This window comes from Archocentrus centrarchus, chromosome 9, assembly GCF_007364275.1.
Source record: "Archocentrus centrarchus isolate MPI-CPG fArcCen1 chromosome 9, fArcCen1, whole genome shotgun sequence".
In the NCBI taxonomy this organism is placed as follows: domain Eukaryota; kingdom Metazoa; phylum Chordata; class Actinopteri; order Cichliformes; family Cichlidae; genus Archocentrus; species Archocentrus centrarchus.
The window spans coordinates 15,697,599-15,840,294 of NC_044354.1; the positions used below are offsets into that span (position 1 = coordinate 15,697,599).

Genomic DNA, 142,696 nt, shown 5'->3' on the forward strand with positions numbered 1-142,696 from the left:
CATAAGTCTTGTAGACCCTGTTTCCAGTGGGTGCACTGACCTGCACACTGAAGGGAGTTTGATTAGACCCTGAAATCATAAATGAGGTTGAGGTTAATATACATAAGCTGAGGAGCAGAAAAACAACAAAGGCAACTAGTTAGGCCTATGTGACTATTTAAGGAAATTATTGCATCTCCTTTTGGTTTTATTTTGTTTTTGTAATTCAGTAACAATGAAAGAAAAATGATGAAGCTTACTCGCAGCTGACATCCAAAAAACCCCCAGCAGCAGCAGGGTTGCAGAAAGGAGAGCAGATGTCTTCATTTTGACTGCTGGGCACCAGAATTCACACCTGATAAGTTAGTAATGCAAACATGAATACAAATACACATCAGGAATCCATCATTCAATTCTGGAAAGGGGGCTCAGGAACACTGAGGATCACATTCCACAAAGGAACTATTTATATTGGAAGAAAAAAATCATTAAAAAAAAAATAGAACAAGAGTCTGATTAATCAGTGTTAACTAGATAATCTGTATTGTTAGAATAGTTGTTCTCACAACCAATGCAGTCAGTGTTTCAGATAATGGCATAGCTATGATTGTCTGTATCTCCTCTATCTCTCCTAAATGTGAAGGGTACACTACAAAGAAAGTTCAGCACAGCCAGGCTTTTTCTTGCATTAGCTGGCTTGACAAAACATGAGTGCAAGTCATCTGTTGCTTTGAGCTTTTTTTCTTTTAGGATCACATACAGCTTAAAGCATTACTTTACACTATCTTTACCTAACAACATTTTGTCCATCACTTTCAGTCAACTATTTTCTATTCAGCAGACCCCTGTAGTTTTAGCTTTCTTTGTCAACCATTTATCCATTTCTTATCACTACATGTTTAAACTAGCTTTCATAGGCTCTCAACCATTAATGTGACTTGTAGATTGTTTTTATCTTTTAGGGATTTCTTTTTTCATTAAAGTAAACATTCGTTGTGATTTACTAGAAGACGCTTAAAGCTCTTAAAGAAAAGCTCCAACTAGATTAATTTAAAATAGCAAAGAACAAAACATTTCTTACCGCCTTCAGCAATGTAGTCCTTCCAACAGATGTGTAAGAATGCAGCAGTTGAGGTTGGCAGGTTTAGAGTTGAGTAGGTCCTGTTCCTGAAACTCAAAGAAGCATATTTTATACAGTACCTCTGTGCCCCACATAGCATCATTGAGAAACAACCAGTGGTAATACAGAAAGATAACCAAGCCCAGTACTTGGTTATCATTAGCCCAAAGACACAGCTGACCAAGCAAAAAATGCCTAAATCAGTGTTGACTCAGCAGTGATGGTATTGAATGAGAAAGGGTGAGTCAGTCCCGTTACCAGTCCCCCAAAGAGGCTCCCTTTAACAGCAGCATAAGTCTTGTAGACCCTACTTTCTGTGGGTGCGCTCACGGTGAAAAAGAGATGGGGAAGAGCATTTGATTAGACCCTGAAATAATAAATGAGGTTGAGGTTAAAATACATAAGCTGAGTAGCAGAAAAACAACAAAGGTGACTAGCTAGGCCTATGTGTCTATTTAAGGAAATTATTGCATCTCCTTTTGGTTTGGGTTTATTTTTGTAATTCAGCAACAATGAAAGAAAAATGTTGAAGCTTACTCACAGCTGATATCCAAAAAAAAAAACAAAAAAAAACCAGCAGCAGCAGGGTTGCAGAAAGGAGAGCAGATGTCTTCATTTTTAATGCTTGGCACCAGAATTCACACCTGATAAGTGTGGTGTCTGAGATAATCTGTGCTCAGGCATTTGATACACACAGTCCAACCTGTCTTATTATATTATCTGAGTTCTTGTTTTGTTTGTTTTTGCAGGTATGGGATGTTACTTTCCAAAGGCAAATGAGGTCATCTCCCTGAAATACACCAAAATCTAAGATTAGATAAAGTCTCCTTGTGACTTATAGCCAACCAATATGCACTGGTTGTTGGCAGGTTGAGGTGAATGCTTGGCTTTTTGTGTATTTTTTTTTTAACCAGGGTCCTACTCATGGCAAAATACACTGAAAATGTTCCAATCATAAATCAGTAGCCCATCACTAGCTTTGATTCTTTGACAGGGTTTTTGTCAGAATTAAAGTATTAAGGTGATAGCTTTAAAGTTCACTCCTACCACAGTGTAGTAGTCTGAAGTAACTGAAAACTTCATTAGTTACAAGAGCAATCAAAAAAAAACACTAAAGTTTCAAGACATGAACACCTGCAAATTAATCAGCTGAATTTCTTAAAAAGGTCTTTGATTTATTGCTTTCATGGCAACTTTATATGTGTTTGGGACCAATTAGTGGATCCCTGATTTGCCCCGTGCACCATCATTTAAATTTAAAATCCTTTATTTGATGATTTGAGCAGGAAAAAAAAATTATCCTTTGGTTTTATGCTAAACTCTTGGAAAATGAAGTAATGATATGAAAAAGGTGCCAAACTCAGTACAGGTTTATCCATGTATTTACTTTTTTTAAGAATAGTTCATTCAAATCCTTAAAGTTGACAGGAAACTTAGAGGATTTGTTTTTTTCACGTCATCAGAAGCATAATAATCTTGAACTTGCATTTTCTGACATTCACATGATCAGCTGCAAAAGCTAAAGAGAACTCTTTTTGACATTTTTCTGGCTAATTTTTCAATCAACCATCCTTCAGCAGAAAATGATGAAACTAATTGCTGATTCGTTTTTATATCAGCACATTTATTAAGCTGTTTTGTCTAAAGTTTTGTCCTCAAGACCAGAGAGGGGTCTTGAGGACAAAACTTTGCTCTGAAGAATAACTGGAACTGACAGGATGTAGTGCTGTGTGGTGCTGAAGTCTCTGATCTGTGGCAGTGTAAATAACCTGGGGTTGTTACAGTTTGTGCTGATCTTCATAGTGATGGAGGAGGTGAAGCTTGAAGATACCTGGAAAAACATTTTCTTCTGTGAGTGAGGAAGAAGAGAGAATTGGGTTGTGTCAGGAAGGGCAGTGTAAAGATCTTCCAGCTTTGAAGAGTGTGTGTGTGTGTGTGTGTGTGTGTGTGCGCGCGCGCGCGTGTGTGTGTGTGTGTGTGTGTGTGTGTGTGCTCCATCATCATCATCATCATCATCATACAGGAGGGTCATAATTGTGACTGTTTAAATCAGATCTTAATGTAAATGTGCATTTACAGAGACACTTGTTCATCTCATCTCCTCAGCTTTTCAGATTTATTATTGTGAACCTGAGAGACCTCTTGTGGACACTTTGGAGAACTGCTTATAACACTGTGAAGCCCACTGTTCCAGCAGAAGGTGTTATTCTTGTCGTTATTTCCTTGGTTTACGGGACACTCTGTAGTAAATATTTTATATTGCTTATGTTACTCAATAAATTCTCAGATACTGAAAAGTAAATAGAACCTTTTAAAATGGCCAACATTTTCATATGCCCAAATTATGTTCTCTATTGTCTATCATTCCATCTTCCTCCCAAATTAAATAGGGTCTAGTTTTGCTAAAAAAAAAAAAAAATGTATTCTTCAGCACTGCACAGAGGAGTGAGAAGTTAAAACAACATCATTTTAACACCTCCAGGCTGTATAATATAGGACTCACCGCAGACTGGACACCACATCAACTTGCTACTCCATCTTGTGGTCCAAATTCATATTACACTAAAGTCTGCTCCATGCAAAATACACAGATTCAGTGCAATAAAAAAAAAAACAAAAAAAACAAAAACAACACAATAGTTTTGTACATGTGTAACTTTACAGAAGTTGGGTTTTTTTTGCGATCTCTTGTCAACAAAAGTTAATTTAAGAAAGCAATTACAGCTACAGTTAGTGCCTTTAATTCACTTTTTCTCTCAATTTGAACTGTGTGAAGTCAAAGGGATTTACGCTGGGTATACACCTGCAACAGTCTGTCACAGGAGAAACATACAAATAATTGTTCTTACTCACCTTTAACCGACACAAAGCCTCCAGATTGTCTGGGCTTATCTGCAACGACTGACCTAAAGAACACCAAAACTCACACGGATATTCTGAAAATGTGGGATTTACAGCAGGACTGATGTGGATTATCACCACTATTTTGTACACAAATTATAATCTTTACTGTTTAACGAGGTGATTAATTAAGTTAAACATCTTGGATTTACTCAAGTTTTGATTTCAGGCAATTTCCTGAAATATATAATTCAAATAAATAAATGTCAAAAATATAGAGATGGAGGAGGATAAAGGATGTGGAAGTAGGGCCAGGATATACACTATATTGCCAAAAGTATTTGCTCGTCTGCCTTCACACACATATGAATTCTACTGCATCCCATTGTTAATCCATAGGGTTTAATACTGTTTTACTCTTGATGTAAAACAGACGTGAAAAGGTCTGGTGAGGCTGTGGAGAACATTGTGCTTCCTGTAACATTGGAACCACTGGTTTGGTGGTGGGTCAGTGATGGACTGGGGAGGCATATCCATGTAGGGACACACAGACCTCCACACTCTAGGCAATGGCCTAACTGCCATTAGGTATTGGGAAGAAATCCTCAGACCCATTGTCAGGGCCTACACTGGTGCAGTGGCTCCTGGGTTCTTCCTGGTACACAACATTGTCTGGCCTCATGTGGTAAGAGTAAGTAGGCAGTGCCTGGAGGATGAAGGAATTGATACCACTGACTGTCCTTCATGCTCCCCTGACCTAAATCCAATAGAAAACCTCTGGGACACCATGTTTCAGTCCATCCAATGCTGCCAGGTTGCACCTCAGCCTGTCCAGGAGTTCGGTGATGGTCCAGATCTGAGAGGAGATCCACGGGGACACCATCTGTCGTTTTATTAGCAGCATGCTCCGACGTTGCCATGCACGCATACAAGCACGTGGGTACCACACAATCTGTTTTAAGATGTTGCAAGGAAATTTTTGGAAAAATGGACTAGCCTGTCACGTCATATTTTTTTGTGTTTCTTTGAATTCAGCCCTCTGTAAGCTGATAATTTTCATTTCCATCAAACGATGTGACATCATTTTATTCACAACACATTACCCAGTCCATGTCAGTATAAATATCCAGCATGATTTTTTTTCCCCATTGAGAACTGATGTGCTTTCAAAGTGTTTCTTTCCTTTTTTTGAGCATACGTATTTTTGTAAACGGAGACAAAACAGCACTGAATCAGCAAGGTGGTAAATCTGTAATGTGTAAATACACTTAATGAAATGATTAATAAGCCACCCTCACTGTTCTTGTATTCATTGCTGTTCTTGAATCCACAGGTTCACTACTACTAATACTGCTACTATGACTATTAGGGGTACTGAGATTACCTTTTGTAAAGAGAAGAGGAGAGAGGAGAGAGCCAAATCAGCAACAAGCAAGGTTACCAAAGTATAGAACTATACTTTTGTATTGTTGTGGATCGCGTTGAGGAGAAAGGCACACTGTGAGGACTGCAGCGGCCGCTCAGAGGGGAATATTCCTACAAGACTCCGCAGATGAAGAAGACGATTACTGTGAGTTTGATACGTCACACCAAAGATTTGTAGAGTCGAAAAAAATGACTACAGCAACCGACACAGATGTTCACCTAACATCTGTGTCGGTTGCTGTAGTCGACACAGATGTTCACCTAACATGCCCTATAGCTTTATGTACACAACTTCTCACATCAGTTCTCAGGTGTCGCGACAGGTGACAAACTGCAGGTGTGCGCTTGTAATGAATCAAGTCAGCCAGCTGCTCAGTAACTCGTCTAATAAAGAGGTGATCTTTTCTGTGACAAACTCCGAGTCACTGAGGCTTTTTTAAAATCAAAAATACAAGGTCTGATTAAAGCGTCATGATTTTAGATCCTCTCAACATATTCATGTTAAATTCAGGTGTGATGTTGGAGACTTGAACTTTAAATGTTATTCTTGCTGATTTTATTCAGATGAGGGCTGCTCCACAGTCAGATTTTCCTTTTGTTTACTGTGTCAACACTTTATGCATATTTTATAGCCATTTTCTGTTAAATGAAGTGTTTTCGTGATGTGTCCACAACCCTGGCCTTGCACATTCAGAGGGAAACGGGCAGTTTGACGGGAAATGAGACAAGCATGATTGGAAATTGTGTAACTGGGCATGGAGGAAGAAAGTTTGGTTCAAAACATGATGGCAGTAATGGGAAAAGTGACCTTTTTAACTTCCTGTGGGTGTTTGAGTGCGCATGTCTTGTCAACACCTCGATACTCTTCTCAGAAACTTTGCTGCATGTGTGATGCAAAACACTCCAGAAGATTATCTGTTTCTCCAAATTTCTGTCTGTGCCTCAGCATCTGTCACATTATCACTGCTCTTTACAGCAAGGTGCTACATTTCTCTGCTGGTATTTGTTAGCCAGGCTTCTCACAGACAGCCCCGTTCACCCTGATGCATCCCCACACCAGAGTCACTGAGCTGTGAATACTGTGAAACAGTTTTAGGAGTCCAAACAAGAGGAGAGACAACCTGGAGGCTGCTCAGTGTGCAGTGAAGCCTTTAAAGCAAGCAACCAGCAACCGTGTCTAAAGAATGATCTGGGTGTACTCAGCTACAGTTCAACAAATGAGCTGCTTTTTATATGATGAACTGAGTTCAGTGAGATTTATTTTCTTTCAATGAATCATCAAACAGGAATCATTATGATGTAGTTTTTGCTCTGCTATGAGAAGCAGTTGCATTAATATTTTTTAATTTGATGATAAATCCTTTTTGGAAATGCTTCAGGTGTTTTTGAATGCACATAACAGAGCGTTGAGGTTTGTTGTCATTGACTTGTCTGATAAATTGCAGACATCAGATGCTAACTTGTATTATCATTGAAATCCAGAGGTGGGAAGTAACGAAGTACAAATACTTCGTTACTGTACTTAAGTAGATTTTTCAGGTATCTGTACTTTACTTAAGTATTTATTTTTCTGACTACTTTTTACTTTTACTCCCTACATTTTTACACAAGTATCTGTACTTTCTACTTCTTACATTTTCAAACAGACTCGTTACTTTTTAACACGTCAGAGAGAAGTTTGCATTTCCGGTCAGTGCGCCGTCAAACATCAAACGATCTGAGCCTAAACGGAGGAATAACAACACATAAGAGACAATCGTACTGGTGTATCCTCCATCATCGGGGCTTATCTCGTACAAAGGGATTAAATACGCAAACCCATATAATTAATGTCTCATTTATAGCGCTATAATCGGGCCGGACCGAGTCTGTAAGTTGCGCTGCGGCACATAAACAGCTTAGCTAGCGCTACTGAAGAGGAGCGAGCATGAAGGGAGTAACGTGTGGCAGGTAAATGCAACGTTAATAAATGCTCAAGAAATATCAGCAAACACACAAAGTGTGTGCAGTTTGTTACACAGCTAGCTAAAAGAAGAGCTGCTGTATTTCAGGGAGAGCAAAGAGAGAGAAGTTCACTCAGAGATGGAGAAAGAGGACAGAAGAGGAAGAAGAGAGGTTAGAATTAAAGGTAAGGACTGGAAAATAAACTGATGTATGCTGACGTTGTGTAATTCAAAGATTCTATGAAAATACTGCAGTTTAGGTTAGCTTGTTGTACTGTATTTACAGTAAAGCTCTGTGTTGGACTGGAGCACAGTGTTTGTGTTCATGGTCAGAGTTACAGGTTACATCAGTGCAGCAGAGATGAGTTTGAATCAAAGCTGCTGATGCTGAGATTCATTCACTGAGTCCAACATTTCTACAGCCTGTATGCTGTCAGTGTAGGGGATGGAGATCAGCTCAGAGAGCTGTGAAATACTGGGTTACATCTTTGTGAGTTCACTTCATCCACACAGAGCAGTAAACCTCAGAGCAGCAGCAGCAGGTCAGCTGATCACAGCCTGCACACCAACATCATTTACTGCAGCTCACAATAGAAAGTTGTGATTCCTCTCCCCATGCAGAGCCACTACAGCTGATCTTAGGGTTCCTCCACCTTCTGAATCCCACTGTAACCCCTGAGTATCCTCATGTTTGTGTTCAGGTGGAGGCACAGTCACCCTCTACTATGGAGGACACAGAGAATAGAGCTGTGCTTAAATTCCCTTTCGCAGTTTGTGTCCTACATAACAGATTCAAGCTGAGTGCATTCATTAGAATTAAAATTTAGATTGGAATAATGTTTCTATTCTCATGTAATATTATTTTATATTATTACAATAATATATAATGAGGTTCGGTTAGTTTTACACAAAAATAGCAGGTAGAAACATCCTCCAAAGAACTACTTTTACTTTCTTACTTTGAGTACATTTCAGAGCCTGTATTTTTTTACTTTTACTTAAGTAGAGAGGTTGAACCAGTACTTCGACTTTTACTAAAGTATTTTTTAACATAATTACTTGTACTTCTACTTAAGTACAGAATGTCAGTACTTTTGCCACCTCTGTTGAAATCTGACTAGGTTCAAGCCAGGCTACAATACAAAGTCCCTCCGTTTCCATCCCATTCTCTATCCACAGGGTTTAATATGTCGGCCCACCCTTTACACCTATAACAGCTTCAACTCTTCTGGGAAGGCTTTCCGCAAGTTTTAGGAGTGTGTTTATGGGAATTTTTGGCCATTCTTCCAGAATTGCATTTGTGAGGATGAGAAGGCCTGTCTTGCAGTCTCCGTTCTAAATCATCCCAAAGGTGTTCTGTCAGGTTGAGGTCAGGACAGAGAACACGTCTCCACTGCTCTAGAGTCCAGTGGCAGCATGCTTTACACCACTGCATCCGATGCTTTGCATTGCGTTTGGTGTCGCAATGCTTGGATGCAGATGCTCAGCCATGGAAACCCATTTCATGAAGCTCTCTGTGCACTGTTCTAGAGCTAATCTGAAGGCCATGTGAAGTTTGGAGGTCTGTAGCGATTGAATCAGCAGAAAGTTGGTGACCTCTGTGCACTATGCACCTCAGCATCCACTGACCCTGCTCTGTGATTTTATGTGGCCACTTTGTGGCTGAGTTGCTGTTGTTCCCATTTGCTTCCACTTTGTTAAAATACCACTAACAGTTGACTGTGCAATATTTAGTGAGGAAATTTCACAACTGGACTTGTTGCACAGGTAGCATGTGTGTTCCTGTGTGTTCTAGCACATTCCTGCCAAAGAAAGGACCTTGAAACTTATCTGAGCTTTCTCTCATCTTCATCGAGTCAGCACTTCCCCATTAAGGATTTCTTCAAGGAGACTTATCTTCTCACCTCATCTGCCTGCCCACCCTCCTATGACCATATGACCCTTCCAGGAGGGAAAAAAGCGGTGCCCCTCCCTCCAAGCTCATCTTCTCCTGCTTCTCTGAGATTGTCCTGGAAACTTGCTCATAATTCCTCTTTTTCATTGTCCATTAAATTATCAAATTATGAATGACTTTATTTTACTTATTCAGACATTAATAAACAAAAAAGTAATTTGTAAATGAATTGACTAATGCATAATTTATTGCACAGTTCATTATTAAATCATGAAATGCTTTATTTCATTATGCATGGTCCCCCACAGATTATCCCCTATATAGTCATTTGGATTGGTGGTTGCTCTCCGATGTGTTCACTGGAATGTGAATGCCAGATGGAAAACACTTGGGAATAGAAAAAAGTGCTTGTGTGAACGAGGCATGTTAAAGTGCTATAAAGCGCTTTGATTGCTCGAGTAGAAAACCACTATATAAGACCCAGTCCATTTGACCAGTTCTTTCTATTGTTATGCAAAGCCAACTGAACTTTGTGCTATATTAATATAATAAAATATTATTACATGAGAATACAAATATTATTCCAATCTAAATTCTAATTCTAATGAATGTATTCAGCTTGAATCTGTTTTGTAGGACACAAACAGTGAAAGAGAATGCTGCTTCGCGCCAGTCCAACACAGAGCTTTACTGCAAATTCACCACGGTACAACAAACTAACCTATTTATCCTGCAGTGAACTGCAGTATTTTTATATATCCTTTGAATAACACAAAGTTAGTATACCTCTGTTTGTGTTGTAGGAGATTAAATGAGGACATTACATGTAAGCTTTAAATTTCCAGTTCATCAGATGTCACTGAGCAGCCCTTGCCTTTAAATCTAACCTCTCTTCTTCCTCTTTCTTACATCATCCTCCACCTCTGAGTGAACTTCTCTCTCATTCTCAGAAATACAGCAGCTGAGCCTTTAGGTAGCAGACACACTGTGTGACAGAATGCACACAAACAGTTTGTCGGTTTACTCATATTTGTTGAACTGACAGAAACGTTGCATTTGAAATGACCTGACACTTAAAAACATTATTCCATTTATGCTCCTCTCCAGTAATGCCAGCTAGACTCTGAAGTACCACGAACACAACTTACAGACATCAGCACTCAGTCGGGCCCAATTTAAACCCTGAGGACAGTAAATGATCCATACATTATAGGGTTTTGCCTCTTTTATCTCTGTGTATGCAGTAAGCCCCGGGGATGGAGGCTACACCAATAAAACTGGGTTTTGTGTGATCTTGTTCTTCCATTTAGCCTCAGATTGGTTTGATGTTTGAAGGCGCAGTGATGGGAAATAAAAACTTCCTTCTTAAAAGTAAAAAGTAAATACTCAAGTACAGATACCTGAAAATTCTACTTAAGTACAGTAAGTACTTGCCGCCTCTGGCAATGTGTAATTATAAAATAATACCTTTTCAATTTGATGGTTGTAGTCCTATGCTATTGACAAGTCAACAACGCCAATTCTAATCAATTTATAAACCTGAGGTGAAAGAGATTCTGGGTGCTAATGATCCCCTTCCCAAAGCCTCCACTGCTACCTTTTCATAGGCACACCATTGACAACACTTTGTGCGCTGACAGTTCCCTCCTAAGTGTAAGGTGTGAGTATACTTTTACTGTTAACTAAATGTTCATTTTAGAGTCTAGACCTACCTTTCTCTGAGGACCTGGCTTAGTCACATGTAAACTCTGATACAGCTTTGAGGACAGGCTAATAACACTTTAAATAAACCTTGGATTCAAACACAATGAGGCTAGAAAAGTAGCACTTTAACTACAAGTTATATGCTTTATTCAATGCTTGCAGAAGCTGACACCAATAATCAGTCAAATTTCAAATATAGTAATAAATGTTCAAATATAAAAATGAATCAACAATTAATTTGATCTTTATCTGTTGAAGGATGGTTGATTGAAAAATTAGCCCAAAAAAAATCTCAAAAAAAAGTTGTCGTTAGGTTTTGCAACTGATTGCAGACAGTGAATGTCAGAAAATGCAAGTTCAAGGATATTATGCTCCTGACGACTTGAAAAAACCAAATCCTCTAAATGTCCAGCCAATTTTAAGGATTTGAATGAACCATTTTAAAAATAAAATGCATGGGTAAACCTGTACTGAGTTTGGCACATTTTTCATGCCATTACTTCCAAGAGTTTAACATAAAACCAAGTGATAGGCTACTGATTTATGATTGGAACATTTTCAATGTATTTTGTCATGAATAGGATCCCAGAGAAAAAAAATTACCCAAAAAGCCAAGCATTCACCTCAACCTGCCAACGGCCAGTGCATATTGGTTGTCTATAAGTCAGAAGGAGACTTTATCAAATCTTAAAATTTGGTGTATTTCAGGGTGATGACCTCATTTGCATTCGGAAGGTAACATCCCATACCTGCAAAAACAGAGGTTCAGAGAGTATTATAATAGGACAAGTTGGACTGTGTGTATCAAACAGAGATGATCTCAGACACCATGAGCTTGGTTGACTCACCAACATTAAGCGGGGTGTCGCCACTCAGCAGTTGCCAGTAGTGTGATGAATCTCCTGCCAAACCATTCACATTCTGGAGGAATGGTCCATAGTCGTCATTGGGTGTGTAGGTAAAGCTGTAAACACAGGGCATGACTTTTTGAAGGACAAAATTATGGGCAATTATTAATATAACTGAAGCTCTTGTAGAAGGTCCTTTCATGTGATTGCAAAAGTATGAGAGCATCATGATGCTCTTATTGAGACAATAATGAAAGGACGTCATTTTGTTGAAGCTAAAAGTATGAAGTGTTTTTTGACTGACTTTGTGTAGTTTACTGTGATCAGATGAAAGTGTGAAGATTTGTTTTTGTTGTTTTGTTTTTTGGCCATAGCAGCTTTTTGTTGACAGTGTAGAGAGACGGGAAGGCGGGAGGAGAGATGGGGGAAGACACGCAGCAAAGAGCGACAGGTCGGGACACAAAACTGTGCTGCCTGCTTTTCGCCTTGTGGCGTATATGGTCGCCTGCTCTTCTACTGAGCCACCCCGGCGCCCGAAGATTTGTTTTTAAAGGTCAGCAAAGCTGTTTCATTTTGACTCCAAATGAGAGAAAACATTACTGTGCACCATTAGCCATCTGGCAATCAAAGATTCACACCTGGAAACTCAGGATCTCAATTTCCATTACACATTGAGAGAACAAGAGAAAATATCTAGTTTCTACTTGAAAAGAAACAGCTGATATGATGGTCTTACTTGAAGTTTGGGTTTGCTTGTTGCAGTCTCACCAGTCCCCCAAAGAGGCTCCCATTAACAGCAGCATAAGTCTTGTAGGACTTATTTTCAGTGGGTGTTCTCACCTGCACACTGAAGGGAGTTTGATTAGAACCTGAAATAATAAAGGAGGTTGAGGTTAGTATACAGAAGATGAGGAGCAGAAAAACAACAAGTGCAACTAGTCAGGTCTATGTGACTATTCAAGGAAATTATTGCATCTCATTTTGGGTTTTTTTTGTTTGTTTGTTTATTTTGTTTTTGTAATTCATCAACAATGGAAAAAAATTGCTGAAGCTTACTCGCAGCGGACATCCAAAAAATCCCCAGCAGCAGCAGCAGAGCTGCAGGGAGAAGAGCAGGTTTCTTCATTTTGACTGCTGGGCACCAGAATACACAAAGTTAGATATGCAAATATGAATACAAATATACATCAGGAATCCATAAATGTAACATATATAAATATAACAACATTTTATCCATTACTTTCAGTTAGGTATTTTCCTTTAACCTGATCCATGACTTTCAGCAGACCATACAGTTTTATCTTTTTATATCATATATCCATTTCTTATCACTACATGTTTCAATGATTTTTAATGATTTCTTTTTTCATTAAAGTGAACAGTGATTGATTGCAAGACACTTAAATCTCTTAAATAAAAGCTCCAGCTAGACTAATTAAAATAGCAAAGAATAAAATATTTCTTACCTCCTTCAGCGATGTACTCCTTCCAACAGATGTGTAAGAATGCAGAAGTTGAGGCTGGTAAGTTTTGGGTTGAGTAGTTCCTGCTCCTGAAGCTCAGATTTGCACATTTTATACCTTTACACCACACATTTCATCATACAGAAAACAACCACTGGTGATACAGAAGAATAACCAAGCCCAGATTTCTGGGGAAAAAAAAAAAAAAAAGATATACCTGACCTGCCAACTGGTTGCATTATGACAAATGATGACAAAACAAAAGAGGCCTGAATCTGTGTTGACTCAGCAGGGAGGATATTCAGTGGGTAAAGGTGAAAATAATCATTAAGAGGAATGTAGCAGTTACCAATCATTTTTAAATTAGAGACTTCCTGGACAAGTTTGAAGTACAGTTTCAAAACCTGTTGACATACAGCAATGTGTGAATTATGTGGAGGTGCTTGCCTGTATCTTTCTCTTGTGTAAACTGTGTACATTATTTAATGGGAGCACAAACTTTTTCACTTCCACCTCCTGGCCTCACTGTTAGCATGTCAGGAAGGTCCCAAAGAAAGTAAATGTAAATGGACTCATTCTTATATAGCACTTTTCTACTCTACTTGAGCATTCAAAGCTCTTTATGCAACACATCTTCATTCCCCCATTCACACACACATTCATTCTACATTAAGTGCTTTCTATCTAACATTCACACACATTCACAACAATTTGGGGTTCAGTATCTTGCCCAAGCAGTGACGTGCGGTGAGGGTCGTGACTGGTGAGGCACTGACGTCATCACATCAGATTTACAAACATATAGCTTATTCACCATTTGATTGGCAACAGTTGTTTTGTTTAACATTAACATAGTCTGAAGCAAACCTTTTAGCTCCGGTGTTGGTCTTCCTTTAATTATTATCTTCTGCTTCGATTGAAAGTCCAGTTTAGAAAATTCTTTCAGTTGAGTTATGTAATCTTCCATGTTGAACATAAGGCCAAGCAACAGGAAAAACTAACTGGCCTTGCTAACTGTTTATGGTAGCTTGCCGCCGAGGAGTCGTAGAGTCCCTGGGATCACCAGCGCCCCCTACCATGAGGCACGAGAACTGCGTGCCTCACCTAGTGTCTCTTCGCAGCAGTTTCATGATCGCTCAACACAAGAATGCATTACACACATACAGTTGTTAATGAAAAAAACAAAAAAAAAACTGTGCATTATATACACCAGCTAAAATATGGAAATTTAGTTCATATAGTAAAAGTGTTAGAACATTTTAATAGCCACATGCAAAGGGAAAGTAATCCGGTCTCACTGCATAGCATGCCAGCACAGTTAGTAGTCATTGGCAATGACTATACTGAGCCGCACCACGGATTGCGCAATCCGTGGTGCGGCTCGCCGGGCTGGTGCCTCACCGTTCGTCTCTTAGTATTTGACCGGCAAATGCGAAAATTCAGCGATTTTGAAAAAACTAATCTAAAAATGGTGTAGTTAAATGGAAAAGAACTTTAAAATACAAATCACTGAATGAATATAACCATTTAATTTATTTTTTAATTTTATATTTCCACGATGACAGGTGAGGCCGTGCCTCACCTGCCTCCCCTGACTGCACGTCACTGTGCCCAAGGATGCTTTGGCAGGCAGAGTGGAGCTGCTGGCTGTCTGCTCTGTCTCGCCACTGCTGCTAGGGGGTCCCACACCACTGTTTTCACTGTTTTTGTGCTTTAAAAAACACAGCAGAAAGCTTCACTGCATTATGTTCCAGTACACTTTTCATTGTTACCCAATGCCTGATTTTTCTGTTTCCTTTTAAATGCATAAAGACATTTGTATCATTTACTGGCACAAAAAACAAAACAAACAAACAACAAAACAAAAAAGATCACTGAACAAACTGCTCTCCATCATGGACAACCAATCTCACCCACTCCACTCCACACTGCTGAGGCAGAAGAGCTCCTTCTCCCTGAGACTGATTCAACCCTGCTGTCAAAAAAGAACACTTCGGGAAATCATTCCTACCATCCTCTATAAAACTATATGGTAATAACTCTTCTCTATGTGACAGGTGAACATATTTGTGTATTATCTTCTTGCGATGGTATTTCAAATCTTTAGTATACATATTTATTAATGGAATTTGCACTACTCACTTGGACAATGTCAGTCTTACTATTACTCTTCTTTACCTACATGTTCATATTTCATTTGTTTCATTTTGTATCACTGTTGTATATGTATAGTTTTGCACTCTGTGCCTGTGGCATTTCTACTCTCACTTTCACTTTGTTGTTTGATTGTCCTATTTTTCTATCTATGGTTCATGACCTCTTACAGAAGAGCGAGTGTAGACACAGGAAACCACACACAGGCACAGTTTCGCCACTTTTGCTGCAAGGAGGCAGCCAGTCTTTGCATCTTTCTAGAAAACAAGTCATAACCCTTTCAGTGTCACAGTTAGGCTATGTGGCAGGACCCAAATGCAGGATGTGCTACAACAGAGCGAAACTCAAACAGTATGTATTTACTGGAGGGCTCACAAACCACAAAACAAATAACAAAATCTCAACCAGGGCAAGAACAAAAACACAAGGAAGCCTGGGAGAAACTAAGGGGGACAAAACACTAAACAGGGAACACACAACTAGGGGGAACACACAGATGACACCACAACTAAGAACAGAGAAAACCTGAGGATTTAAATACACACACAAGGAAATCAGGGAGAGTGGAAACAACAGGGAACAACAGGTGAAACAAATGAAACTAATAACAGAGGAAGCAAAACTAAACACAAAGCACAGGGAACATGAGACTGTCAAAATAGAACAGGAAGTGACCGACCATGATGCACACGCAGACTTAACAGAACACGAGGACTAGGATATACAGAGGGACATGAGGAAACCACCCGATGCGAGACTAAACATGAAAAGGGGTCAAGACACAGGGAAGACAAGATCACAAGGAGAAACAAACACAGGAACACAGAGACACAGGAAGACAAGGACCAAGGAAAACAGAATGCAAAGCAATAACCCAAACCCAAAAACTGAATACAAAACAATAACCAACAGAGAACCTAATCAGTGAGAAACACAAGCCAAAAAAATACAACAAAACAGAACTACACAAAACACTGGGCAACCAGCCCAGGACCATGACATTCAGTTGCTAAATAAGGACACAAAGAAGCTTACCTTTGTGTAACCTTTCATAAACTGACAGTCTAGCCTTTATTCAAATGGGCCACGACTGAAACTCGCCAGTTTGTGAAACAAGGCCCTCAAATGGGGGGGCTCAAATAAGGTCAGGGGGTGACACAAACAACTATAATCAGTTACTGTCATCCATCTGCTGATCAGTAGTGGACAGGAAAGTTCACCTTGTTCAAAATAACTTCTGAGAGGTCACACAAAGCTCTACTCTCATGTAGTCATATAAGACACTTCTCTCTTCATGTAACAGTGTTTGCAGATACTTATATAAGCATGATTATTATGACTAGCACAGCAACTATTTTTCTAACAGTCACATAAGATCAAACTTTCATAAAATCTCTTAAAATTTTACTGCCTTTGTTTGTATTGTTAACATTTAGAATATGATATTAGTATTTGGGGATTCTAAATATGCCACTGCACCAGTGTGGGTTCTGCCAGTGGGTCCAAGGATTTCATGCTGAAACCTAATGACAGTCAGTGTGCAAGTCTGTTTCTGATTGATGATGTTTTATATCTTTAAATGCACTCGAGCTGACCCTGGATTGGAGAATGGAAGCTCTGCATTCCAGGCTGACCACGGAGGTTATTATTCATTTTTGTGCGGTTGCCCCCCACTGCTTCAGACAATTACTGTATATTATTGTGCCCCTATGACAGAACATAATCATGTAACAACGAACTAAGATGAAGATTTGAAGGTCTGATTGTAAGTAGAGAGAGAGAACTTCATATTAATGTCACCTCCATCCTTTTCTTTCTCTAGCAGTTGGGCTGGTGTCTATCCCAGCAGTCATGGGGCAAGGGGAGGGGTACACTATGGACAGGCAGCCAATCTGTTGCTGGGGTAACCCAGGGAGCCGCGTACCTGTCGGCTAACACAGAGACAAACAATCATTCACACTCAGTTTAGAATAACTAATTAACCCAATATCCGCGGTTTTTGGATTGTGGGAGGAGAAACATGTAAACTCCACACAGAAAGGCTCCAGACTGGATGCAAACTCAGGACCTTCTTGCTGTGAGGAGACAGTAACACCACGTCACTCCATACCACGTGCTGCCCCTGTTATGAACTTCACAGAATCAAGTTGAAGCTTTATTGATGCTGAACAAACCTGTGATATTTGTTGCGGCCAGCAGAGGGCCTGTTCGTGCCACTTTTCGTGCTTTCTTGAATCCAGTGGCGCACTGAATGCCACGGTTGTAAAGAGGCAGGGCAGAGAGAGACAGAGACGCACGACACAGGGCTGCTCGGCAGAGGAGGACTCAGTTCACAGTCAGCCTGCGGTCTAAATAAGCGCTGCGTGTCCTCCTCTAAACCGCAGTTTTGTGTCGGTTGTGGATCGCGTTGAGGAGAAAGGCGCACTGTGAGGACTGCAGCGGCCACTCAGAGGGGAATATTGCTACAAGACTCCGCAGAAGAAGAAGACGATTACTGTGAGTTTGATGCGTCACACCAAAGATTTGTAGAGACGAAAAAAATGACTACAGCAACCGACACAGATGTACACCTAACATGCCCTATAGCTTTATGTACACACCGTCTCACATCGACAGTTCTCAGGTGTCGCGACAGGTGACAAACTGCAGGTGTGCGCTTGTAACGAATCAAGTCAGCCAGCTGCTCAATAACTCGTCTAATAAAGAGGTGATCTTTTCTGTGACAAACTCCGAGTCACTGAGGCTTTTTAAAATCAAAAATACAAGGTCTGATTAAAGCGTCATGATTTTAGATCCTCTCAACATATTCATGTTAAATTCAGGTGTGATGTTGGAGATTTGATTTTTGAATGTTAATCTTGCTGATTTTATTCAGATGAGGGCTGCTCCACAGTCAGATTTTCCTTTTGTTTACTGTGTCAACACTTTATGCATATTTTATAGCCATTTTCTGTTAAATGAAGTGTTTTTCGTGAGGTGTCCACAACCCTGGCCTTGCACATTCAGAGGGAAACGGGCAGTTTGACGGGAAATGAGACAAGCATGATTGGAAATTGTGTAACTGGGCATGGAGGAAGAAAGTTTGGTTCAAAACATGATGGCAGTAATGGGAAAAGTGACCTTGTTAACTTCCTGTGGGTGTTTGAGTGCGCATGTCTTGTCAACACCGCGATACTCTTCTCAGAAACTTTGCTGCATGTGTGATGCAAAACACTCCAGAAGATTATCTGTTTCTCCAAATTTCTGTCTGTGCCTCAGCATCTGTCACATTATCACTGCTCTTTACAGCAAGGTGCTACATTTCTCTGCTGGTATTTGTTAGCCAGGCTTCTCGCAGACAGCCCCGTTCACCCTGATGCATCCCCACACCAGAGTCACTGAGCTGTGAATACTGTGAAACAGTTTTAGGAGTCCAAACAAGAGGAGAGACAACCTGGAGGCTTCTCAGTGTGCAGTGAAGCCTTTAAAGCAAGCAACCAGCAACAGTGTCAAATGATCTGGATTTACTCAGTTGCAGTTCAGCTAATGAGCTGCTTTTTATATGATGAGCTGAGTTCAGTGAGATTTACTTTGTTTCAGTGAATAAGTGTGTGGAATCATTATGATGTGGTTTTCGCTCTGCTGTGAGAAGCAGTTGCATTTATATTTTGTGATGTGATGATAAATCCTTTTTGGAAATGCTTCAGGTGATTTTTGAATGTATGCATTGTTGTTGGTTTGTCTGATATATTGCAGACATCAGACACTAATTTGAATAATCATTCAAATTTGATTAGTTTCAAGCCAGGCTACAATACAAAGACAAAGTGTCTCTATATAAATGTGTAATCTCTTTATTAACCTCGTGTTCCTCCTTCATTTGACTCGAAGGAAGTGTGGGCTGGTCCAGGCTGACCACTTTGCCACAGGATTTTTTTTGAAAGGAAAATGGCCCATGCAAATCCCTTTTGGGAGTAACACCTGTGCTCCTATCCTGTGCTGCCTGCTGCCTTTGCACTGATAAGAGTGAGAAGCATTCGTGCATTATGTAATATTTTCCATCTGAGTGGCAGCAGAAGTGCCTCAGCACCGTGGAGCCAAAGCTGTCAACACAAATCATATTTGATGATTCTGTGACTTTCTGCAGCTTTCTCTGCTTGGATTTTCACCGCGGTGCACTGGATCCTCACAGCAGTAATTAAACAGTGACACTACAGTGCACACACTAATTCAAAGCAGAGGGCAGTCTCACAGGGCACTCATACAGCTGGAAAAAAAAAAAAAAAAAAAGCTGTATGAGCGCCCTGTGAAAAGGTAGCACAATTAGCAGCTGTAGGGTTTTTGTTTTTTTTAGTGCAGTCTTGTGATTTTTGGGCCAAAGAGCACTCTGTGTAATGTGCTTGTACTGTACCATGGGATTCAAGTAGTGATAGGACTAAAATAACAGGCATATGAGACTTATTAAGACAGTTACGTAAGTCAGTACCCTGAACATTAGCTCGCAGCTCTGTCATTCCTGATAATGGTTTGAGTGACCAGTGTGCCACGCAGGGGTGGGGCTCTGGTAACATTCAAGATGTTCAGATCACAGAAAAAAAAAAATGGCTTGCTGTGTTGTGAAAATTAAATCTGGCACCTGGGATTGTTTGTGTGCGTTCAGTGCGACCTCTCCTCCCACTACAGCCATTCTAGTTCTTCTCTCAGAGGATCCTCCCTCACTATTGTCCACAGCCTGTATTGAAACTGCCTAACATGCTGTGTTCCAGTCGCAACGAGCTGAAGCCATAACAGGAGTGTTTGTTTTCTTTCTGGAGTTCGTCATCTTGGGTTGTCCGACACCATGTCAGCCTTTTCTTGCTTCTGTGTAATGCTCAGCTGTAGCAGAACTTAAGTTAATGGCTGTGTTTCTGCTTCACTGCTTGTAGTGAAGAGGGTTATCCTGCCCTTCAGCTCCTGATTGTGTTAATACTGCTTACAGGGTTTTTTTTTCCAGTGGGTCAGTGGCATTTGTGCATGGAAACTAATGATTACTTTTTTATTGGTTAATCTTGTTGGTTAATCAGTTACTAAATTACCAGTTTATCACACAGTGTCAAAGCAGCAACCAACTAGCAGAGCTGAAGAAGGTGACGCTTTAGTCTAGCTGTACGTTTTTGAAGCAGAAACTGAGAATCTAAATATCTGACATGCATTAAGTGAGGCCTTTTTCTAGGCTTAATACTAATGGAGACACAGGAAATGACCTCAACTGTATCCATCTGGAACACAGTTGACTATAAATAAAATAATGTAAATCATCTTGACAAGCCAGTCAGACGAGTCATATTTGGAGATTTAGGCACATGATATTGGTCCAACATGACCTCCTCCTGAGCAGAGTATGGGCTTGCTCTGTCTTTCTGTTCTGTTTTATTGTCCTCATTCACTGGCCAGGCTCCACTCATGTCAGCACATACCACATAGGCCTACTACTGACTGCCACCAGCTCGAGTGAGAACATTAGAGAGAGATGGCTAAAATTTTATTTGAGAATTAAATCTAGTCTTTTAATTTCTTTCCTTTTTTTTTTTTTTGCCACGCCACATATACTGTATGTGAGTTATAAGCAAAGAAGAAATCATCTGCTTAAATCACTATTATGTTAAGTACAAAATATTGCCAAAATTGTCATTTGTTTATATGAAGACATGAATAAAAACATAAATTACATGTTCGCAAATAGTTTAAATTCATTAAATATGTTGAGGTTTTACTGCCAGACCACAGCATCGACAGTCTGTGTAAATGTGTTTTGAGGGCAATGATTCTTCAGCGTTTTGGTTTTTTCCTCATATAAAGTGAAATATGTGAAATGGATAATTAAAGGGGCACTCCACCAATTTTACACATCGGCTCACTGAGTGCTAAAAGTTGTGGTTCAAGTGGTTCTTGAGGTACTTTTATGTCAGTTCAGCTGCATTCACACAGTGTTGGCAGAATGGGAAGAAGAAAACCTCACATTATTCAAAGCTTTAATACTTTATCTCCAGTTAGTCACCCACTTTCTTATTGGCCTTTTAGTTAAACCATTTAAATAGCCTAAATTAGCTTCTTTTGTGCAAACTTCCTTTTGAAGAATGATGAAAAGATACAACTGAGTGGGACCCGTTCTAAGGATGAAAATCCAAAATACCTCAGCCTCTGCGAGAGACTTTGATTGCCCCTTTAAGACTGAAGACTCCATGTTCAGATGACCTTATGCAGTCTTAAATACATGACTTTACAAACATTCTTCAGTAAGAGTTGTTTTCTGCTACATATAACGTTATGTTTATACAGAGAGAGACATGTTACTCTTTGAAGGATCATCAGCAAACACCACTGTGATGGTCTCTTCATGTACTTTGCAGAATGGGAACAAGGATGCAGAACTTCCTGGTATTATCATTTTTATCTTAATGACCTCCAAATGGGAATTCCCGTATCTGACATCAGCACCAGCTTTTGAAAGTGTTAAAAAGAGAAAAATCCCAAAGGAGATGATTGGCCCATAGTTCTTCTACTCCGCATGACGATTGGTTGTTCGGCTGGTTGGTTGGAGGCTGTTGGCAGAGCAATATGTTGGCAGGATCGCAGGAATTCCGATTATTTGGAGGTTGTGATGTTTGCTATTTATGTTGTTGTTTTGGTCCTGCCAAGTTCCCCTGTGCCCCCCCACTCTCGTGCCCTGATAATGACCAGGTTTGCAGAGGCCCACTTGGGGGACCCTAGAGTGCTAGAGTGAGATAGTGGGAAGTAGAAGTGAATTGAGAGAATGGAGATAGTTGACAAAATGAAATTCCTCCGGTTTATTTTTTCTGTGGCGTCAGATCAATAAAGGCCTGGCAACAGGCTCCTCTTTTAATGATGTGATGGCGTACTTCTGAGAAGTAGGCTGTCTTAATGACATCCAAACTTATAAGAAGATGACCATTTATTTTCACAGTGATATGTGTAGGTAATAAAACTGGCTGTCTTGTGGCTTAGAGGAAAACAAGAGGACCTTTGGACTACAGCTCAGTAAAACTGAGATGGGCAAGTCTGTCTCCCATTGTCTCTGTTCCATATGATAGTGTTATCCATGGGCCTTGACATTAGGAGCTGAGGCCTGCTGTGCGTAGATATCACTTATAGTTAAACATAATAAGCCTGCTGTAATACATTGTGGTCTCTGAGAGTGCCGTGCTGTACTGTACCGTCCCATCGGAGCAGTGTCTCTCTGCTTGTGTGTCTTTAAAGAACATTGTTTCTGTTTTCTGTCCATTAACTCATCTCTATGCCCCCCCCATTCCCTAAGCTGAATCAACACTGGACACAGAGGGTGACCTCCTCCTCACAGCTTCTCATGCAGAGTGGAGCTAGAGTGAGACGCTCTCTGAATCACAAATAGACAGAGTGAATCTTCTCCCTGGGGTTCTCTCGCTCAACTTATCTTAACATAATGAAATGCAGCCATTTTTTTTGTCATTACATACTGATGTTATTACCACAGGCTTTACATAGAATAAAACTTTTTTTTTTTTTTTAAGATAGTTTTCTGGCCTTTTTCTGGCTTTATTAGACAGTTCTTTGCAGTGGAGAGAGACAGGAAAGCGGAAGGAGAAACGGGGAAGACGCGGTAAAGGGCGACAGGCCGGGACTCGAGCCTGTGCCGACCGCACTGCCATGCGGTATACATGGTCGCCTGCTCACGCCCTGAGCCACCCTGGCACCCTACATAGAATAAAAGTTGATTTGTGGTCCACTTGTACTTTGACTGCAGAAATCAGGAAAATAATTGCCAACTATACATTTAAAGCACAGCTTTCCAAAATCTCTGTATCTCATTGTCCTCCATCTTTTTAATTCTCTCACCCTGTGTAGCGTGTTTCTTCTGTTTATGTTGCATTTGAAAGGTCAGGCCACTCTGTAGGTGTAATCCCACCCGCCTTTTGTTCCATTTTATTTGATGTCATCAAAAGGCCAAACACCATGCTAATATATAATACACAATAAAATGTAGAGATGGATGCATGGTCAGTGGAACATCTCACATACTGCCGAGCTCACTGGTTGCTAAAGTGGTCTGAACACTTGCTAAAGTGGTCACAAAATTAGCTATAGAGACCACAACTGCATTTTTTTTTTTTTTTTTTTGTACAAGGCTGTAAACATACTTATTTCTCCTATAAAGTTGCTTATTTTAAAATTGGGGTTTATTTTGGATTGACTTGTTTTTGGAGATGGCCTCAAGCAGCCGTTTTCAGCCCTGGAGGTTGCCCCTTCATGTTAACATACATGCTACATACCAGCAATAACATGTTTAAGCACTGAGACTAAACCATTTTGATTGAGCTAGAACTTTCTTTTAATTTAGCCACACTTTTTAGCCACATTTACATTTTGCCACAAATACCGTTACCATTTAAAATTTTCATAGGCTACCTGTTTCTTAATCCAGCCAGTCAGCCATTCTTGCGCGCTGCCGTTTTAGTCTCATTTCACCATTTCGCCTCCCATCTAAACACATACACAAACACTTGGAAAGCGCTGCGGGCTGCATAGTGCCTGGTGTTCAGGGACTAACACAACTCTGAAGCTGCATCACAGCTTTTCCATCTGAGCAAAGATGAAAAGAAAAATACCTCCAGAGTATGTAGTAAAATATGGAACACATCATACCAAAAACAGGTCAAAATGATACCTGCCTTCTACTAACAGCTTCTTCTGATGTATGTGAGAGTGTGTGGCTGTGGACCAGAAAACCTATATGTATCTACTAAAGCTGTCTCCTCCTTTACCTCCCTTACTATATAAATGTAGGGGACACAACAAAGGAGCATTTATTCAAGGTATCAGGATGTTAATGACCACTGCCCAACATAACGCATACATACAGCCTTGGAAATATACTGACCTCATTATAGTGAGCTTTATCTCTGTGTATTTATTGGGAATATTGAGTATTTTTTTAGTGTCCTGTCTCCTGAGTTTCTATGATCCAGTCAAGGATGAGAGCGGTTAAGTTGATGAAGCTGATCCCCTTCAGGCTGAGCTAAGTTTACTCCCCATGCATCTTCTTGATTGTATCCACTTAAATCCAGATCTCCGTGCTTATCTAACATCTCAGCTGTGGGAGTGCGGGGGTCATGAAAGCCCAGCCTCCCAGTCTTTGGAGCTCTGCATTGCTGCTCTGCTATTGATTTTCCATTATTTCTCCAGTCTGCAGCAGTAATCCAATAGTATCTGGTGACTGAAGCAGAGCAGAGCAAAAGGAACCTGTATGTGATTTCTCTGGAGACGGAGACTCTGGGAGCCTTGCTGACTGAATACCTCACAGCCTTTATGTCATGGTCAGATTGTTTGAAAAAAATTGTGATCCAGATTGTCCCAGGTTTAGCCCAGCTATTCTAATGTAGTGTACTGGTAGATGTAAATCATTTTTAAGCGTATAATTTCTGTAGCATGGTTGATGATATGTTGATTGATCTGCCTGACCACTGCCTTTTATTATTACTACTAGTTTGCCCACTGGGCTCATTGAGGGAATATTACCGCAGCTACTTTGAGTTTTTGACAGCTCAGATTTATTCAATCTGCATAATCATCATACCAGAAAGCCCACGTCTGCGCTCAGCAACATATTTTCCTTTCAAGGACTGCTTGGCTGCGGAGCGGCTATTTGACTTCCACAGGGGCAGAATGGCAGCCTTGGCAATAACCCTGAAGTCATGTAGGAGATACGGCATGAGAGCCAGTGTTTGATCTGTACTCAAGTGTGTTTGTTTGAAGGGTGGTAGAGTTTCTGACAAGGGCATACGGACAAGTGGGAATAGAGTTGTTTCCGAACAGTGAGGCTTAGGGAGAGATGAGGGGTAAATGCAAAGTTTGGCAACTTTTAGAAAGAAAATCAGAAAATGCTTTACACGTAGGAAAGATAAAGTGCTTAAAGAGTAAAGTTTCTTTAAAAAGTTGGGGTTTTGATAGAACACGTCTGTTAATGTCTTACTTGATAGTTTCATTGTCTGTGTGTAGTTCATCTGGGTGTTTAAAGCTGGACCTGAAATGTCATTTCCTGCATTTCTTTGACATTTCCTTCAGGTCGTCACTGTGCAGGCAAGGTGTTACAAAGCCTTATCGTAACGTTTACCATCTTTGACCTTGCTTGATGTTTCACAAAGGCATAGAAATAACAACTCACTCCCATGCACAAGACTGTGTGAGTGAGTGTTTTCCATTCAGATCCAGGCTTTCAAGTACTGAGTTTCCTTTTTATTGATTCGTTGGATCATTTTCCCCATTTGGTTCACACCCAGACCACAAATATTCACGTCCACTGTCTACCAGAGGTATTGATTTAACAAAGCTGCATTTTTGTATTTGTGAGGCGACTTTTAATGTAATTCTGAAATATGAGGCATTGTGTTACACGTGTCACAGTGTACTAGTATCCTCTTGTTTTCCTTGTTACAGTCCTATGTGAGTGGTTTTTACCATGGGGTGAGAATGTTTGACAGTGGTGAGACACCCCTGATTAGGATCGTCCATCCATCCATCCATCCATCCATCCATCCATCCATCCATCCATCCATCCATCCATCCATCCATTTTATCAACTAGCTGTCTGTCTCTCTTTTGTTGAGAGGTGAACAACAGACCTGCTGTTGTTCACTGCAGCTGCAGGCCTCTCGTGGATTGTTCTCGAAGCAGTCTGTTAGAGTACCAGCTGGGTTGTGGGGTCAGGTGAGAGAGAGGTAGATAAAGAGCCAGACAGCGAAAAAGAGAGGTCCACACAATTCATTTTGACACCGACTCTCAGGCTAGTGTTGAGCTGAGAGCCAGACAGGCCTGCATACTAGGCTTATTAACATTCCTCAGGTTCAGAGCACATACAGTAGCTGTTCAGTGTAAAGGCTCAGGTGGATCAACACCTCATTACGCTGACCGACACGGCTCACGATCGATAACTGGATTTTATGATGTCCCCTCAGTTTTGTTTAAAGTCTTGCGACAGATGTGACCTTTGCATTTGTGATGAGTTATTGAGTTTTGTGTGAGCATATGTGCTCGTATGCCTTCATAAGGCAAGCAGGATATTATTTTAAAGGTGATAGAAAAGATATGAATGAGTCATAGAGACAGATGAAGGCAAATAGTGGCAGCTGGGAGGTGCACCTCCAGCCAAGATAGTCTCTATGGTCTCTGCTATTGTCTCCTCTGTGTTTATAGCAACAGAGAAGCTGGTGCACCAATTAAGAGCCAGTCTGGAGATAAGAGTTGAGTGTCTGTTGCGTTCTTTTAATATCTGAATCACTGCGTGTGAACATATTTTCATCCAAGAGCACCTTTCTCCATTTGGAGACTATTTCCAACAAAGCTGCAACATATTGGAGGGTGGGGTGTGTAGGGGATGTGTGGGGAGGGGGGGATTTACAAGAAACACACACAAACAGCACAGTTTAATTGTGATGTGATGGGGATGTGACAGCTGGTCACAGAACAGGTGACTGGAGGGCATGATGGCAGAAAGACACTGTGCAACACTTAAGGCTTCAGTAACAGCAGAGGCATTTGTATGCAGCTGATGTGGTGACTGCAGGCTTGCAAGAGCTTGTCAAAGTCCAACTTTTGTCAGTGCTCGTACTCCTCGCTTCTCCTCAGTCTGACCTGTTTTTTTCCAGTTCATTCAGGAGAGATACACTGAGGCAAAATTTACTCAACTGGGGAGTAAGCGAAGCAAAACAGGCAAATTTAGAGGAGGGAGAGACAGGGAGTGGCACAGGAAAATTCACGTGGCGCATATGTAGAAACAAGACAGACTGGTGCTTTGTGGCTCAGGAAGGAGTTGGTTGAGCTATAAGCTGGGCAGTGACAGCATATCACTTTCAGCCCCAGGCCTACACCTCATTTACGCACACACTGCAGCTCCACCCCTTTATGAGGTGTTGTTCTGCACATATAAAGTCTTGAATATGGAAGTAAAATGAAAACAGGGAAGTTGGAGATTAGATTAAAGTATAAGAACATTTCTGTATCTGCACACTCTGACTTGTGACTGTTGAAGTCACAGGAAAGTACTATTTCTCCAGAAAACTCCTCAAGAAGAACTTGGATGTTTATTACAAACACAGATTATATCTCATGAGTCAGGAGTTACTATTATAAGTAAAGGGCCTCTTCTATCAGGTGGAGATTAGCAGGGGAGTGATGGCATTAAAAAGAGAACAAGTGTATCTCACATGTGAAATGATCTTTGCTGGCGGAAACGTTCCCTTTTCACTCATCTTGTTTTATCTTATCTCTGGAGCAGATTCACTTACATTAAATGCAGTGTCAGTGCCTTTAAAAAAAAAAAAGTTTTATACTAACTCTTTGTGCACCCGTTCTCTTACAGAGGGTCCTGTGACAACTCCTAATGATTGCTCAATCTGACAATCAAGAGCTGTTGCCCTGATTGCTGCTTGTTAGGCACAGCTTTTCATTAAGCAAAGGTATGCTCTTGACTACTTAGTAAATTTTCAAGTGATAAAACAAGTAACAATAATTACTATGTTATAGTTTTATTCTTTTTTTCCTTCGATTGCTTTGTGTCCCTTTCAGATGTCAACTGCGACTGAAAATGGGATTGGAGGGCCTCGGAGCACAGAGAAAACCTACAAGAAGGTAAAGAAGACTATTCATGCCTGGGTTTTTGCTCTATTTGGTAACATTTTCCTGTTATGATGAGTATAAACACAATCCGTTAACATTTACTTGGAAATGCTGCTCAAGTCCCTAAAATGTCCTTTTGCAGCACATTATGTCGCGACCCTTCCAGGGCCAGCTGCCAGCAATCAGTCAAGTGCTGGGTACATTTGTTTTCTTTCTTGTACTGTAGACGTCACTCCTTATGTCAGCATTTTTTTTTTAGATTTAACCATAATAAATCTCTTTATGGTAGCTACTTCTGTTCAGGTTAGGGGCAATTTGTTTTTTGTTTTTTTTTTTTAGAGGTGGCATGCAATCAAAACACAAACTGGGTTTGTGTCCAAGCCTGGAAGAGCTGTTGGATGCATTTGTGTGGAAATTCTCATATTTCAAATCAAATCAAAGGGTAAGCAAGGGAGCAAGTGTGCTACAGCCAGGCTAATGTGATGTTTTCTCTTCACTTTTCCTGTCAAGACCACATCATCAGCACTGAAGGGAGCCATTCAGCTCGGTATTGGCTATACAGTGGGAAACCTCACCTCCAAGCCCGACAGAGATGTTCTTATGCAAGACTTCTATGTGGTGGAGAGCGTCTTTCTGCCCAGGTCAATGGCCACACACACATACCTACAATAGTGACTTTACAGAAGCACTCTATCAGCATATATATGTTATTTGTGTCGTGAAGGTTTGTGCATTGTCATCAGATTGCGTCCTTTTCGTATAAGCTCAAGGTTGTTTACCTGCAGGACTTAGTGAATTGGAGAGCTGCTTCGTAAAAGCAGACTGTGTGTAGGTTGGCTGTGAAAGTTTCCTGCAAAGTGGATGAATGGAAAGCAACTGAAAACCACACTTTGCCTGGCTGCCTGTGCAAATATTATATGTCTGGGTCTTAAATTAAAAACATTGAGAGGTATTATTAATCATGCTCAGTGGAAACTACAGGCGCTGGATATCCACTCCGAAGAAAATGTGCTACTACTTCAAACCACCAGCGTCCTCATTTATCAGTAGTTTTGCTGGTCTAAGTCATGATGCAGGGATAAAACTATTCTAGTGGATTATCCTGCGGAACTGTGAAATCAGCTTACTGCGTGCTTCTTGCTGCCACAGAGCAGAACATATGCCGTTGTGCCGTCGAGCTGTCATCGCAGGCCGTCTTCAAAATTACATCATCAGCTTAAAGAAATGCTTTATATAATCTAAAGCAGGCCAAGGAATTCTTTGAAAGTGTGACCCATATATCCACACATATAGTATAATAACACACAGTTCCAACACCAACACATACTTGATCTGTTTATTTGTTGTTGTTGTTTTATTTTAGAGGACCTCATCATTTGGGTTTGTTAGAAAAATAAATAAATAAAATAAAATCAGGAGCAATCGAGCAACAGGTGTCTATTACTTGTTGTTTTTTCACCTCAGTTAATATGTCCAAAGTCATCCAGCCCTGTATTTAACCCCTGGGATTCAGGAAGAGCATTATAGTCCTATCAGGATATACTTTGTGGTTTACCTTTGAGATGCTGGACCAGGATATGCAAACTGGGCATGGTTTATGCAAACCTCTTCCTGGCACGCACAACTGGTCCTGCTCCTCAGCAACAGCCAAACACAACTCTTCTTGTTGTATTTGGCTGATAACAGCCCTGATGACTTTCAAGACTTTGAGAGCTGTGTTGTAGCTCGTCGAGACACTGAAGTACAAAATGATGAATGACAGCTGGTTTAAAATGAAGTTTGTTTCATCCAGCATAATGTTGAATTGCAATGAAAGTGGTGGCTGGCTCCAGGGCCACCTTTTCACTGGGAAAAAAAAAAAAATCTAGGCCATGTTGTTAGGAAGAACAGAAAATTGCACAAGACAGAACAAACAAAGGAGAAAATGGATGTCTTACATCTTGAATCTGACATAACCATTTCCCTTTTTATTCTTTTCTGCTTTCTCTCTGCATTCATCTTCTGCTCTGTAATAACACACAAACCCTTCTCTTTCCTTCCACTGAAGGTCTATCCTGAGCGAGCAACTAAATGATGGAGATGGTTCTCAGATGCTTTTATTACTTCCCTCTTCTTCCTCTCTGTCTAGTTGTTGTTATTCTCTCTTTTTCTTTTGAGTTTTTTTTTTTTCACTGCTGTCTGTCCAGTCACTTCAATGTTCAATGGGCAGATTGGATGTCACTTTGACCTCATTTTTAGTTTCTCAGTGTTTACCGTATATATCTGACAATCAGCACACACCTTTCCACAGACACACACACACGTACACGTAGAGATGAATTCCTGATTAGAGTGAAGCATTTCCAGCTGCTTGTGTTGTTTAATGTTTTTTATGCAAAGTCACCATTGCAAACTTGGTCATCAGTGACAAAGTATTCTTGTTTCCCTCACACACTAAACAAAGTATTCAAATGCCATTGTGGTGTGATCACAGATATAGTGTTGCACCTGTGTGCCATTGAATATTGCACGCACAGGGAACAACAAAAGAGCCTTTTTTCCCAAAGCAGTTTCCAAGTAACCAGATTTAGAATTGACCTGGAAAACAAAACCTTTATTAACCTATTTCTGCATTCAGGGTCAACAAAACTGATTCCAGAGAGAATTTTGTTCAAAGGAAGTAAATAAATAAAAGACTTGACGGCTGACTCGCTCTAGTCTTATCCGATGTTATGAGTTTACCCTGGAATAGAGGTTAGGTTAGTTACAAGCAGGTTCAGCCTTTGTCAAAGCCTGTCTGGAACAGTCTCGCAATCCACGCCTGGCAAAAAAATGCAGGTTATTGTGTTTACTTTTATCAAGATATTTTCTCCCCCTCTGAGCTGAGTTGTTTCTTTTTTTTTTTTTTTTTTTTGGGGGGGGGGGGGGGGGGTAATTGTTTAGATCCAGTAATTAGAGCCATCTTCAGTCTCCAGGCAAAGAACTCTATACAGACAGGTCTCTGTCAGCACAATGCTTGTGAATCTGGGTTCCCATAGAGAACTTACTCTGTTGAAGCCTTTTCAAGCAGGAATGGAACAAATTACAAGGGCCCACTGATAAAATTACCAGGAGTCAATAGCGTAGATGCCCAGGCACAAAGATTAGGTGCAGCGGTAGTGCTAGTTTTCCTGCAGAGATAGTGTGCATCTGAGTTACTGGCACTAATAGGTTTCCTAACCGTAATGTTAAAGTTGTTTGTTTTGCTTTTTTTTTAACGTTCATGTCAGTTAGTGTTGAAAAATGTATCTAATGTACGATTGTGTGGTTTTGTTTCCTCTTGGCTTGGTTATATATCCCAGTGAGGGAAGCAACTTGACTCCAGCACATCGCTATCCTGACTTCCGCTTCAAGACATACGCCCCGCTGGCCTTCCGCTACTTCAGAGATCTGTTCGGCATCAAACCAGATGACTACCTGGTAAGATTAAAACCTGGCAGAGACCAGGCAGGTCATCATTTTTGTTCATGCTTTGTTTAAAATCCACATCCTGAAGCTCAGTCTGGATCACCACCTAATTTCCATGAATCCCACATTGCTCTTAGTGCAGATTAAACAAAGGCATAACTTATTCATTAGTGAGATTCAGGAAATTGGACTTTTTTTCTTTTCTTTTTTTTTGCCTTTTTGTCTTTTTGGCAACACGATGACACTATAATATTTGATATCGCTAAGAATCTTCAGGGACCTAAGATGGATCTGTGTGTCAAGTTTGATTGTTCGTCTCCTGATTGTGGAGGAGGAGCTGGCAGCCAAATAAGATTTCCATTAGTCTCAAAAATAAGAGACAATTCCCCATTAATTGTGTCTGTCTTGAATTTCTTTCCACTTACTAAATGCTGACTAACTAATGTAGAAGCCAGAGTAATACTGCACTCCCTAGCAGAATGAAGTCAAGGCAGAACACTGGGTCTGTGGAAATACTGGAGTTAATAATGACAGAGCATGCCCTCGTTACCACGGCTATAATCTTCACACAGTGCTGAATAAAATCAGTGATTCTGAGAATTTCCCAGCAGACGTTTTGTGTGTTTAAAGGCGTTCTGCCTTTTGAACAGAAGAATTTTGGATGATTCACGTTTGTTTTTGTTTGCTCGTTTGCACATGTCTGTAAAAATATTTCCACACTTGGATTTTCACATTTACTCTCAAGGTAATATGCACTGTCAAAGCCTTTGACAGCAGCATTTTTGATGCAAATTTAAAGCTCTACCTTATTATATTCATCAGCATATGTACATAAATAAAATTAGATTTTGTGTGATTTCCTTTGACCTTTTATCTTGTTATGACGGCATCTTCCTACGTCTTGGCTAAGCCCAACAGGCTGCATTCTTCCTTTTGATAGCCACATTCTTTTCTGCATAATTGAAAGACAAAAAGCTCCAGAAAAGAGCTGGAGATTTAAAAAAAAAAAAAAAAAAAAGTTATTTCAAGGCAGAAGAGAGAGAGGATTGTGTAAGGCACAGCAGCGTCAGAGTAGTGCTAATGATCGATGTCCTTGAGGTGATGATGAATTCATTTAGGCAGAGGCCACACTGTGGAGTCTAATTCAAAGAGAGAATGCACACACACACACACACACACACACACACACACACACACACACACACACACACACACACACACACAGACACACACACAGCAGCCTCAATACAAATGCAATCAACTGCCGATGTGTTTGAGCTGGTAACTCAACAAGACTGCGGATGGTCATCAGTGGAAGAGTCCTCAGAGAGGGAGAGTGGACGCCTCCAGTCTTTCTCTCCTTTGAACATGTGGCTTTCATAATGCACTTATTAATATCTAACAGTCTGCTGCTCTTACAGGCTCTCCCTCGTGTGCAGATAGCCACTGTGCGATGAAGGCTTTTGTTTCTTAGCAGGAAGATTCATGCGTCCATGGGTGCCTATAAAGTTTGGCGAACAGATAAACACCGGAGTGATGTGAAGCAGAGCTGCATTAATGTAACAATAAAACAAATGCAGACATAGGCCTGCTGTCTCTGATAAGCACGTGACAACTTTAGACTTTTGGTCTGATTTTTCTTTGCACAAGTAGCCCCCCAATTTTGTGGCACCACACAAAGGCCCTTTATCTATATCCTGTTCCGCTGCGTGCAAAGCTAGGACCATAAAGAGTTGATTATGTATTAGATATGAAATGTTTATGGTTTTCTTCCTCAGTACTCCCTGGTAAATGAGCCTCTCATTGAGCTGACCAACCCAGGGGCCAGTGGCTCTCTCTTCTACTTGACCAGTGACGATGAGTTCATCATTAAAACCGTTCAGCACAAGGAGGCCAAGTTTCTCCAGAGACTGCTACCCGGATACTATATGGTGAGAAATTTATTGTCACTTCAGGACAGTTTACTCCAGCACCCGGTAAGGTGTCAAAATTCCACTTCTGAATCTGCTGATTGGGTGTTTAAAACCCACGTAAATGATTTATCACTCATCAGATACATTTGATCAGTTTGCTTTGTTATTCATACTCTCATTTATTGCATTCAGATTTAGCTTGACTTTACAAGTCTCTCCTTCAAGGTAATCTTCCTACGCAGCGATGCACCTCTTCTGTTCACGTCTTGCTATTTTTAGATAGATCCTTCCATGGAAATTCTGTTCTGACCACTTAAATGTGCCTCAGCAGTATGTTTTGGATCTCATCCAGTGTGCCAAAATGCCAGCCCTTCCCTGGAAGTTTTCTTTTTGGGGAAGAGGATAAAGTTGGAGGGAAACACATCTGCAAGCAAAATAGGTGTTGAGTGACGACTGTGTTAATGTGGACAAAAAACAAACAAAAAATGCACTCACCAAAGTTTGAGCTGTTTCTCCTCAATGTTCTCCCTCGACAGACTAACACTGGAAGACACTTTTATATTGGACAACTCCTTGAATGTTAAAGCAAAATACATTTTTTTATGGGTGGAGTTGCTGAATTTATTTTTTTGATTGCATCTTATAATAGAAATACAAAACACATCATCCACAATTTATAGCTCTCTCTGCAAACAGTAACAAAGTGGGGTAGGTACATTACAGTTATCTGCAGCATAATTCTGACCATCCACAAATTAGGTACCAAACTATTTCCTTTTATCTCACCCATTAATGTATAAAAAAAAATGCAATCTGCGTGTAAAACTGTATATTGAATCTGTTCACTTTATTGTGGGTCTGTGCTTTCTCAAAATTCACAGAACTTGAACCAGAATCCACGCACACTGCTTCCCAAGTTTTACGGCCTGTATTGCATCCAGTCTGGAGGCATCAACATCCGACTGGTGGTGATGAACAATGTGTTGCCTCGCTCTGTCAAAATGCACTACAAATACGACTTGAAGGGATCCACTTATAAGAGACGAGCGTCCAGGAAAGAGAAAGAGAAGGCCTGTCCAACCTACAAAGACCTGGACTTTCAAGACATGCACGAGGACGGGCTTTACTTTGACGCAGAGACATACAACAATCTTATGAAGACACTGCAGAGAGACTGTCGGGTAGGTAGTCTTATGCTCGTTCTCACAGTGGACTGGCTTTGAAATAGCAGTCATGCCATGACAGGAAGTTCTTTATTATTCCCTTCAAACAAATAAGGAAGTCTAGGATCAGATCGTTTGGGTTTCATAGCAAAGAGCTTTCCTGTTAAAATCCTTTCAACCTGGGAATCCACTCGAGTGAGGAGACATGGCTTTTAAAGGGTTGCTGTGGACTTCACTAACACTAGCAACATGCATTCCTGTAACTTAATCACATTATGTATTAGTTCAGAATCGTGTGTGTGCATCCTAGACAGTACAAAATGTCTTGAAAAGAGAATTTTACATGTTTTTGCCTAAGGGGAGAAAGACAATGTGTTCAGCTAAACTTTCTTTGCCTCGGGTCTCTGTTCTTGTTTCCCTGCACGGCTATGTTTCACTACATGACAGCTCTCCAAACACTGAATGTGATTAAGGCATGATCCTGGTAGCGTGAGACTCAGAGCTCTGTCCAAAGATAGTCTTCCAATCTAAAGGCTCACATTCTTCTCTGTATTAAAGCAGACACCGTGAAATTGTCAGCTGAAGGAGGACAGTGTGCGTAAATAAGAGACATGAGCTGTGCTCTGGTGATCCAGCAGGATTTTCTGATTTTAGAAGCTTAAAAAAATAAAAAACAAACATGAAACAGCAAACATATTTCATAATTTCATATCCTTTTGTTTGTCTGTTATATTTGTATGGAAGAATTACTTGTGGAAACTGTGTTGTAGTCTGTATAAAGTATTGTGTAAATTTTCAGATTTTTGTGCCACAGTTGTGATTAAATAACAAGCCTGTTGGCTTTAAAAAACAAAAGACACAGAACACAAGTGGAACTGATGTCTGCACCCTCTGTGCTCTGCAAAAGGCACCAATTCAGAAGCTGTGGACCATAAACTCATAAAATAAATGGTTGTATGTTAAGCTGAAAGGCTGAATGAAGACCCATCATAAATTACTGAGCGTAGACAACCTTTGGCTCACTGTAGCTTACAACAGATGTTTCCATTTATAAATATGTTTTCTAAACACAGAGAGATGGCATATTTGTGAAGCTATTTTTACCTCATGATCAAATGCTAGATAATCAACAGACCTGGGCATTGTACGGCCCACGGGCCACATCCGGCCCTTTACTTGTCCCTGATTTGCCCATGTAAGGTCAATGGGAAATAAGGATTCAAGCATAAATGAGTATAGATCATCCAGTTTGTCCCATTTCACCCATCAAACACTCTTTGATAAACTTCCTACCACAGAACGGATTACAGTTTCTTTTTGTTTTTTGTTTTTACAGTTTTGTAGGAAATCACAATACAACTTTAGTGGTTTTATTTTGAAGGTGACTCCTATTTTTTTTTTTTTTTTAATTTATGTACGTATATATATATATGCAAGCGAATGCAGCTTCACAGTAAATGCATTGGAGCAGACTTTGAGAGATGAGTTTGCTAGCCCCAAATAATGTCAGCCCACATAAAAAAAACACACTTTTTAACAGACTTCTAAGTATTTATTTACTGAAGTCAGAGGTAAAGCCGTGGGCTTAGTTTGTGGAGAGCAAATTGCTGTGCTTAAGGATTACAGTTTGAATTGCCATTACGAGACTAAACAAGCAGAGGAGGACAAGAAGGTGACTGATGTAGAGCGGGAATAGACATCTGAACCTTTGCTAACAAAGCTTTACACGGTCAAGTCCAGTGACCAGTTAATGCCCTTGTTTAAGCCCAAAACAGACTAGCTTTCTCCCACTCAACAAGAAAAAAGAAAAAAAACAAAACAAAAAACTACAGATGAAGTCATTAATCTGTGACAATAGGACTAGATTATAGTTTTATGCTCAAAACAACAACAACAAGTTAACAGACTGCTGTATTTGACCCGGAAATCAGCCTGGTTGTTACTGTAAGTGTCAATGTGTACATCAGATGAGGCCAGGCACCAGCAAAAGAGCGACTTCCTGGCATAGTTCCTGCTGAGCCGGGCCAACCTGCCAGACCTCGCAACTCCACAATAGACCATACAGCCAACAACTTAATGACTTTTATAGAAAGAATCAAAGCTAATGAACAGTGGGATGCTGTGTGTTTAGTTCAGCCTGTTATGTGAGAGAGTTTGTGTCTTCTCCTTTTTGTGTTCTCAGAAAACAACTAATGACATGGACGGTTTTGTTTTACAGCAAATTCTTTGCTCCGTTAGTCTGAAGTTTTGTTTTGGGAAACTGATTGCTCTCACAGGATAGGTGCATAAACAGCTGTGATCACCTCTTGCTTTCCCACCTGTTAAGTCAAGCATTATCTTGAGGTTTGCGGTAAATCTGGATCTTGTGATGTTGACTTAGTCTGACAACCATAAACTCAGAGGACCCTTATGTAATCACCTGAGGTTAGAGCATTTCTCCTTATCATTAACCAGTGTGTGGACTTTCTCAAAGTCCTGTTTTCCTCTTGCTAAGTGAGTGCTTTCTTAATGTTTAACCTGGCAGCACACATAATCAATTTAAACCCGAAAAATCATAAATTTTGTAATACTTGAAAGTTATACAAAACAAACAAAAAACTCTGTGTGTGTGTGTGTGTGTGTGTGTGTGTGTGTGTGTGTGTAAGTGTGTATATATATATATATATATATATATATATATATATATATATATATATATATATATATATATATATATATATATATATATATATATATATATATAAATAAATTATATAAAATGTGGTGTATGTGTTTTGCAGCAGCTGTTGGAGAGACTGTATAGTTTATTGTCATGGCTTCCTGCATTTGCCTCCTAAGCGGGAAGCAAAGTGCCCTCTAAGCAGAATCTCTGTCCATTTCCATGAGTAAGCAGCTAACCCCATCAACCCAGGAGAGGCCGCAAACCAAAAGCCAGATGAAGGGTCGGCAGAAGCTTAGCAGCAAGGGGTGTGGTGGGCTTTGGAGGGAATGAGGAAGTGGAAGGGATAGTTTTCCTTTAATAGTTGTGATTTAAAAAAAAAAAAAAAAAAGTTACGTTAAACTGTTTTTCCAGAGCCTGGAGGGAATGTGGGAAGTCAGATTTGAGTTGAAAGAAGAAAAGGTATTTGAGCTATGCTTGTGACATATCAGAAATAACAGATATTTCTGTTACACGGGACACTTCTGTGGAAATGCAGGCTGTGCTCTCCTCTAAAGTCTCTTCTCTCCATTACTCTGCCGCTCCCCTGATACTCCCCCAAATGCCAAAACAACACGAGGCATAAATAATTCATGCTGAACTCTACTCTACAGAGTGAGTGAGACAGAGAGCGTTTATTGTAGAGTGTGTATATGTGTACCAGTCTGATACTGGCTGTGTGTGTGTGTGAGGTTTGTAACAGTGGAGAGCGTCCCTGTCACGTTACAGTGACTGTGCAGTGAGGCAAACATCATAATGACTGTGATGCTGAAGATGAAATCAAGCTGTTAGGAGACTTTTCTTCTCAACAGGTATTTTGCAGTCAACACTTTTTCATCTTGTGGGCAACTCAGGCCAAAAAAAGCATAAAGAAATATACACATGTGGCCACTTTATTAGGTATACCTTTTTAGTACCAGTTTGAACCCCATTTTTGCCTTTTGAACTGCCTTAATCCCTCGTGGCATAGATTCAACAAGGTGCTCCATATTGATGTGATAGTATCGCACAGTTGCTGTAGATTTGTTGCCAGCACATCCATTTTTGCCAAGAGAACTGCCACTTGCTGTACCCTAGGGATGGTTGTGCGGGGAAACCCCAGTAGATCAGCAGTTTCTAAAATACTCATACCAGCCTCTCTGGCACTCGCAGCCGTGTCAAGTTCAAAGTCAATTAAATCACCTTTCTTCCCCATTCTGATGCTCGGTTTGAGCTTCAGTAGGTCACCGCGACCATCTGTACATGCACTGAGTTGCAGCCATGTGATTGATTAGAGTCCATTTTTAAAATGAGAGTTCTTGAATTCCAGGCACAAATAAGGACAGAAATGGAAAGATTTAGTGCAATGTGGGCATGAACATGTAGTAGATGGACAATAATGGGTGTAATTTTGCTGAATTATAATGAAAAATATAATGAAATACGGGGTAAGAAATAGATGTTTTATTTTCTGTTTCTGATGAGTAAATTTGATTGGCTGTAATTTCTGTGGTTAGAAACAGAATCTCTTATGACTGTCAGCTGATTGATTAATTATATCAGGTGGTATTTAGGAAGTGTGCATTTTTTGGAAGGCAACAAATTTCATATTTTCTCTTCATTTTTAACCATTAAATTAATCGTTATATGGAAAATGATTTTGTTTGTGGAATTAATGAGTCAATGGAAAAACATGAAAAGTACAGTTTGGTATGTGAATGAGAAATGAAAACAAATATTACAAAGATGGAAGGAGAGGATTAGATCACTCGGGTGAACTTAAAAACAAGAAATGAGGAAATGTGTTGTTTGAAAGTTGCTCTTACAACAGTTTTGTCTGCAGTCAGTGGAAGCGGTCGTTGCATGACCTAGTGATGTCACAGAGAGCAGTATGAATATGAAAACATTCAGCCCTGCTTTGCACCCAGTTTTTTTTTTTTTAAAGTTAAGAATATTTAAATTAGCTTTTTTTCTGTAAAAAAAAAAAAAAACCTCAGTGTGATACATGTTAATGTTTTCTTTTTTTGCCAAACTTTGAGAGAGAACGGCTGATGCATCAGTAATAAACATGAGACAATACTTTCTAATCAAGGCCACTTTGTGAATCCCCCCCCCCCCCCCCTTTTTTTAAGCTTTTATTGTGTCATTTCACACTGTTTTTGCCCCCATTGTGAAGAAAAGATCTTAAATTACCAACACTGGCAAAGCAGTATCTGGCTGGCTACAGCTTGACCCTTAATTGCAGGGTTTGAGTTGTGGCTCTTGTGGCCTCTTCAGATGGCTTCTGTTACAAACCAGGCGTACTTGAACTCTACTCATAGTCAGTGTATGCCTGGAGTCGATGATTCAGCTTGATCACAAAGGAAAGCATAAGCAGATTCCCAGTAAAGAACACATGTATTTGTGCATTATTGGTGTATTAGTGTTGCTGCAAAGGCAGGCAGCTCTCTGTGCAGCCTTCCTGGCACAGAGCTGAATGGGTGGAGGAGTGTTTTAGGGTAGAACATGATGAGAATCAACAGAAATTTGTTGAGGATTAAGCAATGCTGTGACAAAGCTCGCTTCTCACAGCGTTAGCCTTTCTCTTTCACTATGAGACAAGAGGGCCGTGTTTGAGAGCAGAAACTAAACTCTGCACTGGTATGCCTCTCAAGATCAGTAATATTACAAAATCCAAGGAAAACTTTTGCACAAATAACAGAGACGTGGATGTCCTCTTTCTGCTGTGATGCTTCGATTGTCTGCCAGGGAAAGCTGGGGCCCGCACACTCGGTCTTGGCTTTCTGTAGGCAGCGTGGTGTGTATGGCTCTATTCAAAATGGTTACTGTTTGAATAGGCTGGGGGAGTTTGAGCGAGGGGATGCAAATTGTTGATATGGAAAAGGGGAAAAAAAAAAAAAAAATCAGTGAAAAGGCCCAGTGTTTGTTTTGATTCACTTGTTAAGTCTATTGGTAGTTGGGTGTATGAATGTGTGCTCCTATGACTTTAAATATCAGCATTTGTTATGCAGATGCAAACTGGATTCACAATGAACACTAATATCATCTCTGACTGTGCTTTAAGCATAGCTTACCTACAGATAACTTTATTTTCCTCTGGATTTTGGGTCATGTCAGTTTTTTCTATAAAGTCTAGGAATTTAAGTTTGAATGTGTAATGATAAAGCTTTCATCTGTTTTATTCACTCTTCATTAGACAGGCTGTTTCCTCCTCCTTCCTGTGATTTTTTTTTTTTGTTGTTTTTTTTTCCCCATCAGCTACACACACATAAACACATTAAAGCTGTGGTGTTATGACAGAGCTGCGAGAACCTTTTACAAGCCTCGAAAGCACGACTGGTATTGTTTTCACCTTAAATGTAGGCAGAGTTCAAAGATGGGTGTGGCGTAGCTGCTGACGCAATCCCATCGGAAGACGACTCTGTTCCTAAGAGCAAATGGCTTCAAGCTAAGAATTATAAACCATTACCATAGCTTGTTTTTTGTTTTTTGTTTTTTCCCAGTCTAGGTCATAAAATAAGCTTGGTTACATGGCAGTGACCCCAATCCCATTCCCAGAATAGGCTCCCATCTCACTATTTACCCTTTTCTAACCATAGAGCGGCTTTTCTTGAGAACTGGTAGACATGAAGTCAGAGGGTCTGTGGGAAACTTGGTAAAAGGCTCCTCAGATGGGTCGGTGTGTAACGCTTGGCTCACTGTAGCGAAACACCTTGTTTATTTAACTCAGAACAGGTTTCAGCAGAGATTTCCTGTTGCTAGCTTTCTGGCTTTTGGGTGGGTGATGAAAGGAAAAAAACTCCCTCATCGTGAGAGTCTAGTAGAAAAACTTTTAGTGTTTCAAGAAGCAGGAGATTAAATGACACAATCATATTCAGATTGTGATATTAATTATCAATGGACTCTCTATTGTGACTTGCAACAGGTGCTGGAGAGTTTTAAGATCATGGACTACAGTCTTTTGCTGGGTGTACACGTCCTGGACCACAGAGAGGGGGGTGAGCAGGGCCAGGCCGGGTGTGACGGGAGGAGACCCGTGGCTCAGAGGGTGCTCTACTCCACTGCCATGGAGTCCATCCAAGGAGACGGCAAGGCTGCTGAAGCCCTCACCACTGATGACACGTGAGTTTGCTTAGCTTTGGGCAGGACACACACACACACACATTATGCACACGCACACCTCCTCTGTTTGTCTCTTGATCTCCACTTTTTCTCTCGCAGACAGTTATACAACTCAAACCTTACATGGAACGCTCACACACACACACAGTCGAGCTCTCACATAACCATAGCTACAAAAATACAAACACAGCCACTGTTCTGCATATTTACAGCAACACACACACACATGAATGTAAATACTGCAAGAGCCTCTTTTACAAACACTCGTAAAAGTGCAGAGGCACATTGAGTTTATTTGAGCAGCAGCTGTTTTCTAAATTCTGATGTGTTTTTGCTCCATTTTAGGATGGGCGGCATCCCTGCCAGGACACACAAAGATGAAAAGCTGCTCATCTACCTGGGTATCATAGATATTCTACAGTCATACAGGTACTGATGCCTATGAAGCTGAAATAAACACCAGCTCTACTGCATTTTCTAATTATTTCTAGAAATAAAGAGATTTATCTGTTATCTTCTTGTGCAATAAAATCTTTTGAGATCCGACTGTTCGATCTGCAGAACTGGAGGGCATGTCTGTAGGAATGCCTTCATTTTGGATCAGTTACCAATGAAATGCATAATAATCTTAGAGCAGCTGCTTTAATTGCTGCTATACCTGCAGCGTTATGTTGAATTATCCAACCGTTGCCAATGGAAAGAGCTACACTTTACCACATTTAAGGCTTTTTCTCTGCCCAGCATGCTTTAAGTGGACATGGTGGTTTGTTAGTCTTCTTTATCCACACATTGATTTTTGTGTGTGTATGTAGTAACAGAGAGGGAAGCCTTTTTGGTTCATAGGCTTTTAAAACTTGTGGTGATTTAAAAGCATCACATAAATCTTTGTCAACCTAGTTGGCATCAGACGCTCAGTGTCAGTGAGGTCATGAATGATGAAAAGGTTGTGTACCTCCTCTTTCTTAAAGGCTAATTGTTGCTTAACCTATGGGCAAAACTTTAGGTTAAGCAACAATTTGTGCTACACCCAGAAGGAAAAGGGGAAGGTTTGATCCAGCATAAAGGGGAAGTTGTTATATAAGCAGACACGTTTGTGACAAGGCCTCTTTTTGTTGTGTTTCTTTCCAGGTTCATTAAAAAGTTGGAGCACTCGTGGAAAGCCCTGGTGTACGATGGTGTAAGTTAATAGCCTGCTCAAATCTGACGGAGCAGCTTTTATGAATGAGCCTTTTATTTCATTACATCCTCTTCAAGTCTAACAGTGGCTCTCCAATAAAAGCCTGACTTCTTTTTTTTCCACCCTTTCTCATTTGTTCTCAGGACTCTGTCTCGGTCCACCGACCCGGGTTTTATGCAAGCCGCTTCCTGAAATTCATGAGCACACGGGTCTTCAGGAAGACTCAGCGTAAGTCTGCTGACTGATTGCAGTCATATGTGTGAAGGTACAGAAGGAAATGTAATGTGGAAAGCTGGAACGCTGATAAGGAGAATGAAACTGTAGGCAGGGCTTTTTCTTATGAATTACTGGGCATTTGGGTGTCTCCTAAATGTCTTCGCCTTGTATTTTCTCCCCCTCTCTTTCCTTTTATTGTCCTCTAGATTCGGCTGTTGGATAAATCTTTGAAGCACATGATCTATAAAGTCCTTAGATATATATAAAACTGTAATTGCTTTATCATAAGCATCTGTTCTCAGTGTCCTGGGTGTGGCTGTAGGTGAAACCAGAAAGCGGTTTTGGAACAGCAAATATAGTAACAAATGTTATGTAACTATGCAGGACCCCCTGTGGAAATAAATATGGCTGAGACACTGATTTGCGGATTTAGCCATACTGTTAACCATTGCCAAGTCCTGACAGAGGGAGATGACAGGAAAGGACTTTATTTCGCACCCATCTCGGGAGGCGGAATAAGGGTGGCTTAGGGGGCATTTGTGTCAACGTCATTGTGCATTATAACAGTTTAATAACTGCTAATTTTGGAAGCAGAGCATTGAAGTTTCCATGTGTGAACATTGCTTCAGTCAGGATAACCGTCTCTTTGATTTATCTCCTCCCAATTATTGCAGTTATTGTCTCCCTTGCCTCTATGTCCCTGAATGTCTGATTGCGGTCCTTTCCCTGATTCATGTGCTCTTTCTTTCTTTCTTTTTTTTTTTTTTGGCTCCGCAGCAATTCGATTCTCCCCTTCAAAGAGGACCCGCTCTTCCATCCCTGCTCTGAAGTCGTCCTCACAGGAGATCCTTTCATCGCAGGCGGATGAGAGGAACGAGGACAGGAGGGACCGACTGGTAGGAGCACGCAGCCTCGCCAGCCTAGATGGACAAGGTACACAAAACGAAAGGTTTTCACCAAAATTTCACTCTGACAGTGACAACAGTTTACAGGTCGCTGCGACTCACTTCCATATATTTTGACAGATTAGCTTATGTGCCATGTTTGAAAGCATTCTGTCCGGACTATAAATGAGGTTGTTTTGAAACTGAAAACCAGAATGATTGATGCCATCATAAAACATTTGACATTTTACTTTAATCCCAGCCACGTCTGCCTACTAATCCGCCATGTCAAGCTTTGGTTGTTTTCTAGTCTTTTTGTGGCTTATTAAAGCTTTTTAGAAACACTTGAGGCCCATAAAGAGCCACTTCCACTCAGCCATAAAAATGTTGTCCTCTCAGCACTTCCCAAGATGAGGAAGTGGTTGATGTATTGTTTGGCTTTGATGGAAATAAACAGAGGCTACCTTCCTATTAGCAATACACCAGTTACAGTATTTGTGTACAAAGTGTGTATAAAACATGTTTAGCGTGAGTGTCCCCCTTCCTTTTTAATCCACACGTGATGATCTTTTGTGTTTGATAAGACGAGTTATTAGCCAATGACACACCAGAAGAAATCTGGGTGTGGAGTAGAAAGATAAGTCATGGGGTCATTTGTCCTCTTTTTTTTAATTGAGTCACGCCTCAGCTGTATCTCCAGTTATGGTGCAACAAACTATAAATCAGTCTGGATTGTTAAACTTCCTGACTCGCTCTTGTGGTTACTGAATCGGTCTCAAGGAGGGTAGGAAATCAGTTTTGCTGTAACGTGAGTGGCTAATATGGAGAAATAGTCAGTTTTATTGGAACCATCTAATCAATTGAGTTAAGCTGTGATTCCCTGCCTTGTGTCGGTCATTAGGTTATGATGTCCGCAAAGAAAAACACGGCAGAATTACAGGAAAAAAAATAACTCGCTTTGCTTTTCTCAAATCAATCATGCAGTATCAGATTTAGATTTTATTCAATGCAGCTTCCAGAAAATCCCTCCTTTTAAGTACACAGTTTAGTGTCCTTATCAAGATGCTATGGGAAAAGTCGTAAAATGTGTGGGATCACTCGTCAGTAGAGGTCAAAGTGCCCTACCTGGGTTATGGAGTCTGAATGCAAGAGTTTTTATTGTTATGTTGTTTTATGGTTTGCTCTCTCTCTGTGCTCTTCTTTGGCCTTAACATCAACCTGTCGTGGCAGGTGGCAGCCCCATCCTGAGCTCTTCCTGTCACGTGACAAGTGTTTACTTCATAGGTGATCGCTGAATCGCTAGGCTTTTCTCTGTGTAGGGTCTTTCCCATCAATATAAAGCACCTCGAGATGACAGTTTGTGTTCATTGGCACCATATGAGTAAAACTGAACTGAGTTGAATGCAGGGCATGGAGCAACTTGTGTTTGTAATTATTTGTTTTTTTTTTCTGTCCAGCTGTGTTCGGGTCATATCTGCGTCCTGATATTGTCCCAGCCAACCCATCCTTCTACGAGGGCTCCTCCATGGGAACCATCTCCTCCTCCTCCATCTTTGTAAACGTGGAAAGCCAAACAGAAGACAGGTACAGTGTCTTTGTTTTCCTTTTCTTTTCTTTTTTTCTTTTGGAGTCGATCAGTCGATCATTGATGTCATTACAAAACACCATGAGGAAGAGAAGGAAGTCACGCCCTAAGTCACGTGTGCGCACACATGCATTATTGTTACCTGTGCAGTAATGTCACATGGTGACGTGCATCATGGAGCAAGTGACCCTGCTGGTTTTTCTAAATGCATTCAGCACACGTGCACACTTCCTATAAAACATATGGGCCAGGATGTGTGATGTGATAGCGGTCGCCGACCCAGGATAGATAAAAATGCTCCACAAGGACTGCACAAGTCTTCCTAGGAAAAGATTTATTTGACTGAACTCTTGGCAGGAAAAGCTTTGGATGGCTTGACCAGCAGCACTTAAAGTGCCACTTTATTGAATGATTTTAATAGCACAGTGTTGACTAATCATTGAAGCCCTAATTTATAATATAATCAAAGTGTTACATTAACAGGTTACATTATGTCTTTAACACGCTTTCTTTTTCCACACTACGACTGAGGAAAGCTTTATTTCCATCCTGCTAGAAGCCTCTAAGCACCTCATCCTCTGCCCTTTGTGCTTTTTTTTTTTCTTCCACCTTTCAATACTCCTCCTGTCCAACAGTGTCGAGTTCAGCTTGCTTTCTGAGGCTGCTTTGTGTGACTTGCCTGGTCTTGTCCCTTCATCAGTCACCTGCTGCTGCCCTGACATTGTTCTGTCAACTGTTTTCATAAATATTTAAACAGCAGCTTTGACACACTCTTACTCTGTGCCATTACGCTGCACAAATATGGTGACAAAAGAGGACAAACGGCACTGTGGAGACTGTATATCATCCAACAATAATCCCTGTCTGACAGCCGGTCTGCCTTTTATTACAGTAACACACTTTTGATATGTCAGGTTATATTTTTTTAATAAAGCAGTAGCTCATCTGTATGTCTCTATATCATCGATCATCTTTGCAACTACAGCACTATGCTGCTCTCTCTCTCTCTAGTCAGATTTCTCAGAGCTCCTAGCATAGTGTGTGATATGTTAGAAAAGAGTAAACACACGTTGCTGATTTTATGGGGGGAGTTGCCTGATGGAGGAGAAAACGTTCTCCTGTTGCCCCCTAGTGGTTAAAAAACGGCTGCAAACAAAAGTGGGATAAACTTTTTACTCCTGATAGTCCAGCTACATTCAGATCCATGTCTGATTCATACATGGATTCAGCCTCATAGCACTCATCATTAGAGTACATTTATACACTTCTAGATTTATGCTTTTGGATCTATTTTTAATACTTTTTTTTTGTCCCCATTTTCCCCTTGCCCAGTTCAATTACTAGAAGTTACTGTCAATTTGTATTGGCTGCACTGCTGCATTGTAGTTGGACCTCATTCATCTCGAGATTTTAATAACCTCCAACATGAGTCTGTACTTCCCAACACCAGACAGGTTTCACTGTCCTTTTTACGTCAGAGTCTGCAATAAGTCTCTGGTTTGTTTCTTGAAAATATGTTTTTCAGTCAGTTTTCCAGCACTGTTTACACAGCTGCTCTACTGTAACTGGCTTTGACGCAGACATAAAGCCCTCAGGCCCGTCTACAAGTTAACGTGCAACCGTGTCTTTCAGAGATGACGTTGCATCCAGCTCCACGTTCACCCTGGAGGACAGTGCCATCTGCCTTACTTCAGAGCAGAGCACCATGGATGTGGACATAGATCGTGATGATGGATCCGTTCTTGACGTCTACCTGGTGAGTTCATTTTATTTCAGGTCATTCTTGTTTAAATATTTGCTATCAGTGATTCATAAAGCAGGCCTTAGCGGGATATACTGACTTATTCTCTTTGTTTTACAGTGAAAGGAGCAGCTTTACAAACATTCATTTCCTTCTGCCAAGCATAAGACAATCGCCACACCCCATTGGACAGGCCAGGCTGGCGTATGAGTCCACTTTCAGTGCTGCTAGATCCATGTTGCCACTTGTGTTTGCCAACACATTAAAAAGAAACACTGAGATTCCCCCTGGTTGTTGGACTAAAAGATGCAGCGATGGACATGTGCAAGGAACCATATGACATACTGTGTAACGTGCTGAACATTAGACTGAGCTTTCAGAGCATGCATCAATGCAGCACCATTAGGTTTTATATGTGTACTGTTTTCAAGGCCTACCAAACAACTGCTATATATTTGAGGAGAAGGTAGATACACACCACACATGTGTTTTAGATGTTCTTTTTTTCCTGCTGTTCAGAAAGACCTGAAGGACACTTTAATGATTTGCGACTGCCTTAGTTGCTGATAAAATGAGAAATGTTTACACTGAATTTATGATGGCATCTTTGTCCCTGATGAAGAGGGACCCGACAGTGTCGTACGAAGGATACGAGTCGGTTTGTGGCCACATTCAACCCGTATAAGGAAGGACTCCTATGACTCGATAATGAAGCTACCGAGGCCAAACACAGGCTGTGATCGAGTTAAAGTGCCCAGCTCTTCCTAACTCTGCTGCCCTGAGAGAAGCGTGACGCTCCAGCAGAGAGCAAGCCGTAAGTGAGGTGAGCAAAGACAGTACGTGAACCTCGGATGAAGTACGGGGCAGGAGGACAAGACAGTTTTGACATGTTATGATTTCTCTGAGGACACTGCTTTGGGCAGGTGGACTACCTGACATAAGCACAGACGTGTGAACATGCACTTTTTTTTTAATAATTCGAATGCACACTTGTTTGTCATTGACACTACATGTACAAAGACAATGAACGAACACTGTAGTTTTTTTTTTTTTTTTTTTTTTTTTTGACGTGGAACTAGTTTTGTGAGGTTTGCGTCATGACTGAAGACTTTTACTCAGGATATCCTTTGATAATAAGTATGTCCTCTTTAAGTTCAAGTTCTGAGACATGCATTCTGCATTTGGAGGCAGTCTGATATCTCTCCATCAAAATCATATCCAGCTATAAATGTTTGAACTTCACGATCACGTCAGTTGAGACCATAATTTATTATGTAAATCCCAATATTTTACCATTTGCTGAAAATATACTTTCATCGCTGAATGTATAGACAATGCATATTTATATAAAGAAGAGACTCCTATAAATAAACCTTTAAAATTCAGTGTCTGCCTTTTGAATGTTCCAAGCATTTAATGTAATAATCTTGCATATCATAGCTGTGGATGTTTAGATTAATTGTTACTATTGTGAACTTTTATTTATTGAGAGCATATTAGACCCAGAAAGGCAGCATTAGCCTGCATGTTTTTCCAGGGAGTCTTGATCTGCCCCTCATTTTTTGATATTTTGCTTCCAAGGAGCCAGACTTTCTTGTAATTTTTAAAGTGGTCTTTACATTTTTCTTTGGACATAGGCTGCTTTTTCACTCATTTTCATTCCAGTCATTGTACCTGACCATTTTCAAGGGATTCTCTTTTTTTTAAACACTTACCTATAAATCATCAATCATAAAAAAAAAAGCACCTAAGGAATAAAGCAGTGTTGTGTCCATATATTACACATAAAAACACATTTTTTTTTCCCATTTCTACTGCATTTACACCCCTGGGTGCATTTCAGCCAGGAGCCTTGGGGATCTTGTCAGAACTGATGGAATTATAGGACAGAACAGTGACATCAGATATTGATCCAGCATGCAATCCCATCTGACCTGACTGGCATCACATGCTATCAATCATGGATTGGCCTTGTTTTTGGTAATTTTATTTTTTTCCATCCATGCAGATCTACTGATTACAAAACTCTCAATTTTGAATGGTTTTAAACACACAGTCTAAATGAAATGCTCCTCATCAGTCACGACATATTTCCTCTGTCCATCTCTGTCATCCAATCAACTCACATTTCTCACAATTGATAATTTATTGATCATTGGAAATCTTACTGTTTTCTCTGTACAATACATTGTGTCCACGGGACAGGAGCAGGCAAGAAAGAGGAGAGTATACCACACTTCATCAGTGTTTTTGCTGTAAATATTTGTTTTCCTTCCTCTTTCATGATAGTTATTTTAGCAGCAGCAAAACAATTAGCTATAATACTAGTGATTAGCGCAAACCCCAAAAAGTTATGAAATGTGTAATCATAAGAAATGTACAAAACAATTTACAAAATAAAAAGCAAATTAGCAGTAATAGTTTGTAAACTGCTTAGGAAACTTTTGAGTTTACATACAAAATGAACCCATGACCAACAAAATGGTGACAAGCCATTATAATAGAGCTATAATAGAGATAACCGCTTATGTGTTAAATAATTACAGATTCTGTAGATGTTATGACTTTTCATGATTCTCATTCACTGTAATAAAATCAATTTAAACTCGAAAAAAAAAACCTATTATATATATATATATATATATATATATATATATATATATATATATATATATATATGACACACACACACACACACACACACACACACACACACACACACACACACACACACAATTAATTATACAAGATGTAGCTGCCAGTCAACTTGTCTTTGGGGTCCTGGTTCCCTGTTTGAATTTAGAAAAGGATGGGCTTCCCAGCAGTTTTCTCCTGGACGTAGGAGGTGAAGCGTTTGAGGAATTTGGGATATTCTCTCTTGGCCACAGGTCTGAGGATTGATGCTGGAAACCAGCCTCCTGGGTTTACTGCAGCCACACAGAGAAAAATGATCAGGAAACAGTGTGCTCTGGCTGACTTATGATAAAGCTAGTAATAATAAACCCAGAGTGATTCAATGCACAGACAGCAGCATGAGGTGCCCTCTGGCGGGATGTGGGGATTTAATATTTATGTTTTCAAATGAACTCCCTCGACCTTCCCCGCATCTTTGAGAGTAAACTCTCTCAAGATTTGTCCTGCAGCGCTGCTTAATGTAATAATCTCTTATTAGAAGCTGCCATCTGGACTGTGTCATCCTTGTGTCAGAACAGCTCTACAAATTCTGCTTAATTTAAAAAAAAAAAAAAAACTTAAAAAATTCAATTAAGTAATTCAAACTAAAGATGACATGCCAGCTACGAACAATCTTTATTTGTCACTAACTGAAGATTGTCACATTGGATCCAAATATACTGGAACTACTTGATACATAAATTCTCTTTTAGGCCCTTTTGTGACCTCCAGCTAATTCAACTATAATTTCTTTGATGGTTGGAACAACCACTTACTTTTAAACTGAATAACCTAACCATCCACCTTGCCAAGATATGCCAGCTGAAACAAACATTCAATATGTGCTTTTCTCATCTTAAGACTAGAAAATGGGCTGCTAGACTGGACAGAGGCTTTGTTTTGCTGGCTGCTGAGATCAAAACCAGATGATCTTGAGAGGTACTTACCATTGGCAACATAACTGACCCTACATAGGATGTTGTCTCTGCTGATCTCTTTATCACCCTCTGGTGGGCTGACCAGTGTTTGGCAAATCATGGCAACGTTGATTTTGGCACGAACACACTGGTTTGTGGGCTGAAAGTTTAAAGAATTAATAAAATAAATAGGCAAAAAAAGGAAGCATATCCCCCCAAATTGACACAAAACTCACTGTAGCTGAACTTACAGACTGATTGGGGTTAATATTACTCCGTTTACCCAGCAAAGCCTTGTTTAACAAGAGCATGCTTGGAAAAACATATTGAATAAACTAAATGCATACTCTGAAGTACTTGAGCTAAAGGCAACTGGACTTGTTTTTAGGTTCATGAAAACATTTCAGGTGTTATCCGAGAGGGTTCATAAGTCCTAAAGGTCCACATATTTAACCCTTGATGGGCTTGTCACATTAGGAGTGGTCCTGAGAGTTGTTGACCTACCCTGTCATCGTATGAGTCATTAATTGTCAAATGAGCCAAGCCTCTCAAAAGAGGTGAAACATCTTCACGGACCTAAAAAAGAAGTTCAGCTGCCTTTAACCCAAGTGTTTAAAACTAGGATTCAGCAATAATTTGAAGCAATCATCTTCTGAATGACTTTCTCATTCTCTGACATCATTGTGGAGGAATTTTGGCTCCTTTTTTTTTTTTTTACAACACTCTAGCTCCTTGAGGTTTGCGGGCATTTGCTTCTACACAGCTCTCTGAAGGTCCCGCCACATCAGGTTGAGGTCTGGACTTTGACTGTCACTGCAGCACCTTGATTTTTGTTTTCTTTTTGAGCCATTGTAGATTTGCTGCTGTGCTTGGGATCATTGTCCTGTTGCATGACACAGTTTCAGCCAAGCTTTCGCTGTCAGACAGATGACCTCACATTTCACTCTAGAATACTTTGGTATACAGATGAGTCGAGTCAATGACTGTTGGGTGCTCAGGTCCTGTGGCTGCAGAACAAGCCTAAATCATCACCTCTCCACCACCGTGCTGGACAGCTGGTTTGCCGTGTCCATGCTGATATGCTGTGTTTGGTTTTTTGCCAAACAGCATATCAGCAAAATAAGTACAACAAAGTTCTTGGGTATTAAAGAGGACATATCATGCTTTTAAATCCTTCCCTTTCATATGTAAATCATTGACTTGTGGTCTATATAAAGTAGAACTGCAATGCTTTGGTCTGAATTCCTCGGTATTGTGGCTCCACAGACCCCTCGTTTACACCTGTTCTTAGGTGTGCCTTAGAGCAGCTCATTTTGGGGCGGTCTCTTTAAATGTGAATGAGACATTTCACACCCCGCCCCCCTCCAGGTCGCAGAGCGTTCTTGGACTTGGACTACAAAATCGCTGCGAGAAAAAATGGCGGATTCACAAAATTGGTTAGCTGGAAGGCCATGACCTTGTTTAGCAGTTCCACAGCAAATACTGTGACGTAATAGACAAGCAAAAAGGATATAAAGATATCTACACAGCACCGGGAGAGAATAAATTTAAATTTTCTGCACTTCTAGACACTCAAAAGTACACAAAAATGTATTTAAGGGCTAAAAAGTGGATTTTTTTTATGATATGTCCCCTTTAAATGAACAATGTTTATCTTTGACCCCACTCTATTACTGATTAATAGCATCTATCTGGGTGACCTAAAAAATTAAATGAATACACAAACAGTCTGGTGCTGCCAACAACACAAAGTAAGCCTCTGAGGGTTAATCTTACAGGGGCATCGTCGTGGTCCACAGAGAAGTTGCAGACCAGCCATGTGTCTGGGTCATTTTCATTTCTTGGTGGAATCATCCTGATGGCTGACAGAAAGAGTACATCTCTCTGAGTGACGGGCCACACTGTCTAAAACACAGAAGACACATTCAGCAGGCATTCAATCAAAAACAGGCTGTGTAATCTAACTGGACTCAGTGGACTCAGCATACCTTGTGAGCCTGGTAAACAATGATGGCATTATCAGAGAGCTTTTCCACAACATGGAAATTTTCAACAGTGGCTGTGGGAGGAAGAGTTCATTGTTTTCATTATGGCATTACATAAACACACAAAGTCAAATACTTAAAATGTGATGAGACAAAATGCTGATCTTACTCTCCCAGTCCAATCGGACTGCAGTGTCCCAGAAGTAGTGGCAGACCTCATGTCCAGTTACCCCCTTGACAGCATGTGTAGCTTTAAGGGGATCCAGGATGATGCCGTTCTCCTCCACTTCTCTCCTGTATACCTGTTACAAAAAGCCGGAGATTGAATACTGTAACCGTACTTACATTTTTAATTATTCACAGCAAAGAAGAGAAATGATTGGTAAGAGTTTCTATTATCCGTATTCACCTTCATCGCCCCTTCCTCTGCTACCAGTTGCCAATTGGCATCTCCACCCTCCTCCTGGATAGAGTAAGCCATGTGATTCTGCAGAAGTTCATCCACCTAATAGTCAGATATTAATTAATTCACATGTTAGATAGTCTTTGGTGGCTTGCTTTAGTTTTTTTTCTTGCCGTTTATGAACTAAATTCAAGAAAAGGGTTTAGGATTTTATTTGTTTGTTTATTTGGTTTTAGTATCCCATCTGTTTTTGAGTCTTGTGTTTGGGTCCAATTTCTGCATAAATTACCACAGTGTGTTATAAATACAGTGTGTAGTCTGGATTCATGCCTGCCCATGCTGCAGAAGAAGAAGAGTGCTGTGAGCAAAGGAGGTGGAATGAACTAAATTCCAGTCATGCACTGATAGACCAAATTTTTGGTCTATCAGTGCAAAAAGAAGAACAATGGCTACAGGGCTGTACAGCAGAGAGAGAGAGAGAACAAAAACTGAAAGCAAAGCACAGGATAAGATCACAACCTGATAAAATAGCATTTCATATGATGATGTTGTGTAAGTTCTTAAAAATATTGTAGCAAGCAAATAATTATTTTCCGAGTGAACAGATTAAGGTCAGGCATGGCCATGTCTTCAGCACCAGGAAGAAGACCACACTGGCTCTGAGCTGACTTGTGCTGATTTGTAAAGAAATGATAAGGCAAAGAAAAGAGTAGCAATTTGTGGCCTCAAATTAAAATCAAGTAGGATGGGAATAAGGTGAAAGGCATGGTGAAAATAAAAATATGCTACACACCGTGTTGGCAAATCTGTGTGTCCCAGAACTGGAGTATTTATCACAAGAGGAAGCCAGAGGTAGTTGAATTTTCCAGGCCTTCTCTGACTGGCACTGAGGGAAACAATGGAAGAGATAAGGTGAGAAGATCAAGGAAATAGATGTAGGTTTATGCTGGACTTGTATGATGGCAGCAAGAGGTGTGACGGATGGGTTCAAGCTGGGGGTGGGATTACATGAGGAATCGGCTCTGAGACCCTTCTTGTTTCTAGTGGTGATGGATGGGCTGACAGTTGAGGTCACCTCTCCAGAGAGCCTGGAGAGGTGGAGGTATGCACTGGAGAAAAGAGGAATAAAAATCAGTAGACACAAAACAGAGCATGGATGTGAATGATAGGGAAGCAAGCGTAACAGTGAAGGGAAATCACCCCGGACGCTTGTCTCTACCCACTCCACTCTGCCCACACTCTTTTTTTCACCTCTCTTCTTCACTGTCTGCTGCTTTGGATGCTTGACCCCAGGTATTCACACTCCATACTGAATCAAGGGGTGCACTCATTGTTTTTCTCAGGACCGCACAGAATCCTGAGAATACTTTTTTCACTTGAAAATGAGTTTCACTTACGTCTATTTTTTATTATTTTCTTCCTGTGTCTACAGTACATTGTTAGGGGCCGGTGCTGTGATTTCAGACATACTATAAACAATTGATAGCTATACAATGAAGAACCACTGAAGAAGTAGTTGGATTAAATTCCATATTATATCCCAGTCCAGTGGTTATACAATCTTTTGCTTAGAAGAATTACAGCAAACTAGCTAATGTATTTGGACTGCGAAAGAAAATTAGACATTTTGTTATTGCTGTGTGGATAAACTAACAAATTGAATCAATAGTTACAGGTAAACTGTAATACAAAACATCAGAGAAATACTATGAAATGAAGAGAAACCAGACAGAAAGAAAATGAAATGAAACAAAGTGTAAAGGGAGGTACAGATAGATATTCCAGACAACACTGCCCACAAAATAAACAGGATGTGTTGTACAACCAGGACACATATGAAGAGAGACCTACTGTAACAGAATGACTGCAGGTCTGCAGAGGTATCCATCTTTGTGCCTGGTGTTTGAGCAGCTCCGTCTTCTTACTTTTTCGCGAACGCTTTGGTGAACTGTGCAATGAAGTCCGAGTACTCATTTTCTAACTTGCTCTGTGTACAAGTCTGAGTAGGTGTGTACTGCTCCTCTGAGTGTTTGCTTTGTAACCCTTTCTGTTTGTCTACTCCACATCCACAGCTAGACTTCACATACATAACCAAACACTGAAAAGTTTGAGGTAGTTTCACTCAGGTAGGCCGGAAACTCTGCCGGCTTTTTTATGTTTAAGGGGTGGAACAGAAAATACCTTCACACACACACACACAGAGAGAGAGAGAGAGAGAGGAGAGAGAGAGAGAGAGAGAGAGAGAGAGAGAGAGAGAGAGGAGAGAGAGAGAGAGAGAGAGAGAGAGAGAGAGAGAACTGGTCTGACAAGATCAGTGGATCAGGACACACACAAGGAGCTCTTAAGAGCATTCTTTTAAAGGCACAGGCCCTTCACTGATCACTAATGAACAGATTGTTTCAAGAACTCAAAATGTCTACTTGTGCATTTGCTTATTGAGCTATAGTTGTGAATGTCATATTTGACAGCAGTTTAACATTAACCAGTTTTATCTTTATGGCGGGCTCGTGGAGAGGACTGGTGAAGTCATTTTTCCTGTTTTTCTTGCTCCAGTCTCTTTTTTTTCCATTGGATCAGATATGATTTGCATTTTCAGCAGGTGTTCCTCTAAAGAGCTAAAATGTAAAATATCTTGCCAGAGGAAACTTCCATTAAGAGACCTTAACTTTTCCTCACAGAAAATACACTTTAAGAGCAGAATCACAGGAGAGCTTGATAAGATTCAGACTCAGATATTCAGAAAATAGACTTAAACAAATACCCATAAAAAAAAAAACTTCAGTAACCCAGAGAGGATCAAGAAAAAAATAAAAATGCATTTAAACCACATCCAAAGGAATAAGTACAGTAGCTGTATGTATAATATGGTACACCTACACTACAGTACTGCACAAGTCATGTCATGTGACTCATTAGTGTTACTAGGTCTCAGATGTGCATAGGGAGCAGGTGTGTTCAGTTTTGTAGTACAGCTCTCACACTCTCATACTGGTCACTGAAAGTTCCAACATGGCACCTCATGGCAAAGAACTCTCTGAGGATCTTAAAAGACGAATTGTTGCTCTACATGAAGACTGTTATATAAGCTGCACACAGACTACTTTTCATTGTGTCAAAGTGTCATTTTGTCAGTGTTGTCCCATGAAAAGATATACTTAAATATCTGCAGATATGTGAAGGGTGTACTCACTTTTGTGATACACTGTACATCTGGACCTTCAGCTGATCCATGAACTTTTCACTGTAGCCTGATTAGAAATGGTCTCAGTGGAAGGCTGGCTGTCAAGAAGCCAATCTTAAGGAAGGAAAATGGGGAGAAAAGGCTGAGGCATGCTATATTACAGAAAAACTGTACTGAAAATCAGTGATGTTGTGATGATCCTTGTCAGTATGTACAGCAGAGGTCAGGAGAGAGAACAGAAATAAAAGAGAACACAGTTGAAACCTATAACACTGAGTAGGCCTTTCTCTCCTTTTACACAGTTCTGTACAGGTAAAGTACATCTGTTCTGAAGTACAATGTACATACAGCACTTTAAACAATTTATTACCTGTCATAAAAACAAAACAAATATTTTCAAAATCTGTCAAAAACTTGCTTTGAAATAAAAAGAACTAAATGCACTGAATTTATGCTTTTTTGAGTTTCAAAGATCTGAAATTTATTGAGCAATGAAAATTTTTTTCTGTTCAGGAATGCAAGCAAATATTTGACATTTTAATTAAATAACACACTTTACTTTTTTTTATATTTTAGCATTAAAATTTTCAATTCAATTAAATTGCTTGCATACACTGGTGAATTATACATTACAGAAATATTAAAAAATTATTTTGGTAATAGTTACAGGGCAGCTGTGGTATAGACCTTATATTGGGTGGTGGTCTAATAAATTTAAGTACTGTATATAAGACAATATAGTTGACAGTAAACAAAAATATATTAAACACAGTAAATAAAATAGGTCCAATAATGGACCCCTGTGGAACACCTACTGTAAATTGATGGCAAAAGGACTTGACCTTATGCAAGCAGAGCTATTGAATTAAATGCACACACAAAAACACATTCAGTTTTTCCATGACCCACAACCAGTTTCACGCAGGCTTTTTTTTGTATATTAATTTTAATTTACAGAACATTGTCAAATTGCAATACATTTAGTGCAAATAACACTTCTGATGTACAACTTAGAAATATACAAAGTGTGTAGATTACTGGCAAAATATCAAAATTAAAAACACTAAATGCATTCTTCAGCTGACACGCTGCTCATAGATCTAGCAAAAACGATTATCTAGAGCTCTCCTAACCTCAAAACCCTTTTCTTCTAACCATGCAGATCTACAGATTGCAAAACTCCCAACTATTGATGGCATTGAACACAGTCTAAATTGAAATCTTGAGGTAAAATGATGTGAAATGCTGACTCTCCCTCCCACCCCACCCAGTATGATTTCAGGGTTGATAAATGCACATCTGGTGTCTGTACAGCAGAGAAAGCCAGAAATCCTGGTGTCTAAGGCATACTGGGGGTAGTTTATCAAAGTGCAGGAAAATGCTGCACTGTAGTGTGGCATGTGAAACGTAAAGCATCTGACTGATAACAAAGGGTGCATGTTATGAAATGATTATCCTACTCAACATTGTACAACAATCCTGCTTAAAAGCAGCAGGAGTAATTCATAAATCTGACACTCATAGGTCTGAAAATAGAGGGAAAAAAAGTATAGGGGGTACAAAATGGTTCCACTCATCTCTCAAGTTAAGAGAGGAATCTTCATATCAGACACTAGATCAGGCCAGTCCTTTGCAAATATCTGTCAGGAACAGTGACAGACACATGAAGACAACAGACCACAACTTAGCATCTATCTAACTACATCATCTGGATAGTTGAAAATATTGTCCAACACAAGTCAATCAGACTTAGTAAATGCTCCTCATCACCCATGTTATATATGTGTCCATTTCTGTCATCAAATTCAAGCATTTAAGAGTCAATTCACATTTCTCACAATTGATAATTATTTGAAATTTACTGTTTTCTCTGTACAATACATTGTGTCCACGGTGCTCTCTGAAAGCTACTTTATAACAATCTAGAAATATAAAGATTTCAAAGCTTTAGGCTCTGCCCCCCCATCAAACTGCAAAGAGTCATCACAAGAGGGACAGGAGAAGGCAAGAAAGAGGAGTGTACCACACTTCATCAGTGCTTTTGCTGTAAACAGCTGTTTTCTTTCCTCTTTCATGGTAGTTACTTCAGCAGCAGCAAAACAAGTAGCTGTAATACTAGTGATTAGAGCAAACCCCAAAAAAGTCACAAAATGTGTAATCATAAGAAATGTACAAAACAATTTACAAAACAAAGCAAATTAGCGGTAACAATTTGTAAACTGCTTAGGAAACTTTTGAGATTACAAACAATGGTGACAACCCATTATAAGATGATAACTGCTGATCCATTAGAGGCAAAAGCAGTTTCATCTTCAAGCAGCACGTCCTGATGGTGCGGTGACGGGTGAATGGGTCATATGAGCTTCAAGAGTCACTTCAACGTTGTGGTCTCACCAGCAGGCAACCTTGGCACCTCTGAAAGCCTGACACGAGGAGGATTTTAAATAAAAGCAAGAGAAAAAACAAAACAAAAAACATCTGAATTGAAATAATTACAGATTCTGTAGATCTACTGATTTGAAGTAATGGTGTAATAAATTTAATTTGAGTCAATGCTAGCCCTGATTTACAATGATGATGCAACACTTCAAAAAGATGCAAAAAACAAAAGTGGGAAAGGGACCCAATAAAACAAAAGATCCAGCAGCTACTCAGTGTGTTCTGGGTCCTGGTTACCTGTCTGAATTTAGAAAAGGATTGTCTTCCCAGCAGTTTTCTCCTGGACGTAGGAAGTGAAACGTTTGAGGAACTTGGGGTATTCTCTCTTGGCCACAGCTCTGAGTACTGATGCTGGAGCCCAGCCTCCTGGGTTTACTGCAGCCACACAGACAGAAAAATAAAGATATTTTAAAAAAAAGATAAAAATGTGAAAAACAGCATGTTCATGCCGACTTATGATGACAGCCAGTTAGTTCACACAGGTGTGGGGTGCCCTCTAGTGGAAGAAGGGGATTTAATAGTTATTAAATGAACTCTCTCCAACTGTCCAGCATCTTTGACAATAAACTGGCTCAAGATTTGTCCTGCAGCGCTGCTTTATGTAATAACCTCTTTGTCTGCAGGGGGAGAAGCTGCAGTCTGGACTGAAATCTCAAAGAAACAAACCTAGACCGTGTCATCTTTCTGTCAGACGTCAAAAAAAAAAAAGCTTCTGTTCTCAATGAGGAAAAACGTGCACCTTCATTTTTCACTTATTAACTGAAGATTATCACACAAGTTGTGTTGGCACATATATGTGCCAGTTCAAACAAATATTCAAGTCGTGTTTTTCTCTTCTGTCATCTAGAATATATAGTGTTGGGTTTTTTTTCATATACAGTGGGGGAAATAAGTATTTGATCCTTTGCCAAATTTGTGAGTTTGTTCACAAAGAAATGAACAGTCTCTAATTTTTAATGATAATTTCATTTTATTGGAGAGAGACAGAACATCAACCAAAAGTCCAGGAAAAACAAACAAAAAAAACCCCACATCACATACATGTTAAAAATTGATTTGAATATCATTGAACGGTATAAATCCCTACAAGGTTCTCCTGCTCCAGACATCCAGTGGCACAAAAAGGGGGTATGCATGGGGCGCCTGGGTGGCTTAGTGGTGAAGCCAGTGACCACATACACATGCCGCATTGCGGTGCGGGCGGTGCGGGTTCGCATCCCGTGCATATGCACTATATGCAATGCATAGGGGCGCCGCACAAGAGGGGGGCGCCAAAACGATGTGGAGAAAATATTTCTCTAGTTGCATTTTCTGTATTTAACAGCTGTGCATATGACATGATCAATAACAGAGGCGCGGCGCTGATTGGGCGCCCCTGTGCTCCTTCACCTCCCCTCCTCCTGTCCCCGTTTAAAGACAGTCGGTAAGTTATGTCATATAAGTCTTGTATTTTATAAGTCCATGAATAAGTGATCTGCACACATGAACACAGAAAATGTTGAGAGGATCCGGATGGTGCGTTGTGTGTGTGTGTGTGTGTACTGTTCTAGCTAGCGGTTGACTGCAAGGCTGAGGATTTCACCGCTTCACTTTGGGAGCTCTGCTGTCACTGCATTTAGCAGACAGGAGCCCGCCCCACGGACTCCGCACCGGCTAGATCGCTACTTTTATCGCTACTTGCGCCTGTATTATTTCACTGCAATTTACAATCTACCACAGCACAGGGAAAGTTCACAATGTGCACGTTTGATGTCCCTAAGGTCATGCGTGCACTTGATTTTGCGGCTACAGAAATCAAAATGACAATCAGCATGAATGAGGAGAAGTAAGAAGAAAAAAGAAGATCAAATGAAAATTTCAGGCATGATTTAACACGAGTGGATCATCGCTGACAAGTTTTTTTCCACGCCTCCACTGTCTGTGTGGTTTTACTCGCTGTGCAGAGAATGTCAGCTGTTATTTTTTCCTTACATCAGCTGTCGCCAACAGAACGATCACTATAACCACAATCTGGTGGCTTTTCTGCTAAGGGTACAGGATGATTTCAGCACACTGAGGCGCCAACGGACGAGGTCATGTACCATAAAATCTTGGACGAAAACCTTCTTCCCACAGCAAGAACACTGAAGATGGGCCATGAATGGGTCTGTCAGCATGACAATAACCAAAAACATACAACCAAGGCAACAAAATAGTGGCTAAAGAAGAAGTGCATTAAGGTCATGGACTGGTCTAGCCAGTCTTCAGACCTCAGACCTATAGAAAATCTATGGAGGGAGCTGAAGCTTTGAGCTGCCAAGTGGCAGCAAGGAACCTAAAGGATTTAGAGAGTTTCTGTGAAGGGCAGTGGGTCAAACCCCCCCTGATATGTGTGCAAACCTGTTGACCAACTACAAGAGATGTCTTGCTGCTGTGCTTGTAGGGTTTCTCCACCAAGTACTAAGTCATGTTTTGCTTGGGGATCAAATGCTTATTTCACTTTATGACATGCAAATCAATATATAATTTTTATGTAATGTGGTTTTTTTCTGGATTTTTGGTTGACATTCTGTCACTCTCCATTAAAATTAAACTACCATAAAATTAGAGACTGTTTATTTCTTTGTAAGTGAACAAACTTACAAATTCAGCCGGAAATCAAAAAAATTATTTCCCCTACAGTACACGTATGGACAGTCTGCATATTGTTAGTTTTACTCAAACTGATTAAAGGTTAGGGCTCAACCTCTGGCATTTATAGTAGGCTGGATTATAGTAGGATTGCTGTTGCTACACAGGCTTTGTTTTGCTGGCTGCTGGTCTTGCTTCAGGCACATATGCTAAGATCAAAACCAGATGGCCTCAAGAGGTACTTACCATTGGCAACATAGTTGATCTTACACATGATGTTGTCTCTGCTTATTTCTTTATCACCCTCTGGTGGGCTGACCAGCGTTTGGCAGATCATGGCAACATTGATTTTGGCACGAACACACCGGTTTGTGGGCTGAAAGTTAAAATAAACAAATGAATAAATAGTTTTTTCAAAAGTGCACGCAAACAACCCCCAAGCTAACACAAATCTTATTGTAGCTGAACTGACAGAGTAAGCTTAATACTGTTCTTCCATTTGCTCAAAAAAAAAGCCTTATTTTTTATTTTTTTAAAGGATCTTTGGAAACACAGAGGTTAATGACCTGAATGCATTACTACAGTACTTTTATGTAAATAAATATAAATACGCTTAAAAACAGTTTCTGTCTGACCAGAGCAGACTTAATGCTTAAAACCTCAAATCTAAGAGTGGACCTCATAATTCTCTGCCAACCATGACACAATAGCATAATTCATGCTGCGAAGACAGGTGGACACCAAGTGTTGAATTCTATATCCAACAATGCAAACACATTGTCATAATCTGCTTTTCTGTTGGATGTATATACACAAAAACCTTTGACCCCAAAGTTTTATTCAACTCAAACTTTGGTCTAGGTGGAAGTTCCTTATATTAAAAAAATTAACATAGTATAATGCTGGAGATACTGTAACTAGTCGGCTGTTTTGCAGGCAGGCGCAGACAGATGGAGCATTTCAACACTTGCCAGGAAAGTGCATGTTTGTGACACCAAACGGCTCCCTGAGTTGGAAATTTCGCCTGGAAAATTACTTGTGCGTTTATGGCAGCAGAATCGAGGCAGTAACTGTGAGACTGTCTCACCAGTCCTCCCTACTCTTGGCACTGCTGACTGACTGTTATATTTGGACTGTTCTACCATTCAGAGGCATACCAATATTTCAATACATCTGATATGTTCCTGTGACATTACCCTAAATGGACACATCTCTTCATCACTGAGTTTAGGCACAACAACATTTTTGACCCTACTCTATTGTTGAATGACATCAGCAAATTTGGTGATTAAATGAACACACGGTGGAAAACAGTTTGGTGCTGATAACAACACAAAGTAAGCCTCTGAGGGTTAATCTTACAGGGGCATCGTTGTGGTCCACAGAGAAGTTGCAGACCAGCCATGTGTCTGGGTCATTTTCATTTCTTGGTGGAATCATCCTGATGGCTGACAGATAGAGTACATCTCTCTGAGAGGCGGGCCACACTCTCTAAAACACAAGACACATTCAGCAGGCATTCGATCAAAAACAGGCTGTGTAATATAATTGATGAAATGTGCAACATATTTCAGCAAGGTCTAAAGGCACCCGGGACTCAGCATACCTTGTGTGTCTGGTAAACAATGATGGCATTATCAGAGAGCTTTTCCACAACATGGAAATTTTCAATGGTGGCTGTGGGAGGAAGAGTTCACATCAGGCCATGGCATTAACATAAAGAAAGTCAAATAATCTAGTTAAAATATGATGTGACAAAATGCTGATCTTACTCTCCCAGTCCAATCGGACTGCAGTGTCCCAGAAGTAGTGGCAGACCTCATGTCCAGTTACCCCCTTGACAGCATGTGTAGCTTTGAGGGGATCCAGGACAATGCCGTTCTCCTCCACTTCTCTCCTGTATACCTGTTACAAAAAGCCAGAGTCAGGATGCTATAAAGATACTCACAACCTCGACAGCAACTAAAAACAGAGGATTTTTACACACACACACACACACACACACACACACACACACACACACACACACACACACACACACACACACACACACACACACACACACAGAGTTTTAAATTACTTCAGTGAAGTATTTTTCCACTGTAGCACAAATAAACTACTATTGCAGTGTTTTTTAAAAAGTGAATGAGATTTAAATATTCACAGGAAAGAAGAGAAATGATTCATAAGATCATTTATTCTCTGCACACACCTTCATCTCTCCTTCTTCTACCACCAGTTGCCAGTTGGCATCTCCCCCCACCTCCTGGATAGAGTACGCCATGTGATTCTGCACAGTTTCCTCCACCTAAGAATCAGATATTAATTAATTCATATGTTAGTCTCCTACTGTTTTTAACCAACAAGGCATAGTTTGCTTGTCTTTGTTTTGTTTTTTTTTGTTTGTTTGTTTGTTTTTGGGGGGGGGGGGGGGGATTCACTGTATTTAGGGATCCTATGCTCACATTTAATCAACACACCTTCCACCTGTGCTGCCATTTTTTAAACAACATAAGAGGCATGAGAAAACTACTGGCGTGTTTGAATCACAGGAATGTCTTAAGCAAATACCTTATCCCTGAGCAGTAGCCAAATAAATATTAGACACTTGGTACTGCTTGGAGGTGTTATTCAACATCTCAACAATGTGTTAAAAATACAGTGCATAGCTAGCCTGTATTCATGCCTGTTCATGCTGTGGAAGGAGAAGAGTGCTGTGAGGAGAGGAGGCAGTGGAAATGAACCAAATTCCTGGCATGCACCAATAGACTCACTTTGTGGTGACCATTATGTGGTGAGGAGAACTCAGCCTATTCTCTCTGGAAATTTCAAATCTGAACAGGTTAGGTTTTTTCCTCACAGAACAATGTACAGTAAGCAGCTGTGTACCCTAATCCTCAAAGCACAGGAAACGTTAGAAAGGGGTTAGTAGACATGCCGTTGGCTCATGCTCTCTGTTATGTAAAGCAGCAGGCTGCTCTTAGTTGACCAAGCACAGTACCTGAGGGCTGAATCTGTGAATGTCATCTGAAGCACTGATTAGCTCGATCGAGGACAAGGAAGAAGAGTGGCTATAGGGCTGTTCAGCAGAGAGATGGTTGAAAAAAAGAAAGGAATAAACAACAAAAACTGAAAAAGACACCACGGCAGCAGAGCAGAGGACACAACCAACCACAACCTGCTAAAGTAGCATTTCATATGAAGGGTTATATAAGCTCTTGAAAAATATTGCAGTGAGCACGAAATTATTTTCTGAGTAAACGGGTAAGATGAGGCATTTTTCAGGTGTCAGCACCAAGAAGGAAGGCCACACTGGCTTCTAAGCTGACTTTGATTTGTCAAAAGCAAAGAAATGAGCAGCAACTTGTAGCCTTAAATCAGAACCAAGTAGGATAGGAATGGGGTGAAAGGTAAAGAGAAAATAAAAATATGCTGTGCACCTTGTTGGCAAATCTGTGTGTACCGATGGTGGAGTAGGCGTCGCTAGGAGAAGCCAGAGGTAGTCGAGGTTTCCTGACCTTCTCTGACTGGCACTGAGGGAAACGGTGGAGGAGGTAAGGTGAAAAGATCAAGGAGATGCACTGGTTTATAGGAAAAGACAAGATCTTGGTATGCAACTATGCTTAAGAAGCATTAAAAAAAAGGCAAATTAAAGGTGCATTTTTTTTTTTTTTAACTGTGCAAATAAAAGCTAGTTTAGATCTTCATCACACCTGCTCCTCTATCTTGTCTTGTCTGTCCAGAGCAGCTTCCACAGCATCAAAGAACTCCTCTTCATTGATCAGACTGTTGGGTCCCTCCTGTGAAAAAGCAATAACAAGCACACAATGTCAGAATTTTTTGGATTCCTGTAAGAAAAGTCCTGCCAAGCTAGAGAATGGTTAAAAAAAAAAAATACATTTAAAAAATAACAAAAAACAATTCCTTCTGCTGTCTATTTTTTTCTAATCCATTTAATTATCTGATTTAATCGTGCCTCATAATCTGGGCCTCCATAGTGTGACTTTTTCTTCAGTTCACTCAAAGCAGACCTGTAGGCATCTTCTACCTTCCTCCTCTTCTCCAGCTCCTGCACAAACACACAGATCAGTTATTAGGGTACGTTTACCTGTATTGAAACATTAAATAAAAACATGCAGGATGCAAACAAATACCCATTAAACCCACACTGAAACCTGAACTTTGCTTGACATTATTTGACAGAGAACCATGTGACAACTGTCCAATGCAGACGGAATCTACTTTAAATGGTTTTTAACCTGCCTAGACGGGGACACCCCCCCAAAAAAGGGTGGGATTTCTAGTCAAGCCCATGAACTCCTGTGTCCTTTTTACACAGGCAACGTTCTCACCAAAACCAAACAGTTTTTCCAATAATGAGAGGACCAAAATACACCATTTCCTGTTGTGTGTTATGTCTTACTTCAGACAATGTTCCCACCCTCATTCTCATAACACTGTCAGGAGTTTTTGTGTGAAAACATTTCCCACCGCCCCAGATTCTGTCCTTAAATAAATACGAAAATGGCAGGTTTAACTATCACATTATTCAGCCATGTGTTAAACAAGTTTTAAATATAATGGCACCTTTCTGTGTCTGTAATGTTACTTGGCCAATACTGTCATTTCACACAAATAATCTATAAACAACAGAGAACTGAAGTGGTAGGACTATATTCCAGTGCCGCTGTTATTATAAAATCTGTCACTTAAAATAACAGGAACAGTAACTTACATGTCTGTGAAAGTAAATGAATAAAAATACAATCTTACGTTCCATGCAATTTCAGCTATACTAAAACTACACAAAAATGCTTCAGAAAAAATATCATTAGGACAGTTTTTGCAATAAAAAGCAGTCAAACTGCAGCAAAGGTGCTTACAAGTAAACTATAATACAAAGCAACAAAGCTCTAAAGAAATATTATTAAATGCAGAAAAAAAACAGACAAAATAACAATGAAACAGAACAAAGTGTAAAGGGAGGTATAGATATATTCCAGAAAGCACTGCCCAAAAAAATAAAACAGCACGTGATACTGCTGTCAGCTGCATATAACCACAAAAGTGACATATACAGAGACCTACTGTAAAGAAATGGCTGCAGGTCTGCAGAGGTATCCATTTTTGTGTCTGGTGTTTGAGCAGCTCCGTCGTCCTCCTTTGTAGCGACCACTCTGGCAAACTTTGCCTTGAAGTCAGAGCACTCATTTTTTTTAACTTATGCTATGTACAAGTAGGTGTGTCCTGCTCCTCTGTGCGTTTGCTCTGTAACTATTTCTACTTCTTAACTCCACATCCAAAGATAAACTTCACATACATCACCAAACACTGATAAAGTTGAGGTAGTTTCATTCAGGTAGTCTAAATAACTGGAAACACTTCCCAGCTTCTAGGGCTGGGCAGGAGCTCACCTGCCCTACACAGGAAAGGGAGGGGGGGAAAAAACTGGTTTGACAAGATGAGGAATACAGTGAGCTCTAAAGAGCGTTCCTTTAAAGACACCGACCACTCTCTGAATATTAATGAATAGAAGAGTATTATGGGAACTCTGATGAGCAACATGCCCGAGCACAGTCTCCAGTCCCCTTTTGGACCGGATCAGATTTGCTTTGCATTTACAGCAGGCTGAAGTACTAAACTACAAAATATACTGCCAGCAGTATATTCCATAAAGAGACTTTAATATTTATATAAAGCACAAGAGCAGAATCCCAGAATAATGAACCACGTAACATAATACAGATACAGACTGAAGAACAAATAAAGACTTAAAGATGAAGCTGAGGATTAAAAAATAATAAAAGCACTTCAAAACCTCATCCAAGTCTACACTATTTATTCAAAGCTATGTATTTAAGAGAGAAACTGCATTAAATCATCGTCTACCCTTTCCAAAACACCTTTTAAAATTGTAAATGTTGCATCACCTTAACATCAAGTCTAGACAATGGAGTGTTGCACCACAGTCTCAAAACAGAGCCCAAAACATAACAGTCAACTCTTTAAGGGAAATGGAAGCAACATTCAGCTCCTCAGTCAGCAGCAATACCCACAGGAGTGGCTGCAGACACACCCAAAGGAAACTTTACTCTAAGTCCAAAGCCATACCTTGTCCAGTCTCTTCTGCCAGCTGTCCTCTCGTTTCACCATCAGCTCGATGCAGTGGGACAAGGTGGACAGGATGCCTGCTGTGGTGGCTTTGAAAGTGATGGCTTCACCCTTAAAGTCGATCCCATTAATACCTTTAGGATTGGCAGGCGAAAACACTGCCACAGATGGGAAACACCAGCAAAAAAAGATAAACAATGCTGTTCACATTGATACTGAATTTGTTATTATCAAGCCAAGTAATGCAATGGAGAGTCAAACAGTATTTACAGGTAGACTCACATTTCTCTTTGCTGCCATTATTGTTGTGATTATATTCGCCGTCGGGTCTCGCAGAGGTAGGGAAGTCATCGTCATCGTCCTCTACTACTGGTTACAAAACAACAAGCGATCATAGTTTTCTCTTCCTGTGCTGTGGACATGCATAGTTTTTAAGTGTATAATTTAATACTTTAAAACCTATTCCATTACACCGACTAATAACTACACTCCCACAGGTAACTGGATATTTGTAGGTAACATATCGCTTATCTTCTGGAAAAAACACAATTAGGATTATATTTGGATTGTAATACAAATTCAATAAACAGAGTAGAAAAAGAGCAAAAAAAAAAGATTGGCCAGAGAGTTTGAATCCACATTATGCTCCGTTAACAGTTATTGATTTCTGCATCCTTTCTCAATGAGCCTTACCAACTCTCATGCTGCATGAAACAAATATATATATAAAAAAAAAAGAAAGCTATTCTCTGTAAAAGCTCTGCTTTGCCAGTAAACAACAAAAGCCAACTCCCCCACACTGCTCTAGATATCATATTTGTCACAAACAGAAGCAATTCAAAACAAATATAACTCTATTTGAAGTAAATCTGATGCTAAACAAGCCTAGTAACTGGTGTGTTTAAACCACAAATTACCTCTGTCTCTCTGAAATTCATCTTTGGAAACGGCATCGGCACAAGAGTCAAAGTACTTCTGCAGGGTGTCCACTTGTCTGCACAGGATATCCCGGAAAGTTTCCATTTCTGCAAGTTTTTCACGCAACCTGTGCCCCTTCTGCACAACAGAAGTAGAAGAGATGCAAACAGAAAAATCAGAAGCAAAGTTGACATCTTTAGCGAGATCTTTCAACTTAGTCACTGGGGACTATGCTTTACCTTAAAGGAGGATGTGGACGTGGAAGACAAGGCACTAGCTGCTGAGGTGAGCGACAACATGGAACCATGACGCCTCAGACTCGTTTCTGAACCGTAACCGGACTCAGCCTGCAGTCCAGGTGCGTGGGTATGTGGGAGGACAGCAAGAGAGACACAAAACAAAAAAAAGGCGAAGAAACAAAGAGGAGGGAACAAAAGATCACTAAAGGCACACAAAACATTACACAATCTGCAGTATAATAAGAAAGCCTGATGCTTTCTCATCAAAGCTAGATAGAGGGATATCAGTTCCTGAGTAATGCAATGCTGGACCAGAGCAGGACCCACACCTACATGGAAACACTCCCTCACAGTCTGCAGAGAGGGGCCGAGGCTGACAAAGAGACATTCAGAAACCCAGCCTTAAGGCCTGATACCTGGTGGCTGAGTAACAGTGGAAATAACTTAAAAGGTACTTAAAAAGTACTCTAGTCTAGACTTCACAAGGGTTTATTGTGACTATTGTTCTCACACATATCACAATAGTGATATGTGTGAGAACATGCAGTGTACCGTTTCATTTTACATGACAAGACTGATTTATGAACAGTACTCAGGGAGTGGCAGAAGTGCCATTTGTTCTGCAACGGCTAACTGATGACTTGGGAATTCCTGGAACTGCAGATTTGGAGAAATGAAAGATATTTATATAAATATGTAATATAATTTATCAATCCCAATTCTATGTATGTGTGCACACCAAGCCGACAACACCAAAGCAATATGTCGTAGACACAGTTGTTAACAGTTATCCATACAGACAGCAAATTCATAACCCGCTATTAAAATCTCTTGTTTAAATGCGTACCTTTTCTTGAAATTATTTTCCATAAATCGTGATTTTTGTCATGGCGGTGATATGTTTTAAAGACTCTCATGATTTCCTAAGGTTTAGTCATGGCTTTGTGTCTAATTAACAAGTGGCTGCAAGCTATTTCTGTTGTGCAATTGGCATGCAGAAAAATTTCCTAAGAGCAGTGAGTAAACTGAAGAGGGATCAGCTGACAGTCTCGAGATAGCACCCACATATAAGTTCCTCTGCTGTAATATCCCACAGAGTGACAGGCTGAGAGAACTGACACAGCAGCGAACAGGTAACGATCTAAGTGTTTATGACCATAGCAACAGAAAACTCACAATCAATCAATCAATCAAGAGACTGCTGTGATATTAATGCTACACTTATTGCTTCATAGTTGCATGCTTTCTGCAATCAGTCAAGCTGCAGTTTACATCTACATCTGTTTGAACCTGACCTTTTAGTTAGAAAATGTCATTACTTCATATATTTATCGGAGATGTTTGTCTAAAATTTTGTCACAAACCTTTTTCCAGCAGCCATTCTTACATGAATCAGTAGGTTATTAATAACATCAGAGAAAGTTTATACTGTTTAGGTACAGAGCTTTAATTTATGGGATTAGTATAACCTGTGTTTATGTACTATTTCATGTTAAAATGGCTGCTGTGAAAACGTTCACATGTGAATTCTTGAATTATTTCCAAAAAGGTGTTTTGTAAATTCTAATTACTCATACTTGAATCCAGGAGGATACCTGTGCCAAATATGAGGAAATTTCCTCAAGCTATTTCCGAGATATAACATTTGTGAGAACAAGCTGGACAGACAATCTCAAAACACAGTAAAACTGACACATTTAAGCATTTACGTTGTTCAGTTTCACAGCTACACAAACAGTAGATTTAAGTAACAAGCAGAAAATTTACTCAGGACAAAAAATAAAAAAACAAAAAACCCTGACACACTGAGAAATACAAATAGAGATTTGGACAGTACCAAAACCAGATTCATATTAAAAAAGGATCCTCCCCTCTGCCAGATACCAACTGATTTGTAATTAACTGTTTACAACATTTGCTTTTTCAAAGACACAAGTTCAAAAGAGCAACAATACAGCACCTTTACGTAACTAAACATTACAACATTAATAAAACTACACACTGTAGTAAGACAGACTACACACACAAACGCACTAAACGTCCAAAGTCAAAGCAACTGCTTATTTTAAAACAATATTCTGCTTTCAAGCCGGCTGTAACTGGATGGTTGCATCATAACACAAAATTTTAAAATAACATTATATATTATATAAAAAAGAGATTTTCTTCCATTTCCCTCTGACACTGAAGCAAGATGCAGGTTGCTTTTCAAATAACAACCAGTGTTGAGTGCTTCAAGTACAGCACGTCACCCCGATGGCTCCACAAATATCAATGATCAGATAACTGCCACAGTCACTGTATCTTTTGAACACTTTCTCAAAGAGAGTTTTAAACACACTGATTTTAACGAAATCATCCCACAGTGCATTTTGTGCTACAAAATGCAAAAATGTATGACTTCTTATTGAGAATGCCAGTCACTATACACTGAAGAGTCGATGACCACCAGTCAGTTTAAAAAAATAAATAAATAAATAAGGATTGTCAACAAAAAGCATTACGATATCTAGGGACAACATCAGCTAAAAAGAAGTATTTTATTTACTGTTTTTTTTTTTTATGTGACCAGAGTACAATACTAGTTACTGAAACTGGAAACTGGATTTCATGTGTTAATACGATAATGTGCATAGCATCAAAAATCCAGTTCTGAGTGAAATGTGACATCCTCCTCTGCTCCACTTAAAGTAAACCCACTGCTTGTTAAGGCTTTCTAAACAATGGGACTGCACTAGAAAAATTGTTTTCAATCTAAAATGTATTTATTCTCTCTTTATTTAATTATCTATTATCATCCCTTACACTTTTGTATGGATAACTGAAGTTTTTTATTTTTTTTTACAGTGCTGCTAATTTGGTACAAACAGGCAAAGCAGTAAAGCGCAATGAAGCAATGGAAAGTCCAACCTGTGACCAGAGACTGACATCTTTATGCACCCGGTCAGCTGCATGACAGCCATGCAAACTGAACACCCACTCATTCTCAACTATTGAAATGGCATCCTGAGCTGAAGGCTTTGTAATGTTGATGAAATGAGGGAAAGCAATGACCGTTAACTTCCTCAGAGAACTTTTACTCATTTGAGGTTATTGCTTCTTTAGAAAAATACATCTCAGCACACAGCTATGCAGTTTAAGCCTAATTTCTTACAAATAGTGACAAAAGGCTGACATGCAGTGAAGTTCAGTGAAGAGGCGAGTTCTTCTTATGTCTTAATTTGAAACACTGCATGCAAGTAAAATTTAATTCATGCAGTATTGCCAAGGGAAAAGATGGATCACATTATTTTTAATGCCATAAAAACTGGCAGAATAATTAAAGACTTCAGTGATGAGTGACAGGGAGCAAGCAGCATGCCAAAGTGCTAAAAGCCCACCATTCGGCCATTCCAACAGCCAAAGCAGAGCAGGACACTGCGGCAGTCCCGGCGATTTGCTGGCCCCAACATGGCCAGCTGTTTCCCCAACACTCCCAATGTTGTGACAGTTCAGAAGCTTTAATCCAGTATTCCTGTTTCCCTGGACACACCTCACTAATAAACAAAAGGGAACAGGAGGAGGTGGAGAAGAGAAGCCATACAGGCTTTAGCTTAGCTCATCAAGTAAAAGAACAGAGCTACAAAAGAAGCAAAGGAAGAACAGAGAAAAGCAGTAATTTCCTCCACAGGGAGCAGAGGAGAGGCAGACACTAGCTGCTCCATGAAGCAGAATAGACGGTCTGAGTCGAAAGAAGGAGTCTTGTAATTTTTTTTAGTAGAGCGAAGCGGAGTCCAGTGTCGGTCAGTCCTTTACAGTCACACACATGGGCTCCAAGACACAAACACATACATGCACTCCACTCTCGCTGCACACATACATCAACAGACCACACACCCTGATATGTGAAACCTTTTCCTCTTGTCCGTCTTTATGTCCGGCATCCATCACTGAGCAAGCAACCGTGACTGTGTGTGTTTGCATGGAAGAGTGAGAGAGAGAGAAGGGTAAAAATGAAGGGCGCATGCATGTATGCATTAGAGAGAAATGCAAGCTGTCTGGGGCTGTTTGTGTAATAAACCAATAAAGTATGGGTGGGCGAGTGAAGCAGCCTACTGTATGTTATGACAGAGAGAAAGAAAGAGAGAGACAGAGAGGCAGAGAGTGGGAGGCAGGGGATAATACTTGTCTGGAGAGCTTTACTTCTATCTACTTGCCTCCTTTTGTCCCTTCACATCTCCTGGTAAAGCTCAATATGGCCCAGTGAAGTTTAGACGATCCCCAAAACCATCCCAAAGAAGTGGTAGCAAACCCCCAATTAAAACACAGTAGGTATTCTCCATTCCCTCTTATGTCACCCCTCTGAATGTTCCTAAATGGATTGGCCTTTTCTGTGTAAAGGAGAATTTTGTGTGTCCCTCTTGATTTTTGTTGCTGTGAGAACTGGCGATTAAACAAATGTATTATTCATCGCCAGCTGCACTTAACGTCCCTACATTTAGCATGACTTTTCCCACCACCAACACAAACACACCCACACATAAAAACAAAAATGGAATTGCACAAAAACTGTTTTACCTCTAACCAGATAATTTTGTAATAGTGATATACATATAATAGTTATTTGCCTTTGAGGCATTTAAAAGTTGAAATCATTACTCAACCCATATTAAAACAATTAAAAGCTGTTAAATAGTGATTATTAACTTGCCCTGTATCACTGTATAAAAGTGGCACAAAAAAATTAATGCTACAACAACATAAAAAGACAACATTCAAGGATTTCAATTAAAATGCATTAATTGCTATCACGCTGATCATGAAAAGATGCTGTTATGTGTGAGTATGAGCTCTACTTAAAGAGATTGTTTTCAGTACTGGGACTAAAAAAGAACATAGAAATTAAAAATTTATATTTACAGTACATGTTTTAGCATTTCAGCAGAAAAGTTAGTGTACTTCAGTTATGGCCATCTTTGGTCATGGAACACAGACTAAAACCATATTGCACAAAGTGTACACTGCATAATGCAAGTCCGCCTGTCTCCATTTGGGAGCAGTACAAACACTACCTACAGTACTGCTGAGGTGGTGCTGCATCACACTCACTGAGGTTAGTGTAGGTCACAGTCCAGACATAACTCTGAAATGCTCTCACATTGTCGTTAATGGAGTGATGACCTCAGGTCACTCACACCTACACTAAAAATGCCCAGCAGGACTCAAAGTGAGCCCACAGAACTCTTCAGTGGAGAAGCGAGGCTTATGAGTATTCATGAAAAAGTGAATGTTTTTTGTATTTTTATTTGGCTACAATACGAACAATTATAAAAACACGTCTATTAAATTAAACATTATTTTGGCACGGACCATGAAATTAAGGTCCTACAGATGTAATGCACTACAGTTTTCCCATGAACCATTACATACACTGTTAAAAAAGAAAAAGAAAAAAGGCAATACTCAATTATCATAGTACAACACAAAGGCAGACTTGAGGAATATCAGTCTGTCCAGTTAGGAAGCATAAGTGATTGATCTGCGGTTCAAATGAAAGTGACAACAGGTGCACGGGAGCGGCAACGAGACAACCCCTAAAAAGGAAATGGATTTGCAAGTGAGGGCCACAGACCATTTCTCTCTCCTTATCCCTCTTAACTGAGAGACTAGTCTCTTTGTCACTACTGCTAGCATGAGAACCATTCAGGTTGCCCAAGTACTCCAGCTCCTTCAGGATGGCATGTCCATATGTAATATCACAACAAGGTATGCCGTGTCTCCAAAAGTGTGGAGGAGATACCAGGAGACGGCGTGGTACAAGAAGAGATCTGGATAGGGTTGTAGAAGGTCATCAACCCAGGAGCAGGACCAGTATCTGCTCCTTTATCCAAGGACAAACAGAAGGAGCGCTGCCAGAGCCCTCAAACTGACCTCCAGAGGGTCACTTATGTACACGTTTCTAACCAAACTGTCAGAAACAGACTCTAGGAGGGTGGCACGAGGGTCCAATGTCCTTTACTGAGACCTGTACTCACAGACCAGCACCGTGTGAGCACCGTGCAGCTTGAGTAGCTTTTGCCAGAAAATGCAAGAACTGGCAGGTCCTGTGCCCCAAAGCAACTTTAACAATTTTGTCATCCGCCTTCACTAAGCCTAACAACTACAATCACTCCAACTGCTGTGGTGCCACAATGGTGGTTATCAACCCAGTAACTCAAACCAGGTTTTTTGGAAATAAAGCTTTGAGCTTGTTCAGATAAAAGAGACAGCACCGCCTCCATTTGACCAATCAGAAATAGGCTGGACAGATGAGGTTCACATTTCTGACAAGAATAAAAATACAGAATCTTAAAGAAATACATGGAATTTAAAATGTATAATTGGCCCTTTTTTCTTAAACTTTATTTGAAGCAAGTAAAGAACAAGTATAAAAATAGTAATTTTTTTACTTGAAAATTTTTTAAGGTCTAATCAACTGAGACAGATTAACCACTAGCTCCTCTGAGAATAGATAACACTTAAATGATGCTTCCCAGGGAAAGTTTAGAGTCTTCAAAAACTAGAAACCCTTTCTTCACCTGCCGACTGAGCTCCATGAAATTTTCAAGAAATTTAAATGCAATTTTATGGAAAATTCACTGGTCAGTAGCTGGTGCTTTTATACAAATTTAAAAGGCGCTATAATGAACAGAGCCTACAACAAATCAGGTTAGGTGTGCAGTGAAAATATAACCTTTGCCACAATACTCAATGTTCCCTGACTAACCCCAAAACATGCTTCCTGTTAGAGGCCTCAGGTCATCTGTGTGTCAACAATCTAAAGTCATGTGATGTGAGGTTACACACAGTCCCAAGCTAATAAACCCAAGGTCCAAAATGCCCCACCCCCACCCACTGCATGTATGAAACTAAATGCAACCTTTTAGACACTATGTGAACCACATCCAATTTGCTTTACATACTTTATATTGAGAAGCCATGTATCGTTAACTCAATGTTCTTGCAGAGTAAACAGCTGCCTACTATGTAACAACATGGGATATCCCCACTTCAGGCCCTCGCTCTTCAGATTCCTCACATTCCCAAGGTAAAGGGCTCTGTGTGTGTGTGTGTGTGTGTGTGTGTGTGTGTGTGTGTGTGTGTGTGTGTCAGATTCTTGCCCTGCCACACCCAGCTCAAAGAGACATAACTCTCTGTTCTTAAAAAAATAAAAATAAACAAGCCCTGACCCCAAATTCAACTTGAATACTGAAAAAAAAAAAAAAAAAGTGAATAATTCAAAAAACTACTTTTTAAATCATTGGTCCAACCAAAAAGGACCAAATATTTACTGAGACTTAAGAAGCTAACATAAAATTGCATAAGAAACACTGTCCTGATTCTTGAAAACCCCCAAGCAAAATAATAAATCTCTGATGATGGCAGAAACTGAAATCATGCTCACCAAGAGTATCAATTAATTTGTCAGGGTAATGCAGCCTGCTTGCAAAAGTAACATAAACCCAAGAGTCAGTATGACAGGCAAACATAGATGTAAAAAGAAGCTAAGACAAAAGATTCTAAAAAATATATACTAAAGAAAAAAACCAAACTGCTCACCTTATGTAGTTCTATCGACTCAATCCACTGGAGCCTGTGCTCGGGATCTTCGGCTCTGAGGTACCAGACGCTGTCGTTCACGCTGACATCGAAACGACACTCGTCAAACTCATGAGGCTGCACAGAGAGAAGACAAAGCCCAGGTATTAGAGTGCATGATTCAGAAAACAATGTAACAAAATATTAGAACACCAAAATACAAGTTTCAATAGCATTTTCCTTCAATTAACAACATTTCTGAGGAATGGGAGCAAAATCCTGCTTTGACACCTCTCTCTCTGTAGCAATGGATTACTACCAGTGACACATTCTGGACACACATGGACTTAATCAGTCACAGAAATACATATGCCGTGGAATAAAGAGGAATTTTAATTAGAAACTGATGTCTCAAGCCTGCTCCTGCTGTCGTAGCCCTCAACAACAGTAGCAGAGCAGTTCTACAGAAAACAAATCATTCCAGCATACCGTCGCCTGACCCCGGGGTCATCATAAGATGTCGTTCTATTTATCAGCCAAATCTTCCAACTATTGCACTCACACATTCTACAATGCACCCCACCCAGCTCCAACCACTGACCGCCTAAGGCACCCAAACATGTGCAACAAAGAATTCCCTCGTTTTCCTGAAAGTGGAATTTGCTCACAGCTGAGAAGAGCTCTGCTTCGAAAAAGGGTCAAACTAAGAGGTAACACACATTGGACTTAAATTTCTCTGTCCCCTCCCCCATTTTTTCTCTTCAGCAGCATCAAAAATACAGCTGCTCTGTCAGCTGACAAAACCGTTTAGTGCCAAAGTTTAATTAGATTTGCTGAATGTTGCTCATGTGCTGGCTCATTTGCAGCCACTCACAACAGCAACATCCAACTCCAAGGCTCAGCCAGCAAAACTTTATGCAACACTGTAGTAATGCTTTAACGCTGGCACTGCATTTCAATTCAGAAGTTGTATATTTAGAATGGAGACAAGATTTAAAAGTACAACTTAAAAATGATTTCTATGACCCCCTAAATGCTTTTTACTCAAACAAAAATCAGTGCCAAGGTTTCCCTCAGAAATGAATGGACATGAAAAATGTGCTCCGGTTTTAAATGTTCACTATAAGGTGTGTGCAGTGGTGCAACTTTGTGCCCATCCAGCCATGATTATAGCTTAGAGAAATGCAGTTTATCTTGCAGTGCTGCATCATGCACAGACCATAAACCTTTGCTTCACAATGAAGTTTATAACACTTTCGTTCTGACTGTAACGTTCTCTTCCCCGCTTGCATATGCACTGCATTAGCTTTTTTGTTTTTTTTAATGTGTAAACGTCTTCAGTTTTGGTAAACAGTCTTATCAGTCAAACTGTTACCAGCCACACTGATAGCATCTGACCATAACTAAGACTTAACTTCTCCTTTTATATGACATCTTAAAACAAGCGTGTGCATCAATATTTATACTGATAATTTTAGCAATATTTGACACAAGAAATATAAATATTAAATATTACTTAGATTAGCCTTTAAAAAATTATAACTGATGGGAAAATGCAAAGGCACGGACAATCGCTGGGAGCTTCTGATAACAGAACTTGTCTCCAAATTTTTAGACTGTAACACTTCTTGCACATTGTACCTCTGTATGAGGACAATCTGGTGTTGGTCTTTGCTTACATGGTGTGTAACAGTGTGTAGCTGTTACAGGCGTGCTAAGAGGCAAAGATTTGTTTGTGCATTCCTGAGTCCTTAGACACAGCTTTAGGAAAAAAGAGGCAGGGGAAAGTTTGGGTCATATTGCCCTAATTACTAGTGAGGATGTGTAATAAAACTGTACATTCTTGGTTTGGCAACTGTAGTACAATTACAAAACACTCATACTCAATTCAGGTCTGCACAAGCACAGGAACTGGTATTATCTTCCCACCAATAAGCAGCGAGACCTCACTGTAACCTTTTTAAGCTTTACTTTTAAACCATATAATCCTTTTGAACAGAACTGTGCAAATCACAGTAAAACCACCTGTTTGGCCTCTGTACTTGGTTGGAGAGAGAGCAGTGAATATTTAACCAGGGTGTGGGGTTTCAGATTATCTCACTAACAGGAGGCCAGCACAGGAAAAATGCAGGTCCAACCTCTGCTGTATGTGGTCAAAGCTTACATTTGAAACCCTGGGCAAACACTAATTTCTAGTAGATAATAAGGGCCAGGCACAAATGATAGTGCTGTGATCACTGAAGCAATATTGCCTTGGTGTGCCAAAATATCTATCTGTAATCTTAATAACAGCCTCAATACTAGTTAATATTTACCTTTCTCCCTTAAAGGAATATGGACAGTGTGTCCCAATAACAAGAAAAGATAGGATCAAAACACTGAGACCTGCTATAGAGAAGCAACTCTCCTCTAAGAGGACTGAAGAAAAAAAAAAGAGGGTTCATCTTATTAGCCCTCACCTACCGAAATGCTGAACAGGTGCTAAGCTCGCTGTGATGTGGACAGGGTAAATACTTACTGTGATGACAGCCTTACTGAGGCACAGAGAGCCCCTGCAGCCGTACTCCCGCTCATCCTCCGACTTGTAGTAACTCAAAGTATTGTTTTTCAACACAACCCATCGGTCCTGCCACCCGTGTATGTAATTTGTCCACTGTAAACACACAAGACGTGCAATATGCAGTTACACAGCTGCAACGTGCACTCAGGAGATAATTTCTTGCAGCAACACTTTAGCATGGAAACTAATTAACTTAAAGTTACCTTGCTTAGGACGCCTCCAAGCTCCAGGGGCTGCCCGGATTCCGGGTCCACATCCTCATCCGAACCGGACGATGAACTCTTCTCGGACATTTAACTCCAAGTTTTAAAGAAAAGTTGAATCTGATCGTATCAGCTGACCCGCGTAGCTTGACGCTAGCTGCTGGATTAGTTGTAGTTAAAACGCGTTTCCAGAGAGCTTCTTCAACTTACACTTAACGTCGGCAAAATAACGTTAATTGGCCATTAACGGAGGGTACAAAACAACGTCTATATGGCGTTAATATCTCTTAGGTCACTGACAGACCAGAACCGAGCTAGCTTGTCTGGCAACAAGCTATTCTGGGGGTGACAGCTGGGTCTGATTTTCCCGGATTTGCGGGCTCTGTTTTGAAACTGACGTCGAATACTACAGAGACTAGCTAACTTAGTTAGCGGTAGCATCAACGACAAAACTAGCTAGTACTAACTTAACTAACAACTTGTGGTTGCTTTCGTTAGCGATCTTAGCTGCAGTCCAGAAGCTCCTGCTCGACATGGGAGGCCTTCGGGAAACCGCTAAACATCAACTTCCATCTAAAAAAAAAAAAAAAAAAAAACACGACGAGCAGCGCACTGTATCTCTGCTGTGGTTCCGCAGTTCAGTTAGCGGCAGCTGAGGACTCTTCCTTCGGGTGGAGGGGCGGGGGCGGAGCCGCGGCCACGCGTTACTGTGTACGACCGCCGCTCGGGGCCGAGCCTGGGTGGTCACCCCCAGACCGGAAGTTACTCATGTTACTCATTTTAAATAAAATTAAAATTAAATTAAATAAATAAAAATAAGCATTTGTATTTTTCATCAGTTTTTGATTTTTTTTCTAGGTATTATTTAGGTATTATATAGGTATTCATAATGTGAGTAATTTGTGAAAGGGGAGCTTAAAAGCCATTACAACCCGGTTTTAAATGTTTCTATTAATGATGTGCTTGTTGATCAAGTCCATGAGATCAAGCCTCTCATTGTGTTTCAGTTTATTTCACTAACAGAAAACTAATTAGCGAGATAAATTATTATTATAAATTATTTGTATTTTTGAGAATATGATTGTTACAAAGACTCCAGTTATTTTATACAAAAATATTTTTGTATAAAAATGTCAGTGTAGACAGACATGATTATTCTATGAGACTGGTCACAGGAGCAAGGTTTTTATTACCTACAGCAGGAATAAGTTTAATCAAAAGGCAGTTTTATATCGGATTATAAAGGAATGGAATTCCATCCATCCATCCATCCATTCTCTTCCGCTTATCCTGTTCAGGGTCGCGGGGGGAGTGGGGGGCTGGAGCCTATCCCAGCTGTCATTGGGCAAATTCGTTGCAAATAAAATTAACACAAGAAACCAGAAAAACTAGCTTTCAGCAACTTTTAAATCAACATAATTTTGCCATGACTACGTCTGTGGTTTCTTTTGTTTTTGTTATGATATTACATGTCTGTGTGTATGCTGTTATAGTGCACTGCCAAAGTGTAAAGAGAGAATGGCTGCTGCATTGCTGCAGCTAATGAGGATCCTGACAAACTAAACAATAATACTTTCTAAAGCACATATAACGCGTTACTGTTGTTTGAGTTGGGCTGATAAATGTGACTAAACTGACAAAACCAAGAAATTGTTGTATATTTTAGCTGTGCACTGTATCGTTTATTATTTCATCCATATTTTTTTTTTATATGTAGTGTAGTTTTAATGACATATTCCTATGTCTTTAAAGCAGGGGAATTTGCAAGAAAAATAACAGAAACACTGACAAAAAACATCCAGTAGCGTGCTAAATTAGTTGATCAGCAGATCTAGTTTAAATGCCCAAAGGGTTGTATTTCATAACATTTTCATAACATTTTTCTTCTTCCGTATACATTGCATTTGGTGTACTTTAGACAGACCAGTAACAGTCTAAGGTTCATTCATTTCAGAAGAAACATGGCATTATGCCAAGTCATAAAGTGTAAAAGGAAACATAGAAGGGAAGGTAAAATCCTGAAAGGACGTGCTTCGTCTTTAAGCCCCGCCTCTTTGGCTGATGCCGTATGTACGCGGAAGTGCCGCCCAAAAAACCCGCCGTCGTAACTGCTTTCAAAACACGTAGGGGCATGTATGTTACACTGCTGAGTGGCTTACAATCAGGGTGGCTGTTACTTTTTTAGGCAGAAATACTCACTGATCTGATCTAAAAAGATCGCAGGGATGTAGAGCTCTTCAGAAAACAGCCGATATCGTTACAACCCGAACTGTGCTGCCAGGAAGTAAATCATTTAGGATGGAGAATGGGGTGGCATCTACAAAAGAAGAGGGTTTCCTCTCCAGAATGGCCCTCAATGACAACAAAGCTGGCATGGAGGGTCTCGACAGAGACAAGATCAACAAGATCATCATGGAGACCTCCAAGGTAGGTACTCACGCCTGAAATCCTTCTCACATACTCGCTGGTCAACTACACAACCTGTCTCTGAGAGGACGTGAATGACATACCTGGGCAACCAGTAAGACAGGTGAATAGGGCAGAGGTTGTAACTCCCAATAATGTATATAATAGATAAATATAATCCCAGTTGGTTACTTACGCTGAAACAATTATTCTTTTATATTACCAGTTTTCTGAAAGTGTATACTTAATTATGCACGAGGATTGACTGATTTGTTTTTAGAACAGAAACGTGAATAATTTGTTGACACACAGTACTGTGCGAAAGTCTTGAGCCACCCTTCATTTCTTTATATTTTCCTAGGAAAATGGGAAATAGGTGCAGTGACTTATTGAAACATGCACCAGCATACATGGAAATACAATATACAAGGCAAAAACAGAGTCTGTGCAATTCTAAAAAGCTTGAAATATTTGCTATGAGCACATTTATTCTTTAACACAGCCTGAACTCTCCACTGAGAAAATTGATGATAAGGTTTTAGCAAACAGGAGGATCAATTGAAGGGCCAGATGAGGCATTACCTTGTTAAATATACTCCAATTTGCATGTGTATTTGGACAGTATCTTGCCACTAGAGTTTAAAAGAAGACATATTGTGGGAACAAAATCTTAAAATTGACCAGTGGATGAAAAAACATGTTTTTCTTTTTGGTTTACTTTGATGTACCTCATTGTTGTTAAAGAATGACACTGTTTAAAATAAGAACTGACATCCACTTTTGCAGATTGTATCCCGTTCTTCTTTGTGCCCACTATCCTCTGTGTAATGATATCCAGCCTCAAAAATAAATGTGCTACAGTGGCTTTTCATTAATGGTGTGATATAGAGTTGTCATAACTCTTCATTGTCCTTGTCCTTGCAGGGATCTAAGTTTTATGAGAATGAGCTAAAGAGAGATCAGCAGGTGAACCAGCGCATTGAGAAAATGATGCTACAGAAAGCACAGATCACAGAGCAACAGTTAAAAAAAGCGCAAGCTCAGGTAAGATGTAACACACTCACATGGCCACAGCTGACTTTGGCTTCTTCTTCAGAGGGGGCCCAAAATCACACAGAGGTAAATCAGGTGAGCTTCAAGCAGCTGGCTTCTTCTCATTTTATGCAGTCTCTCTGTGTAGGTGGAAAAGGTGGCCGCAGCACTGGAGAAGAGTCGTGATCTAAGCCGTGTGATTGTACATGTGGACATGGATGCTTTCTATGCTGCTGTTGAAATGAGAGACTGTCCTGAACTGAAGGACAAGCCCATGGCTGTAGGATCCATGAGTATGCTGGTAGGTTAAAATGTTATCTGGATAATGGACATGCTCAGGATGTAAGAGCAACAGATACTGACTTTGCTGAGGAGGCTCACTTTAATTACCTAAAATATAACCCACATGGCACTGAAGCATAACTCTTTTAACCATCACGCAAAATGTTTTAACATGCATAAATATACTCACTACTTGAAAATGTAATATTGAAATCACTGGCATTTAAAACATTTCATTCATACCTCCTCTTTTCATTTACAGTCGACCTCTAACTATCATGCCAGGAAATATGGGGTTCGAGCTGCCATGCCTGGCTTCATTGCAAAGAAACTTTGCCCCAATTTAGTCATTGTTCCAGCTAACTTTGATAAGTACAGAGCTGTGAGTGGTGAGGTAAGAACAATGCCTCAAAACACACAAATTCTGTGCTCCCTTTTGGTGGCTTGTTGTTCAGCAGGTGCTCATCAGTCTGTCCTTTTGTTAGATCCGGGAGATTTTTGCAGACTATGACCCGCACTTTCAGCCAATGAGTCTGGATGAAGCTTATCTAGATTTTACAGAACACGTGGAACAGAGGCAGCATTGGCCAGAGTCGGCACGTACGCATCGCTTCCGTGCCAGAGACATCGCTGCAGGCAGGAATAAATTTATCTGTATATATTTATATATATATACACACATTAAACGTACAATTGGAGCCTTGTGAAATATGATATAGTATTTATTTAATCAAAAGCAGTATTTTTTTCATACTCAATTTAAAATCTATTAATATCCTAAATGTCATCAAGCAGTTATGGCACACTGATAAATAAAACAGTATTAAAAAAAATAAATACATTTTGGTGTCCCGATCAGCTGTTCGTCCAAAACGGTAGAAACGAGGCTCAGGGAAATTCCCAGGATTATTCTCAGCGCATTTTATGACATTGAGTGACCGAATTTGCAGCCCACACATTGGCGTCACGGACACGTTTGGGATTTATCAGACAATTTCTCTTTTGTGTCCCTAAAATTATGTCCTTGTTACATCTGCAACGGCAACTCCCGCTGACATTTTATAGAGCTGCCCATATGTTGAGATCACTTGAATTACCTTCTAACTGTTTCTAATGTCTCATTTAGGAATAAACCTTCCCAGCTATAAAAAAAAAAAAAAAAGTCAATTTTTAAACACCTACATAATCCTTTTGTACAGTTTAGTGTGGAGTGACCCTTGATATATCTCAGAATCCATTTGATTGTTGTGTGAACTCATTTCTTTTTTTCTTTTTTGTAAAGGTGAGACAAAGACTGAGCTTTCCCAGGAAGCTGCGACAGAGGAGAGAGACCTGTCCCCTGTACTGTTTGAGGACAGCCCAGGCTCCTCTCCCAGCCTGATGGGCCCTGAAGGTGTGTGTGCTCCTGGAGGTGATGTCGAGGTGTTTGGGACATCTGTTGAAGAGGCTGTGCGCGAGATGCGCTTCCGCATCGAACAGAAGACAATGCTGACTGCCAGTGCAGGTGAGAATGAAACCACTCTGCTATTTGTGAGCGGTATACAGTAATGAATCTCACAATGAAAAAATGAATAGGAATACAATATAATACAAACCTGATAAGTCTAGCTGGCATATTTTGGGAATTATTATGCGTGCTTTACCAGCCATTCAAAAAATAAAACATTTTAGTCATTAACACTTTCCAATCCTCTAGGAATTGCTCCAAACATGATGCTGGCTAAAGTGTGCAGTGACAAAAACAAACCCAATGGCCAGTACAGACTCCCATCTACCAGAGAGGCAGTGATGGACTTCATTCAGAATCTGCCAGTTCGCAAAGTACGGTACCCATCGCTCAGATTAAAGCTAAGATTGGAGCTACTATAGTATTGCATGTTTAATGTTGTTTATTTTTGCTCCTAATTTCTTTAAATAAATGTTAAGCATAAATGTGAAACCCTGAGTAGAATGTAACCATGTTTATTTTTTATATAAAGGCTTAGCGACATGGTGCAAAGTCACTGTGAAACAAGGTTTAAAACGTGTTTGTGTGCTCTTCCAGGTTTGTGGCATAGGAAAGGTGAGTGAGAAGATGCTGAACGCGTTGGGTGTCAGTACCTGTTCCCATCTTAGCCAGAAGATGGCGATGCTGTCATTGTTGTTCTCAGAGACAGCCTGGCATCATTTCCTGGAGGTTTCTCTGGGTCAGGGCTCCACATATATACCCAGGTACAGTCTGGTTGTTTCATAAAATTCAAGTACAACTGATATATTTTTTATTTGGGGGGATAAAGCTGACTGTTTCTGTTGTCTCACAGACATGAAGAAAGAAAAAGCATGAGCACAGAGAGGTTTGTTTGTAATAAGGCATTAACAGATGATGGCATTTTGAATTGTTTTTCTTCTTTTGGTTCTCTCATTTCTCTGTCACGCTTTTAATATTTACAGGACATTTAAAGAACTGAGTAAAGCCGAGGAGCAGTTGTCTTTGTGCAAGGAGCTCTGTGAAGACCTCGCAGACGACATGAGGAAAGAGGGTCTGAAGGTATTGATCAGTGTTGTTTTAACCTTTAAACCCGTATCTGTGCACATCTGCTGTATAAGAAGGTTGTCTTAAACACCTTTTCGGCTACCTTTCTTGCTTACGTCAACTTTGTGTAGATAAGTGACAAGTTAAAGGAAAACCTGAACCCTTGACCCCAGTGATCCGACAGCTCTGTCATCCTCTCTCTGAGTGGCAGTGCCCCCACCCATAGGGCACAAGCAGTCACTGAATGATTTGATGAGCATGAAAATTATGTAAATCATGTGCTAAGGCCTTTTCAGTCACCATATCTCAATCAAATTGAGCACCACAGATGTGTGTGGACCGACGTGTTAGGGCAGTGCTCTCCGTCACAATCATCGAAATAGCAAAAGAGGGAATTTCTTTCGAAAGAATGATGCTCTGTTGCTCCATTATAATTTCCAGAAACTTGAAGAAGCTATTTTGGCAGCACATGATGGCCCAACTCCTTCCTAATAACACAATTCTTGTACTTCACCTTCCTAGATTTACTGTCCAAACAGAATCTCATACAGTACAGACTGGATGGCTTGGCTATTACCCCCCTACCTGGGTCCTGATGTGGCCTTGATAGCTGCAGGAAATGGAGGGTCATTAAAGAGCCAGAAGGGGAAACTATCAGCCTTTAAAGTATCTCTGAGAGATGATCACATTACTATAAAAACTCAACATGCATTCTGACAAATCAATCATTATTGTTCAGATTTCTATCTCTTTCCTTTGTACAGCCTGGTGCTGTTAATGATGTCTGTAATTAGAAAGCTGTAAGAAAGCAGACTGAAATGGCCTCGACTGTTTGCTTAATATGAATTCAAAGGTGCATTCTGTTTTTGTCCTCGTGAAGGGTAAAACGGTAACACTGAAGCTTAAGAATGTGAACTTCGAGGTGAAAACCAGGGCAATGACGCTGCCGTATGCTGTTGCTACAGTGGATGAGATCTTTGCTGTTGCTAAGGACCTGCTGAAAACGGAAATAGAAAATGAAAGCCCTCAGCCACTCAGACTGAGGCTCATGGGTAATTAGATATAACAATATAACTGACATATCAATTAATATAACTGGCTTGATATAAACCTAAATGATGTGTGACAAGCTTTATGTGGAAATAACAACACAGCTGGCATTCATTTGGAAGTTTTCTCCAGATAATTTGTTTTTGTGCTTGTAGGTGTTCGAATTTCTGCCTTTGTCAGTTTGGATGACAAAAAGCCCCTGCAGAAGAGCATCATCGGCTTTCTTCAGACTGGCAAGACAGACGGCAGCAGTTCTTCCCAAGGGATGCATCAAAAACTGGGGAATGAGCATCTGTCCGATCACTCCTTCCCAACCTCACTGCTTGTGTGCCCTCCAGTGGAACAGAAACACCAGAGACAAGACGACGTTCCCTGGCGGAGTAAGCAGAGGCAGTTAGAGGGGAGCCAGGCTGGTGTGGGACCGCAGCAGTCTTTCTTTCAAATGGCTCATGTTAGAAGACTGCAACTCCAGGCGGCAAATGCAGCCACACAAAATGAGGGGGACGGGGAAGACGCTTCAGTGATTGCTAAAGCAGGGACTTCGGCAAAGGCAAACGAGAATAAACGTTCAGTCCCTGAACTTTCAGAAAATCCTACTCCTGTACAGGCGCATGCATCCACATCAGCCTGTGCAGAGTCAGAAACCCTCACATGTCCCGTGTGCTTCAGACAGGTGGAAACCACCGACCTGAACGTCTTCAACACGCATATAGACCAATGTCTCAGTGATGCCTCTCAAAAAACAAACCATGGCACAGAGTCAGACACAGAGTCAGAGCTGGATCCAAAGGATGACCATAAAGAATGTGTAGCAGTGGACAAACTGAGGAGGGAGCACGAGGCTGAAGAGGAGAAGTCAAAAGTTCATGCTCAGGAAGGCCAGTGCAGCGTAAAAAACAATTCTGCTCCAAAGGTTTCGCTGATTAAAGGCGACAACAAAACTGTGATGTCACAAAAGCCTCAGCCATCTAATAGCAAAGGTCCCATCTTCGTCTGCCCGGTATGTCAGCTGACCCAGGACACTGATGACCTCGCTGTCTTCAACCACCACGTTGACCTCTGCCTGAACCAGGAGGTCTTACATGAGCTGGGGAGACAGACATCATCCTCCATAAATCTATCTCCAGTTAAAAATAGCAAGACTACAGGTAAGTGTGTGTGTTAAAGGTTCAATAGGAACGTGTGTCTGTGTAGGTTCTCAATCATCCAGGTCATAGTAGTCTCTGGAGCTTGAAAAAAGGCGACTGGACTTCTTTAAGTTTCACCTCTTATCCAAAAGGCTTCTTCAGTTCTCAAACCAGAAGGTGGGGGAGACCCAGGTATTTACCAGCTTTGCGCACTGTTAGATCTCTGCCTTACCACAACATATTTCATATACAAAGATGTCTGTAGAAACCTACAGACAGACGCATGGATGCACCATGGGCTCCCCAGTGTCACCCAGTGAAGCCAACTTTTACATGGAGGAAGTGGAAAGGAAAGCTCTTGGCTCCTTCAAAGGGATAGCAGCTAACCACTGGTACAGATATGTGGATGATACCTGGGTCAAAATCAAAACCCAAGAAGTAGAAGCCTTCACTCGCCACATCAACTCAGTGGATAAATACATAAGGTTTACCAGGGAGGATACCAGGAATAATAGGCTACCATTACTGGACTGTGCTGCGCTTGCTGTGGAAGGCACACAGACCAGTACCTACTTTTTGACTCCCACCACCCACTAGAACACACACTTGGGGCGATCAGGACCCTGCAACACCAGGCAGAAAACCTTCCCTCTAAGGCAAAGGGAAACAAAAGGAACACATGCATGTAAAGAAAGCCCTTAAAACGTGTGTTTATCCCAACTGGGCTTTCATCAAATCAGCGAAGATGCACAGGAGAGAAGGTCAAGCACAAACTAGTGAAAATGAGACAATGACAAGCAGAACAACATTGTCATCCCTTATGTGGCAGGCTTGTCAGAGAAACTCAGAAGAATTTTCTCCAAGCATGACATCCCAGTATACTTCTAACCTAGTCACACTCTAGGGCAAAACCTGGTCCATCCCAAGGACAGAACTCCCAAATACAAGATAAGCAATGTAGTGTATGCTGTCCAGTGCAGTGAAGCGTGCTCAAACATCTATATTGGAGAAACCAAAAAGCCTTTTCACAAACGAATGGCACAACATAGAAGAGCCACCTCAACAGGACAAGACTCAGCTGTACATCTGCACCTAAAGCATAAAGGACACTCTATCGAGGATGCCAGTGTTCACATTTTTGACCGGGAAGACATGGTTTGAAAGGAGCCATCTATGTCCACTGTGAACGACCATCATTGAACAGAAGTGGACAATGTAATACCCGGGTCTCCCCCACCTTCTGGTTTGAGAACTGAAGAAGCCTTTCAGATGAGAGGTCAAACTTAAAGAAGTCCAGTTACCTTTTTTTTCAAGCTCCTGAGAGTTCAGTAGGAACCATGTTGTGTGCTTTTTTTTTTTTTTTTTTTGTAATGAGTTTTTCATTATTGTAAATGCAATCGTTAAATGCTTTGGCCACATGGGGGCACTATCAAAGATCCCTTTCACATTGTAATTGAATTTTTTTTTCAATATTAAAATGATCCTTTTAGTCTAATAATTCATCTTTTCTTTTTTGTACTCTGGGGCTCCACGTGTATCATTGCAAGTTGGAGTCTGTATCTTTCTGTGCTGATGGCAGATGCGATTCTGTTAGCCAAGTCTATAAGCTGTGGCTGTATGACAGCAGAGTTAACAGAAGGAATGTCTATTTAGGAGGGTGTCAGTGGCCTATGACCTTGTTGTTTACCAACGGCAACATTGTGTGAGAAGTTTGTATTGATTCAGACCAAGAAAAGACATCTCATTTCACCCCATGGGGCTCCCCTTTGCTCTGGTCTTGGAAATTGCTAAATCACTTTCTCACCTATTCATTTCCTACAATGAACTGCACCCTGGTTTCCTCTTAAACAAGCCTGCCTCAGAAATTGCACTCTTTATGTCCCTGGTGCTGCAATTGTGGACTTTGTCATTGGATGCCATTTTTTTTTATGTCAGAGAAAAGATAGCAGTGGATATTTTTTTTCCTGTCCATGCCAATAAGTATCTGTTTCTGTTTATAGACAGAGGACATCTTCTGCCAAAGCAAGCAAGTAAATGCAAAAGTAAAAGGTGAGACAGCTTGTTTGCAAATTGCTTCACTGAATGTTCCATGTAGTGTGGGTAAAGCAGCATTGAATTTTAATTTATATAAATAAAAAAGTGTTTATTTTTGTGTGTTCTTTTTATGATGTAGACGGGACACGCCTTCCTCTCCTCCATCTAAAAAGGTTAAAAGCCTCGGTCCTTGCAACACCATAGATAAGTTCTTCAGGTGACAATCATTCATGGACAGCATCCAGCCTAATGTGGATGAACTGACAACGTTTTTCTGCAGAAAGTAAAATGCTGCTCTTCTATTCCCCTGCAGCAGGTTTTATACATCCTTAAAATCACTGCACACAAAGCTCGTTATTAAGAAGCTGAGCACTGCAATATAATAATAATAACAGACATACTAGGCAATATATTAAATGAAAGATGAAGGTAAGTCTAATGAATGTTTTAAATGCATTCTTTAATGGTCAGGGTATTTTTCTTTTTTTTAATTTATCTTCATTAAGTTATTTTACTATGATATTGTCATATTTGTATTTCTGTGCCTCTGTTATGTATACCTTTTTATAATGAAGAAAAGAGAATTTTTCTATCATCTAAATTGTTGCAATAAATTATTCTGCTGAAATCTCACTTTTGGTGACATTTTTACTCTCACTCCCAATCAACTCCCCGTCAGCCTGAACTGTAAGCAAACACCAAGTAGTTTAAAGTACTGAGAAAAACAATTTCTTGCTGTTGGTCATGAAGTTGTACCGCTTCAGGTTGTGTAAATGTGACTCATTGCTGAAAAGCAGCTGGTTTCCTTAGACAAACACATACTATTACTTAGGTCCTTTGTTAATCTTTTTACACTGTGTTAATAAAAAATTTAGGTTAGAAAACTCTTGGTGTAATTTCCTCATGTTTCTCAAACCATAGTTGTGCCACTGACTAATGAAGTCAGTGTGAAATGTGGTATGTTAAATAAACCTGTTACTATCACCAGGGATCTCAAGGGTGTGAGCTGGTAAAGTAAATACGGATCAGCCCTGCAGCACTAAAATAAGGAGTACACTTCCTTGCTGTTGGCTGAATGAAGATCAGAACTTTGTGAAACTGGATAACACTGGCTTTCGTTACGGGTGCTGATTACTGATTATTACACAAAGCTTGGCTTTGTTACAAGAGCTTCCAAATGGAAAGAAAAACTTTGGCTCTGAAGAGGATGATTGAGAAACATTCTCCTAAAAAGGAAAACCTGGACCCTCGAAAGTGGATAAGGCCGGAGACTGTGAGGGGGTTTGGCGACTTTGTTGCGAACAAGCGTACAAGCAAAGAGACAGACAACAGTTTTGATGACGTAGAGATGTGTGAGTATGCAAGAACAGTTTGATAAAATGAGAAAAGGTAAAAATAAATAAACCGGCTCTGGCTTTATACAAAAGAAAAGGCACAGATAGTAATGTAGCCAAGTTTTATAGACACTTTCCTTCAAGAATTGAGCCCTTGAGATTAAAATGTTTATCACTGTGATTAAGTGGGACAATTTCTTTCCACGAAAAAAAAAACAAACACTATTTGCTGTGTATACTGTAAACAATATGTAGCTGTATAGGGTGTGTATGTGTGTGTGTAGGTAACAGTCTTGGAAACCTCACACATCTGAGTTCTCCTTACTGTTTGTTTTGATATAATCCTGTTATGTAATATGTATCAACATAATTAATGACCATTAGATGCCGCGTGTATGAAAAAAGCCACGTATAAAGCCGTCTTCTCCACTGTCTTGTATAGTGCTCGAGGCTGAGAAGCAGTTTATTGAAGCAGCTAAGAGGAACGACGTGGAGACCATGACAGATCTCGGAAGAGGACTGAACGCTAATGTAAAGAATGTGGTAGGTCTGAAACGATAAACCATCTGCATCAGCACGAGCCAAACAGACCAGAGCACTGAGCAAACTTTCATGAAATGGATAACATGTTGATTATTTTGTCTTCCTCAGCATAATAGGACTGCCCTTCACTTTGCAGTGGCTGGCACAAACACAGAAGCTGTGAAGCTTCTGCTACAGCGAAGGGTCAAAGTGGACCAAAAGGACAAGGTGGGAGGGTTTTTAGATGCTTGGATGTGAGGACTTGAGCCAGAGACAATATGTTATGTAATGTTTTGAAGTCGGCTACTACCATTTTGTGTTCTGTGTCTGACAGTATGGTGTAGCACCCATTCATTTGGCTGCCTGGTTTGGCAGTTTGGACATCCTGAAATTATTAGTGCAGGCTGGCGCAGAACAGAAGGCTGAGAACGAGGTGAGGTAGAAGGAAGAATTCTGCTCTGCTGTTTCTCAGTAACTCACAGAGATGGAAATACCCTGATATTGATCCTATTGGTTTTTAATTTTTTATTTTATTTTTACACAAAAAACAAACAAAAAATGACACTTCAGATATTTTATTAATTTAATTATCTTGGCTATTTAACCTAACATCAATTTTTAGTAGCACTTAACTTTTGCTGTAATTTCCCTGAATTCTAATTTCATTTTTCTGAATTTAGTGTGTAATTATGCTCTAAGTATTTCCAAGCTGTCAGTAAGAATATTTTAAAAGACAGAAGACACAATTTATATTGTAAGTCATTTTAAATAGCAGTGTCAAACAATACTGTATAGCCAAATGTCCCCCTTTAACATTATAATTACAGATTATTTTAATGTCCACACTACAGAGGCAGCTCTGACTGCTTTGAAAAGTTCTGAGTCTACGCTCAATTGCCCTTAGTAACCTGAATGAGTCTGCCAGCAAACTGGATTTGAATTACAAAAACTGAGTTTGAGTTATGAGAACTGAATTTTAATTCTGAGAAACAAACAGCAACAAGAAGAACCTCCACCAAGACAGCTCACAATCTGTGCAGTATTTACTTTTAAGGGAATAATATTATATTTTGAAAATATTCATTTTTGTTTTCGTTGTTCTTTTTAAATGTACTTTAAGAAGTTTGTAGTAAGAGTAGAATGCCTCCTACATCAAACATGTAGGAGTAGGTAATGGATAATAGGTATTGATTTGTAAATATCTGAATATCAATAACTTGAGCTTATTATATAATAGTATACTACGGTATATTTCTAACTAACAAGGCAGCTTGTTTTCTTTCTCTTGACAATACTTTCTTTAAAGGTATAACGCACTTTCTATATGTTGACAACACACCACACTTCTAAGAATAATAGTTTCTAAGGCTTTTTGTCAGTTTTTGACCAATAAATCAATAAGCTGACCTTGAAGACCTCAGAGGATGTAAGCCAAATTTAATGGATTGTTACCATGACCCCACTCTACACCCCACAAAGTTTTATCAGAGTTCATTCAAACTTTTTGAACTATCGTGTTTACAGACAGAATAACACACACATGCAAGCAGACACTACCAAAAACACAATCTCCTCAGTGGAGGTTATAAAAAAAGTAATACAGAGATGTGAATCCAATTTTGTACTGTATACAGTTTTAAATGTATTAAAAGTTTCACATTAATAAATTCAATGTTTAATGTAATTACTCAAGTTGAGAAATTCAAAAATAAAAATATGAATAATTAAAATTTTATTTCATGCTTCTGACCATGAACACCAAAGTATCGTGTCATTAGAACGTAAGAAGGGGAGGTTAGGTTACTTAACACAGCCCACAACCTTAAAAGTAAAGTTTAATTACAATACAAGGTGGGAAAAACAATGTTTTGTTTTCATTTTAACTGCTTAAAATTACTAAGTACAATTTACAATTATTACCCCTTTGGCTAAAAATTTTAACCCTAAAGAAAAGAAACATTGAATGGCAAATTTCAGGAAATTACACCACAAGTCACATGTTGTATTATGTATTACAGAAATTTTCATCTTGTTACAACATTCAGACACATCTTTGCCTTTGTTATACTATAACTCTTTAATTTCAAATACAATTCAAGTTGAATTTCATTTGCATTACTACTCAAACTGCACCCTGTTTAACAGAAAATGATTTTTTTTTGTCTACTTCAGGAAGGACTGAACATTTTGCACTGTGCTGCCATCAACAACCATACTGAAATCGTAGACTATATTGTCAATGACCTACAGATGAAAGAACTTGACAAAGACGACCTGGTATCCACCTTACACAAAATTCTCAGTGTCAAATTTCATTTTGTGCTAAGGTACTACATGTGACTACCTGTGCCTCATTTCTTGTTTTTCAGTCAGGGCACCGGGCATTTGCATTGGCTGCAGAACACGGGTGTGTAAAAATGTTACAGGTCCTCATGGAGCCATACAATATGGCCACCATGAAGCCCAGCAAGGTGTGTGAGAGGACTTGTTTGTGTGATTTTGTTGCATCTACTTAGAGTATATGGCTATTTATGCTCATGTATGTCACATGAGTGCACATTTCAGTGTCACACCTGCAAGAAAGCTCAAAGTCAAACACTCTTTGATGCAAGCTGTTTCCCTCCCTCCCTCCCTTCTGCCAGAGAGGGGACACGCCCCTGCACTTAGCTGCCAGGAACGGCCACTTGGATGCCGTCCAGGTGCTGCTGCAGAGCTTTGATACTCGGGATGAAGTCAATATGGTAGACAATCAGTGCAAACATCCTCACTATCACGGTTTGGTTTGTGACAGTGTGAGCTCAGCGGCTAATCCACTGTCGGATGCTGGCTACACTTGGGATCAACTGAGATGAATCAAACATGTACTGGTTACTATAACGACATATTTTGTTTTCTGGATTGAGCTTTAGCAGATAACAGGTACGTTGTACTTGATAAAACTGGAGCTTTGTCTAAGACTGATTTGACTTATCGATGGATTACAGAAAGACAACATAATTTGAAATGTTACTCCAGAAAGATCTGCAGAAACCAATTTAGGATAATTTGTTGGTATTTAATTGAATGATCCATGTCAAAGTTCCTTCAATTTAAAGAATTTCTAGTTGGTTATGAATAATGGTTGGTAATTTTTTTTTTTTTTTAATGTTGATTACCTTAGAAGAATGATCTATTTCTTTTAACCAGCACCACTCCTGTAGGCTGCTGATGGATGTTGTGCATTGCAGGATGGTGAGACCGCTTTGTACCAGGCTGCAGACAACGGTCAGGAAGACTGTGTTCAGGTTCTGCTGGATGCCGGCTGTGACCCCAACATACTCACAGTGGTACGTGCCAGGGCCTCTCAAAGTTTTAATGATCCAGTCCAAGAAAAATACACACATCGAATACTGATGGGTTTTCTTTGGTAACTTTATTTATGTACTGATTTTTTTTTAATTATTAGGTGACATTTATTGGTACTATGCAGACTGAAATAATTAATTCCCTCTTCTACTGTACTTTAAATTATATCATTAACATAATGTGCATTTATGGGGTTTATCCTGCAAAATATGTCATAAATAAAATCATTTAAAACTTTTTTTTTTTTTTTTTATAAATACAGTACAATTCATCTCACTCTCTTTGCAGGCCAAATGCAGCGCTCTCCACACAGTTGCCGAAAGAGGAGATGCAGCTCTTGTTCAAGTTCTCTTACAGTGCAATGCCCAGACGGACTTTCAAAATCAGGTACGCAAACAAGACCGAACGCAGCGGTAGACTAATCTATCTTTTATGTAGCATAATATTATTGTGTTCAGGAACTAGAGACACCTCTCCACCTGGCAGTGAAGAACAGCCACATCCCTGTTATCTACTACCTATTGGGGGCTGGCTGCAACATCAATGCCACAGATAAGGTAGAAGCTCTCTCCTAAGACAGTAAAATAAAGCACTGACGAACATAATATAAACAAAATGTTTCCTGCATTGTTATGTTGTCCCATGCTTTGGACTGTTAGAGGTCTCAGACTGCTCTGCACCTTGCTGCTGAGACTGCCAAAGCTGAGGTTGTAGAAATGCTTCTTAAAGCTGGGCCTGATCTAACAATCCAGGACCGGGTAAGAACTTACAGATTCAATCTGAATGTATTAGTCATTTTAATGACATTGTACTGTACACTGTACAATGTTTAATGCTATCCAAAGGGTGAAAAACTCACAGCAGCATGATATATTGAAAATATACAAAAATAAATAAATAAATAAAACTAAATGTAATATCTTGCTGTTCTAATTTAATTTGTGTATATTTGGAGCAGCAGGGGAAGACTGCTCTGGGTGTTGCAGCAAGAGCTGATGAGGTGAACATTGTGGACATGATCATCAAAGCAGAACGATACTATGACCAGAAAAAGGTGAGGGATAATCAAATGATACTTGTAACTTTAATGAGTGTAATCCATTTGCGATGTTTGGAAATCAATAATTACTTTCATCACAAATTATTCAATACCCAGAGTCACATCCTCGATTAGTTGAATCCCCTCTAATGTTATTAAAGCATCCACTGTAAAAGTGATTCAGAGCCCAGAAACATTTGACAGCCAATTTATCATCAATTTAATTAAGGATATGCCTTATTCTCTTCCATTATTGATTTTCAAAATGTTTAAGTCTGACATTTATATTGCTAATCATGTGTGTTAGTGTCTTGCCAAAATTTTCTTTGTGTGCCTCTCTTTGTTGTCTGGAGCGTGTGGCCTTTATCAGCCTGCTGACATGATTTAATTGCCCTTTCAGGCTAACCCCGAGCTTAATGAGATTGTTCGCACCGAGCATGCACTAACGTTCAAATTTGACCGCCGCAACGAGACCAAGGAGCTCTATTCGATGGCCTGGCGCCTAGCGTACAAGCTCCTGAAACCAGGAGACTGGAAAAAACTGGCAAAACACTGGGGCTTTACTCAGGAGCAAGTGTCTGCCATCGAGGAGCAGTGGACAGGTGTCGTAACGCAGACACACACTGACAGAACAGCTTTCTGCCGTGCATTTGGCAACGCTCTGAAAAACTAGCTTAACCCTGAAATCTTAGCTAGAAAAATAATACTCTAGTACAACTTTATTTTTTTCAAACAGCCATTTCAATTTTTACAACTTGTTTTCCAAAATGCAATTAGGGATCTCTTTTCATAAACTCACAGTGTTGCGCGTTTGCCTACAGGTAAACACAGCTATCAAGAACATGGGAACAGGATGCTGCTGATCTGGTTTCATGGGGAGGAACTGGCTCTGAAGGCCCCCGCTAAAGACCTCTACCAGGGCCTCATCTACATAGGGAACACAAAAGCTGCAGGTGCATTGTGTTAAAAAAGAAAAATACTGATAAACATATAATATATAGCTGCACTGTTATAAAATGTTTGTCTTTCAGATAAGATTCGGCTGGAGGCAGAGCATGTGAGCAGTAAAAAATGCAGCGTTTCATGAGGAGGAGCGCTACTGTAATTAAGACTGTTTGCATTACTGTCAACGAATCATCTGTACAGAAAGTTTGCAGTAAAATATTTTATTTTAGAAATAATGTTGTGCGTCAGATCATTAGCATATCGCTTTGGTTTAGTCAAGTAAACAACATGTGGTATTGGACTGCCACCTTACAGTACACTGTCATCTGTGCATAATTTTAAATAAAGTAATAAATTTCCATTTTGGAATTCTCTAAACTTCTGTTCAGTCTGTAATAATTCCAAACGAAACACATTCACATTTAAAAGTCGAGAACAATTTAAAAAATATAAAATGGCCTTCATATCAAGGTAAAAGAAATTCCAGCAATTAGGATTGTTGCATAGCTGGTGTTAAGTCTTAAATTGAGACGAGCTGAAGAACATCTTTGTGCGAGATATGTGTGTGTGATCAGTCAACTACTTTGATGGAGTGTGTGTGACAGGAGCTGCTGTGTGTTCTGTGCCGTCTGCCTGCAGCGGATGTGTGGCCTTGTTGGGAAGAGCGAGGGAACTTAGCAGCTGTGGCTTGCCCAATGGTGAGCTAAAAGAAAGTTAAAATAAAAAAGAAGTAGTATTAGTTGCTTTTCTGCTTCACATGACCGAAGGTGCATGCAGAATAACACGTAAAAAAAAATAAACAAAGTGCGTTCATAAAGAAAAATCAGACTCTACACCCCTATTAAATTTGGCCCATTGCCACTTCACAGGCATCTTTTCCATGCACCTTTGGACTGCTTCCAGTATTGCTGATTAAATTTTTTTTTAAGATCAGTCCCATTATGACCACTTGCACAGGGGACTGAGATCTCACCATGGATCTCAAACTTAGAGAAACGTCAACAGGACAGGATTATTACTAGTGATTAGCGCTAGGTCTTAAGCTACAACCCAGAGACCAAACTGCAATTTTCCAGTGACAAGGTTTAGTGCAGTCCAGTCCCTGCAACTTCTCCCAGCATTCAAAGATGCAATTTTAAGTGCAGGGTTTTTAAAAATGCAAAACTACTTTGACAGAGCAGTCTAAAAGTAACAGTCACCTGGAAGTGGTCTGGAGGTGAGCGAAAAAATGATCTTGAAGTGGAGACTGGCTTAATTTAAATCAGTTTTTGATTTTTATGTGCAGAGATCCACAACTTTATGGCTGCAACTCACACATAAAGAAACAGTAGTGATGCACTGTGTCCCATACCTGTGTAACAGGATGATGCCGTTCAACTATCACAGAGCTCATGGGTGGAGTTACTCCCATCACCTGCAGGCTGCTACGTGCCGCCTTACTGGCCTCATGGCGCGCAGTGATACGAGCCGTTACAGTCTTTGAGGGTTTTTGCTGACTTGCTGTGACGACACGACTACTGACCTAAAACAAGCAATATTTTAAGCATTATGTATAAATGTTATTATGTATTGTTTAGATAGTAACTGTCACAGTGAAGACAGGCAAGAAATGTAGGGAAAGAAAGCAGGACCATGCAGCAAGTATATCAGATTCAGGTGCTGTTGGTAGTTTGGCTCCTAACTACTCAGCCATTGGGTCTCCCCCTGGAGATCCACATCTAACTAAACTTGGAAAATTCTGTGTTATTGATCACCTTAACAAACATTTATTTGATAAGATATCTGACACCATAGCTGTTGTGAAGCTGGACATTTAGACAGTGGACAGTTTCAATACTTTAAGGCATCTGGACCAGAGTCAACCAATCAATCATCCAATGTCTGATACTAACCTTTTTGTGAGAACTTGTAATTCCCCCAAGAGGGAGTGAGCTGTGCACCACTGTAGTGGGAGGGAGTGCTTCTTCTTGGGACATGGGGGCACCAGAGCCCATCTACAGAAAAGAAAATAAGAGAAAACAGGATTTGGGACTTAGAGGAAGCCACTCACAATGTGGCAAATTAAAACAAAATTTTCTTCTTCAGTTTTAAGGCATCCATGTGAATTGAGTATGAAGCCAGAATTGTCTGTGATATAAGTTAATGAATAACAATAATAATAATAAAAAAAGAACAAAATTACCCATATTTAACATTCAATAAATTAAAAGAGCTGTGAATTTAAGATTCAATGAGTGATTTGGGAAGAAACTGTACTATGGCATGTTTTCATCATAAATTTTCAGTGACTTGCCATATCATCTGCTTCACTGTGGGACGGGTCTGGGTGGTCAAAATGGACTGGACTGAACCGTGTGGAAGAGGTGGGATATGGCTGAAGCGGAGCCATAGCGGCAGAGCCATGCTCATCCTGAGGAGGCAGAGGAACTACAACAAAAAAGAAACCTCCACCGAGTCATTAAGACTCAGTAATAATTATTTTTTACTGTAGTTACAGAAAATCCCCATATTCAACTGATCAGGAAACAAAATCAGGAGTTTGTATTTGAATGGGAAGTTCTTAATCATCTCTTGCTTGTTAGATGACACATAAAGTACCAAATGTGTAACAGAAGCTGGGGGTTGGCAGTTGCTGGCAGATAACTGCAAAAGTCTTATAAAATATGTGTGGTTTAAAAAAAAAAAAAAAAAAAAAACGAATGCAAAGGAAAATAAATGTGCTCCTGTTAAAAGCAACAGGAAGGGGTAATCAATTAACCGCCCAGGCTGACAGCATCATATTAACATGCATTTCAGTTTGGAAGACTCATTAAATCTGAAAACAGATGGATGAGCAGATGCCCATGCAAGGGTTCATTTCTACAAGCTAAAGATAGTAAAGTCCAAGTCCAGCAGACATGGTATCAACAAAAAATAACAGATTAAGACAACAAATCTGACAAATCCTGAATTTTAGTGAAACATGACAGCAGGTGGTGTAACTACAGTTATAATGATGAGATTTATCCAGGCTCATGTCAGTGGGACTTCTTGGTGATAACAGTGAGATGCTAATGTTTTCAACACTGCTGACCTGTGGAATCTCCAGCTGGCTACAAAACAAACAAAAAAGGACTGCCTTCTACTTAGATGTCAGGTAACAGTCCAAAGCTCTTAATCCAATCTTCCAAACATTTATATACTACTTAATAACATTAATTACACAATTCATAACATAGTACATAAGGGCTTTGAATTTTAATCAGCCATTTTTTCAGTGCCACATTGAGGTTACCAACCTATGCAAAGCCCCTTTTAGTCAGTACTGAGCATATCCACAGATTTATTAAATGAGGCATTCGAGTAAAGTGCAAAGGACCGTTCCTTCCTCTCATTCATAAATCTCAGCAAATGTCAATAGTACATGGCTGCACTCTGTTGGAGAAATGGTGTTTCCATCTTGTCTTTTCTTTTCAATCTCAAAAACTGCACTGAATCAATACAGCACAGAGACAAGGCTCACAATACAATATGGTATGCTGTATAGAGCATGGGTCTATATATCATCCTAACAGTACCTGCTTTACTGTGCTACATTTCTAAGAAGATAAATGTTTTTCTCTACAGGCCACAATTTTATTACGAACCATGCTGATCGTGAGCTGAAGGGTCCCCTGGCCGTCCCTCTGTAGAGTGAAACATGTTGAGAGCCTCCATGTTGAGAGCACATACGCCCCTCATGAAGGCTTTCTTCATGGATTCTTCATACCGCTCTCGCTCTAGTCGTAGTCGCTGAATCTCTGCCTGGGCCTTCTCTATAGCCTCACAGTGCTGTGCAGACAGGTAGCAAATGATCGAAAGAACTGTGAAATTATCAATTTATATAATATTAAAAAAAAAAGAAGAAAAATTCAAGATGTTCATTTTTTTAACACATTTGATTATTATATAGCACCTTAACATACATCAGTAAAACCATCAAAAACAGTATCAGCCCTACTTAGGCTTTAACAGCGGCTGTGGCTAAGGAGATAGAGTGGGTTGTCTAACAATCAAAAGGTTGGTGGTTTGATCCTCTAGTGTGCATGCTATATTATCCTTGGGCAAGACACTGAACTCCAAGATAAAGTGTGAGCGTGTGAATGTTGAGTTAAAAGTGCTTAGGCATTTAAAAAAAGTGCTTTATGAATGTACGTGCGTGTGTGTGTGTGTCTTGCAGTGAGAGTAGAAAACCAGACCATTTACCATTATAATATAACAAAAAGTTATTTAGTTTGATGGTTATTTACTGAAATGTAGAATTACGTTCAAAATAACCACTGCAGCCTGGTCTCACACACACTGTTCCATTTGTATTTACCTCTGCTAGCTTAGACTCATATTCCATAGACATGCGGGAGCAGACCTCTTCAGCCCTTGAACGGCACGCTCTCTCCATCTTGACCTTCCAGTGTTTCTGGATCAGAGAGTGCCAGGCAAACCACACCTTCTTCTTCAGCTGCAAATTGTAGTGCTGCCGTGCCACCTGAGAAGAATGAGCCTGGCGGGGAACCACAGGACTGTGATTTGTAATATTTGCAAGGAAATTATTACATCTATGAGTCACACCTGTGCAGCTGCATTCCTTCTTGTGATGAATTTTATGTCGTGGTTTATACAAAAACAAGAGTTAGGTCATTTTTCCATTTTTAAGAAATAGCACTTACACCGGTAGTTATTTAACAATGTCAGCATCAATTCATTACCAATAACTTCACATCAATATGTTATTAAAATACACTTGCGGAAAAGTTAAATTGAATACAGGTATGTGATTTAAACAAGAAAAAAAAAAACAGTGACAAAAGGACAAAATTTAAGACAATCACTTCAAGGAGACAATAAAACTGTACATGTAAAAAAAAAAAAAAAATTGCTCAGACCCCTAATCTTACATAGTAAAGGTGTCGAGGGAGAACATTTCTGTCTCTATTCAACCAGCAGTCAGGACATAGCAAAAATCCCTGTTACTCTGACAGTGTAAAGGCAGAGATGCGTTCTGCTCTTTGACAAGCATTTCTAATAATGCAAACAAACCCTAAAATATCATATCAAAAGGTTCTGAATTTTTATGAAACACTATACCTCTTCTTTAGCCTCAATGTGCTGAAGTCTCCAGTGTGTGAATGCCCTCATCTTCTCGAGCTTTTCTTTTTGTCTGTCTAACACTTGGCTCAGGTTCCCGATCACCTGAGAAAAGACACAAAATAAGCAGATTGGTCCAAAAAGCAAGTGATGTGCTTCTCGAATATTTCGAGACATGAACGTACACAAGCATGTGAGACAAAGTGCAAATTAGTTAAATAAAGACATCTGTTGGGGCCTGCAGAAAGTATCTTAAAGTCATTTCTAAAGAGAAAACAAACAAAAAAAAAATGCTGATTTAAGGATCTTTAGTCTTCCATCGCACTAAATATAATATTTTGACATCCTGAGCTGCTGTTTGGATAACATGAGACATTAGTTGATGTCAGATTGGAGTCCACAATACTGTGATGGGTGTTTTAACAAGTTTCTGATGTTTTATTGACTAAATAATCAGCTGATTACATCAATGACAAATTCATCTGCACATTAATGGATAATAAATCCATCAGTTAGAGCTCTATTGAAAATGAAATCTTGGTATCTAGTCTGGTACTAATCTTAATTCAGGTCTAAGCAATTGACTAGAGAAAGCAAATACACGTGTAGTCACCTCATCTTTCCTTTGGTTGGATGTCTCGTAGGTATGTAGCAGCTGTTTAAGGCTATCTAGCTCTGACTTCAGGCCAGCTGTCTGGGCTGCATGCCTCTCCCTCTCCTTCATCATCTCCATCTTGTGTTGCTCAACGAAGGCCAACTTCCACTTCCGTAGCTCCGTCAGCACATTTGACTAATTAGGGAATAGAGAGTGGGGCAGTCACAATGTGTTCATTACACTACTTTAGCAAACATGGCCACCTGCACACATATATGTAGTCATTTTTAAATTATATGAACAGGTGTACCAGACAGATACAACTGCATAGCACAGAAACCTTGCAGAATTCATCTCTAGTTTTATTTTGCTGGATTCAGTTCTTGAAATGTCTGAAGTCCATCAAACTTAAGCCAGATTTATACTTCTACACTAAGTCTAAGAGTTTTCGACCAGAGATGTCTTATTTCACAGTTGTGATGTGCAGTTCCAGGTTTAGAAGAACTTTTAACCCCCCCCCCCCCCTCAACACACGAGTGTACTATTTAACCCACATCAGCTTCTCCTTCTGTCTGGTACTGCTTTTTTCCAAGGTTAAGCTCTGCACAGCTTAGCAGGTGATTGGTTGTCATCTGTTCTCCATGAATGAGTTGTACAAAATCAGAAGAAAAGGGCAGGATGGACACCCATGTGGAGCCATCCATTTCTCCTAGAATAATGTCTCGGGGAAACACAATTAAAAGGTCAGCAGTTCCATGAAGAGTCGGAAGCTGTCATCTTTTTCAAAAAGCCATCCCAAGACTCAGACATATTCTCTCTTTTTAATCTCTGATCTGACCACAGCCACAGTGTAACTATCTAATGACAAGGGCAGAGAAAGATGAGTGTGAAAAATATAATTATAACCAAAATGGCAGGAAAAGTGCAATTAAAATTTCTCTTGTCTGTATATAAATACTATTTACAACTATATTAAAGCCCAGAGGAGTGACTGTGAAGAACAACTGTACACTGTGAGGAAGCAAGCTAACCTTGAGGTTGTTGCTCCACGTGTCCAGAATGTTCTCCATCCTGTTTATGTTCTCCTCTGAAATAAACAGCTCCGTCACAGCAAACTCAAAGGGTTCTGGGGTATCTCGCCTGGACCTCTCAGACACCACCTGTAACCTTTCTGAAGGATCATCTGAGAGCAGCGATGTCCTGCTAGATGACTGACCTGCCATCTTCTCAGCTGGAGGGCAAAAAAAAAAAAAAAAAAAAAGCATAACAACAGAGACTGGCAGAATGCCTCAGAGAATATAAAACAGTATTGTGACAATTCCGCATAACACATAATAAGCATTTTGTTTCTCTGAAATTTAAAAGTCTATTTTACCATGAGAGGCTCTCGAGTGTGTTGGGGGCTCAACAATCAAGGGGGAGGCCTGTGATGATCTCACACTCCTGCTAGAGTGCCTCCCATCCTTAGCTTCTGTGGGAGGATCTGACAGAAGACACGGGCGTTGTAGTGAGCACGTAGCGGAATGGATAAGTGTGGCTAAAGTTAGATTAAAATGGGGGTATTTATAAAAAAAAAAAAAAAAAAAAAAAAGAAACTCAAAAAGTCAGAAGACAAAAGATAGCTTAAGAGCAGAAAATGTGAAGGTGAGAGTGCTGAATAAGATGAGTGGGGCTCCTTGTCCACAAAAGCATTTATGTCAATATCTTAATTAAATTCTGCAGAGGGTGGGTGGAGGAGAGAAAGCCTGCACTCTAAAGAGCAGTACGGGCAGAGCGCCAGGAGATCATTACCAATCAGCCTGTCTGCTTTCTACATCCTCGTGCACTGCTCCATGACAGTTAAAGCACTAAACCTCAGATGAGAGTCGCAACAGGGGAAGAAACTGATGGCGTGTTTAAGATGAGGGTATTGCAGGGGAAAGAGACAGGGGGTACAATGTGACAGACTGATATCTAGCCTGGTTTACAAGATGAAAATATAAAGCTGACAAACACACACGCCACATTTTCTCCATGTATATCCTTTCTGATGGCCGATCATTTGATGTGGACAGTGTCTAGAAGGGCTCATGTTCAGTTTCTGTCAGCCAATCTTGGTGAATTATGTGTGTTTAACAGCGCTCCCTATACAGCAGGAACCCAAGATACCTGGTAAATGCTGGGACTTTGTGTCATCTTTACTCCCACCCACTGCAGACAGATGTGAGGCGCGCTGCTGCTTCATCTGAACGCTAAGCATGTCGAGCTTGGGGGTGACAACAGCATAGCGAAGGAGCTCCTCATACTCATCCTGTTGATTGATAAACAATATAAAAGATAATGGTGGCCAAGTGTCAGATGACAAAAATTACAGTTTGTATTTTTCGGTGTATTGTTTCTGGTTGTAATATTTTAGTATGAATCTTCAGTTTGAGACATAATGATGCCATGACCATGTTATTATAAAGCTATGCTCAACCTACTTGCAACACAAAAAAGCTACTTAAAAAAAAAAAAAAAGGTTCCAGTACAAGCAACCTGATATCAGACAGTATCTTGTTTGGTGGGCTAATTCAAAGGGTTGGACTCATGCAAATGTGAACTAAATCATTGACTGCTAAGCCTGTGGTAAATGTTAAAGTTACAATCCAAACTGTCTACCGAAAAGACTGGTTTGTCTGAGCAGCTTCTAGACAATCTGTACTTTTATCATTTAATATAAAGACAAAATAGCTGTGCATTTACTTTTACAAAATAATGCAGAAAACTAACGGATATTTGGGTGGGGGTGGTTACACCTAAATAAATGATTTGGATTGACTGAAAGTGGGACTGGTAAAAAGCACTGATTGTCTAGTAGCTTTAAGCAACTTCACAGTGAAGATGTATAACATAATCCTGCTGATCTGCAGTGTATGGAAGCTTCTTTCGGTCACTGATTTTTAAAAAAAAATTTTTTTTCCAACCATAAGTCTAAATTTCAGGTTATTAATTTCTACTTACTAACTGAAAATTTAGAGTAAGGTATCTCGAAATTTCAGCTTACTCAGAAGCTAAAATCTCGAGATACATATTCATTAACTCTAAATTTTGAAATAATAACTTGAAATTTCGACTTAACCTTGCCTGGCAATTTTTTTTTCTTTTCTTTTCAGTGACAGAAACAAACAAGCTTCCATATAAATGTGAGTGCATATAAAAGCACATTTTTATTTTTTGAAATACTTTTTAAATCACCTGAAGCTCAGAGGACACAGAGCTGCCCCGGTCCGAGTCTTTGGGCAGAACGGGACTGGTCGGTTCCTCTTCGTCTGAGGACATCTAAGCACAAAGATATACCGTGTAATGTGTTAATTTAATTAAAAAAAAGAAGAAAAAAAAAGAAAAAGCATGAGCTACCAATATCAAGTCGTAGGGGTGGGACCAACAATTGTATTTTATTATAGGTTACTGATTTTAATTTCTTCAGTTAAACAGATATGAATATATTTGGCCACCACTGCTATTTTGGGCAGCTATTGTTGTTGTTACTCTGATTCCCACGCCTTCATGTTTTACAACAAATACAAGAACATAAACATAAGATGACTGGGTATGTTTGAATGATAGGAGGCACTTTAATATTTTTGTCAAGCGACAGCTATAGTCTTCCCTTTCTTTGTTTCTTTAGCTCAAACACGACAACTAATGAACGTATAACAGAGTAAAGAGAAAGTTTATGCGACTGTCTTTTCCTTGCATGTGTAATGTGCGTATTCCTAGGTTAAAAAGTCATTAAAAACGGGTACATTTTTCTATATTTATTCCTTGACACGTGAATTGATCGAGTTAAACAGAGTTAGCTAAATAAATCAGAGCTAACGTTGAAACTGTGGAGACAGAAACACAACTGCAACTCGGAAATAAACGCACACAAAGTGAACTCCTTGAAGCGAGTATATCTACCTCTGTAAGTAGCACCGCTTTCCAGAAACCCTTAACCCTTAAATATAACCACACAAGGTCTCACGCTTGCCCGTTTCACAAGTTAGTCGTCAGTTGGAAGGTGCTTGCTTTGCCGTTTCAAACAGCCTGACTCTTAAACAACAGACCCTCTGATTGGCTACAGTTTCTAACGGCTCCTATTAAGTCGTCTCTGGTTGGTTAAACTATTCCCATGGCAACGAGAAGCGGAACAACGCTACTCCTGCTGCAGTTTAAACGTGAAAAGTCTGTGAAAACCTTTTCTGTGATTTTTGAAGGCAATTTTTAGTTATTTCACAACTATTTTGACCCTCAGTGTCACAGTGCAGTAAGTATCTATGTTTATAGGCTAAAGGAATCATGCCGTTAGAGGCAGATATGACATTTTCTTTTATAACAGGCTGAAAATTACCACTTGAAAGCCACTTTCATTGCCTTCTAGAAAGGCAGGTTCTTAGTTCAGGTTTGTTAACTTCAATAAAGTTACAACAATGACTGACTCATTTAAAGAACAATATAGTTTCCAGATTGTGTTTCATCGGTAGTCTGGTGTTAGAGATTATCTGATTAAGTTCATGAGGAAGTAAACTCACCTGTCTTAAAAAGGTGTAGGTCCTGGGGGAATACCACCACCCTGTGAACCTCCCTCTGATCATTTCTCTATTGTTCATATAGCCAAATACAGATACAGACAAGGCTTCACAATCTGAATTGCAGCAGTGTCTTAACCACTTGCAGACTTATTAGTACTTAACAGTATTACAGCACATATGTGGGATAGGCCTTAACGGCTTGGCAGTACTAGGCTGAGACAGACTCCTGAGAGAGGAGACATATGGCTCCTCTCAGCCGTGGCAGAGCTGTGAGCAGCACTGTTGGACTACAGCCTCCTCACCAGCTGGCTGAGAGTACTTCACTGTCCGAAAGTGTCCAATCAGCATTGTTGCAAGACCTGCAGGCTGACATTAAAAGAAGAAAAGTGGTGACATTGGTGGTGCAGCCATATCCCCCCCAAAACAACAGTTTGAAAGCCATCGCACAGTTTTTGATGTACACTTTCAAATCAAATATACTGTACTTACTGAAACCTGGCACAGGCATCCCTCAGCGCACATGCGCGCGCACACACACACACACACACACACACACACACACACACACACACACACACACACACACACACACACACACACACACACACACACACACACACACACACATTTTGTTACATGTCTTGACAGCTGACGCAGGCTGGGAATTTGAACCAGAACTGTGAGGCACAGAGGATAATCCTAGCTGCTCGGCGGGGAGTGCAGGTTTCCTGTTGAATGACAGGAAGCTGTAACTCCCACAGATTACTTATTTCCATTTCGGAGCAAGATGATTCACATGTTTTGAAAGGCTGGGCGATGCATTCATCGCAGTTTCTCTTTCGACGTTTTTTTGTCATTCCAGCACAGTGTTTCTTTGCTTCTCTGGCTTTCTGTCGTGTGACGGTATATTCCAAATTTTCTGCACTTGTCTGCATCTGTGGGAAAGTTAGAATGAGAAGGACTGGCTAGGACTAGACAATGACAAGATTTGCATATAAATAGCAAAAAAAAAAAGCAAGTTTTAGACACTTGTACTATCTTTTTGAAATACATAACACAACACATGGCAGCCAACTGTAGATGTGTTTGAAATTGCCCAGGCTCTTCTTGTCTAGTATGTAAGATTAAACAAAATTCAATTAAATGTAAGCCTGCTATATATATATATATATATATATATATATATATATATATATATATATATATATATATATATATATATATATATATATATATATATATATACACAAATTATCTTAACTAATTAACACAGAGCAACAGCAGTTAAATGATTCAAAACCATTTCATTTCTGTATCCTCTTTGCAAATTTTTTTCCTTTGCTGCAGAAAAAGCTGATAAGCTACTGGTGATTAGATTACTGGTGGTTAGATTAAACCCAGTATTACTGCCTCAAACCCTTCTTTGGATCCCTTTTGTAAATTTCACCTTCCTCTCAGTTAAAGAAATGCACCTGGGCTTGTGTGTTGAAATGGGATTCAGCTCACATTCTTCTCTCACAGCCTGTTCAATCTGTTCCAGCACAATAATCACAATCCATTTGACTTTCTTCCCTCTGGTATTTTAGCTCAGCTACATTAGACTGTCCTGGACCTTGCAAAGGTAGACAGAAAAGAAATGAGAAAATAATGCTTTGAGCTTTTACATGTTTACCTTGTTACCAAGCTTTTTCTCGCTCCACTATTACATTTTTCTTTCACGGAATATAAATTTAAGCGACTGGAGAAATGTATGGTATTATACTATCTTTCTATTGTCCAGCATATTTCGTTCCATCTGTTGCATCTGATGGTGTAACGGTGGATTACAAACTTGGTGTAACATTGTTTCCGCCCTTGATTGATTTTCAGTCAGACGTACTTCTAGATAGCCATAACTCCTGAAGACAACAACTAATGTTCTATCATCAATCGCAATGTTATCAACCAATTTTTCTCTCATACGAGACAATAATGACCTCTCACTAAAGACAATGTTGCCAGAACTCATCTTAGAGTTATTCATAGCTGCCTGCTGTTTTCAAATTAGTTTTCATTACATTTTGATGGACCAGGACTTCCCCCTTGGGCCACTCTAATCCATCACATCTCTCTATCAATGACACCTGTGTCCTTTTTGTTTTGCTCTTAGAATGCACGGGTACTAAATTCACCGGCACTTGTGAACACATACTTGCACTGTTTGTGCTCAGATAATGTAGTACTGTATTACCAACTCTTAAGAGATGCAACAAGGCATCAAAGCATGTTTCTATATTTGAAACATATCCCTGCAGTATGATGAAAGCTGAGTCCAGCATAAGGTGGTGTAGTCACATAAGTGTAGATGAGCAGTGGAGGTGGACAGGAAAGATGGAGACTAAATCAATTAACCAGGGCTTCTATCTCCTCAAGACACAAGCAATTACCATCAGTGTCCACATCCTTTATAATCTGGGTGAAGATAAACGGAAGACAGTTGTTCCAGTGTACCTTAATTTATCAAGAAAAGTTGATGCAGCAGGTACTACATCCATTTATAAACACACAAAGCAGGAACTGCTGCAGGTTATTTATTTGTGTAGGAAACAGAGCCTGACGAACATATGAGACTGATATATAGGACAGTACTGTTGGCTGATATTGTCCTCGCACAGACTTAGTGGAGTAAATGTTTTAACAGAACTAATGGGGGGGGGGGGGGGGGGGGGGGGGCATTGTTCATTGTTTACAAATGCAGATAAATTCAAAAACCTAATAAGTCAGTGTTTTTCACATTTCAGCAGTTGTAGTTCTTTTGTTGTCCACATGGACTTTTTACCTGCCTGCAACCAAAGCCTGATCAAATGTGATTGGTCAAAAACTCAGACTACAAGCAGACTGCAGACTGGAAAACAAAAAACATCTGGTACAAAAATCTCTTCCCTTGCCTACAGGGTCTGCATACAGTTCAGGCAAAGGCGAGACTATTTCTAACACTGGCACTATTCTAATAACTACTACCAATATTAGGCTGTATGTACAATGTGTGCCATGGGATTTCATTAACTTGACAGCTATTCTTTTTGCATGTCAGCGTCCAAAGCTCAGGGAAAACCTAGTCTTAATCATGCTTTCTGTAATAAAAGATACTGAAATCCATGTGGATGTTTAAATGACAAAGAGAAGATAGAAAGCTCTGCCATGCGCAGTAGTTGGTGTGTGCCTGTGTGTGTGTGTGAGTGTCTGCGTCTGTGTGTGCAAGAGGGTCATTCTACTGTCCCGTACATTAAGCTAAGTGCTCCTCAGCTCTACAGCGGTAGTAAATGGAGTCTTATGGCTCGGGGGTTGGAGGGGCCTTCTTGAGTCTGAATCAAAAGCAGAGAGTGTCCCAAACCCCAGGTCACTGCTTCTGTGAATCATCAAGTTCAGACGAAAAAGATAGAGGCTTTTCTTTGCGTGTGTGTGTGTGTGTGTGTGTGTGTGTGTGTGTGTGTGTGTGTATGTGTGTGTGTTCTAGTCCACGTTTTTGTGTTGTGTGTGTCTTGGAACACAGTGTATGGATCATTTAAATTCTCTGTCATTTGTGCTGAATATGATTCATAACCAGTCTACTAGCATGTCATAGTGCACAACCAGGCTGCACCTTTCCTGCATGTCCTTCCTATTTAATGGAGCAATTGATTTTTTTTTTCTAAAAATGAGAGTGAAGAATTAGATGGACTGGATGTGATACATCAAAGAGCTTGCTTGTAGACATTTTCTGTGGTGGACGGTGTTATGGTGTCTCACTGGTTTTGCTGACATAATTTGCAGCCTTAAATGATGTGAATACTGAAAAGCTGAATGTCCCTGTGCTTGCATCAGTCCATATTCCCCCACCCCCACTCCACCCTGGCTTTCTCTAGGAGTCACTTGCGGGTAGTATCTGACATAGGAGGCACACTGTCAGTTGCAGTATCACACTTAATCTAAAGAGCATGCATATCTGTTACGAGCCTGTGTTAGGTTATGCAATTATTATAACAGGACTGTACACCCTTGTGTGGTATTCATCAATACTATTAGTCCCTCTATGGTCATTTGTGAGATGGAAGAAATTAGCATTTTCTTTTGATTAAACTGCATTGGGAAATTAAAGGCTTTATTCACTGCACAGGTTACTTCACGCTGTCAGATTAAGCTCAGTGGTTTGTGAACAAAGTAAAAACCAGCTATACAATCTCAAAATGAAAAATGTGAAACACACGTTTTAAGCAAAAATAAACCAAAAAAAAAAAAAAGCCCCTCACAGTCTATTGTGTTGTCTTTTTCCAGAGTAACCAGTTCATCAAGCATCAGTGTGACAGAGACTGACAGAGCAAAAAAAATGCATTCAGAAGTTGTCATCTGGTCTAGTATGGATACTTCTGGTCCTCAGTGTGTGGCTGCAGATGATCAGTTTTCAGTGTTGTATGATGTGTCCATCGAGTTCATTCTGCTGGAGTGGTGTCCCTGCACTCAGCCTAACAGGCTGAAAAACATAGCCTTCCTAGCAACTGAAAATCTGCTATAATTAATGTGATTTATTATGTAAAAAGGATTGTTTAGTGAGTAACATCGTTTTCACAAAATAAAGGCAAACTTTCTGACATTTTTTGTGCAGACCAGACTCTAATTTCCAACAATATTGTTAATTTATGATATTATTCAGTGTTTTTCCTTATAATATCCCAAACATTAACTCCAGGGTTTAAAAACAAATATAAAGTTATTATTTTTTTATGAGATGTAGTGATGTAGAGGGGTGTTAATCTCAGGGAAGTTAAAGTGCAGTTAGGTGTAATAAAGTAGACTTATTTTGGTTTGTGAATTGCTTATTGCATTAAATAGGTGGGTGGGTGTTTATGTATGCATAGATGTGTATACATATAGATAGATCCTGAGTCAAAACTCATCAAACAGCATCAAAAAGAGTTGGATTAAATATGTTTCTTTTTCATCTTGCTGTTGCTGGAGGCAACTCAGCGCCCCCTTTATTTGTTTACTTGTTTACAATGCACTTTTATTTTTACTGTCCTTTTATTTACATGTTCTAAATCAGTCAGTCAGCCACCCAATCATCACTTTGCATCAGTTTTATTGGGTGTATAAACTACAACTTTTCTTCCACAGCTGCCACATGTCCTGTAAGCGATGGGCTATAGAAGTACTTTGGGTACTTTGTGTTTTCAACTAACTTTCAGAGCGATGTCGGTGACTCACGGTTAGACAGTGCATGACTGTATCGAGCATTTTCTGAAAAGTGGCGAATGCGCACAAGGGCAGTGATATCTGCGGTATCGGTACCCAAATCTGGCGCACTCTGGCGCTCAGGCGTTGGTCCGTCAGCACCACGGACAGAGGCGAAATTTCGTTAGAATGCATTGTGAGCTCCCAGACAGCCCAACTTTTACGAAAATTGTTATGGTTGACATTGAAAACAGACGACTGAGGGCACTGAGTTTCAAAAAGAGAACCATCGCTGTTCACAGATTCTAGATGTATTCTTGCAACTTGAATTTCTAAAGAAGTGGAGAACTTTTCCATTTTTTCTTCTCTTTTCTCTTTCTTTTCTTTTCCCCCAAATGGGCGGTGTCTATCTCTCAGAAACCCCGTGTATCTTGTAACTATTCCCCAAGACTGAGTAAATAGTTAACATACACACAAAATACTGGGCAGCCCTACAGTGAATGTACAAAAACCTTTCTCATCTGTTTAGCATTCATGCGTTGCAGTGTTGCGCGTCAGTCACCAAACTAGATTGTTCCATCAGACGGAATTGCCCGCATCACTCAATGAAATACAATTATTGATTACACTGGCCCTCCCTCTCTCAAACCACCACCACTCTCTTTCGCTCTCTCCTTTCCCTGAAGTGCTGCAGCGAGAGAGGGCTGCATCGAAAAAAAAAAAGAAAAAAAGAGAAAAACTGTCGTGCGCGGGCAGTTGCATCCGATCCTATTCTACACTAAAAGCCCCACAAAATTTTTTTCATTCTTTTTTCCTGAGAGCAAATGCAGAGTCTGATGCAATGGCTAACAAACAGCTCGGTCCAATCTTCTCGCCCTAAATGACGGTAAGTAATGACTTTTCCCCCCCTCCTAAAACATGCTGAGTGTGAGACTTCCGAGTTCAGCAAATTTGTTTTCGCTTTTTTTAAAATCTAATTTGAGGACATGCACGTGCGACTACTAATTTATTAGCGCCTTTCCAATCTTATTTCTAACTAAAAATCTAAGCTGGGAGAGAGGGATAGGTTATTTTGCATTCCCAAGTTTGTGTTTGAAGTGTTAAAAGTTGGGATTATTTCCCTGATTTCGCACATCCTCCTGTAAGTGTAAAGACAAATAGGCTTGAAGTCGGCTGGAAGCATAATTAATGAATGGGTTGTTGTGAGGATTCAGCGGCAGTTTCAGTATGTTTTGGATTGAGGGATTCAGTCCATTATTATTTATATAAATGTCAAATATATGATATACTCGAATAAAGTGTTAGGTTGGTGATGATGGCTGGAGCTCACATGGCCATCTTTGAATTATCATAAAACATAAAATACTTGTCCTTGGCATGAGCAGTTTTTTTTCTTTTTTTTGGGTTTGTTGGCTGTGGACTGTTCATGCTGTACTGCAATCCAGCCACCTGCCCCGAGGCAGTTAAAGCACTCTGCACTGCCGCCAAAAAGAGGAGAGGACGCGGGAGTAGGCAACTGACTCATCCATGAATTGTACCTCAAGAGGCAGCGAGCGATTGACAGGCACACAGCCGGTGAACTGGAAATCTGTGGCAAAGTGCTTTGTTTGCAGTCCTAACGCTGCTGTAGTAGTCCTGCTGGGTTAACACTGAAGGGCTCCCGCAGTGAAAACATGTTAGATGGGAGTGATTGCAAGCTGCAGAATTCATTCTTTTGACCCACTTGTCATTGTTTGTTTTGTTTTGTTTTTAAGTCGATATGTGATAAACAGCAGTCCCTTAGGGATTCATAACATACCCTCCTGTGTGTTCAACAGTATCTTCATCTCAAGCACCCATGGATACCTAATTTTGTTAGTTTTCCTGAAGTTCAGCAGCAATAAAAACCTATTTTGAGGGGGAGATATTTTCTATTCCACTGTTTCACTGCATGCTGCAAAAAAGACAGGACTCAAAAGTGTATCTGTTGTGCCCTTTACAATGTAGAAGAGAGAAGAAAGTCTGTCAGTACATTTTGTTGACATTCACAGGCTAGTATGCAAGGAGGTATTCACTAGATTAGTAATTATTTTAGTTAAACTTAAAGAATCCTCATTTTCACTAACAGGAGTGTGATTGTGGCTTTTTTTTTCCCCTCTGTAAATTTGTGCAACATTTATAAATTTAGGCACACATATGCCCCATGCATGAAACAGTGACTGAAATCACTATGTTAACAACGCCAGCGCTTTGTGTTAGGGAAGGCAATTATCAGCCTGCTGCAGACCCATTTTTATGTATTTGTATGATATATATTTTTTATGATCTGTGGTGGATCTTTGAGTGCTTCTAAGCTACTGCTTTTTATTTTTTTTTACAGTACATGAGACACAATTTTGCCTATACAGTACAGCCATTATCCTCTCTCTTCCCCCTCGCTCGGTTAGTAATGAAATCAGTGTTTGAAGAAAATTTCTAAGATGTCACGGGCCGGATGGATTTCTACCTTCCAGATGAGGTCATGGGCTCTCCGTTTTTATGGGATTACATGATGTGGCTCTGCCCACTTTAGCGATTGAACCTGCTTTTCCCTTTCTCTCTTTTGCTAATAGAGCAACCCACCGGTCATGCCACAGTGCTTACGCACGTCTTTGAAAGGGCAGGACGCTGACGAGTCATACTTGACAGAGATGGAAGGTCTTTCTGATTGCGCTTCAGCAGGAAAAACTGAAAAACTAAACCCTCTAAATCCACAAAATATATTACAAAAATATGGAAAAAAAGGTGTTAAGGGAGACTAAATACCTAAATATTATTTGTTAATTTCATGTGAGCAAATGTCATGTAACGGCTGTGTGGCAGGCAGGATTTAGACCCAAATACTGAACACTGGAAACAGGAATAGACTCAGAAAACAGTTTTAATGCTGCACTTAAACAAAATACAAAACAAAGGCTGGCCGGGAACGAGAAATCCAAAAACTAGGGAAACACAGAGCAGAGACACACACAAACACACACCACCATGAGGGATGAAAGAGGACGCAACAATGGACTTAGACAAACTGATGGAATAAATACACAAGGTGGTGAGGGCAAATAGGAGACATCTGGGCAGACAGCCGAAACAAATGAGAAAATGAAACAAGGGATGTAAAATTAAAAAGAAAGCATAAGAGACAAAAGATTAACAAAATAAGACAGGAAATAACTGAGCACGAGAACAGGAATGTTGACTTGACACAGATTTATTTTTTAAAGATTTTTTGAATACATTTCTGCACCATGCATGCTATAAAACCGATTGTTCTAAAAACAAATTTAAGAAAGCGAGGGAGACCATAGCTCATCTCACTGTGTTGCATCATTCTACTAAAGAGGAGATGTCTGTACCAAACAAATACACTTAGCCAAAAAAGGTCACTATTGATTTTGCCTCTACGAGATACTGTGGGTCAGGGAACCAGAAATTTGGGGACAGTAACTGATCTTTTTATTTCTTATTAACCTGCTTGCCCGTGCCCAGTCTGTTTGTTGACTGCTGGACTCGTGGTAGATTAGTTCCAACGCTGACATCAATCCTTCTGACAAAGTGCATTGTGAGTAGGAAACCCTTACTGTACTGATAATTGGTTCATTATGTTGTAGGTTGTTTTCACTGAGGCTGTTTATAACCATTGTCATTCTTACGGTGTAATCTACTGTAATTAATTTTGGTTTTCTTCTGTCAAAATTCATGTTGCCTGGGTTCATTGCTGTGCCTCTTCGTGATAAGCAACAACAGTGTGTTTAAATGCACTGAGTTTGTCAAACACACAAACTCTGGATATTAATATTAATTTTTACATTTTTTTCCCCAGATTAGTTGCTTCAGTTAGATGCATGGCCAAATCTCCTGAAACACTAATCTCTCCGTTTGTCTTTATGTCCATGCCAGACGAGATATGAGGCCAAGTGATACTTGACCTAGAGCTTTTTTTTTTTTTTTTTTTAAAGTATTTTAAAGAGGTTGAAGGAAAGCAGGGCCACCATCCATCATGCAGACAAGGAGTATTGCCAGAGCAAGGCCTAATTTCAGCCATCCTCTCATGGTTCACAGCAACACAGTACATTAACTTTTTATTTTAATAGTAGAGAACAGCTGTGCCCTGGAATAGTGTATGGATACTGCTCCTTTCAATTCCAGCACATTTATCCAACATTATGATGGCTCTTTAGAAATATAAATGTGCAGCTGCAACATTAAAACCACCTACCCTATATTGCACCCATATTGAACCTCTGGAGGTCCCGTGTACTGTCACTGTCACTTTGGGTTCAGTTGTGGAATGTGGAGATCAAGGCTAGGGCTATTTTTTGGCTTCCTGAGGTTTTCCTGAGCAGTTTTTGTGGTGGCATTATTGTGGTCAGGGAAGCCATTGCCATTGGGGAGTGCCATAGCCATTGGCGGCTATGTGTGGTCTGCAACAATATGCAGGTGGGAGGTACATTAAAAGTATCCATCCACATGAATGTTAGGAAAAAAGGTTTCCCAGCAGATCATTGCACTATAGTAAAATGATCAAATATTCACCTGTCAGTTGTTTTAATGTTGTGGCTGACTGGAGTGTAATAAAATATTTTTCTTTTCTTTTCTTTTTTTTTTTTTTAGAAATTTTATAATTATTGGACAGTAAATGAAAAGTGTGAACTGAACATGTAGGCATTGAGGTGAAGCAGATATGTAAAAGCAGAAAAAAACCCAAGAATTGTTGGAAGTGTATGAATGAGCCTTTGAAAGAATCACAGAAATAAAAAAGATGCTACAGAAATAGAATGTGCCTTAAAAAAAAAACTCCTAAGATTGCTTTGTTTGGCAGTGTTGGTGGTTCCCCAGTTTTTGAATGTGATTGCTCTTGCTTGTCTGCGCTGTCGGGGTCTCTTCAGCTGCGGTCAGGTGGGGTCGGTTGCCTGTGTGCTTGGGTGTCTTCTGAGCCTCATCACCACTGACAGCGTGTCTCACCGCACACTCCATTGATTCTCTGACAGGCAGCCTCCGCCAGTATGCAGCCTCTTTTGCTGGCGTGCGTGTTTTAAGCAAGAATGTGTGTGATGGTCGACCTGACTCAGTCCTAAAAAAAAATAAATGGTTATCATTTCAGTGACACCAGTGAACTTTGACTTGCTCCTTGCAAGGTGTTAGTCTTTGAGAAATTCACAATTAATTTCATTTATTGGTGTTTTGATGCATAAAGCTACAGTGTTCAGTGCTTCATCTCCTTTTGTTTTGTATTACTGGTTAATACTAGGAGACTAATACCACTAATCATAACTTCATCATTGGTATGTTGCTTTTTGCCAAAGGAGACAGATTGATTATGTGCGTTCTTATCTGAGGAACCACCAGTGTCAATGGAGGCATTAAAAATTATTAGAAAAGGAATTTTCTCGTAACCACGGAAGTTATCATATGAGCCAAAAGGGATTAGTAGAGTCACCTTGAATCAGCAGTGTCACTGTGCCCAGTAAAATTGCATTATAGGAGCTGGAACCGGCCCTGTGATTTGTGTCCTCCTGACAAGGCTTCAGTGTTCATTAGAGGCTGTGGTGAGCAGCTCGTAGTCACACAGGAACCGCACACACTGGACAGCTCTGACCATCCCCACCCTGCTCATAAATATGCGCTCCATACCATCTGTAAATGTTTTATGATAGAAAGAGTAGTTCAGGGTTTTGTAATTTAACATTCCTCAATTTGTTTAATATTGATTGTCTGAGCCTGTGGAGCACTCACATGAAATCATGTTACATCATTTTTGCTTTTAAGCTGGGGTCTTCCTCTCATTACTGGTCTGCAGAAATGGGAAATGACTTCTCCCTGTCCATGCTGTGTGTTCACACTCACTTGTGTGGATGTTTAGGAGTGACGAGATGTTCTTTCTAGGCATTCATTTATGTGTCCCTTTTGCAGGTATATTGTGTTAAAGACACTTTGAGAATAGCTCTTGTGTATGGCTGTTTCTACATTGTTTCTGATCATCCACTCATGGTCATTCCTCTTACCTTCCCGTCTTTACTTGGATTAAAAATGACAGTGCTGTTGCAGTTGGATCGTCACTCCTGTTTTAATGAACCGGGTCTTTATTGGGGACAAATTGATTTTGGGCAGAGCCTTGTTTATCAGCTCCTGTTCCTCAGAACTGATCATGAGTCAGCAGATTCAGTATCTCTGTTTAAAATAATAGTCTCTTCCAAAACTGAGGGCAACTCATGAAATATACAACAAAGAGCCTGCCTTTGGAGAATGAATGTTCATTCTGAATAAAAATTGAGGGCAATGCAGACAAGCCAAAATGACTGAAAGGCCTGGGAGAATGGTGAGTGAATGATTAAAGGGGGTATCAACTGTTTGTGTAGGTAAACTATTGATAGTTGGGGGACATGATGAGCATTTACTGTCTCTGATTTTATTTCTCTTTTCTCTTTGATGCTTCTGTTTTTTTTTTCTTTTTTTTGATCTGTCTATTGCTTTCCCTTCCCCCTTGTCTTACAGCCTGGCCTGTGATTGCCACAGCCATTGTGGTTAATCTCCTGTGGTGACTGCAGACTCAAGAGTTTCCTTCCTTGCTGCATCCCAGGACCCACTGATCTCACCGTTCCTCTAACTTCCCTTTACATTTGCACCTTTTCCTCCCTCTTCCCTCCTTCTTCTTCTCATCTTTGCTCCTCTGCAAAGACCTACTTTTAGAGTCAGAATGGAGGACACTTACAATAACAGGACTTCCCTAGTTAAGGGGGCCAAGGACATGGTCAAGGAGGCCAAAAAGCAGGCAACAAAGAAAGTCAACAAGGTGGTAGACCGTGCTACAGATGAATATTCTTCTCACCGCAACTACGCTCGGTTCCAGGATGAGGAAGACGAAGATGAGGATTTCTACCGGAACCCACCGAGACAGGACGGTGAGAGCTACCGTGACAATGAGGAAGGCTCGAGCGATGCAACAGAGGGCCACGATGATGAGGATGAGATCTACGAGGGCGAGTACCAGGGGATCCCCTCAGCAGGAGACAAGAAGCAGGGCCAGGTGGCATTGGGACAACCGTTGTCAGATGCCACAAAAGACAAGAGCGAGCTGGAGCAGGAGAGGCAGGCTGACGAGGAGGAGCTGGCCCAGCAATATGAGCTCATCATCCAGGAGTGTGGCCACGGCCGGTTCCAGTGGCAGCTGTTTCTGGTACTTGGGCTGGCACTCATGTCAGATGGGGTTGAGGTGTTCGTGGTGGGCTTTGTGCTGCCCAGTGCAGAAACAGACATGTGTGTGCCCAACTCCAGCTCGGGATGGCTAGGTAAGGGCCCTCTGTGTGTTTGTGTGTTGGATTTTGATGCACTCCCTTCATTATTAATTAAGGAAGGCATTTTTGTGTGTGTGTGTATTTTATTCTGCTTAATTAGTTGTTACGACTCTCAAAGGCTTTTTTTTAAACATTGCCTTGTTCACAGACCTTTCAGGCAACTGTTAACTGCATTGTGGAGAAAAACATTTACAGTATTGGCCATCTTTCTTTTTGTTTTCTCACCTCTGAAGGTAATTTAAAATAGCATCCAATGATATACAACTACATCCTATCCTTTATCCTCATAAAATTAGCATAGTACACATGTTTAAATTAGTATACAGCTCGGACAAAATAGCCCTCAAAATAGCCTTGAAAAATAGGACCAGATGTGTGTCTTTGTATTATATACACTATGTCACACTTATCCTATAGGAGCATAGATGAGGCGTTTTGGTCCACTGGTCTCTGTGTCAGGATTAAGAGGGTAGCTAATATTCCCTGTGTGCTCTGTGGGTTGAGGTGGAGTCTCAGCAGTACCAGTAGCTGCAGGTGCATAATCCATCAACACAGAGCTGTGTACAGGGGCTGACTCACTGTGTCACTACCAGAGTAGGGAGGACATTCAATCAGCCACAGAGCCCTTAGATACTAACTGTCACAGTGAGACGTGACAATACATCAACTTCACGGCAACACCTGCTGGAAAACTGATACGGGCTTTGAAAATGGAGGTTGTGACTGAAAGTTTGACACCCTGCTGTTGTTGTACCTTATTAAAAAAAAACACACTGTGGGTTATACTTACAGAAAAATCATGTTATGTTTGAACAAAAAAACCATTTGTTAAAGCCTCACAAGATGCCGTGTATGCGGCACCATCATTTTTTCTGTCTCCTTCCCCAGTATCATGTAAACTCTTTTCTTCCTTTCTGGCCAAGCAAAGTCCTGCAGGCATTCATGCTCTATGCTCTGCTTCTCCTTGTTCGTGACTCCATCCCTCACCCTGTCCCTCCCTCTCACCCTCCATTCTGTGTGCCTTTCTTTTCTTCACCAATCCTCCCCCAGTCTCCTCTTCCTCATCTTGCTGATTGGCCTGAGGCTCCTCCCTGTTGATTGGGGTGTATATATGTGTGTGTGTGTGTGTGTGTGTTTGTGTGTTTGAGCATAGCCTACATAATTACCATGACCTTGTTGGTATCCATTTGGAGTTTTCTGTACTAATTACACTTAATTAGGGGCACTGAAATAATGTCAGTTGACATTTTACAGGTGCCATGGCAATTTTTTATTGTCTTCAAGTGCAGAATAAAAAAGGCACTTCAATCTGTGGATGAATCAGATGTTCTGTTGTTTTTTAGTCCACTGGCAACAAGAGTCTCATCTTGCAGTGACAGCATTAGATGCATTGACATCTTTCTAGTCTTGCTGACTGTTCAGAGTACTTTTACACTACAGACCACATTCACCCACTTATTTCTTTCCACAGACTCACACTCCAGTGCATGGAAATGTCACGGGCAGTTTGGGTTTCAGTTTCTTGGTCAATCACACTTCAACACGCAGACAGGAAGAGCAGGGATCTAGCCAAGGACTTTCTAATTGGCTAGCGCCTTCGTAACCTCTTTTTGGTGGTTTGCGGGTACAAGAAGTTAGGTTCATTTTAAGCAGTGGTCCTTACAGCTCAGTTTGTAGGTTCAGTTACCACAACTGGCAGAGCTAGCAGTGTGAGGAGCTACTTAGGTTTCATTTACATGAGGTTGGTTACGGTTACACCAAAGAGCTTATGCTTTCAGAGGTTTTTCCACCTGCATTACACCCTCCTGGTCACACTCCTGGTATGGTGGCTGTCCACTCTAACTACAGTCAGTCTTCTCAGTTACATTTTATCCCTGTGGCAGTTAAAGTGAGTAAGTATTGCTTCCAAAATAATGCCAAGGGTAGAAGAAGGAACTTTATCACGGACCTGATGTGTATATATTTGCAAATTTACAATAACGAGGTTATTACATTAAATGTAAACACATTCTGCTATGTATGTGCATCCTGATTTCTTGCTTACATGCAAAGAAGTGTTTCAGAGGAAACACTTGGCTGTCAGTATGGACAATAATTGAGTTAGCAGGAAAGTGGAGATTGGCATCCTCAGGATTAAGAGGCTAAAAATTACCCAAAATATATATCAAAAGTTAAACATTTCTACAGATTTGAAAACACCAGTTTGGTATTTGGTTAGCTCTACCTGAGGCAGACTCCATCATAGTCAGAGTGCAGCTTCATTAACTCAATGGTAGATAGAGATGGGAGAATACTGTACAGACAGCTAAATGTAATGAGATAATGCAACATGAAGAAACAGAAAATCCCAAAGAGGATGGATGGGTAAGATGCCGATTCCATTACCAAATTGAATTTGGTTCAGCTGATTTCCCCATCTCACATCTTTAATGTTACATCGCTTAGAAGGATGAAGTGATGGACTGGGAGGGGGTGAAATACTGTAAATACCTCAAATAAGAGTGGAGGATGTGGGAAGGAAGCAGGAGGGAAGACACGCACAGTGAGATGCAATATGTGAGATAAATGGGGGAGAAGAGAGGAGGAGAGACAGCTTTGAAGCAGAGAGATTACCAAGTTACATGGGAGTAATCGGAAGAGTGGTGTGGGTGGACGGGCGCAGAGAGGTGGATGTTGGTGGTATTTAGTACACCAGCAATGTAAGGGAGAGGCTAAGCTATCATCTTAGACACCACAGACAAAGGGAACACATCACCCTCTCATTACGTATTTGTTTTCTTAGGCCGTCTTTCCATAGCTGAAACTTTCCTCATTTTTCTCTCTGACTCATCTCATTTTCATTTAATAGCCACCTCTCCGCCTCTGCCGTCGCTACTTTCCTCCTGCTTTCTTGTCTTTGCTCCACTATATCTTCTTTTCGCCCTCACTTTCTTGTCTTTTGATCGCTTGTCCTTCCTTGGCCTTCTTTGTGTCCCAACTTGGTCTCCTCTAAAACTCCATCTCTACAAAATTCCTCCTTTGTTGTCTGTTCTCATTTCCTGTCATTCCCTTTCTTTCTCCCCGTCAGTCTGAGCCAGCTGGCAGGCTGTGTGGGGCTGTGCGGTCCTGGGGCAGCTGAGCATGGCTAAACTGCAGTAAGATCGCAGCGTCATTGCGGAGATTACACTACTTGAATAGTGGGGCTAGCTCGTTGTGTGGGAGAATGTGTGTGGTGGGGAGGGGTGGGGGTGGGGGAGGCTTGATGGAACTGAATATCTGTGCATGGACCAAACCTGCTGTCAGCAGCAATATCAGGAAATGAAACCATGTCCAACTGCTCGCTTTTATCAGAGCTTCAAAGCATCACTATTTTATGTGAATTGTCTCAATCTGTGCTGTTAATGAAGGTTGGATCGTTACTGATACTGACTGAGTCATTTTTAAACCCTGCACTCTAAGCCCTGCAATAGGTTACTTCCATAGAAATTCTGCCTCCACTGATACGACTTAAATATGACACAAAGCTTCAATCTCTTTTTCTGCGGAGGTGGCAGAAGAAGGAGGCACGAATCCGATCAAACTGACACGATGTAGTACAAATGTGATTACACGCTGCTCAGTGTAAAGGAGCTGTTGACAGTGGCGCTAAGATGAAGCTAAGGTAAATACTGTAAATAGGAGGGAAACACAGAGGACAGCAGAGAGGAAATTGGAAAGCAAAGGAGGGTGCAAGCTGAGAGAAAGAGAAATGGGGGAAAAGGTTGGGAAAAGGGGCACAAGAGGGAGGAGAGCCGAGGTAAAAGGAAAGGAGATCAAATAAGATCAAAGTAGTAATGCAGGGAGTGAGAGAAACTGTGAGCAGTGGGGAAAAAAAACATTGTGTACAGAGAAAGGTGCCACAGCTGAGCCTCATCGTGCACCAGACATGCTGTTGCACGATAGTATCATCATTATGAATAAAACAGGATGGGTGTTTTGCACGATGCCGAAACAGTTTGCACCGCTAAGAGCGAAGCGCATCAAAGCGTGAAATCAGAGAAGAGGTCGTGATGCAGCTAAGCGCTCCCACGGCTCTCAGGGGGCTCCTTGGTGTGTGACAGGGCAGAAAACACTGCACCAGGGCCTTCCCCATTCTCCTCCTCCTCACCATCTTTCTCTCACCATATCTGGAAATGACTGAACTCTCCTCCCACATTACATTTCTCTCTCTCTCTCTTGTCACCCCCCCACTACTTTTGGACTTGTATTGGTGCTTGGGCCTCTATTCCTTTTAATTTTGTCTTCTTTCCTTAATCTAGCTCCCTCTTGGCTATTTTAACAACAATAAAAGAGATTAAATGGATTTTTAATAATTTAATCTGTGTCTTAGATTTACTCCTTGGTTATCTGTGTGTGTGTAGCTCTGCTTTGCTCCATATTGTAACCTTAAAGAGCAACTCTGTAGAATTTGTCTTTAGAGTGTGCCTGGGATTTTGATGAATATTTATCATTCTTGGAGATGTGTTTTGACATCTCAACATGCTGTCACAGGGCAAAACCTTTTGCTTCTGCCTGAGAGGTCTCCTGACACACTGTCATCTTCTGATGGTGCTCAAAGTCTATACGGGTCTTCAATTCTAAATTTAGCTGTATTTCACAGTGTTACGCATGTACCCAATGGCCTCCATTCACAGCTTTAGATATGCAATATAGCTTTAAATGTAAAAGTAATGTATCAGCTATATAGCCTAAATGCATCTCAGGGAAAGGCACAAATCTGCATCTAAGAGACTGTCTCCAGATTAAAATGTAATGCCTGGCAACTAAGGCTCATCATTTCAGTTTTTGTGGAGATCAAAATTGTCTGTCAGATTTTAAAGATCTCTTTTTGACAATCTCTTCTTGCTGGACTTTCTGGGCTACATAAAGTGAGACTGTAGCACTCTGAAAGTTGTATGTGACTCACTAAGAAGTTAAAAATGAATCAAAATTTGAAAAAAAAAAAAATCACAGTATTCTGGACACAGCATAAACTTCAAACATGATACGGCCCATGTCTGTGCTATCTTTGGATTATATTACACCTCAGTGCACTCAATTCACTGCTGGTGTGAGCACTGCTGACGTCGTGCTGTAAAATAATCCGGGACAAGCCGAACAGAACATCAATAAATTCATTATGTAATTGACTGTCCTGTGAGAGATGCACTCATTTTTCTTTTTAAGGTGGAAGGAATAATTGATTGTTTTTCCTTGTTTTGTGGTAGTATCCCTAAAAAAAAAAAAAAAGCACTCCCAAAAAGTTTATTGTTTGTGTGAAAGGTTTAATGCTGTAAAACATAAAAAGGCCTCTGGATGTTTGGATGCATGACATTTAAATGGGAGGCCAATGGGTGTTTGCCCGTGCACTGTATATCTAGCCTCTCCTTAATGAAGCAAATGTGAACTGTGCGTAGACTGAGGACTTAAATTTAGAATTGAATTTATGATACCTCGAGGCAAATATCTAGATAGCTGCCAAATGTGACAGATAGCTGTGTTTTGACCCCTGAAGCGAAAGAGTCAAACAGATATCTGCTCACAGCAGAGGAGAAGAGACCTGACTGCAGACATTACAGAAAGGAAATGTATCTTCCTATTAAGATTATTGTAATGGGATGAACAAAGTGCCCCAGCGGCAGAGTTGTATCACTTTGTATATGACTGCATATGATAAAAATAACCTCTCTAAGCCAGGTTTATGATTATGTGCCTGAAAATACTTGGATATTGACAAAACGTCAATATTATCTGTTAGATAAATTGTGCTATTTTTCAGCCCTGGAATGGCAACATTAATGAAAAAAATTTCAGCAGACACTGGATGTCCATGAAAGCGGCTAACCATTACAATGCCAATTACAGTGTAGACTAAAACAGTAATAAAAGGCTCCACTGTTCCGGGCAGATTCATGGTGATTAGTGAAAGAAATCAATGATGTTTTGTTGGAGCATTGATCTCATCTGTGATGAGAGAGATTAAAAGAGGACAGAGGGCTCTTTTGTAAAGTCATCTTGCATTACTGTTCACATTTGTCTCCCCACTGTTAATTGTATTCACTATTCAAGTGTGTTACAGGGGAAGAGGGTTTTCAGACTGGATTTAGAGTTCAGTATCTTCAGTCAGTGCTCTAATTTTTAGGACGCAGTCTAGCTTTCCATCCATTCATTTTCTGCTGCTTATCCAGGTTCAGCTTGCAGGGCCAGTAGTCTAAGCAGATAAGTCCCTTCTCCCTCTCCCTGGCCAGCTCTTCCAGCTCATCCAGGGGGGACACTGAGGTGTTCCCTAGCCAGATGAGATGTGATCCCTCCAGCGTGTCCTGGGTCTGCCTCGCCTGGTAGGACGTGCCACAAGCATCTCGCCCAGGAGGCATTCAGCTGTTATCCTAGTCAGATGCCCAGACCACCTCATTTCAGTTTATTTCAGCTGCTTGTATATGTGATCTCATTCAGCCCCAACCGGTGGTGGCAGATGACTGCCTCTCCCTGAACCTGGTTCTTCCAGAGGTTTCTTCCTGATGAAAGGTAGTTTTTCCTTCCCACTGTTGCCAAGTGCTTGCTCATAGGGGATCATTTTGACTGATGGGTTTTCTCTGTAATTATTGTAGGGTCTTTACAATATAAAGTGCCTTGAGGAGACTGTTGTGATTTGGCACTATATAAATACAATTGAATTGAATAGAATAGAATACACAGAGCCCGTGACCATAGGTGAAGATAAGAACATAGATCAACCAGTAAATTGACAGCTTCACTTTTACATTCAACTCTTTCTTCACCACAATGGGTCGGTACAGTATCTGCATCACTGCAGGTGCTGCACTAATCTGTCTGTTAATCTCCTGCTCCTCTCAAATATACAAATATACCCACCCATGCCTGCTACCTGTCACCTGGGGCAACTCCAGAGTGGAACAAAGTCCAGACCCTCTCTGAGAAACTGATTCCAGAGCCTAAGCTGTGCACTGAGGTGAGCCTGTACATATATTCACATACCAGTTCAGGCTTCTTCCATGTACCACAAGCCAGCTTTGTAAGTTGACATTCGGATTGCCAGGGCCTCAACCTCTGACTGCCACCCAGTCCACAAGGCACCAAAGCCCCACAGATGCTTCTGTGGGCAGACCCATGTAGCTGCTTCAACAGGAATGCAAATAAAGGTTTAAAAAAAAAAAGGAAAAAAAGAATGCATCTCAAAATCAAGGTACGATATATACTGGCCTGTAATTTCTAAATCCAGCAAGCTTCCCTTTAAGTCTACTTTGTCTGTCACCACTTCATATGGCAAGAGGGATGTAATCAGTTCCAAAGGCTTGAAATATGGTTTGGCTTCCATTACGGATGCCCAGGTAGTGTCTTGCCATAGGGTGATTATTGTCTGTGCATATGGCATATTATCCTGCAAATGGCTTTTGCAACTGGGACGTTCTAGCCAACAGATGACAAATTAGGATTTGCAGTTAATAAAATTATTAATAGTAATTTCCGGCTGGTTGCTGGTAAGGATAATGGAGTAATTATCACCTAAAGAATCTGATATTTCCCTAAGGAGTTTGTGGAGACCAGAAATAGTAGATAAATGTACATGTTGTACATGTCCCAGAGAGACGTTAAGCCTATAATTCTTGAACACACAAATCATGTGTTTAAAAAAACAGGTTTAGGAGGTCATCCATTTAATTATTATTATTTACAGATAAAGATGAACACCAAAATGTGGTGTTTTTAAGATAACCAATGAGATAAATTCCAAATTGCTGGTCTGGTAAGTGGAAAAAAAAAAAATCACAGAAAACTAATGCAATCACATGCTGTGCAAATACAGGAATATAGAAATGTGAGGTAATCCACTGTATTTTAACGAGCAAAAATCAGGCCACTCTCTCTTCCTTCCAGGCAGTGTTGTTTACTTGGGAATGATGGTCGGAGCGTTCTTTTGGGGAGGAATGTCTGACAAAGTGGGCCGCAGACAATGTCTCCTGATCTGCATGTCCACGAATGGCTTCTTTGCCTTCCTGTCATCTTTTGTTCAGGGATATGGCTTCTTCCTTGTTTGCCGTCTCGTCGCGGGTTTCGGGTGAGTCTGATAAACTGGAGGTCAATCTGAGACTGACTAGCGGTTCAGGGAAATGTTGCACAATGGTACCTCAGTGGGAGGGTAACGCAGCAAGTCCAAAATCAAAGACAGAGTAGGGTGCCGGCACATCTCTGTTTCTCCTGATTGTTCCTTTGATGACATCCACTGAATAATGGTGAAAAAAGATGAGAATAATTTAACAATTACTTTTCACATTTATGCACTGTGCATTCAGGGATTCCTGCAATGCATTAAAATGAGCAGAGTGTGCTTTAAAATGACAGATGGCATGTACTCTTTTTATAGCATAGACATATGACTGATTTATTACGTTCTTTTCTTTGGCAGTATAACTGGTCCTTTACGGCCTAATTCAGCAAATGCATCTACATCATTCTCTCGAGAGTAATTGAAAAGGCTGTCCAGTGGCTGTGCTATTTTCTGCTTACTCATTCTCTTTGCAAGTATTTGCAAAGTGCCTTTAATTAACCCGATTACTAATGGAAAGTTTAAAAGTAATTTTGTTAGTTGAAGCTGAACTGAAGGAACAAAGGAAGCTACAAAATGTGGGTTAAAGATGCAACTATATGAATGATGTAAAGTCTGGGCTGTATCTGCCTCACTCCCACTAACCTTCCTATTTTCTGGTTCTTGCAGGATAGGAGGTGCTGTGCCCATTGTATTCTCCTTCTTTGCGGAGGTGTTATCCAGGGAGAAAAGAGGAGAACACCTCAGCTGGCTGTGTATGTTCTGGATGATTGGCGAGATCTATGCATCCGCTATGGCGTGGGCCATCATACCACACTATGGTAAGTTTACTTGCAAAAAAATGGAAGCCTTCACCCATCAGGATAAGTCCCTTAGCAAGGGATGATAATTTATATAATGTTGAGTGAGGCTGAACCAAAAAGAGAGAAAAGTTTTTATTACTTTTGAAACTAAAGATCGTATTGGTAAAAAGAAAGAAGAACACACGAATCATTCAAATCAATGCTAAGATCAGTGGATGAGTTTGAAATATAGTGCAATTAGAAGCTATATTTAGTGATACTCTTAACACAAGTATGTTAAGCAGTGCTGTCAGGATGCTTGCATGAATAGAGGTACTAAACTGTAAGGTCTCTACATGGTCACTGGGTTAAGATGCCAGTTTTCCCTGCCATGCGAATTAATCACTTAATAGCTCTGAGTGGGTGCAGCCTGGAAAAGGCAGAGGTTAAAAGATTAACGTATGCAGGGATACCATAGAGCAGGCACGTTTGAGCGTGTGTGTGTGTGTGTGTGTGTGTGTGTGTGTGTTTATGACAACACTAGCTATCAACTGCACTCATCATGAGAAGAAACAGTATGAAGAGAATTGGCTTTCCTCCTCTTGCCGGATCCTTTTCATTTCTTCCCTGCTTTTTTAACCTGCTGTCTCTTCCTTTTACTGCCTCCCCTCACCTCCTGTTTTGTACTCTCCCCATCTCTCTAACTCTGTCCTTCCTTTTATTACCTCGCCTCTCTCTCTCCATCCTCTGTCTCCGCAGAGTGTTCTTCTTGATCAAGCATAATTAGGTTTTTCTCCTTGCTGTAATAGGACAAAGCTACATCTAGAGGTGATTTATGGCCAGACCATGCTTTAACCAGCCTGTGACGTCAGTGGGAGAGGGGAGAGAGACAGAGATAGAGAAAGACAGTGTGTGTGTGTGTGTGTGTGTGTGTGTGTGTGTGTGTGTGTGTTGTGCGCGCGTTTGTTGTATGGATGATGTTTTACTATGGCTGCAGACACATACAGGTTTTCTTCAAGTGAAATTGAAGGTAATAACATCTGACACTGGGTGAGGTCATTTGAGTTAACACAGGCAGGCAAAGAGGTGTTTTAATGGTGTTTCTAATAAAGGACTTCCCAGTGTACAGAAACACACTGGTTAAGAACTTCTGAACTCAGAAAGAGTCTTCATGAGAAAACCTGGCCGTCTGATCTGTGGTTATCGTCTTGTACAGATAGTAGCAGCCTTACTTTGCTCTTATTCTCTTTGACACTCACTACCACTATGACTCTCTCTCTCTCTCTCTCTCTCTGAGAGGGAACGACGTGTCTTGCATGCATACTCCAAAGCTGACCAATTTTTTTTTTTTTAAATGTTTTCCCTAAAGTGCTGCAGTGCCTTCAACCAATCCCACTATGATGTGTGGGCAGAAAAACCTCCTGAAGATATACCTTTATGATGTGATACATGATGATATGACTTATGGGTTATGATACACTCCTTAACACTGGTGTTTAATGTGCCATTAGAACTCTTATCTATTATCACATTTGCTGACTCATAATGTCTCCCAAAAGCCCCCTGCCACACTCGCAGCTGGAGCCCCACAAGGAGGTCTTCGCACCAAAGATCCACTGACAGTAAAGCTGAAAAAGTTCACCAGCTAAGCAAGATCACCACTTGAGTAGTCTCATTAGACAACACTCAGACCTATAGATTAAAGCTTAAACACCAAGAGTGGACTTCACACCATATCTTATATCTATACTGTATGTAAATTGTATGCAGCCTGGCCAGCATCTACTATATATTGTCTATCTCTCTGTGTGTCTGTGTGTCCATCTACAGTAGGCCTGGGATGGCTGACTCAGTCATCCATAAACTTAGTCAATTATGTACGTAATCCCTGTAATGAGATTTTCAGTGTCATTGGTGAAACACTAACCCTGCGGGGCAGGAAGTCATGCTACATTTCTGTAGAAAAGGCAATCACTGCTGAACAACTCCTTCTCTCATTGCTCCTCTCGTTATTTCTCTCTCTCACTATATTTTACTCGAGACTCAAACACACACACACACACACACACACACACACACACACACACACACACACACACACACACACACACACACACACAGAAAGACAAGGAAATAAACAAGGGGGCTCAGAGAAAGTGGTTTACTCACACTGCCCAATAGAAGGCATTATAGTCACAGCGGTAATAATGCATGCAATGCAAAATATTAGTTTCTACCATTTTTTTTGTTTTGTTTTAGTTAGTCATAACAAGGCATTTTCATCAATCGTGTCTCTTTTGGGACTTATTCATACCACTTATGACAGTTTCCCACAGTCTTTAAAAACAGTTGTTTAAGTGGTTGGTATGCATAGCTATCAATGTTGAATTTTAATACACTGTGAGATTAATCCCAAGCAGCCGTTTTCTGGCACAACCATTAGCATTAACCCCCTCCCCACCCTGTGACTCCCCTCCTACGCCTGTTGATGGATAATGGTGCTATTCCGTTTGGAGCAGTATCTCCATGAGGCACGATCCACGGAGAGACGTGGGAGGTCACAACTGATGCAACAACCCCACTCTGTGCTTCCTGCCCAAAAATACCACCCCCAAACAAAGAGCCTAAGTCATTAAGAGCACAAACACAAGTCTGCATATACAGTACATTAAACATTTGTAATGGCTGGTCTTTGTGTTTCTCTTTATATACTTCAGGTAGTTTCATCAGAAGCATGCTGTGCAAAAAATAAACTTCAGTACATATGCAGCACTGCAAATAACTGAAGAGACAATATTGTCATCCACAAAAAAAAATGTAATGTAATTTGAAACTCTTTGTGACTCTGCTCCATCTACTTCCTGTTTTGCTTTGTTAATCAGTTTTCTTGTGTGTCATGTTTTCTGTCATTTTTCCCACCTTAGTGATTGCTCCTCCCTGATTGGTTTCACTTATTTATATCCCAGCCATTGCCTTTGTTATTTTCCAGTCCATGCATTCATTCCTGAGTTTTTGGCTTGCCTTTTGGATTCATTTGGTTATTATTCCATTGAAAGATATTCTGTATATCCGACTTTTTTTGATTGTGCCGTTGCTTGCCTTACCTGCCTGCCTCATGTCTATGCTTGAGTCCTGACTTTGATCTACAGAATGCAAATGGAAAAAATGTCGCTCTGAATTACAGCCATTTTAAAAACTTTAAAACTGGTGCTGGTTTAGCTCACTGGGTTGAGAATAGGTGACATATATGCTGCAAGGCTACCATAGAGACCTGGGTTTGATTGTGCCCTGGGCCAATTCCTGCACGTTTTTCCCCTGCTCTCTCTGTGTGGCTCTTTTGATAGATGAAACTGAGATTAATTAGTACCAGAATGATCCGAGGACAAAGGCATGGAGAAGGAAAATTACTCACAATCTCAAGCACACCGCATCATCTGTCAAACATGGTGGAGGCATTTTTATGCAGGCATAAGCATCATTGGCAATGGAAAGGATAAAGGAAAACACATAATGTTTAATTTTGTATGTGTTCAGTGTGGGTGGGTGGGTGTGACATGGTATTATGTGGCGTCAGTGTAATCTGCACATGATTATTCATGTTCATTTTTGTGTTGTTTTCTCTGTATACCCAGATTTTTTCATGTGTGAGATTACGTGTGCATTCCCCTTCTTTGTGCGTGTCTGCGTGCATGTTAGAAATGATTAATGACTCTGGAAGAGTGCCTGTGGGCTGAGATCAGGTGCAACAAGATTTAACTTAGCAGAAAAAGCTCACTTCTATTCGTACACATTCAATTAACCTGTCCCTGTGCACTCTCAGGCTTCCTCTGCAGAGCCATTCATCTCTAAGTTATACACATCACTCTCCTCTGGCCATCAAGGGCCTCCATTTAAACGGCATCTTTTATTTGTAGCCCCTTTGTGCTTGCAGTATAAGACTCACACACAACACTTAGAATCAGCCTTATAATTCACTTAGTCCATCTGTTAAAAATATGGAGTAGCTACGCTATATCATCTAGTGTTAAATAAATGTAGCATCTATGTTATTTACTTATTACTTCCATGCTTCCATAAAGTGCTGCATTTGTTTTTTTAATCATGCTCCTGTGAGTTGAAAATTACCTAAATAGCCACCCGCTGGTTTGAAATAGTAAACGGAGAATTACTTCATAATTTATCTTCTGTGAATTGTGGGCTAGTCTTTCAGGACATTAAACCAGAAAGATCTGATTTTCCTCACATCTTTATACTAAAATACACTAAATATACTCACCTGACAGTTTGTTAGACACACCTGTTTAACTGCTGTTTAACACAAATATGTAATAAGTCAATCACATGGCACCAACTCAGTGCATTTAGGCATGTAGTTCAAATTGAACATCAGAATGGGATAGAAAGGTGATTTAAGTCACTTTGAACACAGCATTGTTGTTGTTGGTGGTCTGTGTATTTCAGAAACTGCTGCTCTGCTGAGATTTTCTCACATGACCATCTCTAGGGTTTATAGAGAATGGTCTGAAAAAGAGAAAATATCCAGTGAGCGTCAGTTCTCTAGATGAAAATGCCTTGTTGATACCAGAGGTCAGAGGAGAACGGCCAACCTGCTTCAAGCTGATAGGAAGGAAGCAGTAACAGAAATAACCACTCGGAACAACCAAGATATGCAGAAGAGCATCTTTGAACATGTCAAACCTTGAAGCAGATGGGCTACAGTAAACAGAAGACTGCATTGTGGTGCCACTCCTGTCAGCCAAGAATAGGAACCTGAGGCTGCAATTTACAGAGACTTAATAACAATAGAACGTTGCCTGGTCTGATTTGTCTCAATTTCTGCTGTGACATTTAGATGGTAGGGTCAGAATTTAGCACAAACAACATGAAAGCATGTATCCATACTGTCTTGTATCAACACTTCAGGCTGCTAATGGTGGTGTAATGATGTGGGGGATATTTTCTTAGTACTAACTGAACATTGTTTAAATGTCATAGCCTACCTGAGCATTGCCCTTTGTGACCACATTGCACCACAGATTCACATCATGGATGTGCAGCTGACAAATCTACAGTAACTTTTTGATGCTATCATGTCAATATGGACCAAAATCTCTGAGGAATGTTTCCAGCCCCTTGTTGATTCTATATCACAAAGAATTAAGGCAGTTCTGAAGGCAAAAAGGGGCCAGACAAGTACTAGCAAAGCGTACCTACTAAAGTGTTTCACTAATAACCTTGATACTACTGTGCTGCAGTAGGTTAAATGTTGATTAGCACCATTAAAGCTTAAACAGCCTATTATTTGTGAGCTGCCAAAGGCTCTAAACGTCTCACAATTAAAATTATTTTCTCACAATTAAGGTGCAAGCCATTCAAAAGAAAACATATAGCATAAACATGTTGGGCATGTAAAGCATTATAGCACAACCTGGTTTACTGTGGTGGCTCTTTCATTTAAGCTGCACTGATTTATATTTTATGATATTTTGTTCCTATTGTAGTTTATTCCTTTGGATTTCTGATCTGCAAACTTTACCCCAAAGGTCTGCTATGCTGCGTTTTTTACTGTCTGTATTAACCAGGTCCAGATTAGAAACAGATCTGCACAGATTGCTGCATAATCATGAAATCACGGTTGTCTTTTTTTTGTAGCACAGTTATAGGTTTTCTAAACTTCGTCAAGTTTGTTTTTTTTTTTAACCTCACCAGCCACGGGCGCAGCTTAATATTTGAACACAGTCAATTCGTTTTCTGCTTTTGCCACAGCACTCATCTTCTAATGATCTTCCAGTCACTTTATGTTTGTTATTGTTTGCAGGTTGGAGCTTCAGTATGGGTTCAGCGTACCAGTTTCACAGTTGGAGGGTGTTTGTCGTCGTCTGCGCCCTACCCTGTGTTTGTGCTGTGGTGGCGCTTACCTTTATGCCTGAAAGTCCCAGGTTTTACCTCGAGGTAAATGGACCTTCCTCTGATTTTTAGCAGATGCTCAAACTAAACCTATTCTACTTCCTCCTGAATGTGCTGCATCAGTTGTATTCCCAAGAATGCCTTGTCATGGTGCTGTGTTGTTGTCCTCAATGGTCATACAGTTTTACATTCAGCATCTTTCAGACAAATTGAGATTGCTTGGATGTTTCCCAGCAGTTGTTTAATCAGACAAAAACAGTGTGAGTCTTTCAGTGCAGTTGGAGGCCTGTGTATGTGGAGAATAGAAGCCCAGAGATCTGTGACAGTAGGTTTGCTGCTCCAGCATAATTATCCTTTGAAGTGAAATGAGTCACCATTGTCGTGACTCTCATCATTTTGCCCTATCTTGGAGAAATCAAAGGCCCATATTTATGCACCTGAGCAGGCTGCTGCTGCTGATCCCATGAATTTATCTTGTCTTCCCTCTCTCCTTTACTTTCCTTCCTGACAGGTGGGGAAGCATGATGAAGGCTGGATGATCCTCAAACAGATCCACGACACCAACATGAGAGCGCGTGGGCAGCCGGAGAAAGTCTTCACTGTGAGTGCTTGTTTCTGCAGCGCTGGGTTTCCTGACGCTTAAGCATGTAAAGAGGCTTATATTCTGCCACCACTGGGACAGATTTTAACGCTTTCACTGTGCAGGATCATATCTGAATTATGACGGCTCTGAAAGCTGTTTTGTGCCATTCAGGCTTATTTGCAGCGTGAGCTGCACTTTCGGGAAAGCCGCTTAGTCAACATGTTTCTTGAATTGATGCTATAGTATTGTACACACTGTTTATGTTCAGCCTTTTTATATTGATTAGGTTTTTGTTTTATAATTCTGTTTAATAAAATTTTAAATATAAATGAACAAATGAAATAAAAAAAAAATGCTACAGAGATGCTGTTAAACTGGTACATAAGGTGAGAGAGGTTCCGACATCAGTAATGCAATGAGGCAATATCCTACACTTGCACAGTAGTTTGTTTTACATAACAAAATACAAGAAGTAGTACATGGATCCAATCCATGTACTTTAGTCCGAAAAGGTGGTAGTTGTCCATGTCATCTGTTCCAGTGGTCTCCCCCATTTCTGCTGAAAAAGATGTGTCCTTCCATTGATACAGTGTCCAGTTTTGCCCATATTCACAACCTTTGAGATTAGACATTTCCACATGGAAATAGAGGGAGGATCATCTCCGACCCACTTATGGCTTTCGTTGCTAGCATTAAAAGAAATAGGATCATATCCTTTTTTTCTTTAAGGGTAGTGGAAATCACAGAATATAAACCTAAGGTTATAACCTTAGGTGTTCTCTTATCTGGGGTGCTGTTCACTTGCAGTTTCTGAGGCTGGTAACTCTGATGAACTTATCTTGTGAGACAGCGGTAACTCCTGGTTACTAATATGGATTAGAACATTACTCAAATAGGGCTGTTCACTGTATACTAACTCAGCCTCTTCAAAACACAACTGATGGTCTCAAACACAGGTGACTTCCTCATAAAGCTGAGTGTGAAAATGCCAAGATCTGCAAAGCTGTCTGCTAAGCAAGAGGTGCCTCCTTTGAGGAATCTAAATTATAAAACATATTCTGGTTTGTTTAACTCTTTTTTGTTTATTAAGTAATTCCATATGTATTTCTTCATAGTTTGGATGACTTTTGTATTAATCTACAATGCAGACATTTTTTAAATAATAAAAAAACCAACAAACACTGAATTAGAAGGTGTGCCCAAACTTTTGGCTGGTACTAAAAGTGAAAAGCTATGATACTGCATAAAAATGTCAGTAATTCCAAGAAATGAACATTGTTTGACTGTAGAGTAAACTGACGGTAAAATAATAGAAATATTGTTGTTATCCTGTTTTCCAATATTCCAGGTAAACAGGATCAAAATCCCCCAGCAGCTGGATGAATTTGTTGAAATGGAATCAGAATCTGGGAACCCAGTTTCCAAGGCCTTCTTTAGGATAAAGACTGAAGTTCATGGGGTAAATACTTCTCTTTTTTATTTAGAGAAGACAGAAGGTTTTAAAGGCACTTGTAAATTCCTGTTTATAAATAGCTTAAACCTTCCTAAATTAACTAAAGCTATGAATTCCTTTTTGCTGAGTTGAAGAAAGATCAAATGAAGGTGGAGTATGACAGGGCTACGCTTTTATGTAATACCAATTGAAACCATAAGATGGTGCAGCGAGTCAGTGTAACTTTTACTTATTTAATCAGGCAAGTTACTGAAAGCACAACCCAATTTACAATGGCTGACTGGCATGGCAAAGCCTTTTGTGGAAATGGAAATAGAGCTAAAAAGAAAATTCAAAACAGCAGCACACATCAGAAAACATCTGAACACCCTCTCTGGTAGCACACTGCCCCCTGGTGGAGAAGATTTCTGTTAAGCTGTGCACTGGGCTGTTTACAAAAAGTACCTTTAATTCTGTTTATTTTTCTTTTTATTATACTGTACCTATTCTAATAGAGCTCTTATCTTTTTCTTTAGATCTATCTGAACCTTATGAAGTGTTTCAACTACCCTATGCAAGAAAACATGTTGCGACTGGCCATAGTGTGGTTCACACTGTCATTCGGGTGAGATTTGTCAGTTTTGTCATAGAAGAATCAGACAAATTTCTTTGGTCAAATAATAGCGTTAGACAGTCAGGCTTGCATTTCTGTCATCTTGAGCTCTGTTGTGTAGAAGTTGCATGGTCTCAAAATCAATCACTGACTGTCTGTCTGTGGATCAATGCTGCTTCATTGGTGCCTCTGTGGGTACAGGGGTGGACCTCTGCGCATATATGTGTGTGGAGGAGACAAGACAAGATGCAGCCAGATAATTTTTTTTAAAAAAAGCACACGTATCTTCTGGACTTGTCTATCTATCCATTGTTATGTCAGGTGTCACACTAAAATCAACAACCTGTGGTTAATGGACCTGTCAGCTTGATGTCCAACTATCACTGTGTCCCTGTGATTGCAGATATTATGGCCTGTCAGTCTGGTTCCCTGATGTCATCAAACACCTTCAGGCAGATGAGTATGCCTCCAAAGTGAAGATCCATAACAATGAACGCATCGAAGACTTCACCTTCAACTTCACCCTGGAGAACCAGATACACAAAAACGGTCTCTTCATTAACGACCAGTAAGACAAGTCAGCTTACTTAACATATTAGTGGAAGCAAATCAGTTATGCATAACTGATAAAATGTTACTACACTGCACTAAAAAGGTACAGTGTGTAAAATGAATCAACATGTGTCAATTAAATATTTTTGTGGTATTTTATATTTTTACTCCCAAGTATCCTCAAAAACTCTGGCCACCATTCTTCTGTAGTGAGTGTAGGTTGTCAGGCCACTGTTTACCTCAGCTGTCAGTATGTGTCCAAGTCTATTTAATATGGAGTGAAAAGGAGTAAAAGTAAAACTTTGTGAAAGGAGGGTTAATAAATCAGTGAAGCTGACTTCTGACTGATAACAGCGATACTGAGGTGAGTTGTTGAACTTTTCTGTTGCTAAGCGCTGCTGTTTGTGCCGCTGTAATTACGACAATATTGGGAATAAATAAGAATGTTTATGCACAATTTTGTGTGTTAGCACCCTAATTTCAGTTCAGTTTTTTTGGAAGACTACACACTACACACTAATTTATGAGTCCAGTATTCTTTTTTTTCTATTAAATGACCTCAAAAAAATGACTGATTGTACCTTTAAAGTTAACGGCTCTCTGCTTCAGGTTTGTCAATATGAAGCTGAAGTCTGTCACCTTCATTGACTCCACCTTTCGTCACTGCAACTTTGAAGATGTTACATCGGTGGGCTCCTTCTTCAGGAACTGTACTTTCATTGACTCGGTCTTCTATAACACAGGTGAGGCACCACTACACGCCACTAGTATGTGTTGCCATTTCTGATCCACCATGTGTAATCTTAACATGGTTAAAAGGAAATTTTCCAGCTGTGTTTATGTTTTTTTTTTTTTTTAATTCCTTGGGTAGATATCCATGAATCCAAATTAATTGATGGCACAGAGGTGATCAACAGCACATTCACCCACAACAAGACAGGGTGCCAAATGACTTTTGATGACGACTACAGTGCCTACTGGGTTTACTTCATCAACTTCCTGGGGACCTTGGCTGTTCTTCCAGGCAACATTGTGTCTGCTCTTCTCATGGACAAAATTGGGCGTCTCTCAATGTTAGGTAGGAATATAGGAGTATAGAGGCGAGGTTTATGTTGGAACAGCCCTCTGGTAGCATTATGGATATGTTCACTGTCCCTTCTTTTACTCTTCTTTGAATATGTGTGTATGTCCTCAGGTGGCTCCATGATCCTATCAGGCATCAGTTGTTTTTTCTTGTGGTTCGGCACAAGTGAGTCCATGATGATTTTCATGTTGTGCCTTTATAATGGCCTGAGCATCTCTGCCTGGAACTCCCTGGATGTTGTGACTACTGAATCCTTCCCTACTGTAAGGAGGTAAGAGGACAAACATGTTCTTTTCCTATAGCTGACATCATTATATAGATTTGTGTGTGTAAAATAGGGCTCATTTGGTCCAGTTTATGTCAGGGTAACATGTCTCACTGTCTTTGTTTCTCATCCTTCTCTCCCAGGGGAACAGGCTTTGGGTTCTGCAATGCTCTGTGCAAGCTGGCTGCAGTCCTAGGGAACCTGATCTTTGGTTCTCTTGTCGGCATTACCAAGGCCATTCCTATCCTCATGGCATCGTCGGTGCTTGTTGGGGGAGGTCTGGTTGGACTCCGGTTGCCTGACACCCGGGCAAATGTGCTCATGTAACACTAGTGTAGCGTTGCTCACCTGGGCTAAAAATCTGGATGCGTGAGTCCAAGAGACAGCCCAGTGAATATTTTGAGGAAGGAGTGCAACTGGCTTGGCTTTTATAGATCTCTTAACACACACATGTCACTAATGTACTATAGGTAAAGCGAAACCGCAACCACAGCTTTTCACAGTGTGTCTGACTCTCATACAAATCTAGTCTTTGTGACGCAATTATAAGTTCAACTATTTTGTGAGTGATTCATCTAGAGAGTTCTGCATGACCACAGAGACTTTGGTGGAGTTTGGTGTGTTGAGGTTGCACCTTCCAGCTACAGTCATAGCCTCATGTAGTAAAACTGCATGGTTAAAATCTGAAGGCTTTTAATATTGATACAGTCTTATTAAGGCAATCCAGATGGGTAGAAAAGTGAAAAACAAGCTGTAATGAGCACAGCCAACCTGCTGTGTGACAACGCAGGGAATAGATGATCAGACAGAGCATACTCATGACACAGCTGTATGCCAGCTGGCTCACTCACAGTACCAACAATCAGCACACAGACCATGTGTGCTGACAGCTATCATGCAGAAATAAATATAAAGCAAAACATGCAGTAGGAACCTTATATATGAGATACATATATCTAATTATTTTCACATTCTTGCATCTAACATGAGTCTATATACACACATCGCTGTATTTTGACCAGTGTGATATTTGCTCCTACATCAGCAACCTTTTCAAAGAAGTTCATTTACATCAGAGACCAAGCTCTTTGCACTACCTACCCAACCCTAGAATCAAAAAGGCCATATAGAAAAACTCTTGTATCAATAATTGTATGTCATGTTGAATATGAAGATGGAGATTTTTTTGTTTTTGTGAAAACCAGAATAATGATTTGATTTGTTCCTTTTGTCCAAATCTCTTTCTATGTGTGGTATTATTGTAAAAAAAAAAAAAAAAAAAAAAAGGCTCTAAGAGCTCTCCTTCTGATTTAGCTTTGTGTTGGATCCTGCTTGTGGCAGTAAACATGTCATGCTGCTTCCTTTCAACAATACTGAATGGCCTTTTTTTAATGTGCCTCTCCTTGACTGGAGCAGTCTGCCCATAGTCATGTGCTGTCCAAAGGTTTTAAGGAACAGACGGAAACTGAACAGGGAATAAAGAGATTTTTAAAAAGTCATTTTATGTATTTATATGTAAAATATGTCATAAATATCGATTCATTTTTTTATCTTTACGTCGTGCTTTTTGTTAAACATACTTATTTTGCTAAAACATTTTTTCTTGTAAGTTTCCTTCTCTCCTGCTCTCCACTGCTATACCCGTAATATCATCTGTGGCCTAAGTTACAGCACCATGCATGACTGCCAAATAATAATGTAAATAACAGCCACCTCTTTATGAGGTTTGATTGGTGCCACCCATTAAAATGTCTTTTTTTTTTTTAACGCACTCAGTTCTTGTTAGTTATGTGTGATTGATACATTCAAAGTGGTACTAAACTGGCTACTGTTATGAAAAAGAGAGAGAAACCACTCACTGGCCACTTTAAGTATGCCTATTTAACTGCCCGTTAACATAAATCAGCCAATCACATGACAGTGATTCAGAGCATTTAGACATATAGACATGGTCAAAATGACCTGCTGGAGTTTAAACTGAGCATCAGAAAGGGGAAAAAAGGTGATTTACATAAGTGACTTTGAACGTGGCGTCACTGTTGGTGCCAGATGAGCTGGTCACAGCCATTTCTAGGGATTACAGAAGAAAAGAGAAAAATATCCAGTGAGCAGGAGTTTTCTCAGTGAAAATACTTTGTCAGAGAAGAATGGCCTGACTGCTTTGAAAAAGCTGACTTAATCCATTATTAGTAAAATGTACCTAATAAAGTGACCAGTGAGTGTATGTATCTCATATTAAAATGTACTCATGAAAGTGGCACCTTGTCATTTTTGCCATACAATCATAACTAGAAACATTAAGCAAACAATTTGTTGTATCAAGAAACATGAAAGGAGCCACTTTCATGAATAAGTCACAGTACGACATTTATAAAACATAAATATGAAGATCAAACAATTACATGGGGACATGATCCATTTATTTTTTAAAATGGTAACGTAAATATTACAAGACATTAAATATAACATCTTACTCTTCTCTTGTCTCCTTCTGGACCGTTTTTTGTTTTGTGGTTCTCTCCTTTTTTGTTTTGTGTACCCTTTATTGTACTTTTTTGATATTACTTCTTACATGCTTGTGTTTGTGTAAAGGCAATAAAAAATTTGAACACAAAAATATATATCTTGTGACTTACCAAGATTTTAGTGTCAAATTCACATCTTTCAACACTTGGACCTCAAAACACACCACAGTGAAGATAATAAGATAAAGATATAAGTAAAAAAAAAAAAAAAAAAACCATCAGAAAATTCACATTCACATTATTTTCAGAGTACTCTAATACCTCTACAAACCGAAACTGATGCAGTTTTCTTTTTGTTTTCAGATGTGTAACAACTCAGTTGCTCTCAGTCTTCATTAATGTGTGTGTTGTATTTTCTGTGGCTGTTAGCTTATCTAACCCTGCATTTCTCTGTATCTGTGACTTCAGTGTAGACATGGTTTGCCTCTGCGCTGCAGGTGCTAAAAAAAAAAAAAAAAAAAAGTAAAGAAAACAAAACTGTATTGTACATGTGCACTTCAGATTTCCCCAGATTTTGTAAAATAAGTTGGAAACAGTGAGGTCTGCTGCTATTGTGCAACATATTTTTGGACCGCATATATCTGATTTAAATATTTTTGAAACCAGAGTGTGACATCGAGAATAAAAAAAAATGACTTCTGTCAGTAGCAAGAGTATCAGAAGGAGTCATCTGTGTGGTTGAGAAACCTTCATTGTTGCACTGTGGATAAGTATTATTCCCTTTTTTTTGGTTTGAGGTATTTTGGGGGTTTGGATTCTATGTACTGTATTTGCGTGTGGAAGAGAGAGAGAGAGCGAGTGTGATTATATGCATGGGCTTCTGTGTGTATCCATGAATGTAAATACGATGTACATATCAAAGCTGATGTTAGTGAAGTTTCTGAGTTAAACGTTTAAGCTCCTCGAGGGGACTCGCGTCTCCTGCTTCGTCCAAGTCCAGTACTGTGTCTCTGTTGTGCATCTCAGTTTGTCCTGGGCTTTCACCTGCAACTCTGTGTGCGTGTGCGGGTGTGTTTGTGCTTGTGCACACACTTGCATGCAAGTAAGAAAATTTATGTTCTTTTATGCTCACCCCCCATTGTAAAATTATTCTGGCAGAAAATGATGGCAATATTAAAATTTTTGTTGAGGAAAATGTGAATGTATCACTCTTCTAAGTTCTGTTCACCTAGTTTTTTGGGAGATAGTCAGATGTGTGTCAACAATAAAGTTGTATTATTGTGAAGGGCCTGCCAGTCAAGGGATGCCTGAGCTTTATGTTCAGAAATCAGCAAGTGTAAAAAAAAAAAACAAAAGAAATGTGAAGAAATATTTGCCAAATAATTGAGTCCCTGTGAATAATGTTGGAAACTGGAAATGCAGGGATTGCAGACTGTGCTGCTTTTGAACATATATAATAAAATTTATGTTCTCTAGCAAATTCCTCGTGTCACATTTTTGTTAAACCTCAGATTAATATTAATATTGATGTTTTTTCATAGATTATGTTAAGAAATAGATTGATATGTAGAAGACATACATATATTTTACTGTGTATGCAGTAAAATGAAATGAAAAGTGCCACATAAAGCCATGTTATGAAGGCTAAATATTCATTTTGAGAGAGTTCAGCATTCACAGTCGTGAGGCTGCAGTGGGTGGGTGGGTGTTTATGGACAGTGCTGGAGCCAAAAAGTGGACAGGCCACTCTAAACTTATGTCTGGTTACCCCTTACACAACCAGTGGTGAAGTCCGTGAGGGGGCGAAGCACATACTCATAAAACTGAAGTTACATCCAGTAACCACTATTTCTGCAGTCCGTTTGCTTAACGACTTATTTACTGATCCTTTTCCC

General features: G+C 40.1%; 8 protein-coding genes across 12 annotated transcripts; 4 read left to right on the forward strand and 4 right to left on the reverse strand.

The window, feature by feature from the left end:
* Positions 1-11,122: 11,122 nt before the first annotated feature.
* Positions 11,123-13,280, reverse strand: LOC115786088 (cobalamin binding intrinsic factor-like). The gene is made up of 5 exons (XM_030738120.1): positions 13,221-13,280; positions 12,811-12,885; positions 12,491-12,623; positions 11,755-11,870; positions 11,123-11,655 (listed from the first exon to the last, which is right to left on the reverse strand). The coding sequence occupies exons 2-5, from the start codon at positions 12,878-12,880 to the stop codon at positions 11,594-11,596; spliced, it is 381 nt and encodes a 126-aa protein (XP_030593980.1). The 5' UTR covers positions 12,881-12,885; positions 13,221-13,280; the 3' UTR covers positions 11,123-11,593.
* A 4,371-nt stretch (positions 13,281-17,651) lies between these two features.
* On the forward strand, positions 17,652-48,258 carry pip5k1bb (phosphatidylinositol-4-phosphate 5-kinase, type I, beta b). Its single transcript, XM_030738377.1, has 15 exons — positions 17,652-17,867; positions 27,742-27,838; positions 27,948-28,010; positions 28,509-28,639; positions 31,319-31,436; positions 33,203-33,355; positions 34,219-34,518; positions 41,103-41,299; positions 41,645-41,728; positions 42,428-42,476; positions 42,620-42,704; positions 43,470-43,625; positions 45,034-45,160; positions 46,794-46,917; positions 47,023-48,258. The coding sequence occupies exons 3-15, from the start codon at positions 27,948-27,950 to the stop codon at positions 47,023-47,025; spliced, it is 1,590 nt and encodes a 529-aa protein (XP_030594237.1). The 5' UTR covers positions 17,652-17,867; positions 27,742-27,838; the 3' UTR covers positions 47,026-48,258.
* Positions 48,259-49,609: 1,351 nt separating this feature from the next.
* On the reverse strand, positions 49,610-54,996 carry LOC115786329 (collagen type IV alpha-3-binding protein-like). 2 transcript variants are annotated; one of them, XM_030738440.1, is made up of 8 exons: positions 54,732-54,996; positions 53,674-53,766; positions 52,887-52,982; positions 52,647-52,779; positions 52,481-52,551; positions 52,269-52,397; positions 50,523-50,652; positions 49,610-49,829 (listed from the first exon to the last, which is right to left on the reverse strand). In XM_030738440.1, exons 1-8 carry the CDS (start codon positions 54,852-54,854, stop codon positions 49,702-49,704), a joined length of 903 nt encoding a protein of 300 aa, XP_030594300.1. In that variant the 5' UTR covers positions 54,855-54,996; the 3' UTR covers positions 49,610-49,701. The 2 variants fall into 2 exon arrangements, with proteins under 2 accessions (XP_030594300.1, XP_030594302.1); XM_030738442.1 differs by lacking the exon at positions 54,732-54,996 and adding an exon at positions 53,889-53,984.
* Positions 54,997-56,984: 1,988 nt separating this feature from the next.
* On the reverse strand, positions 56,985-79,434 carry LOC115785604 (collagen type IV alpha-3-binding protein-like). 3 transcript variants are annotated; one of them, XM_030737360.1, is made up of 18 exons: positions 78,699-79,434; positions 78,454-78,588; positions 75,957-76,073; positions 68,379-68,486; positions 68,139-68,277; positions 67,504-67,590; positions 67,222-67,379; positions 65,087-65,179; positions 64,824-64,910; positions 64,551-64,643; positions 64,112-64,189; positions 63,323-63,418; positions 62,883-63,015; positions 62,717-62,787; positions 62,473-62,601; positions 61,357-61,486; positions 58,738-58,875; positions 56,985-58,484 (listed from the first exon to the last, which is right to left on the reverse strand). In XM_030737360.1, the coding sequence occupies exons 1-17, from the start codon at positions 78,786-78,788 to the stop codon at positions 58,748-58,750; spliced, it is 1,872 nt and encodes a 623-aa protein (XP_030593220.1). In that variant the 5' UTR covers positions 78,789-79,434; the 3' UTR covers positions 56,985-58,484; positions 58,738-58,747. The 3 variants fall into 3 exon arrangements, with proteins under 3 accessions (XP_030593220.1, XP_030593221.1, XP_030593222.1); XM_030737361.1 differs by having other exon boundaries at positions 56,986-58,484; positions 67,504-67,587; positions 78,699-79,433; XM_030737362.1 differs by lacking the exon at positions 64,112-64,189 and having other exon boundaries at positions 56,987-58,484; positions 78,699-79,432.
* Positions 79,435-80,747: 1,313 nt separating this feature from the next.
* Positions 80,748-89,774, forward strand: polk (polymerase (DNA directed) kappa). Of its 2 annotated transcripts, XM_030737709.1 has the most exons (14): positions 80,748-81,125; positions 82,029-82,148; positions 82,285-82,437; positions 82,681-82,812; positions 82,904-83,054; positions 83,701-83,922; positions 84,115-84,239; positions 84,463-84,629; positions 84,719-84,751; positions 84,849-84,945; positions 85,811-85,982; positions 86,136-87,128; positions 89,108-89,156; positions 89,281-89,774. In XM_030737709.1, exons 1-14 carry the CDS (start codon positions 80,997-80,999, stop codon positions 89,360-89,362), a joined length of 2,625 nt encoding a protein of 874 aa, XP_030593569.1. In that variant the 5' UTR covers positions 80,748-80,996; the 3' UTR covers positions 89,363-89,774. The 2 variants fall into 2 exon arrangements, with proteins under 2 accessions (XP_030593569.1, XP_030593570.1); XM_030737710.1 differs by lacking the exon at positions 80,748-81,125 and having other exon boundaries at positions 82,037-82,148; positions 82,272-82,437.
* A 488-nt stretch (positions 89,775-90,262) lies between these two features.
* On the forward strand, positions 90,263-96,570 carry ankdd1b (ankyrin repeat and death domain containing 1B). Its single transcript, XM_030736872.1, has 15 exons — positions 90,263-90,493; positions 90,918-91,018; positions 91,127-91,225; positions 91,332-91,430; positions 93,170-93,274; positions 93,367-93,468; positions 93,640-93,738; positions 94,225-94,323; positions 94,631-94,729; positions 94,801-94,899; positions 95,002-95,100; positions 95,301-95,396; positions 95,782-95,983; positions 96,203-96,334; positions 96,413-96,570. Exons 1-15 carry the CDS (start codon positions 90,319-90,321, stop codon positions 96,466-96,468), a joined length of 1,662 nt encoding a protein of 553 aa, XP_030592732.1. The 5' UTR covers positions 90,263-90,318; the 3' UTR covers positions 96,469-96,570.
* Positions 96,532-106,087, reverse strand: poc5 (POC5 centriolar protein homolog (Chlamydomonas)). Its single transcript, XM_030736871.1, has 13 exons — positions 105,949-106,087; positions 105,241-105,324; positions 104,173-104,314; positions 103,400-103,507; positions 103,056-103,255; positions 102,043-102,219; positions 101,430-101,534; positions 100,666-100,845; positions 99,953-100,136; positions 98,620-98,753; positions 98,219-98,320; positions 97,678-97,848; positions 96,532-97,029 (listed from the first exon to the last, which is right to left on the reverse strand). The coding sequence occupies exons 2-13, from the start codon at positions 105,322-105,324 to the stop codon at positions 96,898-96,900; spliced, it is 1,719 nt and encodes a 572-aa protein (XP_030592731.1). The 5' UTR covers positions 105,949-106,087; the 3' UTR covers positions 96,532-96,897.
* Positions 106,088-112,383: 6,296 nt separating this feature from the next.
* sv2ca (synaptic vesicle glycoprotein 2Ca) lies at positions 112,384-139,622 on the forward strand. The gene is made up of 13 exons (XM_030738215.1): positions 112,384-112,632; positions 118,257-119,050; positions 126,950-127,130; positions 127,788-127,939; positions 133,719-133,852; positions 134,319-134,408; positions 135,739-135,849; positions 136,359-136,447; positions 136,839-137,003; positions 137,597-137,730; positions 137,859-138,065; positions 138,183-138,342; positions 138,480-139,622. Exons 2-13 carry the CDS (start codon positions 118,459-118,461, stop codon positions 138,661-138,663), a joined length of 2,199 nt encoding a protein of 732 aa, XP_030594075.1. The 5' UTR covers positions 112,384-112,632; positions 118,257-118,458; the 3' UTR covers positions 138,664-139,622.
* Positions 139,623-142,696: the final 3,074 nt, after the last annotated feature.

Excerpts from the sequence above, each read along its gene's own strand:
- LOC115785604 (XM_030737360.1), bottom strand. The coding sequence starts at position 78,788 with ATGTCCGAGAAGAGTTCATCGTCCGGTTCGGATGAGGATGTGGACCCG. Across the intron at positions 76,074-78,453 it reads TCAGTAAGGCTGTCATCACA|CCTCATGAGTTTGACGAGTG; the intron begins GTAAGTATTTAC and ends CTCTCTGTGCAG. Across the intron at positions 67,380-67,503 it reads TAATGGCAGCAAAGAGAAAT|TGTTTTCGCCTGCCAATCCT; the intron begins GTGAGTCTACCT and ends CATCTGTGGCAG.
- ankdd1b (XM_030736872.1), top strand. The coding sequence starts at position 90,319 with ATGGAAAGAAAAACTTTGGCTCTGAAGAGGATGATTGAGAAACATTCT. Across the intron at positions 93,469-93,639 it reads CCACCATGAAGCCCAGCAAG|AGAGGGGACACGCCCCTGCA; the intron begins GTGTGTGAGAGG and ends CCCTTCTGCCAG. Across the intron at positions 95,397-95,781 it reads GATACTATGACCAGAAAAAG|GCTAACCCCGAGCTTAATGA; the intron begins GTGAGGGATAAT and ends TTGCCCTTTCAG.
- poc5 (XM_030736871.1), bottom strand. The coding sequence starts at position 105,324 with ATGTCCTCAGACGAAGAGGAACCGACCAGTCCCGTTCTGCCCAAAGAC. Across the intron at positions 101,535-102,042 it reads CCAACCAAAGGAAAGATGAG|GTGATCGGGAACCTGAGCCA; the intron begins GTGACTACACGT and ends GTCTTTTCTCAG. Across the intron at positions 100,137-100,665 it reads ATGAGTCTAAGCTAGCAGAG|CACTGTGAGGCTATAGAGAA; the intron begins GTAAATACAAAT and ends CTGTCTGCACAG.
- LOC115786088 (XM_030738120.1), bottom strand. The coding sequence starts at position 12,880 with ATGAAGAAACCTGCTCTTCTCCCTGCAGCTCTGCTGCTGCTGCTGGGG. Across the intron at positions 11,871-12,490 it reads CAAGCAAACCCAAACTTCAA|CTTTACCTACACACCCAATG; the intron begins GTAAGACCATCA and ends CTGTGTTTACAG. Across the intron at positions 11,656-11,754 it reads CGACACCCCGCTTAATGTTG|GTATGGGATGTTACCTTCCG; the intron begins GTGAGTCAACCA and ends CTGTTTTTGCAG.
- LOC115786329 (XM_030738440.1), bottom strand. The coding sequence starts at position 54,854 with ATGAGTACTCGGACTTCATTGCACAGTTCACCAAAGCGTTCGCGAAAA. Across the intron at positions 52,983-53,673 it reads CACACAGATTTGCCAACACG|GTGGATGAACTTCTGCAGAA; the intron begins GTGTGTAGCATA and ends TCTGACTATTAG. Across the intron at positions 50,653-52,268 it reads TGGACCACGACGATGCCCCT|CCCACAAACCAGTGTGTTCG; the intron begins GTAAGATTAACC and ends TTAAACTTTCAG.
- polk (XM_030737709.1), top strand. The coding sequence starts at position 80,997 with ATGGAGAATGGGGTGGCATCTACAAAAGAAGAGGGTTTCCTCTCCAGA. Across the intron at positions 84,240-84,462 it reads AGAATCTGCCAGTTCGCAAA|GTTTGTGGCATAGGAAAGGT; the intron begins GTACGGTACCCA and ends GTGCTCTTCCAG. Across the intron at positions 85,983-86,135 it reads ACTCAGACTGAGGCTCATGG|GTGTTCGAATTTCTGCCTTT; the intron begins GTAATTAGATAT and ends TTGTGCTTGTAG.
- pip5k1bb (XM_030738377.1), top strand. The coding sequence starts at position 27,948 with ATGTCAACTGCGACTGAAAATGGGATTGGAGGGCCTCGGAGCACAGAG. Across the intron at positions 28,640-31,318 it reads GAGAGCGTCTTTCTGCCCAG|TGAGGGAAGCAACTTGACTC; the intron begins GTCAATGGCCAC and ends TATATATCCCAG. Across the intron at positions 42,477-42,619 it reads AAGCCCTGGTGTACGATGGT|GACTCTGTCTCGGTCCACCG; the intron begins GTAAGTTAATAG and ends ATTTGTTCTCAG.
- sv2ca (XM_030738215.1), top strand. The coding sequence starts at position 118,459 with ATGGAGGACACTTACAATAACAGGACTTCCCTAGTTAAGGGGGCCAAG. Across the intron at positions 127,131-127,787 it reads CGTCTCGTCGCGGGTTTCGG|GATAGGAGGTGCTGTGCCCA; the intron begins GTGAGTCTGATA and ends TGGTTCTTGCAG. Across the intron at positions 136,448-136,838 it reads TGGTTCACACTGTCATTCGG|ATATTATGGCCTGTCAGTCT; the intron begins GTGAGATTTGTC and ends CTGTGATTGCAG.